Genomic DNA, 101,536 nt, shown 5'->3' with positions numbered 1-101,536 from the left:
CGGCGGAAAAGCTTCTTTTGGACATGGTTGCTAAGCTTGCACTGATGGGCACTGATGAGGCGGCACTGATGAGCACAGATGGGCACTGAGGTGGCACAGAGGGGCACTGATGAGGTGGAACAGATGTGCACTGATGAGGTGGAACAGATGTGCAGATGTGCACTGATGAGGCGGCACAGGTGGGCACTGATGAGGCGGCACAGGTGGGCACTGATGAGGTGGAACAGATGTGCACTGAGATGGCACAGATGTGCACTGATGAGGTGGCACAGCTGGGCACTGATGGGACGGCACAGATGGGGCGGCACAGATGGAGCGGCACAGATGGAGCGGCACAGATGGGGCGGCACAGATGGAGCAGCACAGATGGGCACTGATGAGGCGGCACAGATGTGCACTGAGGTGGCACAGGTGGGCACTGATGAGGTGGCACAGGTGGGCACTGATGAGGTAGCACAGGTGGGCACTAATTGTGCAGATGTGCAGCTGGACACTGATCACCGCTGGGCAGACAGGTGGGCACCGATTGGCACAAGTGGGCACGGATTGGCACAGGTGGGCACCGATTGGCACTGTACTGATGGTGCACTGTACTGATGGGGCACTGTACTGATGGGCACTGTATGGATGGGCACTGTGGGCACTGTAGGCACAGTAAAACGTTTTTTTAACACTCACAGATCGCTGACAGATCTCTCTCTGCTCACACGCTGTTTCTGTGCGAGGAGAGAGCCGGCAATGAGAGATGATCTCAAATGTTTACATTTGAGATCATCGCTCATTGGCCATGAGGATCGCGCTGTAAATGGCCGCTGTGATTGGCCATTTACAGCAATCTGTGATTGGCTGCGTCCAAGGGACACGGCCAACACAGAATTTCCCCGTTGCGCGCTCGTGAGCGCGCACGGGGAGCGAGGAAAGGGGAGGCCGTCATATGACGGCCTCCCGGGAATTGACATCTGCGCTGTAGCCGTCATTCGGCTATGGCCGGATGTCAGGTGGTTAAGAACTTTTTCCACCTTTTAGGCCTGATTCACACCTATGCATTTTTAGTGCTTTTTGCAGTTGTGCACTACAGTCTTTCCTGGTTGGATGAACTAGTAATTGGCTAAGCTGCACCCTAATAAGGCTATGCCCTATACTCCCCCACTCTTCACCCCTACTGGGGACTTGTTGCTGGGGAGTTTAAACAATTTCCAGGCATAGACTCCAGATTAATTGTTTGGTCAATGCTGTGTAGCAGGAGCGGAAAGCAGTAGCACTAGCTCAACCCACCTATGTATGTGCAGTCTCTCAGCAAAGGTTTTGGGTGGTTTAACCACCTGAGATCCGCGCTATAGCCGAATAACGGCTACAGCGCGGACCTCCTTTGCCGGGACTACGTCCATTGACGTCGTCCCATGCACGAGCGGCCTGCGCGCCCCCTGCAGGGCGTGCGTGGCGCGCTCTGTGATCAGTGAGTCTAAGAGATTCGCCTGATCACAGATCGGAGTAAGGGGTCGATCCTGACCCCTTTACCACATTAACAGCTGTCAGCCAATGACAGCTGATCATGTGATGTCAACAGAGCCGGTAATCGGCTATTTTTTCTCCTCGCGCTGACAACGTAAGGAGGAAAAAAAAGCCGTTCACCTGCGGCCGTGAGAGGGACATCAGTCCCGAACACGGCGAGCTGCAGCCGGATCCTCAGTGCCCACCTGTGCCCCCTGCCAGTGCCACCTAGCAATAGGCAGCAGTGCCCACCAGCGCCAACCATCAGTGACAACAGTGCCACCCATCAGTGCCCACAGTGCCACCTATCAGTGCCCACAATCAGTGCCTTAACAACAGTGCTGCACATCAGTACCACCTATAAGTGCCCATCAGTGCTGCCCGTCAGTGGCCACCTATCAGTGGTACCTATCAGTGCCCATCAGTGCCACCCATCCGTGCCACCCATCAGGGCCCATCAGTGCCGCCTTATCTGCCCCTTCAGTGCCGCCTTATCTGTGCCCATCAGTGCCGACTTAACTGTGCCTATCCGTGCCCACCAGTGCCGCCTCATCAGCGCATATCAATGAAGGAGAAAAATTACCTGTTTGCAAAATTTTATAACAAACTATGAAACATGATTTTTTTTTTTTTTTAATTTTCCATCTTTTTTTGTTTGTTTAGCAAAAAATAAAAATCCCAGGTGTGATTAAATACCACCAAAAGAAAGCTCTATTTGTGGGAAAAAAATGATAAAAACTTCATTTGGGTACAGTGTTGTATGACCGCGCAATTGTTATTCAAAGTGCGTCAGCGCTAAAAGCTGAAAATTGGTCTGGGCAGGAGGGGGGTTTAGGTGCCCAGTAAGCAAGTGGTTAATAATGAAGGCACAAGCTGCCGTTATGTGAGTTGAGCGGGGGCAAGGAAACCTGTAATCAAAGTGGTATGTTGTCATGTGTATGGCGAGCACTGACTTACCCCTGTGGATGTGTATGCCAGCTGATGCATTGAGCACACTCAAGGCTTTATAGAGATAGGTACTGAGTCTTACAGAGCCAGTGGCCGTGCCTAGTTTGCCTAGAGGTAACGCTGGCCCTGGGGTTGAGTGATCAAGGGATTCAACAGTAATTTTGTTAAGCCCCGTACACACAATCGGATTTTCCGGCGGGAAATGTTCGATGTCAGCCTGTTGTCGCTAAATCCGACCATGTGTATGTTCCATCAGACAATTGTTGTCGGACTTTCCGCCAACAAATGTTGGCTAGCAGGTTTTCATATTTTCCGCCAACAAATGTGTGTTGTCGAATTTTCTGATCGTGTACACAAGTCCGTCGCACAAAAGTCCAAAGTGCAAGGACAAGCCAGAAGTGGTCGGTCTTGTAAACTAGCATTCGTAATGGAGAATTAACAATCGTAACGTGGCAAATTATGAAATTTTGAAATGCAGCGCACATTCTCTTCTTCTTTAATGGGATAATAATGAAGCTGCTTTGCTGGTGATACTGATGGAGTTATTGCAAACTAGTTTTCAAGGGCTTTTTTTTTCTAGTGATATCAAGAATAATATTATTATGCTTTTTATTTTTTTATTTGGGCAAGTTACCACAACACCATTATCCCATAGTTTTTAAGATCAAAGATACAACTATGTTGGTGTGCCTTGTTAATTTTACATTGTATTTTTTTAAATGTAACTGCCTACTCTCAAACTGTCATCTAAAGTAAAACACATAGCCAAGTATTATTCTCCACAATTTTTTTTATTGTGCATTAAAAAAAAGAAAATAAATAAAATTAGACATGCTATCTGCCAATAGAACTTAACTAAAAAGTGCATTCTATGCATCCAAAAATATAGAAAATATACCAAATCAAATCATTATTATTCAACCAAAAAATAATGTCAAAGCAATAACTCCAAGGCCAATAATAAATAACATGTTATCTCCTCCGATTCCGCAACATGTCTAGTTGACGAACGGTCGCTCAGAAACGAACTGAAAAGCACGAAATGAAAAACGCAAACTGAAAAGCGCAAAATGAAAATCGCGAATCATGTATCATGATGTATTGAAGTATTATCAAGCAGCCCATTTAGGGAGGGTAGTGGACTGGTGTAGACATGTGGAATTTAAGCAATGGATAGACATGGAACAACAGCTGAGCCCTGTGTCCCTGCGTACAGCACCCTGGTGTTACGTGGTGCTACCGCTCTCCCTTAAAAAACATCCTATTATAGGTCCTATATTGCAAATTTGTGCTAAGATCTGTCGTAACCCTAGATATTCCTCGATCTAATCACCTTTGTACCCTATACTGGGAAATCCCAGCTTCCAGCCAGGAATGGAAAAGGGAGCGTTTAATAAATTGGAAGAGAAGGGATGCTTTCAAGCATCACACTTCTTGCAACTGGAGGCCTGGCCAACAATTGCAGCATTGATGCAACCAGGAGGATATTATGAGATAAACCTCTGGCAAGCAATACAACTCCGCCACTTCTTAGGATCCTTGGAACCACAAATAAATTACCTACGTCAACTTGCTACATTTGAATTATATTGTGAGGAGAAAGAACCTCTTCCCTGGGTGATCTCTAAGATGTACATACTTTTAAATACTCCGTTGGTGGAGTTTGTGATGACAACCATTAGTAAGTGTGAAAGAGACCTTAATAAGACTTTTACTCCAACCCGGCGCCGGAATATCATTTATTTAGTATTGAATTCGTCAATATGTACACGAATAAAGGAATTAAATTACAAATTGTTAAATCGATGGTATTATGCCCCGTCGAGGCTTTGTAACTTCTTGGCGGAGGCCTCAGACCGGTGTTGGAGATGCAGAAAAGAAGAGGCAACCCTTCTTCATATTTTCTGGTCCTGCACTAAGATTAGGAAATATTGGCTAGAGGTTCAGAAACTCTCTCAAAAACGTACAGATTTTTCATTACCAGATGATCCCGCTTTTTTCTCGCTTCATTGCTCACAGATCCCGGTGCAGGTATATAAAAGATCCGTGCTGTGTCACTTGGTAAATGCTGCCAAGGCCTGTGTCACTTTGTGTTGGAAAGACACTAGACCACCCTTTATTGCAAAGTGGCTTAATAGGATCAGAGAGATTGGCGCCATGGAAGACTTGGTCCATTCGGCCCAAAACAGAAAAGAACAATATGTTCAAACATGGTCAGTATGGGACCGATTTGTATATTCAGAGCAAGGGAAGAGAAAGATGGAAGATAGAACGGGGGAGTGAAGCTTGCTTGTTTGGAACCTCTACATCTTGCTGTGAAGGGGGGAATGTGGGAGGGCTTGGGTTTTGTGTTTTTCTTTGTTTGTTTTGCTTTGTTTTATTATGTTTAGTGGGGTTTGGGGTATTTAGTAAAAGGAACTAAAGGGAGGATTAGAGATTTAAGTAAGGAATGAGAACTTGGGAATAAGCTTTGTGGTATTGAGATCTCAATTTAGGTAAACTACAAGGGTATAATTTGTGAATGTCTCTGTAGAGATTGAGGAACTCTAAGCTATTGAGGAACTCTAAGCTCATTATGACTAAGCGAATTCCAATTCGTGAAGCGTGTTAATCCTTGCCAGGTCTGCATTGATGTCATGATGTCTACTATGTTGTCTGATGATTTTTATCTTCAATAACGTCTTCACTTTTGCTTCAAACCTGTCTCCATACAAGCTACCTGTGTGACCTTAACTGCTATGAGTGTGGATCGTTGGTATGTGACCGTATACCCCTTGCGATCTTTGCGTCAGAGGACTCCCCGTGTGGCTGCGACTGTCAGCATCGGAATCTGGACTGTTTTTTTTCTCCTTTACGGCCCTTGGGACGAGCGAGTGCCTCCCTTTAGGCTGACATACTGGAAACGCTTTTTGCTGAATGCGATATAGGATTGGCTGATCCGGACCTGCTTTCCTCATGTCCCCGCAGAGGGCCATATCTGCATGCCTGTATGACCTTGCTAATTAGGAGGTCCAACTTATCCGGTAAAGGGTACATCTATACTATCCCTTGGATTCACCGGTGGCTGGAAGTCTCTTCACGTTCCTTTCATCTTTCCCCACTCATAGGGGCTGCATTGAATGAACTGTGGATATGCGTTTTTTCCTGTGCAATTTTGATTATTCTTTATGCGATTTTCAATTACTTCTTTACTTTTTCATATGGATTGGACTTTACCACTAATTTTTTGCACATATTATTGTAGTTCTTTTAGCATTTTATGAATTTGAATGCTTTCTTAATTAATTATTCATTTAATTCAATTTATATTTTTAAGTATGTCATTTTACTGTGTGGTTTTGTGACATAATTTTATGTTTACTTCATTTATGTCTTCTATTTTTGACTATTGATATATGTCATTTATTGCAAGTGCACAATTTTTTACAAATTATGTATTCTCTACCACCCTTTATATAAATAAAGAATTAAAAAAAGAAAAGAAAAGCGCGAATCAACACTCACCAAACTTCTACTAACACAAAGTTAGCAGAAGGAGCCCAAAGGGTGGCGCTAAAGAGCTGGAAAACCACATTGTACGTCTAGTACGTCACTACATTCGTAATTGTTGGCCAACAATTGTGTGACCATGTGTATGCAAGACAAGTTTGAGACAACGCCCTTCGGACAAAATTCCACCGTTTTGTTGTCGGAAAGTCCGATCGTGTGTACGAGGCTTTTGAGTTCATTTGGCTAATAGTGTAGAAGAGCTTACTTCTGTAAGTAAGATGCCCAAGTGGCAAGGATTAAAGTGATTGTAAAGTCTTGTTTCTCTTCTACAAAAAACAAACATGTCATACTTACCTTCTCTGTGCAGTGGATTTGCACAGAGCAGCCCAGATTCTCCTCTTCTCGGGTCCCTCTTCTGTGCTACTGGCCCCTCCCTCTTGTTGAGTGCCCCCACAGCAAGCAGCGTGCTATGGGGGCACCCAAGCTGAGTCACAGCTCCGCGTGTCCATTCAGACACAGAGCCCCGGTCCCACCCCCCTCTCCCTCTCCTGATTTGCTGACTGACAGCAGCGGGAGCCAATGGTGCCACTGCTTTGTCTCAGCCAATCAGGAGGCAGAGTCTCAGATGGCCGAGATACTCGTAGACAGAGTTGGGGCTCAGCTAGGCATTAAGGGGACTGAGGGGGGCTGCTGCACACAGAAGGCTTTTTTAACTTAATGCTATGCATTAAGATAAAAAAAAAACCTTCTGCCTTTAACAACCCCTTTTAAGGAAGGGACTGCAGCAACACAATGTCTGCCCTGCTGATGTTTGATCTCTGGTATCGGGTAGCCCAGAAAAACTTCTGTAGCACCCCCTAGTGTGGCTAGAGTGCTAATGTTAGGATTTAGATATTTAAGTGTAGGTAAATTCAGGCTTGGCTGGCAGCCAAGCCTGTGTGTTTTTCTGGGTCAGGTGACACATGGAGGGCTGGATGACTCAGCAGCAGCATCTCTGGTGACTCCTCCCTGACTCCTCCCTGCTTGCTGTAAACCTGGAGAAGATTCCAGAAGCAGCTGGGAGGGGTAGAGGAGGAGCTGGCTGGAGTATTCCGAGGGCCCTGGCCAATCCCCAACAGATGGGTTGATGGGGGGCAGGCCCCCTCAAATACTCTGGGTCAGCCCAGCGGGGGCAGTGCGGAGTTTGGGTAGAAGATGGAGATGGAATGTTAGCCTGTCTGAGACCTTTGAGAGTAGCTCGCCAGTCTTGGGGGGGGGGGGGTGAGCTCAGGCCTGGGCTTGGGTGCAGAATGAACCTCTCCTTATGACACACAGGGGGATCCTGACCAGGAGGCACGGGAGCAAGCAGAGGACAGTGGGAGAACACTACCGGGAAAATCTTCAGGGAGGAAGACGATCAGAAGACTGAGAGGCGTGCCTGAAGCGACTGGGTACAAGTAGTTTGGGATTGATGCAGAGTCAGTATGGGAGGACTGTGGAGAAGTAGCCAGGAGGGCTAGTGAAAGGGGCAGCTACAGCCAGGTGGGCTGGCAGTGCCTGAAGAGGTGATACTGAGAGCAGTAGCCACAGGAATAGGAGAGCTAGCACCAAATACCTCTCTTTTTTTTTTTGCTACACTACCAAAGGTGCCCATGGTCCCTGCCTGCAAAGGGAATTCACTTGGATCTGACTGAGATTGAGTTAGATCAAACTGGCAGTGCTAGCTGGTCCTGGGAGATGTAGTTCTACAAGCAAATTGGTGCTGGAGGTAGAAGAGAAGTGTATATAGTTTGTGTCCCTGAAGATTTCTTTTCTGATCAAGTGGGCATCTCATAGCAACCCTTCCCCTTCAAAGTTTAATCTCCCTAAATAAAAAAAAACAAAGCTGCAAGGACTGCTTCTTGTCTCCAGAGTGAGTTTTATGTGCTTGGCTGTGCAGGGTGGGAGAAACCCATATTCGATAGCCGCTCCTGCGGTGGGTAGCGCTACACTTCTCATACACTTTTCTGTTTTTTAGCTGTGTAGATTCTCCTCTTGCATGGTACTGGATGCCACACTTGTGTAGACTGTCTCCTACAGCCCCATACCTGTGTTGCAGCTTTACTCCTGGCTTGTGCCGGCTAAGGTTTTTTCAGACCGTTTCCAAAAGACATTTGAGCAGGAGATGCAAGTATGGCATCTCCTAAAATAGTTTAAACCAGGGGCATTGCTAGGTCTACAAAAGATCTGGGGCTAGAGCCCATAGCAGCGAAGTAAAGAAAGTCATACGCTTGGGCGGGCATACACATATCTGAGTGCGGATCCCATGGTTTGTTATTATTGATTGAGTGGGTCCCCAGAGAGCCTCCCTACTTACATCAGGGTCTCCAGAGAGCCCTTCCTTACATCAGGGTCCTCGGAGAATCCCCCTTTACATTAGGGTCCCCAGAGAGCCCCTCCTTACATCAAGTGTCCCTTCATCCTAGTCATCAGGTGTCCTTGCTGGGCGCTGTGTTCTGTCTGCATCCTAACCCTCTGGTTTCTCTGCTGGGTGCTGTGTTCCGCCCACATTCTAACCCTCTGGTCTCTCTGCTGGGTGCTGTGTTCTACCCACATCCTAACCCTCTGGTCTCTCTGCTGGGTGCTGTGTTCTGCCCACATCCTAAACCTCTGGTATCCCTGCTGGGTGCTGTGTTCTGCCCACATCCTAACCCTCTGGTCTCCCTGCAGAGTGTTGTGCTCTGCCCACCTCCTAGTCTTCTGGTCTCCTTGAAGGCTGGAGGAAGGAGAACACACACTCTTCTCTCCAGCTATCCTACCACACTCAAGCGGACAGGTGGCAACCCTAGACTTGTGGCTATGGGCCCCAGATTCAGGGCTATAGCCCCAATAGCCACCCCCTAGCGGCGCCACTGGTTTAACCTCTTAATCTTAATGTCATCACAATGCAGTTATGGAATATAATGTGACTCTTTGTATAATCCCTTTTATACTTTCTATAGACAATCTGATATATACAAGTGATAGTCCTCACTTTGGACATCACTTGCAGTGGCTGGACTATGTGTGAACTTCAAAACGTTTTGTAAGTGGCTTGATTGCTCCCTCTTTTATGAGACACAGGAAGGCTTCTTATATTCTGTGTTGCTGTCACTGTTGGGGATGGTGTATGTCAAGTCTGAGCAGTCTTGAGACACATAAAGACAGGTAGATGTCTCCTAAACTTTTGTCTTGCTACATAACTGCAATGTCTGATCAATGGTTAAACTGTTTACTCTTGTGTTTTTCTTTTCAGATAATCAAGATGGCTGATCTTACTGACAGTACACCTGATAATTCTAACAGCATCAGAAAGCTATCAAGGAATCAGATATTGACACTTATTTCTACTGCTTCACTTAACTTTAGTTCTATGATCTGTTATTCCATTTTGGGACCATTTTTTCCTCAAGAGGTAAAAACAAACCTGGTCCTTGACCCATTCATAATAGCGTTGTGTAAAGATTTTTTTTTTTTGGGGGGGGGGGAATACCAGTTAAAACAAACAAGCAAGGTAGTTGAGTGGTGTGTGCCAGTTACACTCAGTCTCAACTGTCTGTTCATGTTTTTTCCCTGTAATATGTGTCATACGAAAGCTTCCAGTGAGTGGAAAGCTGCTGTTGGTTCAATGCAAATTTCCCCATTTTTAAAATTTTTAATAGTATTAGAAGATTAGAATCTCTTTCAGATTTTATTGTTGTTTGTGCCCTCGCTGGGAGAGATTTACCCTCTCTATTCATCACTGTGACTATTATCATTGGGACAAAAAATTAGCTAAAATGGCAAGAGGGAGACTTCTAATGGAGTACTTGTTCTCGTAAGAACTCTTTTAAAGCTGGTCATAGATGTCTTGTTTTTATTTTCAGCCAAAAAAATGAAAGATTCCTCCATCCACACAAGTGAGGTGCATGGAGGAAAAATAAAAACAAAGTCTAAATTGAACAATTTGCATTCAAATATACGTTTTTGTTGCATACAATTGCAAATATGTCAAGCCACACTGCTGCTCCAAGGCTCCTTTGCAAAGTATAGACCCTAAGGCAGCCCATGGATGACACAGTTTTTTCATTCAGCCAGAAGGTTGAATTAAAAAAAACTCACCTGGTTCTCCCATTCATACATTGGTGGAGGGGGTAGGGGAAATGTCTTTGCATTCTGACAGTGGGAAGACTTTTCCGCTGTCAGAATAAACTAATCAGCATTGCAAGCTAAAGCCTGCAGCACTGACCAAGTGGGAAAAATCTGACAGGGTGGTTGTACAAACATCAATCAGTAGATCGACTTCTGTACAACTTCCCTGCCCATACACGGATCGAAATTCTGCTGGTCCCTGCTAAACTGGTCAAATTTCAATCCATGTATGGCCAGCTTAACTCTGCTGAACATCACCCTTTGATGTGGAGTCAGACATCTGTTGCAATAATAATTGAATAAACACACATAAATAATTTTTGATGGACTTTCAAATAGAAAATGCTTAGCTGATAATTTCACACTCTGTCTTGGGTGGTGCAAGCTATTTTCAGCATGCTTGAAGAAGGATCAAACATTAAAGAATAATTACAGGTATGGATTTTTTTTTGTTTACATATTTACATTGGTCCAGCTTGGACCAATGTAATTATGCATATACACCATACCTGTGGGATTCTTCTAGAAGCTGGAAATCACTGTAATCACCCCGCTACCATAGTGATCTCCTCCACTAGTTTTTGCATCCCTAGTGGCTGCCCCACTGCATTGTGAATGAATGCAAAGCGTGCTTTGATGGGATGAGGCAGAGAGTGGGACATCACCACTCCACCTCATCCAATCAGAAAACTCTTTGCATTCATTGAGAAAATACAAACTGATTTCTGAATGGCTTCCATGCTGTGCCAACGACCTTCTCTGTTTACAATGCAGCACGGTGCTCAGTAGCTAGTGGAGATTACTGGTGTAGACACTGCTATTATAGCGATTTCCAGATTCTAGAGGGATTCCACGGGTATGGTATATACATACCTACACTGGACCAATGTAACAATGTAAATATATCCATACTTGGAATTCTTCTTTAAAGACCCTGCAACGTAAAAGAAAAAATGAGAAAGATCAGAGCTTAGTGTCTGATATTTCCCTTCAGTAGAAATCATGTGACCAAGTGCATAGACCTTCAGACATGTGGCCGGCTCTGTAGGGTGCCCGGAGCATTTTGTCCAGCAATGATCATTTCTGTCTAATATTATTTAACCACTTTGGTATAAATGTAAACCTAGCTTTATCAAACTATTTGAGTTAGTTTGAGAATATGAAACTATATATAAGTTGACTTGTATTGCTTAAAGAATGAGAGACTTTTTGCATACCCACCAACAGTCCTAGATTGGGCGGGACTTTCCCGCATTTACAAGTTTGTCCCGCTGTCCCGGGGCTTTGTCCCGCATTATTCTTTTGTGAAAATGTTTCCTTCTAGCTCAATAGGACCTGCAGCAGTGTGCACATTCAGAACAGCCAGGGATTGGTGGACAAGAAAGCTGGGTGTGCACTGTGTAACCCCCATGAGAGACTGCAGCTGTCAGATCTGAGCTGTGATGTTGGGTGTGGGCGAGACTGCTACCCAGACCCGCCCCCTCTGTCAAGCAACCACTGCATAGGGAGAGAGGCATTTGTACTTCAAGGTCCCTCAAAAATTCTTTAAGCACCCCCAAAATGTACGTTAGTATTTGCAGATGTTACTGGGGACTATTTTTTTTTTCTTGTGGTGGGATACAGCAGCCTAGCCGCATAAGCCAATGATCTTTACTTAGACCCGGCAAGAAGATTTCAGAGGGGGATTGATATACAATCTCTCTTCTGCCTCATCAGCCAATGGGAAGCACTGTACCCGTCCCGCCTTCTTTGACCTCTAAGAAGAGGAGATGTCGGCAGCTGCATTGAAGGGGGAGAGAGAGGAGAGAACACAGCCTGCTATGGGGACACAGTGTAAGAACCAGACAGATTCCTGAGCCCCAGCACTGACAAACAGTGAGTTGTGTTACCCTGCACTGCTGCCAGCATGGAGCTCCAGAGAACAAAATCGTTCATCCAATCCCTCCAGGCTTGTATACTGACACGAGCAAGACTTGTGATAAAGATTGTCTGTGGGGCATACAGAACACAGACAGATTGTATTCCTTTCTGCCAGCTCAAGTCATATGGTACTTACAGAGACTCTGACAGGGAGAAAATAATCTGGGATGTCTGAGTGTTCTGTCTATCCATCATCTTTAACATAAATGTTGCTGGTGTCACAATACAAGAAGAATGTATTGAAAAATGACAGGATAATGTCTGGTAGCATTCTACTAACTTATGTTTACCACAAATATTATGTGAAAGAAGCAGCGCTAGCGACAAACAAACTAAATAAATATTATCGCTGCTGTAAAAAAGTACTGATACTTGAAAAATAAAAAACAAACGAATACATCGCTGATAAAATAAACCATGAAAAAACTAAATATAAAGTGCTGCGTGCTGGCAATAAATGTGAATGTTGATGATAGTAGGTGCAATATACAAATCAACTGGTAGTTGCCAATATACTACATAACTAGTGCAGTTTGAAAAATAATAATAAACGTAATTATTAATTACTGAAACACAAATACCATGAGTGATGAATAATGGCAAGTAGTGGGTGCAATATACAAATCAGCCGCTAATTACCAAAATCCCATATAGGTGAAATACAAATTGCAAAAAATATAAATATAAATAAAGCCATTGGTGCTACCCAATTGCAATCAGGCATGTCAGAGAGCTTCCGCGATTGCCGCTAGTAGCATGCGTTCCACGGAGCCAGGAAGAAAACGTCACTTGGTTAGGCGTCAGCCGGATGTTACTTTGACGCGTTTCGCCCCTCCCCCAGGGCGTCATCAAAGGACTCCTAAGGAGTCAGCCGGATGTTACGTCGACGCGTTTCGCCCCTCCCCCAGGGCGTCATCAAAGGACTCCTAAGGAGTCCTTTTTTTTTCTTGTGGTGGGATACAGCAGCCTAGCCGCATAAGCCAATGATCTTTACTTAGACCCGGCAAGAAGATTTCAGAGGGGGATTGATATACAATCTCTCTTCTGCCTCATCAGCCAATGGGAAGCACTGTACCCGTCCCGCCTTCTTTGACCTCTAAGAAGAGGAGATGTCGGCAGCTGCATTGAAGGGGGAGAGAGAGGAGAGAACACAGCCTGCTATGGGGACACAGTGTAAGAACCAGACAGATTCCTGAGCCCCAGCACTGACAAACAGTGAGTTGTGTTACCCTGCACTGCTGCCAGCATGGAGCTCCAGAGAACAAAATCGTTCATCCAATCCCTCCAGGCTTGTATACTGACACGAGCAAGACTTGTGATAAAGATTGTCTGTGGGGCATACAGAACACAGACAGATTGTATTCCTTTCTGCCAGCTCAAGTCATATGGTACTTACAGAGACTCTGACAGGGAGAAAATCAAAGGACTCCTAAGGAGTCCTTTGATGACGCCCTGGGGGAGGGGCGAAACGCGTCGATGTAACATCCGGCTGACGCCTAACCAAGTGACGTTTTCTTCCTGGCTCCGTGGAACGCACGCTACTAGCGGCGATTGCGGAAGCTCTCTGACATGCCTGATTGCAACCGAGGATTTGTGAGTAGCGCTTTGTAGCGCAAGTGATCCTATAGCTCCGCAATACTTCACCATATTACCTTTTTCTTTATCTTTGGGTGGACATCTGCAAGCTTATGGCCTTTATAATTTGAACACCAGCTATTTCATCTACTTATCCACGCCAGAGGTACCGCTTTGCAAATACCTATGGGGATTGTCTGACAGTACAGGCTGAAGAGTCGTTGTCTGTGTTCCGGTAAAGCTGTCTGTCTAAGAGCCTTGGGACCAGCCCAGCTGGTGGTATTTACTTTGGGACTATTTGCAAGCAGTTATTATTTCAACTGTGATAGCCCAGTTGGTGGTATTTTTTGGGGATTATTTGAAAGTATATAATTATTTTTATTGTGGTAGTATATTTATTTTTCACCTTTCCAGCAATTGGGTAGCACCAACGGCTTTATTTATATTTATATTTTATTGCAATTTGTATTTCACCTATATGGGATTTTGGTAATTAGCGGCTGATTTGTATATTGCACCCACTACTTGCCATTATTCATCACTCATGGTATTTGTGTTTCAGTAATTAATAATTGCGTTTATTATTATTTTTCAAACTGCACTAGTTATGTAGTATATTGGCAATTACCAGTTGATTTGTATATTGCACCTACTATCATCAACATTCACATTTATTGCCAGCACGCAGCACTTTATATTTAGTTTTTTCATGGTTTATTTTATCAGCGCTGTATTCGTTTGTTTTTTATGTTTACCACACTTTAGTACCAAGGGCTCTTGAATGTAGTGCCCTCCTGATCCTTCCACTGTGTACGCAGTGCCCCCCCTGATCCCGCCACTGTGTACGCAGTGCCCTCCTGATCCCGCCACTGTGTACGCAGTGCCCTCCTGATCCCTCCCCTGTGTACGTAGCGCACGACTGATCCCTCCTCTGTATATGTAGTGCCCTCCTGATCCCTCCACTGTGTACGCAGTGCCCTCCTGATCCCTCCACTGTGTACGCAGTGCCCTCCTGATCCCTCCACTGTGTATGCAGTGCCCCCCTGATCCCTCCACTGTGTACGCAGTGCCCTCCTGATCCCTCCACTGTGTACGCAGTGCCCTCCTGATTCCTCCACTGTGTACGTAGTGCACGCCTGATCCCTCCACTGCGTATGTAGTGTACGCCTGATCCCTCCACTGTGTATGTAGTGCATGCCTGATCCCTCCACTGTGTACGTAGTGCACGCCTGATCCCTCCACTGTGCATGTAGTGCCCTACTGATCCCTCCACTAAGTATGAAGTGCCCTCCTGATCCCTCCACTGTGTACATGGTGCACTCCTAATCTCTGCATTGTGTACCTAGCACACAACTCATGATCTCTGCATTGTGTGCATAGTGTACTCCTGAACCCTGCACTCTGTATATAATGCATTCCTGAGCCCTTCACTCTGCACGTAACGCATTCCGGAACTCTGTGTGTAATGGACTCCTGAATCCTTCTGCACTTTGTGTAACGCACACTTCCATAGTTCATGCAAAATCCATTTGTAATGGAAGCTCTTCATTCTTTTTGAGTGTCCCTCATTCTGAAGTTCAAAAGTTGGGAGGTATGTTTTTGTATGTGTTAAATAAATATATATAACTTGTCTCGAACTGACAATTTTTCCCTTTCCGTCATTTCAGGACAGCCACAATAGAGAGATAGTCTCCTCCCCTTCCTCTGGAAACACTGCGCCAGCCCATAAAATCTCTCCTCCCCTGCCAGACCTCAGTTATTAGTGTTTCCTCCGGTGGGGAGACACTGTGCAGAGGAACCAGGCCGGGTGCAGTCAGGGAGACTGTGGCCTCTTTCTAAAAAATCATCCCTAGGGAAGCAGGGGCTTCCAGGATGAAGAGTGGCGGTACATACCGCAGCTGAAGCCACCCCTTCCTTGCCGAGCGCGGCATCAGGTCGTGGGGGACCCCTATCGCGTCCACAGGGCCGCAGCATGGAGACAGTCCGCTCTCCCCTGTATCTATACAGGCCGCAAAAAGTTTGGAACCAGCGGGCCGGACGACGGGTGACGTCATTTCCGGCGGGGGGGCGGACGCTTTCCCTTTGACCCGCGACTTCCGGTTCCGGGTCGCGGGGCTGATAGGGGGCCGGGCTCAGGCTGGAGTGAGTCGCTTCACATGTACACAGTGTGAGACTCTACACAGGCAACCACCTGCAGTCATGTCTGAGGCAGATGCTGCAGCTCATACGGACGCTGTCTCCAGCCTTCCAAAGGTAAGAGTTCCCTGGGGAGGGGTCCTCTCTATCTAAGGTTTGCTCTCCCTCATGTATGGTTCCTTACTTAGAGGGAGGGCAGTCCCCCTGGGTGGTCAGGGGGTGGGGGGGTGAGCGCAGTTCCCTTAAGGTGGATCTGGTACACCCCCAGGGTTGTTTCCACTTAAACTTGCTGAAAGTAATATGTGTTTTTTTTGTATGTATTTTCAGAAATCTACAGAAAAAACAAAGTCCACTCATGTCTCTAAAAGGAAGTGTGCCTCTTGTAGAGACAGTTTAGGGGAAGCATGGACTAAGGTTTTGTGTAAAGAGTGCATAGACTCCCTGGTTAAGGAAAGGGAATCTGAACAGCAGTCTGGGTTGGCAGCTTCTGTGAAAGAGCTGTCATCCACCTTTTCATCCTTTAAAACCTTGTTTGAGACGTTCAAGCTTCCCTCTAAACCCATTCAGCAGGACACAACCCCGCCTCATGCTCAGGGCTCTGCACCTGCCAGATCTACCAATTTAGTTATGGCAGAGGAGATGTCAGGCCCTTCCGGGGTGGAGCGGAGGCAACCGGACAGTGGCACGTCTGATTCCCATGAGGAATCAGAAGGGGAGGACCAGGACGGGGAGTCCAGGAAAATCTCCAGGTATAAATTGTCCCTGGATGAGGTGGAAGATCTCTTGGGGGCAATATATACAACCCTCGGGATTCACGAGGATAAAAAACCCCTATCTCTCCATGACCTTATGTATAAGGGCTTGGGAGATCAAAAAAGAAAAAGTTTTTCCAGTACATGAAGTTCTGGTGGAGACGATTAAGAAGGAGTGGCAGGATCCTGAGAGGAAACCCTTTTTTTCTAGCTCCCTTAAAAGAAGGTTTCCATTTTCAGAGGATCCAGCGTCCATTTGGAATAAAAATCCCAAGTTGGATGCCGCCTTCTCTCAGGTCTCTAGACACACAGACCTGGCATTCGAGGATATGGGGGCTTTGTCGGATGTCATGGACAAAAGGATAGACTCACTTCTAAAAAAGACGTGGGACTCAACTGTGGGTAACTTAAAGCCAGAAATGGCTGTTACGGTCGTAGCCCGCAATTTAGAGCACTGGCTTTTCCAGATTCAGGAGCACATTGAAGCTGGCACAGCCAAGGAGACTATCCTAGCCTCGTTCCCCACGATTCTGCGAGGAATCGCATACATTGCAGACGCCTCAGCAGAGTCAGTCCGTATGTCGGCCAGATCAGCGGCGCTGGCGAATTCGGCCAGAAGAGCGCTCTGGCTCAAAACTTGGCCGGGGGACACCGCCTCCAAGGTCAAATTGTGCGGGATACCCCTGACAGGTGATCTACTCTTTGGCCCTGGTTTAGAGACGGTCTTAGACCGTACAGCGGACAAAAAGAAGTCCTTTCCGCCTAAGAGGAAAGCCCCAGCTCAGACGAGAAAGGGGTTTCGTCCGAAAAAAGGCAAGGAATCTCCCAAGCAAGGGAAGAAAACTTGGGGCCAAAGAGGCAAGGGCAGAGGAGGGGCGATTTTTCGCCCTCCTGAGAAGGCCCGTAAAGATCAATGACTCTCTAGGGACGGTGGGAGGAAGACTGGGGGCCTTCCTTCCACAGTGGGAGACCCTCTCACCCAATCGATTCATCCTGGGGGTCATAAGAAGGGGGTATCTCTTGGAATTCTCAAGGCCACCCCCGCAAAGGTTCCTTGTTACGAAGCTTCCCAGCTGCACAGCAAAGGCCGAAGCTTTGGTGGACGCCCTGAAGGAACTGGAGATTCAGAACGTAGTTCACAGAGTACCAAGGGGGCAGGAAGGAGAGGGGTTCTATTCCCACGTATTTGTGGTGAAAAAGCCCTCGGGAAAATTCAGATTGATTCTGAATTTAAAACCCTTAAACAGGTCAATTTGCTACAAAAGATTCCGCATGGAGTCAATCTTTACGGTAAGGGCCCTGTTACCACACAACTGTTATATGGTGTCTCTGGATCTCAGAGACGCATATTTACACGTCCCTATCGCAGAAACCTCCCAGAGGTTCCTCCGTTTAGCAGTAGACCTGCAGGGCACAATACTGCATCTGCAGTTTCAAGCACTGCCCTTCGGGCTATCCTCCTCGCCCCGCATATTCACAAAGGTACTGGCAGAGGCGTTGGCCTTCCTGCGACTCCAGGGGGTATCAGTTATAGCCTATCTGGACGACCTGCTTCTTTTTGCAGTATCCCCAGAACAGTTGATCAGGGACCTCGATCTAACCAAGAGGGCTCTAACAGGTTTGGGGTGGCTGCTGAACTTAGAAAAGTCCAGTCTCATTCCCTCACAGCGCATTGTGTACCTGGGGTACCTGCTGGACACTACGCTCTTGAGAGTTTTTCTTCCAGGGGAAAAAATTCTAAAAGTGGACAGAGCAGTTTTCTCCCTCCAGTGCAACCATCTGGTGTCCAAGAGGTCCATAATGTCTACATTAGGCCTTCTAACTTCTACTCTTCCAGCAGTGCAGTGGGCAGGATTACATTTTCGCCCCCTACAATCATATGTACTAAGAGTATGGGACCACAGTCAGAGGGATCTAGACACCTTAGTACAGGTTCCCCATCAAATAAAGAGATCTCTTTGGTGGTGGAGGAAGGAAGTGAACTTGTCACAGGGACGTCTGTGGCTCATCCCAGTCCCGCAGATCGTAACCACGGATGCAAGTGGCAAGGGCTGGGGGGCACATCTAGGATCCCTTCTAGCGCAGGGCACATGGAAGGGCGACGAGCTGCAGAGGTCTTCCAACTGGAAAGAGCTGAGGGCAGTAGGCCTAGCCCTCAGATTCTTCAAAAAGGAACTCCAGGGCCACCATGTACAGGTACGGTCGGACAACTCATCCACCGTGGCCTATATAAACAAGCAGGGAGGCACCAGGAGCGGAAGTCTGCTGGCCCTAGCAGAAGACATTCTAAGCTGGGCCGAGTCCAACACTCTCTCACTCTCAGCGGTTTTTCTGAGAGGGGAGAGGAATATAATCGCAGATTTTCTCAGCCGGAGGAGTCTAAAGGAAGGAGATTGGGCCCTCAACCAGGAGGTTTTCAATCTCATATCCGAGAAATGGGGACCCCCGGAAGTGGATCTTTTCGCTTCAAAAGACAACGCGAAAACCCCCTGTTTTTTCTCCCTAAACGCAGGGGAAGGAGCACTGGGGGTGGACGCATTATCTCAGAATTGGCATTTCAGGACATGTTATGCCTTCCCTCCTCCGGTACTATTACCGGCGGTTCTGAGGAAGTTTCAATTAGAGAGCACCTCTCTTATTCTGGTAGCTCCACATTGGCCGAAAAGGGCATGGTTTTCAATCCTCAGTCAGTTAGCAGCGGAACCTCCCCTTTTCCTTCCACCTCGAAAGGATCTTCTGTCGCAGGGTCCAGTCCTCTGCCCACAGGTGCAGCAGTGGAAATTAGCGGCCTGGCTACTGAGGAGGGTATATTAAGATCCAAGGGGTTTTCAGAGAGCTTGATCTCTACCCTCCTCAACAGTAGGAAAAAGGAGACCCGTAAGATTTACAAAAAGGTCTGGCTCCTTTTCAACAAATGGTGCATAGAAAACTCCTTCTCGGTGCAGAGTCCCGTAGCTGCGTTGGAATTTCTGCAGTGTGGAGCGGACAAGGGTTTATCTGTAGGTACCCTTAAAAGTCAGGTTTCAGCACTCAGTGCTTATCTGGAGAAGTCTCTGGCTACCAATCCATGGGTGGTCAGATTCTTTAAGGCACTGTCAAGACAGAGACCTACCAGGGGTCCTCCCTTTCCCGGGTGGGACCTATCTCTGGTTTTACAGAGCCTTACGGGAAGTCCCTTTGAGCCATTGGACAAGTGCCTGTTAAGGGAACTTACCCTAAAAACAGTATTTTTAGTTGCAGTGACAACTGCCAGGAGGGTCAGCGAAATTGAGGCGTTATCAATTAGACCTCCTTTTTGTGTTATTTTGCCAGACAGGATAGTCCTTAAGACTGATCCAGCTTTTTTGCCTAAGGTGGCGTCAGGCTTTCATAGAAGCCAGGAAATAGTCCTACCCTCGTTTTGTCCCAATCCTTCAGGTGAAAGGGAACTAAAATTTCATTTTTTAGATGTAAGGAGGTGTATCCTACAATACCTAGAGATGACTAAAACAATAAGGAAGTCTGATTCTCTATTTATTTTACTTTCTGGGGCCAGAAAGGGTCTCAGAGCGTCCCGACGCACGATTGCCAGGTGGCTTAGATTAGCTATTGGGCAGGCATATTCTTTAGCAGGGAAGGAGGTCCCTAGAGGCATAAAGGCACACTCCATCAGAGCAGTGGCAACTTCCCAGGCAGAGAAGGCTGGAGCAACGCCAGAGCAAATATGCAAGGCAGCGACATGGTCCAGCTACTCCACTTTCGTTAGACATTACAGAGTGGACCTGGTGGCGGCAGGTGAGCAGGCTTTTGGGCGAAAAGTTCTGCAAGCTGTAGTCCCACCCTAATTGGTAAGTGCTCGATTATCCTCTCTATTGTGGCTGTCCTGAAATGACGGAAAGGGAAAATTAAAGTTACGTACCGGTAACGTCTTTTCCTGTAGTCTTTCAGGACAGCCCTAGTTACCCACCCTAAGCTTGGGGGGGTCTTATTAAAGACCAGAACGCAATATGGTAATGATATTGATTGGTATGTTATTAATGTGTTCTTGTGTCTCCCCAGCTGGCCGGAGGTACTCTTGAAAGAACTGAGGTCTGGCAGGGGAGGAGAGATTTTATGGGCTGGCGCAGTGTTTCCAGAGGAAGGGGAGGAGACTATCTCTCTATTGTGGCTGTCCTGAAAGACTACAGGAAAAGACGTTACCGGTACGTAACTTTAATTTTTTATTTGAAAACTCTAAGGACTTCAGAAATGTGAAGTTGTGATTTTGGACATTACATAACAGACATACGGTGCCAGTACCAGCGATATGAACATTGTTACCAGCCTCATCTGTAAAATCTAGATTACAGTGGAACACAATAACCTAGACTCCATAGCACAGGAATTCAATTATAGATAGTTTTGAAGTTGTTACATTTATATATCAGTGTACAGTATATTTATGTATAAATTTATCCACAGTCATTCTCCCAGCAAATTAAACATTTTTCGTGGCAGCCCCCAATATCAATTAATCAGACAGCACATTGGGTCGCCTATGTCAGACCTTGCAAGATGGTTGGATCAGTCATGCTCGTACATGTGTGTTCTCAGCTTTACATTATCAGATTTTTCTAAAAAATTTGTTCAAAAAATGTAGAAAGGTGTACAGTATATTTAAATGTTATAATTTCTTCTTTTTTTTTTTTTTTAATAGGCTGTGAAGAAAGGGCTTAGTAACACAGTAATCGGCTTAATATTTGGATGTTTTGCTTTGTTTAATTTTTTAAGCTCCTTAATATTTGGGAGATATGTAAGTATGACTATTTCCCTTGCAAAAAGTGAACCATGCTATTATACAGATATTTACATAACTGTTAACAATTTTTTGTATATTTGTCATAGCGATCATTATTTTAAGCATCTTCATTTCTGTTTACCGAAAAACAACAATTGTTAAGCCAGGTAACTATTGTTCCAAAGTGAATTGAGCCTAATGCTTGAACGTAAGTGGTTGCAGGACATAAACAGTAGACATGTGCAGAATGAAAACATTTTGTTTAGTTTCAGATACGTTATTTAAATAAATTTGTTTAGTTCAATTTGTTTTCGGAATTTGTTTTATTTATTCGTATTCTAATTCAGATCGATTCAAAGTGTTTTCAAATCAATTTCGAATAGTCTTTAAATTCAAAAAGTTTTCCAATTTCCAAAGACAATAAAATAGAAAATAAGAAGAAAATAAGAAAATAAAGGAATAGAGTAGAATAGAAAAGAATATAACAGAAAATAAAAGAATATAATAGTTTAAAACAGAACAAAATAGGATAGAAAATAAAAGAACAGAATAGAATGGAATAGAATAGAAGGGAATAGAATAGAATAAAAATAAATAAATAAAATAGATTATAACCTTGTTCTGAAATTCATATAGAATTGAATAAAAAAAAATAGAACAGAAATAATATAACCTTTTTCCAAGCTTAGAATCAATTTGAATTTGAATTGAAAAGAATAGAGTAGAATAGAATAGAAAATAACACAATAGTATAGAAAAAAACAATAGAATACAATGAATATAACCATCTTCCTATTCTAAACTACTCTTTTCTATTCTATTTAAATTAAACTGATTCTATTTGAAATGGTTATATTCTTTCTATTCTATTCTATTTTTTTTACTTATATTCTTTTTTTGTTGGTTCTATTCTATTCTTTTCTATTATATTGTTTTATTTTTTATTTATATTCTATTATTTTCTTTTCAAATTCAAATTTATTCTATTTGAAATTTGAATTTCATTAGATGGTTATATTCTTTCTATGTTAATCTATTTGTTGCTATTATATTCTAGTCTATTATGTTTTTATTTTCTATTCTCTTTTACTCTTATAGTCTATTCTTTTATTTTCTGTTATATTCTTTTGTAGTCTATTATTTTTTTTCTATTCTATTGCTTTGTTTTCTATTCTATTTTATTCTCTTCGGAAATTGGAAAACGATTCGAATTTGAAAACGTTTAAATTTGAATTAGAATTTTTGGCGAAATTTTTTTTTCATTATTTCGGAATCATTTAAATATGGTACTTTTGTAATTTGGAAATTCGGATACATCCGAATTTCCAAAAAATGAAAATCCGTCCGAATTTCAGTTCGGAACGAAACGAACCACACATATCTCATAAACAGCAAATGGTAGCTGTATGTATGTGCATGACAGGGCACACACTACATATCCTTGGTGGTGCTCTTATCTCAGGAGAAACATTGTGTATTGACCAAAACATTAAAACTGGCTGCTATCCTTCTAGTCCCAGAGTTGCAAACCACAAAATGTGTCTGCTGAGGCTTTTGGTGGCCCATAGTCATTACAAACGTTGGGTGATGATGTTCAATATCTCTATTTATTGTTGTGTTGACTTACTTCTAGTGTTCATAATGCAGATGTGTTACATTATCCTAATTGTAAGTGTGCAAATACCTGATAAGTTTCCTGGAATGTTTTCAGTCATGTAATGACTATATTGTTACAATGTTATACTTTTATCATAAAGACAAATGTTCCCTAATTTCAACCAAAAAATAAAAACCTTACATTTTAGAACCCTATACCCACAGCTGAGCCAAAAGAAAGAAAAAGATTCTTATAGTGTCGCTTCGTTGCTCTGGCAGGGAAAAAAACACTTTATGGTCCCCAAGTCACTTGGAAAACTCTTTAAGCTCGGTACACACTTTTTAAGTTTTTTTTTTTTTCAGTCGACCCAGCAAGCTGAACGAAAAAAAAACCAGAGGAGCTCGGAAAGAGCAAGCTGTACTAACTATGCAATATTAGTACAGAGATATCCTTGCTGAGCTATTGTGTTCTGAAAGGGGACTGCCATTTTCTGACAGCACTGATCGGATGCCAATTTTCCAGCTTGCTTGTTTGACAGAAGCCAGCCGTTCGGCCAGGTAAACACGGGCCAAATGTCTGTTAAACCAGCCGATATCTGCAGATATTTTGCCCGTGTGTACCTGGCTATGGATCAACCTAGAGATATGGCCAAAAAATAAGGTCTAGAAATGTTTGTGTTGTAGAGACAAATGGTTATGGTGGATTTTGCATATTGAGGGACATTTAAGAAGATCCTGTGTCCATGACAAATTTTATTTATTGTCATTGTAACATTAAAACACTATATAAAGTATGTTGTGATGAGTAATGTTACATGGTGCTAATGTAACAACGACAATAAAATATATACTGTGGATAAAAGATATCTTTAATTGTCTGCTCCCTGCACAAAAAAACACCAAAACCTGGTGCCTCTGCAACACAAGCATTTCAGGACCTTTTGTAGTACATCTCTTATACTACTAACAACACCTGACATAACCTACCCTGAGGGAGTAAGGTCTGGTTCTTGCTATGCATGCACACAACTATCCATAGATAGTTATTGATCTGCATGGTCACAGAGATATTCCCCACATGCTTGATGAAAGCCAAGCCAGCTTCAATCATAGCCTTGCAGCATACCTATATGGGTCACCCAGCCCCATGCTGCAGGGGACCCATGCAGCCCCCCTGTATACTTGGATAGGAGGAGGAGCAGAGGCTGCATATAGAGAAACTAATCTCTCCATTTTCTTCCTGCAGCTGCTGAATGCCTGTGGTAGGAAGGCATCTGCTCCTCCTATCCAACTTCTTTCTGCTGCCCCCTGTGTGCTCTTTCCCAGTCCCCTTCCTTGTCCTTCGCAGTTCTGCCGGGTTCCCCCCTCCCCGACCCCTTTCTTTTCTGAATGGAGAGTCCATGATCTGTACTGATCACTGACAATGTCCATTCATAACTGAAACATAGTAAACTGTATTCACTATGCTTCAGTTTGTGAATAGAGGGGAAGCTCTGTACTAAGCTATTCCTGTCCATTCATTTAGTGCAGCTGAGGCTGCAGAGAAGGAGATTGAGGGCTGTGTCCTCAATCTCCTTTCTCTATGTCAAAGGTGAAACATCAGAAGTCTGTTTAGGCTCCTGATATCTCACCAAAGCCCCCCAATGGGGCTCCTAAAAATTATAAAACATAAATGGTAAAAATAAAAATAAAAAAAAAATATATATAAAAAAATGAATGACACCAGTGGCGCAAATTACCTGGGTCATAAACCACAAAACAAAAAGAGACCCTCTGGTAGGGCAATTACTCCAAATAGGCGTAAATTGAATAAGTAAATTATATTTTACTTATTCAATTGGTTTACGCCTATTTGAAGTCATTGCATTACAAAGTCCCACCAGAGGGTCTCTTTTTGTTTTGTTTGTCTCTTTTTGTGGTTTATATTAGGCATGTGGGCAATCTCTCCTACACCCCACTAGAATTGAACTTCTATCCTATCTATACCAGGGTCATAAAGGTCGCATTTCCACGTTCCACTATTGGGTTCGGAAGGAAGGACCCCCGGCTGGGGGTCAGGGGGGCCCCTCATGGTTTCTTGCACCAGGGCCCCGAAGGTTCTACAGTAGTTATGCCACTGATCACAGCTGTTGTTACATTAATGACCACATTCCACCCCCATATTTGTAAAGATACAATACTGAATATCATACAATTTGACTGAGATATCATTTGCTTTAAAGAATTGCACTAATTTTGGGTTTTTTTTAATTTGCAGCTTGTACAGATCGGAGCAAAATTTATGTTTGTGTCAGGTTTGTTTGCATCAGGAGTTGCTACAGTACTTTTTGGGTAAGTTTATTTATTTTTTGCTTTTAAATTTAATGAGTGATATGAACTTTATGCTTTGGCATGCACTTGGTAGTGTACATAACACAGCTTGGAATATAAATTAAATTAGGGCAGGATTACGGTTTGCTAAGTACTGAGAAAACCAGGTACTGATCAAAAGCAAACATTGATCTGCAGTTATAGACTACACTTTATTATTAAATAATAGTATACATTAAATAAAATATATTTGAATCCTAAAAATTAGAAATTTACTAATGCATAATTGTAACAGGTCTCCATGTCAATTAAATTTTTTATTTTCATTTCACATTATGTTTCCTCAGTAAAGCTGATTAGTTAGATGGTGTATGAGCAAATTACACAGGGGCCTTTGCTTGATGGTGCACAAGGACAATTGTTACATGATTACATGGATTGTAAAATTGTTGTCTTTCTTATTTTAGATTGCTTGACAAAATTTCTGATGGAACAATATTCGCAGCTATGTGCTTTCTGGTCAGAGCAGTGGATGCTGTGGGTTTTGGTGCTTCATTAACAGCTTCTTTTTCTATTTTGGCAAAGGCATTCCCCAACAATATAGCTACTGCAATGGTAAATTTTAAAGAAAAATGATGTTATTTATACAGTGCCGACTTGTTGGGCTTTACCAAGAGCATTCAATGATTTACACCAATCTCAGCTAAGATTACATGCAAATATGTAAGGGTATACACAAAACCACAATATTTTAGACCAAATCCATTTAGTTTGGCAGCACGCAGTGTGCATTGGACCAAGAGAAATGTACAATTTCTTACATTTCTATCGGTATGAAATATAACAGCCATGCAGGTGTGTGACAGTATGCATTCTGGGAAAAGCACGCACTCGCACAGCTGTCAAATTGGGACCAGGGGCTAAGTCTGTGCAACTGCTGCATCCCAATAGACATGACTGGGCCTGCCTGCATGTGGATACACTCAAAACACCTGCGTATCCTATGCAGGCAAATATTACCATTCACACCTGTGTGAATGAGGCCTACTATTGCGCTGACCAGAATTGAACCAAAAACTCCAAAATAATGATGCTAATCAATGAGTAACCAGCTGTCATTTTTTGGGTTCTGTTTTCAAGATCCTGTTATGTATTAAATTAATAGAAGCAATGAATACTTAAAATCTTGACAGTGATTTTTTTTTTTTTTTTAATTCGGATTTTATTTATAAAAAAACTTATACAATTTGCACATACAAATACAAAAAACCCACCGAATACACTCAATCCATGGTTTCCAAACCCAAATGATTAGGGACAACACCTAGGATATCCTTTTTCTTGGTGATCCCACACCAGCCTATCCTACAGAACGATTTGGGGATAGCCAAAGTCAGGCTGTAAACCAGGGTCAGGTAGGAGGCATGCGCCCCCCCCCCGTTTCCGCTTTCTCCTCCCTTATCCCCTACGACCTACACATCCTCACCCCTCCCCATCTCCTACTCTCCTCTCCAATCCCCTCTCTCCCCTCTTCCCTTCCACCACCCCCTCCACTATGCCCAATCAATACCCAAAACTAACTAATGGTTCTAACCAAGGCTGCCGACAGGTCTGTCAACCTTGAAACCCCCCCTAGACACTTGTAAATATCACCCTATATCATTTGCCACCCTGAAGACTACTTCCATTCATCACCCTACAGAGATTTCCTTAACAAACCTCTTGTCAATAGAAACCAACTCAAGCCACAACGTAGTCAATTCCAAATTGGACTTGATCTCTTTCTCTCTAAAAACAGGTCCCTCCAGGCCTCTGAGATACAAAGCTCATTTCCACCATATAACCCTTACTACCCACCTGTATATCCCTCAGCACATCACAGTTTTGTTATATAACTTTTTGGTATTGAAGCTGGATTAAACGATCATACACTGTTGCAGTTATACATGTATGTCTTTAGGCCGTTGGGCCCATGTAACTTCTGTTTTTCAACGCTTTTTCTTCTCTGTATTTACACATTATATATTCTTAATAAAATAATATGGAAACGATAAAAGCAAACAAAAAATATATATATAAAAAAACAAAATAACTATCCGCCTCACAGGGTGGAACAAATAATTCAACAGAAAAAAAAACATAGCGGAGAGGAGCACAATCATAATATAAGTAAAGTGATCAACAAATGGTCTGTATCAAATATTTATTATGCATACACTCTATCCACTTGGACCATATTGCTTCAAAATTCCACATAGGGATACTAAAAAAGTATGCAATATTTAGAACTGGATATTTTTTTTTCTTCTCATCTTTGAGTAGTGCCAATGTATTTTTTATATTTTGAAATGCATATTAATATTTTGGAGGCTGTTTGACATATGATACTGTGAAATAGTGTGTCCACTTTTTTTTTAGAGCTTGGTTTATTTACTATTATGGTTAACGAAGGGCTAGAAGCTGAAACATGCATAAATATATTATTATAGCATGTTAGTTGTTTGATGTTTTGTAAAAAGAAAAAATATATACATTTTTAATATATTTTTTCTCTTATTGTTTTGTTTACTTTCTTAGTGTTTGTCTGTTATATAAATGCAAAAACTTTAATAAAAAGATAAATGTAAAAAGGGGAAATAAAAGGGGGGGAGGGAGAGGGTGTCTAGGGAGGGAGAGAGGGAACTGGATATTTTTTTTATTAGATCAGAGCTTAGACTAGGTCTTGAAACATCTGTATGTGACAGTGTGCTCTTTTACCAAAGATGTTATCCAAGACTTATGCAAATTATGCTTGTCTACCTATCTATTTACATCAGCTAGTTCCAGCTCAGTAAATTGTTTAGGACATTTCTTTAACAAGATAACATTTTAAATGCTTAGTAGGTCTAGTTTGTATGCGGAATGTTATTTTGGAGCTTGCCTCCAAACAGGAGATCGAAAACGGAGCTTTCATTTTGTCAAGTGACTAAAAATAGTATATAGAAAATAAGCCTCAGTACAGATCGGTACTTATCAATATACCATATATCAAACTATAAGAACTTTATAAAAGCTAACCTATTGCCGTCCTAGCTCAGGGCTGGTGACAGACATTCTGGCTGGGCTGTTTGAGAAGGGTAAATTGACATTGTGTTCGGCCCCTTTCACACTGAGGCGTTGCAAAACGGCGGTAAAAACGATGAGCGTTATTAGCGCGTTTTTACTGCATTTTTGCCACGTTAGCGTTAAAAATAGCGCTAACGCCCATGCGTTTTAATCGCGTTTGTGTAGCGTTTTTAAGCGTTCGCGTCAGCAAACAACCCGTCCCCCTTACATCTCGTCTGCTTACATGTAATCCTGAAAGCACATGCATTGTGTGGCAATAGTGTTTCTTCTGCACTGAGTTCAGACAGAAGATCAGACCGCCTTGCAGCCTAAGGTTCTTACAGGGGGATAGTATAGGGTGCATGTACAAAAAAAAAATACTGGTTCTCTTTAATTTTCTTGTATCCTTTTTTTTTTTTTTTTGTTAAGTGATACATCATCCTTAAAGTTTAGGTAAACCTAACTAATAAAAATGCCCTTATAGCGGTGTACCACTTCAATCCTCATATATGTTGAAGGACTCGCTTTTCATTCAGCCAGACTTCCTTTTGTAACAATTGATTATCTTTAACAAAATTAATTTACAATTTGTCCATTTGATATCAGAGGCATATTAGATTCAGCAGCCAAGGTATGCATGGTACTGTAATCTAAAACACTAATCGTAAGTAAAACAGTGGCTAAGCTAACTTAATGCGTGTTAAATAGGGAAAGGAGTTTTCTAAATGGTTAGTGACACTTTCAGTATCTGTCTTCAGATCATATACTCTAAAGTGTCTGCATATTCTGAACAAGCAGTAAGGCCTCATTCACACTGTCTCTGTGGCACATAGAGCATGAATGAGCTGTTTGTTTATGTGGTTGAAGCTGTGTGCAGACAGCCTGTTTTACTCTATGGGGATGCAGTAGCTGTGCAGACACAACCACAGGTTATAATGTGACAAACATGCAGGGCGCATGCCCTGACCTGGCCACAGTGCCCACATAAATGAAACCTAAAAGCATTTCAAAAGCACCCCACGTTCACCTCTATAGCTTTAGGCATTGTAGAGAAATTCATTTTGAAAGTCCACAACCAAGGCGTAGAAATCATTTTTTTTATTTGAGAACAAACCTTGGAAGCCTGCCAGCCTTTTAAGCTTTACAGCTGGTGTTTCTAAGCTGTTAGAAACCAAATGAAACCTGATTTTTTGAGTATTTTTTTGTGATCTTTGAGGATCTATGAGAACAATTTACTATAACAAGCAGCTATAGAGTTCAGGGATGGGTTATTTAAACCTCTTTTAGGTTACAGGCACATGGCGCAAGAGGGACATACAGACATACATCTGGGCGCATTTCTCCGCCCAGTATCCAGAGGTAGTACAAAAAAAACGCAAAGAAATCGATGGCTGTGTGCGACTGTACATGGCTTTATGCCACTACTTGCATAAATAAGTGCATGCGTGTACGACTGTGGATGCAACTTGTCTGTGTCCTTAGTTGTATGCCCGTACGCATACACATGTTTACATAAATAGCAGCATATAGCCAATGTGTGGCTATACATAGCTCCTGTGGACCCCAGGCTGTAAAATATACCCGAATGTATAGCTTCATAGCCCTCATGTGGCTGTGTCCATGAAACCTTTCTGTTTGTGAGGAATATGTAAATAGTTTAATGTCATTGTCTGGACACAGGTGAACTTCAGGCTATTTTAACCACTATTGATTGTATTTCATCTTCAGGGATTTCTTGAAATTTTTACTGGGCTTGGACTTATCTTAGGTCCTCCAATAGGAGGACTTCTATACGAGACATTTGGATACGAAGTTCCCTTCATTGGCATTGGCTGTATTGTATTTTCAATGGTGCCATTAAATATTTACATCTTGCCAAAATACGGTATGTAGATTTTCAGTACTTAATACGTGTGTGTTTTGTAGTGTTGAGGTCTAAGTTGTTTTTATTCTGTTACAAAGTCTTTTACTCCCCTGTCCATGTGCCTGACAGAATTTCACTGTGTATTTTTTACACTGCACTATGTTTGGTAAGGCAGATGTGCTTCTTCCAAACAATCCCCATATGTTCCTATTCAGCGATCATCAACAATGTCAATAGCAATGCATGAAGGCCACCAAATGAAGATCTGACAGGAATAAGGGGAGTTGCTCTGTGTGGGTGGATTCAACTGTTCTAAATGTACAGTTATCTTTTATTATTAATAATACTTTTGAGAATGCCAATATCAAAAACCTTTGTAGAAGTTAGTTTTAGTGATGCTCAATGTTCAAAGAATACGGTGACCAGACGTCCTATGGTGAGGCTGCATTGCTGGGCACTGGTGAGGCCGCATTGCTGGGCACTGGTGAGGCCGCATTGCTGGGCACTGGTGAGGCCGCATTGCTGGGCACTGGTGAGGCCTCATTGCTGGGTACTGGTGAGGCCGCATTTCTGGGTACTGGTGAGGCCGCATTTCTGGGTACTGGTGAGGCCGCATTGCTAGGCACTGGTGAGGCTGCATAGATGGGTACAGCCGAGCCCTGCATTCTTTATATAAGTCACTGCTGAGCCCTGCCTTCTATATGTAGCGCACTTCTGAGCCCTACTTTCTTTATGTAGAGCACTCCTGAGCCCTGCACTCTGTTTTTTCTTATTTCTTATCTTCATAACATTTGGTAGTCATATCTCAAAAAATTCTAAGCAGTATCTTTTTTCTTTTTTTTTATCTTATGGACGAAATGTGAGAAATGCTGTATATATCATACAATCATTCCATAAAGACATACCACATACACTGCATATATAATTTGAGGAAAATATGCTTATAGAATAGTGTACCATTTGCCAATAAAAAATATTTCCCGGGATTTAATTTTAAAAATCTGGTCACCTTATTAAAGAAGTAACTCCACTTTTGTTGAGAAAAAAAAACATTTCCCTCTGGGTGATCTATGTACAGTGCAAGGATTAGAAATAGCTGTTAGTCTGTGTCCATGTGCAAAGTAGATGTGGATGGGAGTGGCTTTATAATTATCAATCAGGTGCTGCACTTGCGGAGTTCTAATAAAGAAAGTGGCAGGGTCTCAATCCCTTTAAACATAGTTTCCCTTTGAGAGTATTTCCCCAAAAATGACATTTGTTGCAGGGGATGCCAAAAATCTGACTTCTGGGAAAATCTGACACAGAAGCTGAAGCCAAACACGCAAGCAGGAAATCCTACTTCTTGGGGGCGTTCCATACACCATCTGTGTACAGAACACCTCCATGTTGCCATATTATATTGTATTTTACAGAGAATTACAACTCTGCAAATTGCAAAGATAAAAAATTTCCAATTACTGTATGACTTGTATATGCTATATTTTTACTTATTTTTCAGTTTTTTTCCCATGAAAGGGGAGTTGCCCTTTAAGATGCATGTGCAGTTAAACAGGAGAATATATTAGTATAAAGAACCTGCTAAAGTATCATCATTAGTATATTGATTGTTCCTTTAACCACTTCAGCCCCGGAGGGTTTTACCCCCTTAATGACCAGGCCATTTTTTGCGATACGGCACTGCGTTCTTTTAACTGAAAATTTTGCGCTTGTGCGACGCTGTACCCAAATAAAATTTATGTCCTTTTTTTCCCTACAAATAGAGCTTTCTTTTGATGGTATTTGATCATCTCCTGTGGGTTTTTATTTTTTGCGCTATAAACAAAAAGAGTGACAATTTTGAAAAAAAAAAAACCTATTTTTTACTTTCTGCTATAAAACACATCCAATAAAAAAATGAAAAAAAATCTAATTTCTTCTTCAATTCAGGTCAATATGTATTCTGTTACATATTTTTGGGAAAAAAATTCCAATAAGCATATATTGATTGGTTTGCACAAATGTTATCGCGTCTACAAACTATGGGATATTTTTATGGAATTTTTATTTATTTATTTATTTAACTAGTAATGGTGGCGATCAGCGATTGTTATCGACACTGCGACATTGTGGTGGATAGATTGGACACCTAACTGACTCCTTTGACACTTTTTTGGGAACCAGTGACATTATTATAATGATCAGTGCTAAAATTATGCACGGTTACTGTACTATTGACACTGGCAGGGAAGGGGTTAACGGGGGCGATCAAAGAGTTAAATGTGTGCTTAGCTGGTGCTTGCTGTGTGGGGGATGGTCTAAATGTGTGAAGACAGAGATTGATGTACCTGCTTAGCAGAAACACAAGATCTCTATCTTCTCCCCTGTCAGAATGGCAATCTGCCTTGTTTACATAGGCAGATCATCGTTCTGCCTCTGTGGGGAATGATCATGGGTGGCTGGCGGACATCGGGTCTGCCGGACCTGCTGATTGGGTCCCCCTCTGTCCAATCAGCTTGTGTGCCTCCAGTGTCTATTGCATGAAGTGACGTACAGGTATGTTGTTTCGTGCAATAGAGCCCACCTGCTGCAATACATCTGCGATAGGCAGTTGGGAAGTGGTTAATTCAGGGGTGCCAGTCCGTGGCTTTTTGATGACCAGGCCACACAGGATATGAGAGGCGACCGAGGTCCGCACAGGCCTATCACAGACCGTGCTTGATGCTCACCACCTGCTGTGCTGCCATGCCTGTGTGTCCTCTCCCGTCTCCTCCACCTTCCCAGCCAACAATGTCATCTTATCAGCAGGCAAGGGGCGGGAGGAGCTGCAGATCAAATTGGAGAGCTTTTCCCAACGCCCCCCACCCCGGGCGGAGGAGCCGGGAGAGGACACATGGACTGATCACAGCCATTTCCCTGCTAAAGGTAGGAGTCCTGTGCAGGGGAGGCAGAGATGTGTGATGGTATAGACAAAAGGGGGGGGGGGGCAGACTGCAGGGGCACTGTGATGGAGGGGGCTGTGATAGCTAGGGGAACTGTAATATAAAGGGCACTGTAATCATTACAATGCCCCTTTACAGTGCAGTCCCCTTTGTATCACAGTTCCCCCTTTACAGAGCAGACCTCTTTACATTAATGTAAAGAGGGGCTGTGATGTGAAGGGGAACTGAGGACACTGATATAAAGGGGGGAGGCAGTAAAGGGGGATTGTGGTGTGAAGGGGGGCTGAGGACAGACTCCAGGAATATCCCATCCCCCGACCATCCACCAACCTCGTATTCCACAATGCCCCTTTACAGTGCAGTCCCCTTTGTATCATAGTGCCCCCTTTACAGAGCAGACCTCTTTACATTAATCTAAAGGGGGGCTGTGATCTGAAGGGGAACTGAAGACACTGATATAAAGGGGGGGCTGTAAAGGGGGTTGTGGTGTGAAGGGGGGATGAGGACAGACTCCAGGAATATCCCATCCCCCGACCGTCCACCAACCACGTATTCCACCCCCCACCCCCCCGGTCCCTTGGAAAATTGGCTGCCATGAAACCTCTCCCTGGTTTCAAAAAGGTTGGGGACAGATGCTTTAAATTGCAAGTGAATATAAGCTTCCAAATTGCAGAATATGAAGAACCTCTAAAACATCTTCCTCAGCTTTCCTTTTATATAGTAAAGTGATAGAGGAACAACCTGTGCATGTAATCCATGCTCTTTGCACAGGTTATGTGCAGCATGTTATGATGTCAGTTATGAGCTCAGCCTTAAAGCAGCAGTAAACTCCACTTTATCAATTCACCTACAGGTAAGCTTATAATAAAGCTTACCTGTAGGTTAAATGAGTAATTCCTAAACGTGCACCGTTTAGGAGATATTTGTATGTGTTGCAGCAAGTGACATCACCAGCACATGCGCATTGTGCTCTGAATGGTTGGCATACTTAAGTGTGCCAGCGATTGTGAGTGCTATGCCATGACTGTGACTCCCACAAGGATACGCAGGAGCGATGGCATAGTGGCTCAACCATTCAAATCACTGGAGCATGAGAACCCGGAAGGAAGACCGAATAAAGATGGAAACCCTGTTACCGGTGACAGTGCGATTCTGGGGGTCTTTGTTTTAAAGTAAGTCTTTTATATTGGGTTATTATGCAATGTATCCTAACACTAGCACATTATTAACTTATCTTGCAGGGGACTTTATTTTTTATACTAACTACTTTTTTATCATTTTTTTATCATTTTATTAGTTGCTGTTTTAAAATATCACTGGGTTTCAGTGGTTCTGTGGGTCATAGTCGGGTGCAATCTGGAATCACTGTCTGTCTGTAACAGCCGGCACTCAGCATTAAAGTGGTTGTAAAACCTTACATATACCCTACAGAGATTAAACAAATCCTCCTACATGTACATAAATTGTACCTTTTTATCAGCAGCCCATTCTTCTCTGTAGCCTCCTACTGCACACATTTTACACAACATCTCTCAGTAGCAGAAAGCAGGGGCAGGGATCTGATGTCACACACACCGCAGAGTGTAATCTGACTGTAAACTGTTTGGAAGTAAGAGACACACCCCCTAACAGGCTCCTGGAGAAAAACAGAGAGCTCAGTCTATGCATCACCTGCTGTGTGCTGGAAGGGGGGCCAGTTTACCATTTTATCATTGAGTCATACAGACAGAGGAGAGATCAGAGAAGAACCAGACTTGGTGCTTTGGATTTAGGTTAGTACAGACTATAGTTTAGAACCAAGTTATACTTACCTGCTCTGTGCACACAGCACCCCGGATCCTCTTCTTTTCTGTTCCCCTGCCAGCGCTCCTGGATCCTTCCCCTTGAGCAGTGTTCCCAGAGAAAGACGTTTTTCCTGGGGGCACCATTGCGTGCTTGCTCCCTAGCCGCTGCTCTTTGCATCCATAAGACACATAGAGCCGCGGCTCGCCCCCGTCCTCCCTGTTCTCTCTTAATTGGCTCACTGGCTGTGATTGACAGCAGTGAGAGCCAGTGGACTCCCTAAGCTGTCTTAGACAATGAGGAAGGCGAGTCCCTATACGACCGAGGCTATCGTGAACATCGCTGGATCAGAGGGGGCTCAGATAAGGATTTTGGGGGAGTTTCACACAGAAGGCTTTTTACCTTCATGCATAGAATGCATGAAGGTAAAAAACCTTCAGCCTTTTCAACCACTTTTCCAATGCTTCCACTCCATAGTAGCATGCTGTAGCGAATGTACAAAGTAGGCTTCTGCATGTGGATGGGGCCTACTCACCCTGCACACGGGGGGTACCTTTCGTGTGCAGCACGCTCATCAATGCAGAACAAAGAGGAGATTGCGATCATGTGAAGAATACATCAGTAAGTCAGTTCCCCAACTGGCCTGCACCCACTCCACCAGTCTAGTGTACCTCTGTTACCTCACTCCCAGTAACAGAATGGCCACCATGCAGCCAACGCAGACTTTATGCGTGCACTTGTTAACTCCTTCACTTCCCATACCTTGTGACCAGGCCATAAATATCCGTAACATGGGTTTGGTTCTGGTTGCTTTTGGAAAACGACCGCTACAGAGGGAGCCAGACATCGACCCCCTCACTACTGGAGGACCTGTCACCCTTACCAGGTACCACACCTAATGCTGCTTATGCCTTGTACTGTGCTTGGTTAACCTTAGCAATTATATTCCTCTTCCTTGTTTTGCAGTGTTAACCCTTTAGTAGTGATGTTACTTCATACCCCTTTTTGCTTTTCAAACCCAGGTTCTTTAATACTCCAGAACTAACATGCACCCCTTTGAATAACTTCAGATCAGGCTCAGGAAAGTTGATATGACTTTACTTAAAAAGAATGCAGGGTCCTAGGTTTAGTAACACTTTATCTGATCTCCCACAGTACACGGAAATGCAATTGTTTTAGTAAATATAAGCTGATCAATACCTTTTCTCATCAGCAGTATATAGCAGTCTTGTGACTTCTATCAGTGTCCAGCCGAGCACTGGTTAAAGCTTGTGGGAGGGGTTTTCATTCTGCTCTGACTGTCTTATGAGGCTGCATGACCCCTGACCCTCTGTCTGGACACTGCTGATTGGCCCTATGCTGATCACATGCACTCTCCCAAGGAAAAAAAAAACTCTCTAGCAAAATACACCAAACTTAGCATGTGAAGCTTGTCCCCTAGCCTCTGTTCTATCGGGAGATGGATCGGGGACAGTAGAAGAAAGGGAGGATCAGAGAAGACAGGATCAAACCGTCTTTTTTTTTTACACAATACAGAGGATTAACCCCTTGGGTTCCACATTGAGTATAACAAACATGCTTTACTGCACATACAGATTGATTTTACTGTTGTGGGTTTAGTAACACTTTAGAAGTTCTTTAGCATTACAATTCATTATGAACAGAGTCAATTTGCTAACACTAACTACAACTGAATGGCTGCCCAAGCATACGTCTGCAAGGTAGTCATCCATGTTGGTGTTCTCCAGGTACTGGTTAACCTTGGTGCCTCAGATTGACTGCAAGGCGCAGCAGTCCTCCTTCACAACAGATGCAGTCAAGCATGGGCCAAAACATTGCGCCCAACCCAGCCTTCTCCCATATTTACATCACTGATAAGTAGGCTGGATCCAAAAATGCCTGGAAACTGAGCACACACCCTTCCCACCCCCTCACACAGCCTGGGCCAGCCACTAACTACAACCCCTGGCAAAAATTATGGAATCACCAGTCCCTGAGGATGTTCCTTCAGTTGTTTATTGTTGTAGAAAAAAAGCAGATCACAGACATGGCCAAAAACTAAAGGCATTTCAAATGGTAACTTTCTGGCTTTAAGAAACACTAAAAGAAATCAAGAAAAATAATTGTGGTGGCCAGTAACAGTTAGATTTATAGAACAAGCACAGGGAATAAATTATGGAATCACTCAATTCTGAGGAAAAAAATATGGAATCACCCTGTAAATTTTCATTACAAACACTAACACCTGCATCAGATTAAATCTGCTTGTTAGTATGTAGGTAAAGAGGGTAAATCATCACGCACTGTTGCACAAGATGTTGGTTGTTTACAGTGGGCTGTGTCTAAAACATGGACCAAATACAAACAACATGGGAAGGAGGATAAAGGCAAGCATACTGGTAGACCAAGGAAGACATCAAAGCGTCAAGATAGAAAACTTAAAGCAATATGCCTTGAAAACAGAAAATGTACAACAAAACAAATGAGGAACAAATGGGAGGAAACTGGAGTCAACATCTGTGACCGAACTGTAAGAAGCCGCCCAAAGGAAATAGGATTTACATACAGAAAAGATAAAAGAAAGCCATCTCTAACACCTAAACACAAAAAAACAAGGTTACAATGTGCTAAGGAAAGGCAATTGTGGACTGTGGATGATTGGATGAAAGTCATATTCAGTGATGAATCTCGAATCTGCATTGGGCAAGGCGATGATGCTGGAACTTTTGTTTGGTGCCGTTCCAATGAGATTTATGCAGACGACTGTCTGAGAAAACATACAAATTTCCACAGTCAATTATGATATGTGGCTGCATGTCAGGTAAAGGCACTGGGGAGATGGCCGTCATTAAATCTTCAATAAATGCACAGGTTTACATTGAAATTTTGGACACTTTTCTTATCCCATCTATTGAAAGGATGTTTGGGGATGATGAAATCATTTATCAAGATGATAATGCATCTTGCCATAGAGCAAAAACTGTGAAAAAATTCCTTGAAGAAAGACACATAAGGTCAATGTCATGGCCTGCAAACAGTCCGGATCTCAATCCAATTGAAAATCTGTGGTGGAAGTTAAAGAAAATGGTCCATGACAAGGCTCCAACCTGCAAAGATGATTTGGCAACAGCAATCAGAGAAGGCTGGAGCCAGATTGATGAAGAGTACTGTTTATCACTCATTAAGTCAATGCCTCAGAGACTGCAAGCAGTTATAAAAGCCAGAGGTGGTGCAACAAAGTACTAGTGATGTGTTGGAGTGTTATTTTGTTTGTTTGTTTTTCATGATTCCATAATTTTTCCTCAGAATTGAGTGATTCCATAATTTATTCCCTGTGCTTGTTCTATAAATCTAACTGTTACTGGCCACCACATTTGTTTTTCTTGATTTCTTTTAGTGTTTCTTAAAGCCAGAAAGTTGCCATTTGAAATGCCTTTAGTTTATGGCCATGTCTGTGATCTGCTTTTTTTCTACAACAATATACAACTGAAGGAACATCCTCAGGGACTGGTGATTCCATAATTTTTGCCAGGGGTTGTAGTTCTAAACAACCTGCCTACATGCATAATGTTTACATCATGTTGTGGAAATTTTATTATATGGACTCATGTGGAAATTTTATTCTAGGATGTGTGTTTTATAAATTGTCATCTGTCTCCCTGTGTCTGATTTAACCAAGGCGTGCTCTAGCAGAATGCACTTGGGTTGAATCGGGACCAGTGGTAAAACTGTTAGTATAAAACCGTCAGTATGAAAACCTTCTCGTGGGCTTGGAGATGTGTTCTCTGTGTGTGGGGGGGCATTTGCCAGTTTGTAAGTATCAAGCGCAATGCGCTGGGCTTCTTGCCTTCAAATGTCTATGCACATTAGAGAAGCGAAGTCCGCTTAACGAGAGAAATACATTATATCTCTGTTGTGGCTATGCTATCTCTTTTGGATACATATCTGCTTTTATAAGAAGACATTGATATCTGCCCTGTTGGTATACTCATATCGTATATTGACTACAGCAGTAGCAATGTCCCCGCAAATCTGTAAGAACAAGTAGAATGATCTTACTAGATACTGGTTACTCTTAGCAGTATTGAGTGGGTTCCATGCTGACTAAGATGGTGGATGTGCGTGCATGTGGCTGGGCGGAGGGTAGTGTACATGCCTCAGTTGGATGGACTTGTACACTTCCCCTCCCACTCCTGTGGACGCCCTTCCATTTCCTGTGTTGTCATTTCCTGTGATGTCATTTTGCTTGGAGGAAGCGATTGTCTGTTGGGGCCATGATTTCCTGTATGTCATTCCTTTTGTGGCCGAGAAATAAAAGACAAAGTTCCTGTGCTCATGGGGGCAGACATGTCGAGACTCCAGCTTGAAGAAGCATCTTTTCTGATTCTATCTGGTGCTACTAAAGTACTTCAATTTCCTTGTACCAAAAAGCTTGTTACAAACGTACTTTTAAGCATGAAGGAATTGTTTTGTGCTTTGTGTGCATCTTGACGCTGGAAGTGCATATTTTGGCGCGGTGTGGATTTGCGTACAAAGGAAATTTCCATGACAATCGTACGTGTAAGGTTTTCACAAGTGACATCACTGCACTTACAGTTATTACAGAGGCTCGGGCAGAGTTGCCCAGCCATTCTCTACAGCAGTAGATCACTACTGTAATAATCTTTTGCTGGCTAATTATATTGAGGGCCAGGATTAAATCTCCGCTGACCAGATCCAGTCAACCCCCCCCCCCCCCACACACACACACACACACACACACGTTTTTAATTTTAAAAAAAAGTCACTAATAATTTGTGCCATGGTCAACCCAAAATAATCTTTTCCTAATGTTCCCCTAACTCCATATGCAAACAGTTTTTTTTCCTTGCCTCTGCCCAATGTAGCCTAAAAAGGGTAATAAAGCTCTCCTAAAGTAAACAGCATATGTTCACTTTGAACTTCACCATTCCAATATGTTACATTAAAGTCACACTGTGATATAAGACTGGCAAATGATATGAGGTAACATATTTGGGCATCCCTGATGTACTTTCCTAACCGTACAGTGCAGGGCATAGGATCTTAGTCTTAACCATGGATTATGGGCAGCTACCTTCAGGTGATTTTGGATTCTGGCAAAGAAAAAGTGCTGCAGGGACATCCCTTCTGTAACCCATCCAGTGGCAGCATTGCTTAATTTTTTGCAAGTGTTCTTAGGTGATGGATGTCTTCTTTCTACTTGGAGAAGCTTACCCTTTTCCATTTTGGGACTTCTATCAAGATTTCAATCAAGTATAGGCTGCTAAACAAACCTAGATAATATACTCACAAACCAAAGTGATCGTAGACTCCTTTAATTAAGAGGGTATGGTCCTTGAAACGCATTAGCTCCAGCATTTGCCGTGGAGTGTCGCCTAGGCCCACGCTATTGCCAGTGTGTGTGTGGGTATTCTACAGCATGGCTAGATTCCTAGAAACTTTGAGTCTGTGATCAAGTTGGTTTGTGATTCTGGATCACAAAAGTGAAAAAGTAAATGTACTCCCGTGATGCAGAAGAGAAATCTGGCCAAAAAAGCTTTAGCCATACTTTCCTTTTAAGCACTGCCAATGATCATCCCACTGTACAATACATCTACCTCAATGATGAGTAAAGGCACGGTCAACCAACAATGGAATCCATGAGGTACTGCAAAAAACAGGATATCCAGATTAAGTTTTTAGAGACCTTGAAGCAATTGTTCCATCATAAAAGTTTATAAACAAAGTTAATGGGTTTGCAGGGCTTAAAATTGCTGGTAAGGATCTGGGTCGTTTTTGACATAAACAGGTTGAATGTAATAAAAATGAAAATCTGATTGTTAACAGCAGGTTCTGGCAGCCACTTCATGTCTATGAACTGCCAACCATTGCATTTGTATACTTCAGTGCAGTTTATATATTTGCCTCTGAAGCTACATTTTGATCCAGCACTCCCTATGTCCACCTCTCACATCAAACAGTGAAGTGGCAGTTGGTACAATTTAGCTACAAAGCCAGGCATATTTAGAATCCGCTAACAAAGTGAAATTGAAATAGCAAAGGGCAGAGAAGAATCCTATAGGGGCTTTTCCATCCTGGAGTTGGGTTTAAATTTTTTAATTTACCAATAAAAGTTTTTATTACGCATATTTAAGCAACATATAAAGCGAGTAAATCGTAAGCAAAGTACATCTACATTAGTAAAACTGGTTACATTTTCAGGTTTGTATCGATACACCATGTAATTGAAAATGATTAAACACAAACAAATCTTTTGCAAATGTAAAGGACTTAAAATTCTTTGTAAAGTTAAACGACGACCACCACTTCCAGCCAATACGAAGGAAGTAGAGGGCATCATTCAAGAAGGAATGTTAAGTAGAGAAAACTACAAAAGAGAAAATATAAAGTAAGATAAAGTAAAATATAATATATGAAGGGTCAATATTACCCCCAAAAATGGGCCACAGGTACATACAAGTTCTACTGACTGTGAGGCAAGGAATATAAATGTAAGACAGTCAGCTTCTTAAATAGTATATCAATCGCTTAGTTACTCTTTTTTTTTTTATAATCAAAATTTTTTTATTTTTCCATTATAAATTCATCTTCACAATTCAATATTTTACATTCTTGCATTCCATGGTTTAAATAAAAATACACAGAAATAAACATAAAGAAAAAGCTAATTACAGGGCTCTCTTGTCAGCAGTTAACCAATTATACTAACCCCCCCCCCCCAAGTTACTCTTGAACTCGTTCATCCTGTTGTCAAACTATCATATGGGTCAGAGTTTGAACTGAAACCAGTTTTGTGGAATTTGTCTGAGGATTTATTAGCTATAGCAAGTCTTTGTTCCATTTCAGAGTTATGATTTACTGTTAGTGTCCATTCTCTGATAGAGGAAACTTTTGTCAGTTTCCAGCATTCAGGGATCAGAGATTTTGCAGCGTTCAAGAGGTGTTTAATCAGAGATCACTTATATCTACCCAATGGACATTTTGAGATGTGTAAGAGACAACATGATGGGGTGAGCTTAATTTTAATGTCAGTGATGTGAACAATCAGTTCATGGACATTATTCCAAAAGGAGGCTATCTTAGAGCATTCCCACCAAATATGTAGCATGTCTCCTCTAGCCTCTCTGCATCTCCAATATAGATCAGAAGCCGTCGGATACCGTTTTGTCACCTTCACTGGGGATGTGTAGTTTATAAGAATTTTCTTGTATTCTTGTGCTAATTTAACATTTATGTGCTAGAATACATGCCTTCTCCCACTCTGGGTCTGAGAAATTCATTTGAAGAGCAGATCCAGGCTTTAAAGTTTAAAGGGGAGCTTCACCCAAAAGGGGAAGTTCCACTTTAAGGCCTCATCCCCCACTCCTCATTAACAAATGGCACTTTTATTTGGGGGGGGGGGGGTTGGGTACTTGGTTTTGTCAGGCATTTCGAGTGGAAGTTACCCCTCCTTCCTCCCTGCAGTCTTCTGAGACACATCAGAGGTCCCAGAAAACTACAGGACCATTTACAATGAGCAGCACGGCTTGTGCATGCACATTGGGCACCAGGAGTATCTCTTTATTAAAAGTCAGCAGCTACAGTTTTTGTAGCTGCTGACTTTTAATTTTTAAAAGTTAGACTGAAGCCTCTCTTTTAAAATGGTATGCAGGTTCACTCGAAGCATGCTATTGAACTCATTCGTTCTGTAAGAAATTGGCGCAGAGAAAACCATGAAAAGTTCAGGGAAACCACACATCTAGAAGTACAATATATACACTGTGTTTTGAAAAATGATAGGGTCAGATTTAAGGGGCAATGAGTACAGAAATAGAAAGCACAAGTTGGCTTGTGATAACATACTAATGAATTAAGCTATTCTCTGAGTTTTCCACACCCTGAAAAATAATCCTGTTAGTTAGAAAATCTATTCTCTAAATGTAATTTTACAGTGTTTACACTTATTTCAGAACAGACTATTTTTTTTTCTAGAAAATACTTATTTCTTTCACAACTACAGAACCTATATTAACCACCTCAATACAGTGTACTTACACCCCCTTCCTGCCCAGATCAATTTTCAGCTTTCAGCTCTCTCACAGTTTGAATGACAATTACTGTCATGCAACACTGTACCCATATGAAACTTGCGTCCTTTTTTTTTTTACACAAATAGAGCTTTCTTTTGGTGGTATTTAATCACTAGTGGGTTTTTTTATTTTTTGTGCTATAAATAAAAAAATACAGTAAATTTTGTGAAAAAAATGCCTTTTTCATTGTTTCTGTTGCTAATTAGTAATTTTTCATCATAAATTTTGGGCAAAATTTATACTGCTCCATAGCTTTGGTAAAAATAACCCAAATTAGTGTATATTATTTGGTCTTTGTGAAAGTTATAGAGTCTACAAACTATGGTGCCAATCACTGAAAATTGATCACATCTGATCAGGCCTTCAGTACATCAGGTGAATCTCATTTCTTGAGACACTAACAAGTCAGGAAAGTACACATACCCCCCAAATTACCCCTTTTTAGAAAGTAGACATTCCAAGGTATTAAGTAAGTAGTATGGTGAGTTTTTTTAAGTGTAATTTTTTCCCACAATTCTTTGCAAAATAAAGATTTTTTTTTTTTTCAAAATTGTCAAATTATCAGGTTATTTCTCACTCATTACAGCATATGCATACAACAAATTACACCCCAAAATACATTCTGCTACTCTTCCTGAGTATGGCGATACCACATGTGTGAGACTTTTACACAGCCTGGCCACATACAGAGGCCCAACGTTGAAGTAGTACCTTCAGGCGTTCTAGGAGCATAAATTACACATCTCATTTCATTCCTACCTATCACACCTTTGAAGGTCCTTGAGCACCAGCACAATGGAATTACCCACAAAATGACCCCATTTTGGAAAGCAAACACCCCAACGTATATTCTTTGAGGCATCGGCTGCAAATAGGTACTCAGGTACTCTGATGGGCTGGTGACAGGTACTCGGGTACTCTGATGGGCTGGTGACAGGTATTTGGGTACTCTGATGGCCTGGTGACAGGTACTCGGGTACTCTGATGCGCTACAGATAGGTACTCGGGTACTCTGATGGGCTGGTGACTGGTATTCGGGTACTCTGAAGGGTGGTGACAGGTACTCGTTACTCATATGGACTGTGACAGGTACTCGGGTACTCATATGGACTGTGACAGGAACTCGTGTACTCATATGGACTTTGACAGGTACTCGGGTACTCAGATGGACTGTGACAGGTACTCGGGTACTCATATGGACTGTGACAGGTACTTGGGTACTCAGATGGACTGTGGCAGGTACTCGGGAACTCAGATGGACTGTGACAGGTACTCGGGTACTCAGATGGACTGTGACAGGTACTCATATGGACTGACAGGTACTCAGATGAACTGTGACAGGTACTTTGATGGGTGATGACAGGCCCTGTTTATTGAGGGGGGGAAATCGGTGGTAAACATCCGTCGGCCAATGGCTGTTTACCAGCATCGGTGACGAGCAGTGTTCCCGGGAACACGCCGCCACCTACGTGCACTCGCAGTGCACTCGAGATCACACATGCGCCGTGCAAAGTGGGGCAGTCACCCCCCTCGGTGGCGAGCAATGTCTCCGTGACACGCCGCTACCGAAGGAACAGGGATGCGCGCACACATTCGCGTGCATTCCCTGTTTAAATAGAGGGCTGTAATATGACGCCCTCCCAGAACGAGAGCCGTGCCGCCTGGCCGTCATATGACAGCTGGCGGGCGGCAAGCGGTTAAAGAAGAACAAAATAATAGTGCAGTGCTAATAAGGATGCTCCAAAAAATTAATTATGAATTCTATAAATATCCTTTTTAATCCAAAAAATGCAGTCCGAATGTTATAAACACGTGCGATCACAATCTTCAGTGATAGATTAAATAAACACTCCATACAGTGTCTTCCCAACAGTGGCAGCGAGTGATACAAATTATTTTCGGGGAGGGGGTTCAAACACATCCCTCCAGGTCCTTACCTGCAGCCTCCAGTTTGGCCTGTCCCAGCTCCCCTGATACCCGGCAGGCGGCAGCTTCCGTGTTCCAAAAATTCCAGGACAAGAATAACCGGCGGTGGTGAATTTTCATTCGCTAAAGTCAAAAGTGGGAGGGTACGAGGTGCAGTACTCTGCGTCCCGAGGACTACATTAAACAAGCCAATTGGAGCCTCAGGCTCTGATCATGTGCTTGTTTACAAATGACGGAGCTAATAGACCGCTATTAGTCCGGTGCCCCACACAGTGGAACGATTTATTTAAAAAAAAAATTATAATATGTGCTGCTGGTATTTTTATTGGGTCCCTTCTGCCCTGCACCTGTGATGATTCGCCCCTTTCCTGGATCCGAGAACATTGACAAACCTCGAAGGTTTAAATTGGATTTATTTAATGGCAAAGCCCTAGAAAGGAATGGGTTAAATAATGACAATTTACAATATAGCAATGTAGGCACCTTGTTAAGTGACACCATTCACAGGGTGTCGCTGTTCATTCACCACATCTACCTGGGAAGCAACTGGTGCACAAACATGCATTAGGCAGGTGCTAGTGAGCGATACTGGCTTGTAATTGCAGAATAATGACAATCCAACACAGTACAGCAATACAAATGGCATTTTCCAAAGGTAATACAGCCTACCTACTACCTAATGCAAAGTTGTCCTGCCTAACCACTGGCCAGTAGGACTATGTAGAGAGTCTGCCAGTGAGGGGGCCCTTGCGTGGGAGTACTCACTAAAGTAAACAAGATGGTGGCTGGAAACCTCTCACCATTGATGACTGATTTAAGTCTTGAGGGGTTCCTCTGTGGCTGGTGAAAGGGTCCTTCTTCTTGAACCAGCTCTCTGCAGCTTTAGCTGGTAGCTGGAACACGTGGTGACTGGGAGCAACTGGAACGCACTGGAATGGAAGCACAGTCTCTCCTCCCTCACTGCATTGAGTAGTGTTCAGAATAGCAGCGGCCCACAGCCTGGTCCCTGCACACAGTTTTGCATGTAATTCAGGTGCGGCACACTTTTCCTGGCAGAACAGATCCTCTGGCAACAGCATGTGGTCAGCAGGTCACAACAACAGTCCTGTGGATTCTTGCAGCCCTCAGCCCTGTAACACAAGCTTCCAGTCTAATACCGTGTACACACGGTCGGACTTTTTGACAACAAAGGTCTCACGGTCTTTCCGACGGAGTTACGACGGACTTTCTAACGACCGGACTTGCCTACACACGATCACACCAAAGTCCGACAGATTCGTATGTGATGACGTACGACTGGACTAATATAAGGAAGTTGATAGCCAGTAGCCAATAGCTGCCCTAGCGTCAGTTTTTGTCCGTCGGACTAGCATACAGACGAGCGGATTTGTCGACCGGACTCGAGTCCGTCGGAAAGATTTGAAGCATGTTCCAAATCTAAAGTCCGTCAGATTTTCGACCGAAAAAGTCTGCTGCAGGTCCGATGAAGCGAGCACACAGTCGAATTGTCCGCCGGACTCGGTCTGTCGGACCAGTCCGGTTGAAAAGTTCGCTTGTGTGTATGCAGCATAACACTCTCTGGGCACACACACACACAGAACAGTTCAGCTCCCAGGCTCTGTATTATCAGTCACAGAAAGTTCTCAATTCTATTTCTCTACTAATAGAAGACTTCCCGGAGATATATTGTACTGGCCAGGCACTCCTGTTCTGTGAATGTTTTGTCAGCACTGCTGGGAAAAAAATTAGAGCCCAGCGCTCCATATGACTAACATTTTTTTAACGTTAAGGTGTTAAAAATGTTAGTCATATTATCACTTATGTAAAAATAAATCGTTTTATGAATATGAACTGTGGGGGGGGCCTCTTATGGACGAGCCACCGCTGCTTACAGATGTACACTGCATTCACATATAGTGCAAAGAAAACAAACTCCCTGAGAAAAAAAAAAAACATGTGTGCACTCACACACAAGCAAGCACTCACACAGCAGTGGGCTATCGAATGAGGGGTGAGGAAGTCACAGAGGTAAGAATGCTCAAGCATCAAGTACTTGATAGTGATTTAGAAAGCTGATGTCCACATTTAGTCCATTATCTCTTGTCTCAAACCAAATTATGATTCAAAGTTCAAATGTTTCCTGTCCGGAGTCATTTTCCCTTTTCCCCTTAAGAACCAAAACATTCACATTTTTCATATTAGTGGTCTGGTTGTGAATGACGCCCCACAGGTGGTCAGTTCTTTTCTTCCTTCTTTTTATGGTGATTCTATCTAGATTCATTATTTTTTATAATATCTGTGCTGTTTCATCAATTTAACACCCTTTGTTGTATGTTTTGCAATAAATGAGGTATCCCCTGTTACTGGAGGTGCAGCTGCAGGGTCCAATGGTTCCTTTTGTGTGTGTGCTACACTTTCTAACCACTTGCTGACCGCCGCACACACATATACATCAGCAGAATGGGTCGTACAGGCAAATGGGTGTACCTGTACGTCCCTTTGATTTTGCGGACGTGCCCGCGGGTCCTGCTAACTCGATATTCGTTGGCGGCCCACGATCGTGAGACAGAGAGGCAGAATGGGAAGATGCCTATGTAAACAAGGCATTTCCCTGTTCTGCCTGGTGAAATGACAGGGATCTACTGCTCCCTGTCATCGGGAGCAGTGATCATTGTCATGTCAATGGTAGCCCATTCCCCCCCACAGTTAGAATCACTCCCTAGGACACACTTAACCCCTTGATCGCCCCCTAGTGTTTAACCCCTTCCCTGCCAGTGTCAATTACACAGTAATCAGTGGCTATTTATAGCACTGATCTCTGTATAAATGACAATGGTCCCAAAATAGTGTCAAAAGCGTCGGATGTGTCCGCCATAATGTCGCAGTCCCTATAAAAATCGCCGCCATTACTAGTGAAAAAAAAAAATTATAATAAAAACGCCATAAATCTATCCCCTATTTTGTAGACGCTTTATAACTTTTGGGCAAACCAATCAATATACGCTTTTTTTTTTTTTTTACTAAAAATATGTAGAAAAATACATCGGCCTAAACTGAGGAAAAAAATTGTGTTTTTATATATTTTTGGGGGATATTTATTATAGCAAAAAGTAAAAAATATTGTTTTTTTTCAAAATTGTCGCTCCCCCCCCTTTATTTTTTGCCATCTATTGCTATACAGCTCTGCGTTACTTTAACTGACAATTGTGCGGCCGTGCGAAACTGTACCCAAATAAAATTTTGTCCTTTTTTTTTTTCCTACAAACAGAGCTTTCTTTTGGTGGCATTTAATAACCTCTGCGTTTTTTTTATTTTTTTGCAATATTTTTTACCTTCTGCTATAAAACATACCCCATAAAAAAATTGAAAAAAATCTAATTTCTTCAATAAGTTAGACAGATATGTATTGTGTTAGATATTTTTGTTAAAAAAAAATCACAATCAGCGTATATTGATTGGTTTGCACAAAAGTTATAGCATCTACAAACTATGGGATATAGTTATGGATCTTTTTTTTTTTACTAGCTCTTCAGGCAGTTTCTTTGACCTCATGATACTCATTTGCTCTGACATGCACTGTGAGCTTTAAGGTCTTATATAGACAGGTGTGTGGCTTTCCTAATCAAGTCCAATCAGTATAATCAAACACAGCTGGACTCAAATGAAGGTGTGGAACCATCTCAAGGATGATCAGAAGAAATGGACAGCACCTGAGTTAAATATATGAGTGTCACAGCAAAGGGTCTGAATACTTAGGACCATGTGATATTTCAGTTTTTCTTTTTTAATAAATCTGCAAAAATGTCAACAATTCTGTGTTTTTATGTCAATATGGGGTGCTGAGTGTACATTAATGAGGAAAAAAAATTAACTTAAATGATTTTAGCAAATGGCTGCAATATAACAAAAAGTGAAAAATTTAAGGGGGTCTGAATACTTTCCGTCCCCGCTGTGTGTATATGTGTATATATATATATATATATATATATATATATATATATATATATAGCACCCTACCCGCGCAGGGGCGGCAATTTGTGTGTTATATCCGTAAATTATATTTACCACCTAGCCCATCGCAGCCCATAGACACAGAAACAGTCCATATTGTAGTTTTCTCTTGCTTTTATTGATACAACGTGAACTGGGATAGGAGAAGGGTTTTCCTGAGATGCTCTTATACTGCTTTGTAATTTCTTCCTTTGCCTGTTTCATGCAAAGATTTAGAACAATGTGGACTATAAGAAATCACTCTCATTGATTTCTTCATGGGGAAGACGGAAGTAGATTTACTAGAGAATATATGGTAAAGAGTCACTCTGAATAACTACTTCACCTGCACAACTTCTTAGAACAATCTGTATCTCTATTTGTAATTGGAGCTTTACCGCCACCTTTTTACCACTACTTCCCTTCTGCATGGTACTTCCAAGTTGAGCTAAAGAAGAGATTACTCTGAATAATTCCTCCCGCCTGACTGATTGGAATCCCGGGGCATTGTTGAACCCAAAGTCACAGGCCATCACTACCTGTTTCGCTGACTTGCATACCAACATCCCTCAGCCTCTGGTAGTACCCTTCCCCTGGGCTTTCACTCACTTGATCGATAGTCCATGTTCCACTCACAAACAATCGACTGCCCATATGTAGTCCGCTTAGTTGCTACTTCTTCCATAAGTGTTTCTCTGTACCTTCTCTCCAGTCTGGCACGCTCCCTTCCCCGTAGGGGCGTTCACCGACACCCGTGACTACATGCTGTCCGGTCTCATCAACTCTTCTCTGCGTGTCCCGGTCCCCCCCCTTCCCCGTAGGGAGGGGGCTCTGCTTGGCTCCCCGCTGCTTGGCTCCCTTTCTCGAACTCCAACCGTACTCCCCTTCCTGTCATGTGACCCCAGCTTTTATGAGAGTCCCACCTCCCGCCAAACAAATTAATGATTGGCCAGAACTCACCTACAAGCTGCCTGTCACTCAGATCCCAATTCCAACTTCTCTTCCAAAATCATTTCATTGAAAGCAAGAGGAGGCATCTCTGGGTCCAAGCACAAGTGGCCACACCCTGCACTATACTGACACTCCCAGTTCCCAAAATAAACAACCAGGCCTGATATAATATTACAAGCCTGCCTAAATTTTACCTGAAACTGTACTTTGTCATTTAAACTCAGAAAAGGTCACCTACATGAAAGCAAGTGCCCGCTATATATATATATATATATATATATATATATATATATATATATATATATATATATATATATAAAAAAATGTATGTATATATAAAGTCTCTTTTGTTCTACATTATCAAAGAATTTATGTTCAAGGCCTGCAATTAATAATTTATCATATTGTGTTGCCACTTTACTTTTCAAAGCAGTGCCCATACACTGAAGATAGATGCCATTATCAAAAGTGAAATAGTTCATTGAATTCATTCTAATATTTGTTGTTTGTTGAGGAAGATTAGAATCTTTGATTTGCATCAATCCCATCCTTGTGGGGAATGTTACTATAGAGACATTCTAGATCACTGGTCACTAGATGGGTATGTGTATGCAATTTTATATATTGTGGGAATTGTTCAGGAACTCAGTGGTGCCTTGCTGTAGCACATACTACTAGAAATAGCGCCTGAAAACTGCCTCCCATGCCGCCCGAGTGTGAAAGCCGAGTGCTTTCACATTGGGGCGGTGCGCTGAGACGTTAGAAAGAGTCCTGCAAGCAGCATCTTTGGGGCAATTGCAATGCAATGAATGGGCAGCACTTCCGAAGCATCTTTCAGCTGCAACATGGGTGTTTTTAACCCCTTCTTTGGGGTTTACAGTGCCCCGCTAGTGGCCGAAAAGCACCGCTAAAACAGCGGTAAAGCTCCGCTAAAGCAAGCTGCATTATACCGCTAAAGCATGGGCGGCCCCAGTGTGAAAGGGGTCTAACAGCCTAAACCAGACCACGCAAGACATGACTGTTTTGGTTTTTGGAAAGAACTTTAAAAATACTCGGGAAAAGAAAACCTTTGAACTTCATATGACGATTTTGGCTGACACGAGATACAGTATAACAGACTGAATATGGACCTTAGCTTTTAGTTTTACAACTATTCTCACTTCTGTGGCTACTCCCCCTTCCCCATTCAATAGCCCACTTATCTACTCCTATTTTGATTAACTTTCACACATTCTACTGTATGTTTGTGTGTTCTTCCAGAGATTATCTTTGCAGATTTATTTCTTAACATTTAGCTAAACCTTTGTGTACCAGTAATGCTTGGACTGAGAAAAAGGGGTGGTAGGCCTTCCTCAAAATATAACTGCTATGCCATTAAAAAAAGAAAAAAAAAGAATTTAAATAGGAAACTTGGGTGAAGGTAGAACAGAGTCTTGGAAGAAAAGACATTTAAGGCCTCTGAATTCTGTAAGTTAACTTCTTGTACTTTTGTGGGGTTCCTCTCGGTACTCTGGTTTCCTTTAACACTCCAAAGACAATCTGGTAGGTTTATTGGTTTTTGTTTAAATTGACCCTAGCATATGTGTGCATGTATATATGTGAGAAGGGGACCTTACATTGTAAGCTCCTTAGGGGCAGGGACTGAAATGAATGTACCATACAGTATGTAAAGTGCTAAATTGTTGGCGCTATATAAATACCTGTGATAAAAAGTAATTCGATTGGTGATATAGAAGAGCCGGTCATTAACATAACCCAATACTTTGTGCCGATGACCCTTGGCTAAGATGCCTTCTGTGTCTGGGTTATTTCTGACTTAGGGTGGGGGGGGGGGGGGGCTGCCTCGTGCTATTTTGGATAGTGAAGAACTATGTAAAAGAACCATTTTATTGTAGTAGAAGCAGTGGGATCATAGTAAAAGGGCCTTATCCATGCATACATTTATGGCAATATGGCTATTTGAGTCAGGGACTGGTCCCAGTCCACCCATTTGAAGGCTTTTTCTGTGTTTATACAGAAAAAGCATATGGATAGCTTCACACCGGCTTTTGCTATCAGGTCAATGGTCCTGATGGTATTATCTCATGTTTCTCATAATGCAATAAAGTCAGTTTGATCGTGATAATGATACATTGTAATATAGGACAGAATCGGTTAGCTAGGATCTTTGAGAAAAGCTTGAGGTCATCGTTCAGAAGAAAGCTTGACCTAAAACTGGCACAGTTAAATTGATCTTTGCCCTTGGGAAAATCATATATTGGCAAGTTGTAGATCCAAAGGGGGATTATGACCACATGATAGTGTTAAATGCCTGTAGAAATTAGGACAAATGGGGTAGGAATATTTAGTCATATTTTATGTTAAGGCCAATAGGGTCAGGGGACTTTTCATGGAAAGTTTCTGAAAATGCCCAAAGTAGTTTGTAAAGGTAATGGGGGATATTAAGGACTGCATCTCTACTTCCCTTAGGCAGGGGAAGGATATATATTTCAAATATGAGGTTATGGCAGATTGTTTATCATTATGTGCTGTTTGTTGTATAAGTTTGTACAAAAGGAGCGAAAGGGATCTGCAATATTGGGTGTGGTGTGACACTCACATCCTGTGGGTGAGAAATTGGTGGGAAGAAGACTGTGCTTTTTGGGCTCAAAGTGCATTTGCAAGGGGGATGTTGCACTTTCCACTCACAGAGAGAGTGTCAGTTTCTCCTCAAAAGAGTTGGTCTTGTATAAATAATTGATCTTAGTGTTTCCCTCATGTTGGTCAGTTCAGATTCCAGTTGCTTGGAGTTGGTATGTTTATGACGAGTTAGCAGTTGATGGTTCTGTTATAGCAGATTGTTGGATATTTCTTCCTTAGCCTTTTGGTTTTGTGACCATGGTTTATAAGTATGCCTACTTAAAAAATAGCATGTCTTCAATTGCATTTGGGAAGATGTAGGCTGTAGTGAAAGAGTCCAAAATCTGTTCTGAAGAGCAGAGGCAAGGATGCTTGTTTAACCAGGAAAAAGTAAATCCTAGTGTTAGTTCCATGAATGGGCAAATAGATGAAGTCCTTTTTAATTCTGGATGAAAAAATCTCTGGACGTCAATATTCTATTATGGGCTGCAAGGGAAAAATGTTAGGTACCCTTGGAAATATTTTTTGGTGGTCTAGGGTGAGGTTGAAGTCCCCACCTAAAATTAAGGTCTCTTCAGAGAATCTATCAGGTTTGTTCAGCAGATTTTCCAAGCATGAAATATACAGAAATTAGTGTTAGGAAACATTTGCCAGATTGAAGACTTGAAAGTAAATATTACCTTTCATAAATAAGCATTTGCCCTTAAAAACTGATTCCGAGGCCAAGACGATCATGGAAAATATTTTCTGGTGCAAACAAAGTTGTTTGGTTCGCCAGATGTTCTCCTTTTGCTTTTTTATAAGAAAAAGGAAGAAAAAAAACAAAAACATTAAAGCGGCTTGATATTAAAAATTGAATATAAGCTTTACCACGCTTGCACTGTGTACCACTTTACAATCTTGTGTGATGCTTAGGGGGTGATTTACTAAGAAGAAGGCACTGCACAGTTCATACATTAATTGATGCGCTGGAAAAGTAAGTAATCGAACGCGCAAACCGGTGCACATTGAAGCGCAAATAGCGATAATAAATACCCGCATATGTAAACTGCAACTGGTGCTTAGGTAACTGCATTGATATTAGCGCACGCCCAATACAGTTGGTTAATTTCATCTAATTGGATGTGTCTTGGTAGGCAATTAGTAGGTGTTCTCAGTTAATTAACCCTTTTGATGCCAATCTCATTCCTATCACTTCTAATATATCTTTGAAATGTGTTTTTTTTTTTTTTACCCAAATCTTTCAATACATTACAAAGAACAGAGAAGTGTTTCTAAACCCAATAAATTAATATTTTCAGATCTTGATCTTTAAAGGAGACCATACACTGAAATCAGTTAGATCTTAAATTAGATTTAGTGCAAAAGCCTGTTTGATTTCCTATAATTTGAATTAATTGTTCAAGTGCATCTTCTTATTACCTATTTTGCCTAAATATCGAGTTGTACAAAGATTGGCCAATCAGATTGCATAGTGCATGACCATCTTAAGTGCCAGATTTGAAATGTAGATGTGCCATTACCCACTTGTATTTTCCAAACGATATTTCTTGGGCATTATACAAGGCACATGGGACACCACCTTTTTTCAAGACCTAGAGTGATCAGGAATCTTCAAACTACGACTCTCCAGCTGTTGCAGAACTACACATTCCATGAGGCATTGTAAAACTCCAACATTCACAGACATGACTAGGCATGATGGGAATTGTAGTTCCTGAACAACTGGAGGACCGTAGTTTGAAGACCCCTGTGCTACACCATTAATATGCCTCCAGATTTGGGAGTGTGGCATCTACCCAACTTCTCTCTGCTGGTGGACACAAGAACCTATAGATATAGAGAGAGAGAGAGAGAGAGAAAGAGAGAGAGAGAGAGAGTTGCAGGAAGCAATATACATTGGCCCGTAAGTGAATCTGTACACAGGAAAGTAGGTGTGTGTTTTGAGGCCAAATCATTTAGACATACACACATGACCCACACAAACACCACCCCATGTAAAAATAAAGAAAAAAATTATCTTAATTTGCAAATAATGATCATCTCTTCCTCAGAGAAAAGTGAGCGGGGCACGGTGGTGGGAAGAAATTAGCAGCAGTACAAGCAACTTCCTGGAGGGGCTTGATATCATTCCTGTGTGCTAACCACCGCTTCCAGGAACCAGATATGCGCCACAGGTACATACCTCCACGCACACAGCAGTTGCACATCTCACATACACAGCGGTCGCACATCTAGATGCATTTGGTGCATCTAGCTGCAGGAACCCAATTTTTATGTAAATTAATAGTAAAGCAGATGCCGATTTCCAGGACTGGACTAACAAATGTTTATAGTGAAAGGCAACTGGTGTTTTCTATGAAACAAGGTCTAAATGGACCATCGACATGCATCACAGTTGAAGGAATGTGTCTTTGCAAAGTTAAACTAAATAAAATCCTTTCTTATTTATGCTTGGGGATAGAGTGCAGAGGGATTGGAAGTCTTGTAAGTTTTTGGGGATGTCTGCACCCCTGATAGGGTGAAGACACCTCCCAAATTGTGCCAGTTTCTTCTTCAAATTTACTCACTTCCTGTCACATAGTCAAACAGGAAGTGAAGGTAAAAGTCTACCAATGTCTTTCCTTGGGGACACACAGGTCAATCTAAATAGTTTCCCCACTAGCTAAATTGCACTCTAGCATTTTGCTGTGTACACCCCAAATTATTAGGTATCTTGGACTTTGGAGGTTATTTACTAAAGGCAAATCCACTTTGCACTACAAGTGCACTTGGAAGTGCAGTTGCTGGAGATGGGGGCCATGCAAGGAAAATAAAAAAAAAACAGCATCTTTGCTTCTACATGATTGGATGATAAAATCACCAGTGCTTCCCCTCAGATTTACAGGAAAAAGCATATAAATAGTCCAGCGCTCAGGATATTGTTAAGAAGCAAAATACGACAAGCATAAAAGTTTATAGTAGTTTTAATAAACCAGTAGTGAGCCAGTAATAAACGATGGTCTAGAATAACAATAAAAACTGCCAGAAAGACCGGGTTCAGAAGCTCCGTTGAAAAAGAAAACGCATTGTAATGAAAAAACACATAATCAAAAAATGCACAATAAGAAATATTAAGAATATTAATATTAAGAATATTAAAAACCACAAGCTCTTGATAATGTTATTAGTGATCAATTAAAACATCAACAGAGGGTCAGAGGCATTGAGCAGCAGGAGGCTAACACAGGAGATCCATCCAAAGAGGCATGCAGAGACCACTGAGTGAAGTATAAAAACAAACACTTTGGCTCAAAGCAGGTGACAATGGGCAAAGTGATGGTAATATGCCAAAAGTACTCACAGCCAGGTGGAAAAGCTCAGAGTTGCCTCATGAAGTGGGGAGGTTTGTGCTATGTAGATGGATGCACAGGCTGGGATGGATGATGAGATGGCCGCGGTGCTGTAAATAAGCCAGGTGGAAAAACTCAAAGTTGCCTCATGGAGTGGGGAGGTTTGTATCATGTAGATGGATGCACAGGCTGGGATGGATGATGAGAAGGCAGCGGTGTAGAGATGTAAAGCTCAGCCGTGCGCAGAGCAGCCTGGCCGGAGCTGTGTGTCTGTAAGGGATGACGTCAGCACGGGGGAGCCGCTGGAGCGCCAGAGGAAGTGAGACAAACCGCTGATCAGCTGAGCGGTGTCTCCACAGAGATGAAGTCTTCTAATATTTCTCACTGATGAGACTTCATCTCTGTGGAGACACCGCTCAGCTGATCAGCGGTTTGTCTCACTTCCTCTGGCGCTCCAGCGGCTCCCCCGTGCTGACGTCATCCCTTACAGACACACAGCTCCGGCCAGGCTGCTCTGCGCACGGCGGAGCTTTACATCTATACACCGCTGCCTTCTCATCATCCATCCCAGCCTGCGCATATATCTACATGATACAAACCTCCCCACTCCATGAGGCAACTTTGAGTTTTTCCACCTAGCTTATTTACAACACCGCGGCCATCTCATCATCCATCCCAGCCTGTGCATCCATCTACATAGCACAAACCTCCCCACTCCATGAGGCAACTCTGAGCTTTTCCACCTGGCTGTGAGTACTTTTGGCATATTACCATCACTTTGCCCATTGTCACCTGCTTTGAGCCAAAGTGTTTGTTTTTATACTTCACTCAGTGGTCTCTGTTTTTATTGTTATTCTAGACCATCGTTTATTACTGGCTCACTACTGTTTTATTAAAACTACTATAAACTTTTATGCTTGTTGTATTTTGCTTCTTAACAATATCCTGAGCGCTGGACTATTTATATGCTTTTTCCTGTTATGATCTGTTTCCACCAGTTACAGTTTGTCTGGCAGCACGGGGTATCATTATTATGTTTATTGTAGTTTTTGGTTTCCTTTTTTTATTTTTCTATATGTATTATGCTATATATACATTAACAATGTTTGACGGATGGTATAGCTAACTTATTTATTTATTTTATATGTTATGTTTGATACTCTCTGGGTGGCCGAACACTGGCGCTGGGTTACTTCCCTGTGTTTGTTCCCCTCAGATTTACAGTGAGTACACTTGTATTGCAGAGTTGATTTGCTTTTAATAAACCCCAAAATGCCTAATAATTTGGGTGTACACAACAAAGTGCTAGAGTGCAATTTGCTTAATGGGGACACTAGTTAGATTGACCTGTGTGTCCCCAAGGAAAGACATTGGTAGGAGTTTACTCTCACTTCCTGTTTGGCTGTGACAGGAAGTGAAGCCAATTTTCAGAAAAGGGACACAAAGCCCAACCTAAAAAAGACAAGCAGGGGTTCTAACACTCACTTGGTTTCCCTCAAATGCCCACAATTAGAATAGGATTGTCTTTAGCTAGATTTTAGCTCAGTGCTCTAAATCAGTGGTTCTCAACCCTGTCCTCAAGTACCCCCAACAGGCCATGTTTGCAGGTTTTCCTTCATCTTTCACAGGTGCTTTAAATCAGAGTCAATGGCTTGGTATTTTGGACAGCTATTTTAGCTAAGATAAATTCCCAAAACATGGCCTGTTGGGGGTACTTGAGGACTGAGGCTGAGAACCACTGCGCTAAAATGGAAAATGTAATACTTAACTCTCTGTTATTTTCCTTTCCTGGTACCTATCCATGGCAGCATACACACAATCCATGTGTATGCTGCTATGAAGGCACAAGGAAATCACACCTTTTTTTGTTTTGCCCTGCCAATCAGCCTAGTTAAGCTGCAGCTGGGAAATCTGTTGTATGAAAATAGTTTGGGGGTGGGGTTAGTGTAAAATGCATTACTTGGATTGAGCATGCATCTGCAAAACAAATTATTGTGAATAACATAAAATTTAAACTTGCGCTGAATGGTGAAAAAGGAAACTAAAGCAGCTGCCACACAAAAAGTGCTACTCACTAGAAATGTACAATTATGGAAATGTGGCGCTTGCAAATGTGATTAGACATGTATGACCAAGTGTAGATGAGTGCAGATGTGAATATACAAAGCAAAAAACATGTAAATAAAGTCCAAATAAATGTGCTGAATGTTCTGACCAGCAATGAAAAAAAAAAAAACTTTTGAAGTGTAATGGACCACAGACGCTCCAGGATTTTTCAGATGCAGAAACGCCACCCCCACATGTGTCCCCACTCACCAAATGGCGATGACCCCCAGCTTTGTAGTCTGGGGGTCACTTCAGGCATATGTGATGGTACCCAGAGAAGCTCAGGAGCGGTGTTGTGCACATCAGATCAAAGGATTTCTTGTTGGAATTTCTCAGCAGAATCACCAGGCACCAAAAAAGGAAAAAATGGAACTAATAGTGAAAAGTACCATTTGAAAAGGGATTTATTCCATATACAAATGGGTACTTACAAAATAGTTGATAAAAACAGGCATGTAAAGGGATTAGAGATGGATCCGGACGCTGCTCTCGGTGTGCGTTTCTGGAACGCCATTGCGGATCAGAACATTCAGCACATTTATTTGGACTTTATTTACATGTTTTTTGCTTTGTATATTCACATGTGCACTCATCTACACTTGGTCACACATGTCTAATAACATTTGCGAGCGCCAGATTTCCATAGTTTCACAAGACAAATTATTAACAAAACACATAAAACATAAAAACTTGCTACAAATTTTGTTGGTCAACAAAACAGGACTTGGAAAAGAGCAAGGAAAGCAAAAAACACATGTATGGTAGCCTCCCTGACGGTTTTCCCGAGTGTGGCTCGGGGTTAAATTTCAGCACCATTAGCGGTAACCCCGAGCCACACTCGGGATTACATTGCAGGATCCTGGTGCGGTGTTACTTACCTTGTCCCCAGGATCCTGCGATGTCCCCCACTGTGTCTGCGAGCTCCGTCCTCCTCCGAAGCCTCTCTGTGCCAGGCTCCGTTCCCTGCGAGCGTCGTGACGCACGGGGGCGGAGCCTGGCGGCAAAATCAAAAAAAGGAAAAAATCATAACACATACAATACTGTAATCTTACAGATTACAGTACTGTATGAAATCATTTCACTTCCCTTTTGTCCCCAGTGCTTTGTCCAATGCCCTGCATGCAGTTTTATATTATATATACTGTTCTTTCTGCCTGGAAACTTGAGATTGTCCATAGCAACCAAAAAGTGTCCTTTTACGTCAAAAGTGGCTTTAGACCAGCTAGAAAACAGCGATAGTAAATTAGAACACTTGCAGAATTGAGCGATAGTGAATCGTGGAGAAATTTATTTTATTATTATTATTATTATTATTATTATTTTTTTTTTTTTTTAATTATTTACATTTATTTATTATATTATAATTTATGTTTTTGTGTTTCAAACTTCATCATACCCGGGATATCTACTAGATTCTTGGTGGACAGATTTAAGTGTGTTATTGTTAAGAATTACAGACCTACAATATAAAACGCCAAATTTCCATGCAAAATAATTGCACCTCTTTCAGCACCTAAAATCCGAAATAATCATACCGCCAGGGAGGTTAATGTGAGACACTAACAGAATATGGTTTTGAGGTCTGACCATTTTGCAGAGGAAATTAACAGGAGTTAAAAGGACTGCGCCCACAAACGGACAGTCTCTTAAGGATTTAAACATTTATTAGTCGGCGGGGGGGCGTGACCGGAAGTGAGGCCGGATGCTGGAGTGAGTGGAGGTGAGCGCGAGCTTCCCCCAGCCCGATGCCTCCGTGTCTTTCTGCTGTAACTTGCGCCTGAAGCCTGTTCGAGTGAGCTCTCTCCCCCTGTGGTACACTTACCCGGCTGCTTGGCACCCCCGCCCGCTTGTCTGAGTCGGAGTGTGGCGCGGGGAGTGTGATACCGCCGCCCGGGAGAGGACGAGACCCGAGCCCTCGGGGCAGGGAGAGAGGAGTCGGGCTCTCTGCTCTCTGCTCGAGCGGTTGCCCGGGCAACGATCCCGCCGTCAGCGGGAGAAGGCGGCTGAGTCAGCGTGTGTACAGTGTGTGCACAAGTAAAGAGGAGTTAGAGCCACCACCAGGAGCTTTAATATGTGAGTACACCAAAGTGTTGACTGTCAACTATTGCTACTGCTGCTGCATTGCCATCTATTGTGCTTATTGAAAAACGGATCATCTCCACCTACCTTCCGTGGGGCGGGATACCACCGCGGATAGGGGGGGGGGGCGAAGACATTGGCAGTTTTATTACACGGACTCCCTGCGTCTTTTTTCTACTTTGGCGACAATATACCCTGGTTGGTCGGTGGAGGGCTGTGTCGGGGGAGGGGGTTGTAGCCCGGAGTATTGACGGGGCAGTCCTATCGGTTGTTCCTTGGTTGATCGACTATCTAAGTGCCCGTCGGGAGGATATTGCTGGGTCTGTGACATTACCGTGGGTGGTGTGAGGAGGTGGGTGGCGGGAGGAGAGGGAGGGGAAAGTTGAGAAGGTTGCGTGAGAGCGGGTGAGGAGAGGTGAGGGGGAGTGGAAGGGAAAAAGGGGAAGAGAGTAGGAGAGGGAGAAAGGAAGAGGGAAAAAAAAGTAATAAAAACAAAAAGGAAAAGTAAAGGCTGCATTGCACAAATTCTGCGCACGGTTAAATCTGTCAATATATCCCTTGGACCAATATAATTAGAGATGACTAGGAAAAAAGGTGAAGAGATGCAGCCTCAGGAGAACTCTAGCTCCCAAACGACCCGCACCTCAAAAGAGAAGGGAAATCAGGCAGCAGCGGCAGCAGCGGCTAAACTTGAAAAATTTGCGCACCCCTCCACCTCTGCCACATCTCCATCTAAAAATATCCAGCACCAGCAAGACAGACCGCAGGCAGGGGACAGGAAGAGCCTAGGAAAAGGACCAGCGATAACGCACGCAACAAAAACTGCAAGCAGTAAAAGTTCAGAGGGGGTGTCCGCAGGACTAGTGACCAACAATGCTATTGTTCACAACGCTCCAGTTGATGCGGAACCCACACTGAAAGACGTTTTATGCGCAGTCAACTCCTGTAAGGCCTCCCTAACAGATTTGTGTGCCCAGTTAACCGGGTTAAAGGAAGAGCTAATAATAGTAAGCCAAGAGCTACAAAAGACTATCGCTAGAACAACAACACTGGAGGAGAGAGTAAGCCAGGCCGAGGACGATCTAATCCCATTAAAACGAGAGCTTAAGGCACTAAAAACGCAGATGGGTCTGCACAGCGCTAAAATCGAGGAAATGGAAAACAGGTCCCGCAGAAATAATATAAGGGTGGTGGGACTACCGGAGCGATGTGAGGGCCCCCACCCCGAGGAGTTTTTTGAGAATTGGCTCAGGGGAATATTTGGGGCGGAAACTTTCTCCCATCTATTTGCCATTGAAAGAGCTCATAGAGTGCCAAGTAGGGCCCCACCATCAGGGGGATACCCCAGACCAATAATTATGAAGCTTATTAACTACAGGGACAAGGTGACCCTGATGCGCAGGGCCAGAGAATTGGGGGATATTCTGTACAACGGAACTAAGATCCTATTTTTTCCCGACTATTCCCCAGACCTCCAAAAACGAAGGGCTGAATTCAGGGACATTAAACGTAACTTGCGGAATTATAAATTGGAGTATGCCCTGTTGTATCCCGCTCGCCTGCGTATCATTGCCCTAGGGACTACCCATTTCTTTGACACAACAACAGGGGCAACAAAATGGCTGGAAGATAACAAAAAGGACTTACTGAGCTAGGGGTGGAATAAAGGTTAGTTAAATTAGGAAAGGAAGGGAGAAAATGGTAAAATTATATAAAAATTTTTTTTTTTTTTTTTCTCCCTTCCTTTTTCTTTTGTAAATTTTTTTCGTTTTTCTAGAGCAAACAGTAGTGGACACGGGGGGGGGAAGGGGGGGTGTGATAGATGGAAGCACGAACAAATGATGTGTTTACACGGTTTTTGAATGTTTTAAATACTGTTCTGAAAGTTTGGAAGAGGGTAGTGGGAAGGGGGGAGGGGGGTAAGAGTGTGGTAGTAAGACACAATGTATCTTATTTTTTCACGAGAGGGGAGTTGTTTTCTGAATGGATGGGTGGGGGGAAAAACCAGGTCACAAGTGCAGCCCCCAGGGCTAGCCTAATTAGGCAAATGGGGGGGTCACGAATCGGGGACGTGGGAGGGGGGATTAATATCGTGGGAGGGGGGGTGGGAGGGGGGGTGGGAGAGGAGTTTGTACTGAGATATAGGGTTGGGCAAAGGGGTGCTTGTAAATCACACATAGTTAAAAGGGGGGGGTTTACAAAGGCAACGAATACTGGTACACGTGTTTTTGAATTTGCAATTAGGGGATGTAGAGCGGAGAGAGAGGGATCCCTGGATACGGGAGTTCTTTGTACCTCTCCACTCTCTTTCCTTTTTTCCTCTTTTAGCTTGGCTAGCACAATTATAGAATTGGTAGGTTTTGCAGTCACGAATTCTCAAAGGCTTTGGTTTTTCTTTTTTTTTGGTATTTTTTTTTCCCTTTTTTTTTTTTTCTCTCTTTTTTTTTTCTCTCCTCTTTTATTTTTTATCCTAGCTAGATGTCCTTAAAAACGTTAAAAATAGGCTCCTGGAATGTTAGGGGTATGAACGACCCGGCTAAAAGGGCAGCGGTGTTCTCGGCGATGGAGGCGTATGGCGTGGAACTGGCTTGTCTGCAGGAAACTCACCTCACCAATGATACCAAACCATATGCTCGGAACTACAAATTCCAAGAGCAATATCATTCTGTCTATACCTCATATTCAAGAGGGGTGAGCATATTGGTAGGTAGAGGTATTTCATTTTCCTGCAGAGAAGTCAGGATAGATGCGCTGGGTCGCTACGTATTCTTGAGCTGTGTTGTGGAAAACAGACCACTAGTCTTAGCAAATATTTATGTTCCGCCTCCGTTTAAAACAGAGACCATTTTGGATCTGTTGGAGTTTGTGGATAATAAGGATGATGTACCTATAATTTTGGTGGGAGACCTTAATACTGTCTTAGATAATAAATTGGACCGATTTCCACCAGCAAATCGCCCAGAGAGATTATCAGAGGGACGTTTGTGTCAACTCCTAAGAGAGATTGGGTGGTGTGATCTATGGAGATCTCACAACCCAAATGTCCGGCAGTATTCCTGTTATTCAGGGACACACTCTACTCTTTCACGCTTAGACATGGCACTAGGTAACTACGAGGCCCTGCAATTAGTGAGGAACATAGAGTATAAGCCGAGGGGAATTTCAGATCACTCTCCCTTGACTTTGACCTTGAATTTAAATACTAGAAATGGCCTGAAAAGATGGACAATAAAACCGCTCTGGCTGGACTTGATAAACTGTACAGAAGAAGTAACCTCCAAATTAAAAGAATTTGTAACATTCAACTCAGGTACAGCACCTGAGGGGGTAGTGTGGGATGCCCTAAAAGCATTTCTTAGGGGTTTACTACACCAACAGGTTGTCAAAATAAAGAAAAAGTCAAGGGAATGGGAAGCGAGGGCCAGCAGGGAAGCTATGGAAGCAGAGGCGCAATATGTGGCGGATCCAACTCCTGAAAGACAGGCGATTTGGCTTAATCGACAACAGGAGTATAGAGAGGTAATTAACAGAAGAGCAGAGAATAAAAGACTCTTCCAGAAACAAAACTATTTTGGCGAAGGGGAGAAAGTAGGCCGGACGCTTGCACTTATAACGAAGTCCAATTTATCTCCATCGGCCATTTCCTCGATTAGGACACTGGCTGGAGAGAGAACTTCTGATCCCGCCAAGGTCCTAGAGACCTTCTCTGCGTTCTATAGAGACCTGTATAGGTCACGTCGAGGGTCGGACCGGGGTAGTATGGACAGGTTTATAGAGGGGGTGGATCTGCCTGTTTTATCGGAGGGGGAAAGGAGTGTGATGGAGTCCCCCCTGACTCTGGGGGAGCTGCAAGCGGCTGTCATGGAGATGTCAGCTCAGAAATCTCCCGGCCCGGATGGCTTGCCATTGGAGATTTACAGAAAGTATGGGGAAGTGCTGCTCCCGGAGCTCTTAAGGGTACTGGAGCAGTCGCACAAGGATGGGCGGCTGCCTTTATCAATGTCAGAAGCTGATATAATAATGATTCCAAAAGAGGGGAAAGATCAACTGGAAGTCACCTCATACAGACCGATATCATTGTTGTGTTCAGATGCCAAAATTGTCGCAAGGGTGTTAGCATCTAGATTGAATAAATGCATTGCAAACCTGGTACACCCAGATCAATCTGGGTTTATCCCTGGTCGGTCTACTAGTATTAATATCAGAAGGGCCTACCTGAATGTCCAGGTGCCGACCGAGAATGCAGGGTCTAGAGCCATACTGTCCTTGGACACTGCTAAGGCTTTTGATAGCCTAGAGTGGGAATATCTCTGGTGGGTACTTGAGAGGTTTGGATTTGGCCCCGTATTTATTGGCTGGATAAAGACTCTCTACAGAAATCCTAGGGCAAGACTTAAGTTAAACAATGATTATTCGGAAAGCTTTCCCCTCGAAAGAGGAACGAGACAGGGGTGCCCCCTGTCACCCTTGCTGTATGTCTTAGCTATGGAGCCACTAGCGGGAGCGGTGAGATCATCACCTGAACTGAAGGGATTCCTTAGGAGGGGGGAGGAAGAGCGAATAGCGCTCTTTGCGGATGATGTCCTATTTTTCCTTGGGGACACGGTTTCCTCATTGGAGAAGATCATGCACCTAGTAGAGGACTTTGGAAAGTTCTCAGGGTTAACCATTAACTGGGAGAAATCGTCGCTCCTGCCGGTTGATCCATTGGCCAACCAGATCCCGACTAGCATGCCCCAATTGAAAGTCACGGAGAAAATGAAGTATCTCGGCGTTGTACTATCCAGAAACCCCAGCGCGTATATTGAGGATAACCTGGCCCCCCTCCTGCAAAAATTTAAAAAGAAATGTGATATTTGGAGCAGACTCCCCCTGTCTGTGGCGGGTCGGGCTAATCTGATTAAAATGGTTTGGCTACCTCAGCTGCTATATTTGCTCCACAACTCCCCAGTTTGGATTGGAGAGAAGTGGTTCCAAAAAATTCAATCTCTTTTTGGGAAATTAATATGGAAAAAAGGGCAGGCTAGGATAGGCCTACAAAAACTGCAGTGTCCTACCACCGAGGGGGGACTGGGAGTTCCCCACCCTTTTACTTATTTTCTGGCAGCCCAGCTACAACAATTGGGCGGATGTGCTACGGATGGAGGGGGAAGTAAGAGCGCCCTTATTGCTTTGCAGGGTTGCCCACACAGCTCATTGGTGGAAGCACTGGAGGCAGAGTCACTACAAGGAGAGATCCCGACTCTTAAAATGATCACTAGAGTATGGCAGACAACTAAGCGAATAATGGGATATAAAGGAACTTCAGAATATTCACCAATCTGGAATAACAAGAACTTGCAGGAATTACTATCTGTAGATAGCAACAGGTTGTGGGGTAGGTGCGGGATAAGTCGGCTGATACAGTTATACGAGGGGGATATCTTGAAATCTTTCGAGGAATTGAAGTATGAGTACGGGATACCAAATCGTACATTCTATACCTACCTACAGATTAGTCACGCCTTGAGCAAGCAGTTTGATAGGCAACCCCCCACATGGTGTAGGATTTCGCTGCTACACTCAATAATTAAATCAGAGACTTCCAAGGGGCTAATCTCAGAGTTATACACTCAATTGATAAAGCGAACAAATATGCAGGTAGGCTTTCCTGGGGGTAGGGACAGGTGGGCAGCCGATGTGGGGGAGATAACGGACGCCGAGTGGAAAAAGATCCTGGAATTTGGAACAGAGGTGTCGGTCTCCCCCTCACAAATGGCTTCCCATCTGATGCTGCTACACAGGTCTTATTATACCCCAAGGAAGCTTTTTATGTTTGGTCGCAGAATTAATGATGAGTGCCCCAGATGCAGAAGAACAGGCGATCTAATCCACATGATATGGCGGTGCCCAAAACTAGTCAGATACTGGTCCGAGATTTTGAGGAAAATAAATATAACGTTCAAAATCAACTTAGTGCTTGATTCTAAGACCTGTGTGCTCGGTCAAGTCGATATAGGGCTGAGAGACAGGTACACAGCGGTGGCGGTAGCCAGATGTCTGTTCCAGGCTAGGAAATTAATAGCCCAGCTATGGCAATCTAGAACTCCCCCGACTTCGGAAGATTGGATTAGAACTGTCAATTCCACAGTCTGGAGTGAAAGGACGTTTTATACCAGGGCCGGCAATTATAACAAGTTTGTAAGGTTGTGGAATCCGTGGGTCCAAGCAATGCCGTGTCCGCAAGCAGTGCTATTTGCGCGCTGAGAGAGTTCGTGTCTTTAGGGGTGAGACATAGCTATGCTGGGTGCAATTTAGTGATAGGAGAGCACGGTGCTCAGATCTGTTGTTGTCCATCAGGTGTGCTCGGGTACTATGGGGGGTTAACAAGGGAGGGTTATAGGGGGGGGGGGAAGGATTAGTTAAGAGTAAAAAAAGTAGAATATATAAACACGTATAATGTCAATGTTAGGTAATGCGGCCAACAGGCCCTGCGGTATAAGTTGCAGGTTACAAGTCCCGTAGTTCGGGACTATAGATATCAAATGCAAACTGTAGTATGTCATCTTCTTTAAGGGGGGATGGGGGTGGGGGAAGGGGGGGGAAAAAAAAAAAAAAAAAAAGTGGGATAATTACGGAAGGCCACAATGATGTGACTAGATAAGAGACGTATATGAATACCAATCTGAAAGCAGTCTCTGGTTAAAGTTGACTGACGTGGCTAACAGAAAAAAAAAAAAAAAAAAAAAAAAAAAACATTTATTAGTCACAACATCTTGAGGAAGATTTTTCAAAATAATGCAGCACAGACAATTAAATCAAAGTGAAACTAACAACCTACAACCTCCACTTTGCACTGCAAGTGCACTTGAAAGTGCACTGAAAGTGCACTTGGAAGCAAAGTCGTTGTAGATGCGAAGGGGACATGCAAGGACAATAAAAAACTGCATTTTAGCTTGCACATGATTGGATGATAAAATCAGCAAAGCTTCCCCTCATTTCAGATCTACCCCTTAGATTTAGAGCGACTGCACTTCCAAGTGCACTTTCAAGTGCACTTTCAGTGCAAAGTGGATTTGCCTTTCCTAAATTACCCCCCATTGACAAAATCAACAAAATTTCAGGGAAAAATATCCCCCCCCCCCCCCCCAAAAAATATACAAAAGCAAAAAATTTGGGCTGTTACTGATTCAAATTTTCGTGCTCGATTAATCGATTTTTTTAAAATCGATTAATCGACTAATTTCGATTAATTATAACACACATAAAGATCCAACTACTTTTAGCTGATTTAGCACCGTTCTTATGGCAACGGCCAAAGCCGGACATAGCGGGGCATGGCTAGGACGTCACACGTCATAAACTCAGCCTCACCGTGCCCATAATCTCAGCCTTACTATGCCCATAATCACAGCCTTACCGTGCCCATAATCGCAGCCTTACCATGCCCATAATGCAGTCTCACCGTGCCCATAATCTCAGACTTACCACGCCCATAATTGCAGCCTCACCATTCCCATAATGCAGTCTCACCTTGCCCATAATCGCAGCCTTACCGTGCCCATAATGCAGTCTCACCGTGCCCATAATCTCAGACTTACCGTGCCCATAATCGCAGCCTCATCGTTCCCATAATCGCAGCCTCCCCATGCCCATACCATGCCCATAATTGCATCCTCACCGTGCCCATAATGCTGTCTCACCATGCCCATAATGCTGTCTCACCATGCCCATAATCGCAGCCTCGCCATGCCTATAATGGCAGCCTCACCGTGCACATAATGCAGTCTCACCATGCCCATAATCTGAGCCTTACCATGCCCATAATCACAGCCTCACCATCCCCATAATGCAGTCTCACCGTGCCCATAATCGCAGCCTCACCGTGCCCATAATCACAGCCTTACCGTGCCCATAATGCAGTCTCACCGTGCCCAAAATCTAAGACTTACCATGCCCATAATCGCAGCCTCACCGTTCCCATAATGCAGTCTCACCATGCCCATAATCGCAGCTTCACCGTGCCCATAATCACAGCCTCACTGTGCCCATAATCGCAGCCTCGCCATGCCTATAATCGCAGCCTCACCATGCCCATAATGCTGTCTCACCGTGCCCATAATGCTGTCTTACCGTGCCTATAATGGCAGCCTTGCCGTGCCTATAATGGCAGTCTCACCATGCCCATAATGCAGTCTCACCGTGCCCATAATGCAGTCTCGCCGCGCTCATAATCGCAGCCTCACTGTAGTCAGTGCCTGGATTACACAGTCTGTGGGCATCTCCCGCTGTGTGTCTCAGAGCTGAGTGTGAAAACTTTGGCCGCGCTGTGAGAAAAGTCCCACCCTCCTCCTAGATCAGCTCGTGTGACAGACAGAACACTGCGTCTATCACGCGAGCTGATCTAGGAGGAGGGCGGGACTTTTCTCACAGCGCGGCCAAAGTTTTTACACTCAGCGGGAGATGCCTGCAGACTGTGTATGACATATAGTGGAGGAGGAGGAGGGAGCGGAGCGCTGCACTGCAGCCACAGCTTGGCCCAAAGCGGCCCCAGGGCAGGCAGCCTACCGATCAAACAAATTTACGATTAATCGAGGAGTTAATTTCCACAGCCCCATAAAAAATACTTGCTCTAAAATGCATCTGGATTGCAAAGACATAACAAACAAAAATAAAAAGAGAAAATACATGACACACACACACACCATCAAGCAATCTCGCCTCTTTTCAGGGCAAGGTAAAGAATGCTATCTGTAAGCTTTAAATATAACATAGGTTTGTGTGCTAATGAGGAAGTGAAAACACATGCACAGTCCATGAAACACACAAAATGCAAGTTCACTCAGTGGAGAGACATTACTTCAAAATGGATACACCTGTTAAGGATGTCCTTAAGTTACTAACCCAAAAAACATACTCTCTGAGAATGCCCAGAACAATTCAAATATATTTCACACAGCAAAAGCCACAGCAAAAAAACAAAAAAAGTCCCTGAGCATGCCCAGACCAACCCAAATGCAGCTAGCACAAAATAAGCTACCCCCCTGTCCAAAATTAAGCACATCATCCAGCATGCTACAAAATTACAGATGGGACAAACACCCCCCCCCCCCCCCCCCCCCGCGTCCATGGATGCAAACAAAGAGCCTAACATGGGCAAAAGTTATACAACAAATACAATTGCAGTCTATGGGAACTGACTTGTTAATTTTGCTAGTCCCCACTTGGCTGACTTATATTCTAGTTATTGGCCTTAAAATGGGTTGCGGGTGCCAGGTCCTACCCTGAGGGACATATATCAATGTCACCAATTTGGACATCCCCAAAAACGAAACAAAGAGAAGTGCCTTTAAAAATGCAAAATTGCTTAACAGCTAGTAACTTGGGGGGGGCTTACTTTGCCTGTAAAGAGGTGCATCTGTAGTATGCGTCCGAAATGCTGCTTCAAAGATGTACGGCTTTAGAGAAAACTTACAAATCTACATTGCAGCTGCAAGATTTTAACCCAAAACAAAAAATAGGCTGCCCCCCTATACATACAAGGCCATTTGGGTCTGTTAATGCTTAAAATGAGAACCCATATGTGAAAAATACCACCCCAAACTTAAAAAAATATTGTGCCCCTCCCACACACTAACAAACCCCTAGCCAAACACACAGCAAGCCAGCCCATGAAAGGGGGGTGGATGCTTGGGGGCAGGAGGGGCTCGGGCACCCCAAACATCAACCACCTTGTACCCATATTCAGGGGGACAAGGGCCTCTTCCACACAACCCTAGGCTGGGGTTGTGGGGGGCTGCAGACAAGGGGCTTTATGGAATGTTGAAAGCCCCTTTAAACTAGTAGGTACAAGGTGCTTTGTGGTTGGTATTGGGCTGAGCCCAACATGCCCCAAAGGCAGCCAGCTATTTTGTGTGTTTGTGGCCTTGTATGGTTCAGGAGGGGGTTGGACGATCGCTCTTCTCGCCCCTTTCCTAGCTGGCCCTGTTGTATGCTCTGAAAAAGGATGTGCTTCAAAGATGTACGGCTTTAGAGAAAACTTACAAATCTACATTGCAGCTGCAAGATTTTAACCTAAAACAAAAAATAGCCTGCCCCCTATACATACAAGGCCATTTGGGTCTGTTAATGCTTAAAATGAGAACCCACATGTGAAAAATATTGTGCCCCTCCCATACACTAACAAACCCCTAGCCAAACACACAGCAAGCCAGCCCATGAAAGGGGGGTGGATGCTTGGGGGCAGGAGGGGCTTGGGCACCCCAAACATCAACCACCTTATTCCCATATTCAGGGGGACAAGGGCCTCTTCCACACAACCCTAGGCTGGGGTTGTGGGGGGCTGCAGACAAGGGGCTTTATGGAATGTTGAAAGCCCCTTTAAACTAGTGGGTACAAGGTGCTTTGTGGTTGGTATTGGGCTGAGCCCAACATGCCCCAAAGGCAGCCAGCTATGTTGTGTGTATGTGGCCTTGTATGGTTCAGGAGGGGGTTGGGCGATCACTCTTCTCGCCCCTTTCCTAGCTGGCCCTGTTGTATGCTCTGAAAAAGGATGTGGTTTGGATTGGTGAAGGCAGCTCACAGCCTTTTGAGAATGGAGTGGAGTGTGGAGTTCCCCTTTTAAAAGCAAAAGCTATCCCATGGAAATCCAAGGGGTTAGAGGGGGGAGACAAGAGCATTGGAGAATGGAGTGTGGAGTTCCCCCTTTAAAAGCAAAAGCTAGCCCAAGGAAATCGTATGCATTAGAGGGGGAAGGTTAAATGCCCTTTTAGGAGGAGCTAGAGGAGCGAGAGTCTTTTTACATAATTTTAACAAGGCACATGTTAGCAGCGTAACATGCTAACATGACCTGTGTGCAAATCTCCTTAAAAAATACATAAAGGTGAACCAGAGTAAAAATTTTTTTGTCAAGTTTAGAGGTGAACCCGTTCAACCCATGCAATTGCATGTACGTTGCTTAACATTTACTAAGATTTTGGCCGCTCAGTGAACAAACTCGTGAACGAGCACAAGAGCCGCTTGCGAATGCGCTCTGCTTACATTGATCTCATGCAGTTCTAAACGTACTTGCAGGCACAGCAGGCTTTCTCCGAAAAGGTTACTTTCTCATTCTATTTTGGGCATATTTGTTACTTGGGCAGTTGTTACTAACTTCCTCACATCGCCCCATAATATTGGCACCTCCATCTTCTGTTAATATTGAATTGGAGATGCGTGCACCATGTCCATAGTGGCGCACAGATTGCATTCTCCCATGCGCCAAGATCAATATAGTAAATGGGGGATTCGAGCTCTGTTACCAGCGCACCATGTCGTAAATATGGAAATGTGCATTGCGCCTCGTAAATCACCCCCTTAGTCTGAAACAATTGTATTTTCGTAGGATAATACACTGTGTTGGGCACATTGGGTAGAATTTCTACTAGCCATATACAGTATGCATTTAGCAAATTTACTTTTATTAAACAGCAGAAATTAAAATGTAGATACAGTATATAATTAAAAAGGATATTTTAGAAAAAATCTGTTTTTAATAAAGCTATTCTAAACTTTACCATTTAGGTAGAATATGTTTAAACTATATGTGTACTGAGAATTATTAACATTTTTTTATATCTTTTTGCAGATTCTGTACCAAGTAAACACTCTTTCTGGGCTTTGGTGAAACTCCCCAAAATTATGGTAATGTGTTTTACCATCTTTTCACTGAGCTCATGCCTAGCATTTTTGGACCCAACCATGTCGTTGTTTGTAATTGAAACAGTAAGTCTTTTTTTTTTTTTTTTTGCTACCTTGATTTTTTAGAATTTGATTACATCTCACCCTATCTGTTTTGGATTGACTTTAGATTTGTGGAACTGAATTTGTTACAGTTGTGTACTGGAACAACTCTTGTCTATCTAGTAATCATCTTGACACTCAGAAGCATGCTTTTATTTCGGAGTTTTGCAACCATATTTGGTAGACGTTCTGCGCTACCCCCAACTGTGACAAACCAATGTGGAAATCAAATTAGTACAACTCTATTTTAAAAATCCATAAAAAACACACAAAATCGCAAATATATGAAACATAAATAATCCTGAGTGTTGCAACCAAAAAACCTTGAACATGAGGTTTTGTATGGTATAAAGAAAAAGTTCAGTGCGCTACTCAAAACAAAATAGTAATGTGAATATAAAGAAATTAAAAAATTATAGTTCATATGGAAAATGATGGTATCATAAACCGGGAGAGGAGCCAGACGATGCCTGTTTAGGAGAAACGTAGCGTTGGGCGGAGCCAGAGGACCTGACGTCACCACACTCTCAGCTGATCGGCTTCGGCGTTGGCTGTGTTTTATAACTGCAACGGTGTTTTACCCTGCTAATGCTTTGATGTCAGTTGTCCATTCATGGATTAAAGCATTTTAAACTACTGCACAATGAAGCGCCTCTTTTTCTTTTAAAATATACCATTTCCTGCTACGAGTGGTCTTGCTGGAGCAGCTAATAGAGGAGAGTGTTCCTGATTGCCGCCTCTGAAATTTCAACTACCAGGCATGGAGGGAAGTCTGTCTCTACTCAAAGACCAGCTGTTCCTGACCCTGAGAGGAGTTTTGTTCTGGCTCGCATTATCTCTGTGGTGGGGATCCATCAAATCTGGTAAGCAGCCCCCTTTTCCTATTTCTGCACTGTCTTAGAAGATCCATAAAAGATTTACTGAAGATTTAAAGAGGAATTACACCTCCAGTTTATAATACCATCATTTTCCATATGAACTATAATTTTTTCATTTCTTTATATTCACGTTACTATTTGGCTTTGAGTAGCGCACTGAACTTTTTCTTGCAACCATATTTACAAAATTAATGGGGATGCAAACTTTGAAGAGTAACTATAGTTAAGGTTTTTCAACTTTATACACAAGAAATAGATCCATTTAGGGTGAACCTGTACTCCAATTTAATCTTAAAAAGTAAAAAATGCATCCAGAATGCTCCATCTAAAATCTACCCATTCACATGAAAAACCACCTACCTTTAATGCTGGGGTTGACTTAACGCCAACATACTATGCTTTAAACACAACTTTGCAGCTTTACTAAAAGACATCACCCAATCCCTACGCAAATTAAAAATTGTCCTTATCAGTCCTGGGACTACCTCCTTCTTTAACTTTTTCAAACACTCTCACGGTTAAAAAAATCTACATGCCGGCTTGTTGAATTGTATTTGGAACCAAAAAACTCAGACTTCAAAAAGGAAAGTGTCCTTTCCACGCCTAACCCCAAGGAGGGCTGTAGTCCCAGATATATCCCGATATTATCTGACAGCATAGTTATGAACTCTGGTCTCCTGGTCTAGTTTTCCTGCTTTTAACAAATAGATAGAATTTGGGAATCTATGGATTGTCCTCATCCACCCTCAACTCCCTACTATGGAGCTGCAAAATGGACCTTTTTAGACTAATGTCCTCTATGAAAAAATATGTGGATGTGAAACAAAAGACACTCTCACTTGCCACACCCGCATCCAGTATGACCTCTTTCCTTTTCAACTCAGCCATACCTGACAGCCTTACACATCCTACAGTTCAGCCTTGGAGTCAGCAATTCTATTTTCTAACTAGGATACTTGGTGGAGTAAGAGACTGCTCTTCTTTTCTGAAATTCAAAACAAATCCTCGAACCCTACCAAAACTTTTTGATAATAGTTGCAAATTTGCCATTACGCTCAAACTCTTAACCCAATTATTTTCACCACTCACGCCTTTTGAACCAGCTTGTGGCAGGCCATCTAGTAAGTGGAAATCTCTGATATGTATAAACAAACTCCTAGGGGGGTATACCAACTGACCCATTTCAAAAGCATAACTACACACATACTCCACTGGGAAACAGATTTGGCGCAGGACCTCCTGTATACAGCCTGGCAAACTTTATGGTGTAGGGCTAGCAAGGGCTCCATGTGTTTCCTATGGCCTCTTTCTCTTTTACTGGCATGGGTGTTGCATGCATCCCCATGCCAGCAGTCCCATCTCTGTCTATTGTGATTCAGCAGCAACGCAGACACAGCTCCTTTTCCCAATACAACATGGCTGCTTTCGGAGCTCAACCAGCCCCCTCACAGATGTCGCACTGGGCGCAGTGGCTTTGTCCATTCAGCCACTGTGTCCCAATTGACCACTATGGGACTTTCTGCACAGAACACAAGTTAATTTGCTGAGATCCTCTACCTGTAAAGAATCAGGAAGCAATGTATATAACATCACTTTCCTTAGCTGCTGTGGTCAGGGAAGAAGCTACTTGGAGTGCTTAGAGAGGAATTGATACTTACAAGCCCAAATGATACAGCGCCGTTCTTCTGTATATGTACTGTTTAATGAATGGAGAATAGTAATTTTCTTCCATTCACAGAACAATATGTAAACAGACATGTTGCTAGATCTCGATATGTTCATGCGTGAAATCTTTTTACATGAATGGAAAGGATTCTTCCCATTAACCTCCTGGGATACGTGACATCAGTATCCCAGTAGGCTGCAGAAGGGGAGTGGAACATCATTCTCACCTAGTTGAAAATGGTAACGGGTGGCAGGGCCTGCAGAAAAAAAAAAAAGAGAGAGAGAGAAAGAATGCTCAGTTTTAAGGACAACAACAACACAGCAACATGAGGATTTCCCAGGTACCAATGCAATACACTATTATATAAAATTAATTTTACATACTTTGTTCATGTTTATTAGACATGTGCACACTGAAATATTTTGTTTCAAAATTTCGTTTTCGCCCGAAAAATAAATTTATTTAGTTACTCCCGAAATTCGTTTTTATTTATTTTGTTTTCTTTAAAAAATGCATTCGTCCAAAAATCTGAAATAATTAAGGTCGAATCTGTCATTGAAGGCTTATGGTGTCTGTCGAATGTTCTAAGAAGATTCGACAGAGCAGCTAACTGCAGCTAAATCGTACATTTCCGGTCGAATGTTCCACCTACAAGCTATAGTAGAATTTTAATGTTGTATGACACTAGTAATAATTATATTTATTAATTATTATTACTAGTCAACCAACATTCGAATTCTTCTATAGCCTATGGGCGGAGCATTTGACCATAAATGTCCACTCGCGGCGACTGCTTCGTCGAATCTTCATGTCGAATCTTTTCTCTCTATGTCGAATAATCTTGGACTAATAGAGTTAGGTTAGGCACATTCGACCTTTTTTGCTATTGTCTTTATAATGTCGAATCTTTTCTCTCTATGTAGAATAATCTTGGACTAATACAGCTAAGATCAGGCACATTCAACCATAGATTCGATGGACACAGATCGCTATTGTCAGCGTCATGTCGAATCTCCTATCTATATCGAACTGTTGTTGCAACGAAAACGAAAATAAAGCATTTGTTTATGTCGGATCTTTCGGTTTTCGGATTCTGCACGTTCGTTATCATTTGTTAAAATGATAACGAAAATACCCGAAATTTGGATGAAAATGCATTAGGACGAAAACGAATGCACATGTCTAATGTTTATTATGTATCCATAAAATGTTTTCCTTAAAATTGTAAGGCTGGCATATGCATTCATACCACAAGACATTAATAATACCACCCCCTCTACAGATTACCAACTCCTGCAGTATAACACATATTGTAAGTTCACAGCTACATGAACATCCAAAGATCTTCAATAAAGGCAGTCAAGAGAATTGCTCCAATTTCTTAAGGGGTTAAGGTGGTATAGACCTATGACAGACAAATAAAATGATAATAGTGTACATGACATTGAGATCATGGATATCACAGATAAATGCAAGTTATTTACTGATTTCAATATGTCAGGAAAGGATCAGCCACATTAAAAACAAGAGATGCCTGCCAAAGAAGTGTGGATGGTCTTTCTATTGAGCGTTAAACATTATGTCACAAATTATGAGTTTTTATTTTTTACTTTATTGCTTGGTGTTATTTTTTAAAATTAAACGCCTAGCAATAAATGTCACATGTTGTATACAGAAAAATTACCAGGCTTTATTTAAAGTTTGATCATCATCTATGTTTCCCTAACATGTGAAACATCCCTGAACTTTCCTAGGTTGATACCATAGGATTAAAAAAGTAGATGTTAAATTGCTTGGAATCTGCAGTATTTTATTTTGTCTTTTCTTGTCAAAGTATCACAAAACTTTAACATTTTAGAAGCTCTTTAATATATAAGTGCAAAGTTTGTGTTTTTATGTTGAATTTTTTTTTTTTTTTTTATGTTTTTCTTCAGTTTCATTTGAAAGTTGGATATGTTGGGCTGGTTTTTCTTGGGCTTGCCTTGTCATATTCACTTAGTTCACCACTGCTTGGAATGGTTAGTGACAAGTTACCAGTAAGTATTAGATATAAAGAAATTTTGCTACTATTTAATCAACAATTGAGTTTATTTTTTTTAATTTTTTTCTTGGTGATACATACACTATATATATATATATATACAGTATATCATGTTGGCTTTTTTGCTTTTATTACAATCCATCAATACAGCACCAAAGTATTAAACATCGGACAAAACACAGTCTAATGCCGCGTACACACGACCGGTTTTGCCGTCGGAATTAACTCCAAAGGTTTCTCCGACGGAACTCCGATGGAATTCCATTCAAGCGGTCTTGCCTACACACGGTCAACCCCAAAGTCTCGTCAAGAACGTGGTGACGTACAACACTTACGACGGGACTAGAAAAAGGAAGTGCAATAGCCAGTAGCCAATAGCTTCCGTCTCGTACTTGCTTCAGAGCATGCGTCGTTTTTGGTCCGTCGGAACAGCATACAGACGATCGGTTTTCCCGATAGGAATTGGTTCCGTCAGAAATATTTAGAACATGTTTCATTTCTAGGTCCATCAGAATTTTCGGAAAAAAAAAGTCCAATGAGGCCTACACACGATCGGAATAGACGATGAAAACCTTCCGTCTGACTTTTTCTGTCGGACATTCCGCTCGTGTGTACGCAGCTTAACAGATAAAGAGACACTAGACACAATTGATGATTGATGGGGTGGGAAGAGTAATAAGCTGAAGCAGACAAGTTTTATATAGGACATTATCACAGGGGGATAAGAAAATGTAATTGTAATTGAGATGTTGTAATTGAGATGTTGTGTCACTTTGCATCAGTTTTGTAGTTTTTACTAGAAGTATAAGGAGTTTTTTTTTTTTTTTTATGGCAGCAGAAATGTGGTGTAGGTACAAAATAGAGTTCAAAACTCTACTCCATCTTCATTTCTCTCAAACCAACCAAAATCTTCTAAAGGATCATCAGATCTGCAGTTCGCTTTGGACCATATTTTGTCCCAAGGAGTGGTCGTTCCGGTCTCTCTGAAGGACAGGTTCAAAATATTAAATTCAAACCTGTTCACAGTGCCAAAACCTAACAGGAGCATTAGTCCTATCCTGGACATAAAATCCTCAAACAAGTACCTTCATGTTCAAAATATGACATGGTATTCACAAGGTTGGCCATTGCCTTTATGAGACAAGGGGAATACGTAGCATCAGTAGACATCCAAGATGCTTATCTACAGATTTCCATTTTCTAACCTTATAATAACTTCCTGCGCTTTGCAGTAGGGGACAAACGCTTACAATTTGTTGTACTACCCCTGCACCCTCAATATTTGCAAAGGTACTTGCACTTCTTTACACCCTCTTAGGAACTCGAGGCATTCAGGTTACAGAGTACCTAGATGACCTTCTTCTGAAGGACTCCTCTCCCCTTCAACTATCTGCAAATGTCTTAAGGACTATTCAAATGCTATCGACCTTTTGGTTGAGTAACCAAATTTCAAAAGTCTGTTATATAACCTTTTCTTTGCCTAGCATACTTTGGCCTCATTTCAAACACTGACCAGGGCAAGGTCTTTCCCACAGGAAACAAATATCTCTCTCTATGATCGCATACCTTCTTAATGTGGTATTAAACCCAAAAGTAAACATTTATTATATTGCATCTTACCAGTTCTTATATGTGAATGCTGCATTAGTTTTCTTTTTTAGGATTGTTTTCCTCTGTTTTCACCTGGTGATCTGGCCAGTAAGTCTGTTTTTTCTAAAGAACAAATTTTTCGTCCAACTGTTGTAGTTTAGAGTGTTAAGACAAAGCATTTACCAGGGAACATGATCACCCAACGAACCCCCGATCAACAGCTTTGACCACAGAGCAAAAAAGCTAGCTCTGAGCTATTGCACCCTACTTCTTCATGGTCACCTGTTCAGGGTAAATGGGAAACTGCCATGACTGTGGCTTATATGAACTGACAACAGGAAATTAGATGTCAGATAGCCTAAATGAAAGTAAATCTGATCATCTCATGGATGGAGAAATACTGTCTAGCCACCTCTGCTGTTCACATCCCAGGAGTGGACAGTTGGAAGGTGGATTACCTCAGTCATCACCACTTGTACCAGAGGTAATGGGTCCTTTATCCTGACATCTTCAATCTCCTATGTCAAAAATTGGAAAATCCAGATGTGGACATCCTTGCCTCCAGATACAACAACAAGTTATCCCTGTTTCTAGCCAAAACCATTGATCTTCTACCACTGGCATCGGATGCTCTGATAATTCCCTAGACCCTGTCTCAGTTCATATATGTCTTTCCTCCAGTGCAAATTCTGCCTCAACTGTTCCGCAAAATAGAGCAATAGAAGAAACCGATGATTGTCGTTGCACCTAACTGGCCCAGGAGAACCTGGTATACAGACATATTCAAACTTCTAGAAGACAATCCCTGTCCTCTTACAAACAAGCCCAACCTTCTTTTTCAGGACCTCTTGTTCCATCCTGCTTCTTTAATTTCATGGCTATTAAAACCCATGTCTTGAAGGACAGGAGTGTCTCAGATTCTGTCATTCCCACATTGCTCAAAGCCAGAAAAGCCACTTCCAGAAAAAATGTACTATCATACCTGGAATCAAACTTTGCCTGGTGTGAACACAGGTATTTCACTCTGCACCCCTGTGTTTCTTTGGGATCTTTATTTGGTTTTCTCTGCCCTGCAGAAAACTGCATTTGAACCCATAAGGGAGCTCCCTTTGGATAATTTTTCCTGCAAATTGGCCTTCTTTGTGGCTATAATGTCCATCATATATGTCAGTGAATTAGCGACTCCCTCTTGCAGGGAGCCATTTTTGACCCTTCACAAAGACAAAGTAGTCTTGCACGTAAGACCTACCTTTCTGCCTTTTTGCTAGTTTTCAAACCCATGAAGGTACCAGCCTAAAACCCAGTGACTGTGAATATACAGCCCGTGTCCCATGCTGTACGCCAAGATACTTGATGAAATTTCCAAGTAAGCCAAAATTCCTCTTATATGAAGACCTTCAAGTTAATCCACTAGTACCTGTATCTCACATATTATTTTCTTTATTAGGAAATGAGGAAATGGCTTATTATTGCTGGCTGTCTTGGTACTGCAGTGTGCTTTTCCATGTTAGGGCCTGCCCCTATATTTCACATTGAAAGGTATGTATCCATTTTAGAGAATATATCCTTTGACTCCTCAGGACATGTATTATTCATTTAATCAGCTGTCTTTACCAGTATTTACTATTACATTGGGGGAAAAAAAAAGATGTGTAAATTATAGTAAGGAAACAACAAGTGTATAAAAAATCTTTACACTTGTGAATGAATTCATGCATGCACACAGCATTTACACACTTTTTTAATAACTGAATGTACGACCATCCTTTTATATCTTATAGACCTAATATCTTGCGTTTGAGTGAATTAAAAGATATTTACATATTTAAAGTTATACTAAACAAACACTGTTTAATTTACATTGTACCTTATTGTTCTGTATATGGATTATGGCACTGTAATTACCATATTTTAGCAACAACAAAAATCTAAGTAACTTTTTCCTAATGGATATACAGCTGTCACATGACCCAGCTCTTTCCCAGTCTGTCTGCAGGGAAACATAAGCAGGAGGAGCTTCTGGTCACATGTTCAAAATAAACAAAATAAAAACAGGAATACAGCATACAAATAAAAAATATCAAACTAAATAAATAAATAAAAAAAAAAAAATAAATTGACCTTCTAATATATATTTGAAATCAAATCTTTATTATATTTTTTGCAATAACATGGTGTGGGCAGATTTCTGCCAGTCACAGGCTGTGTCATGCCCTTCCAGCCTGTGTCTTAGAATAACAGGGAGGTGAAGCTTTGATTAATCAAGATGTGCTATCCCACTCCCATTGTGTTTAGTTGGTTAGTGGGCATGAAGGAGAAGGGGGGGAGTGGGCTGTCATTTACCACAGTGTATACACCCACATGTGTGACTCTATAGTCTGACTAATGACACCACAAAGCAACATATTCACTCCTTAATTATTTCCCGCCTTGACTACTGCAACTCTCTCCTTAATGGCCTACCCTTACGCAGGGTATCCCCCCTTCAGTCTATTATGAATTCTGCTGCTAGACTAATACACCTCACTAACCAATCCATGACTGCTGCTTCTCTCTGCCAATCCCTTCACTGGCTTCCCCTACCCCACCGTGTAAAATTCAAAATGCTAACCATAACCTACAAGGCCATTCACAACATCGCCCCCATCTACATCACCAACCTTATCTGCAGATATCGCCCAAATCGTCCCCTCCGCTCCTCCCAGGACCTCCTGCTCTCTAGCTCCTTTGTTACCTGCTCTCATGCTCGTCTTCAGGACTTCTCCAGAGCCTCTCCCATCCTCTGGAATTCCCTGCCCCGATATATCCGATCAGTCCCTAACCTGTCCACCTTTAGGAGATCCCTGAAAACTCACTTATTCAGGGAAGCCTATCCCACACCCACCTAGCAACCCCATCAAATCATTCCCCGCATCTATTACCTTTTGTACCATCACCCCCTCCCTTTAGAATGTAAGCTCTACGAGCAGGGCCCTCGTGTGCCCTTCTGTATTGAACTGTACTGTAATTATGCTGCCCCCCCTCTACATTGTAAAGCGGCTATGGATTTTGTGAATACATTTTTATTATTCAAGATGTTGTAGAATAACGAAATACCTTTTATATTAGTGGAGGGAAGTGTTGAGGTATAGAACTGCTCTCCAAGGAAATAGAGTAGAGGGATGAGGATTAGTATGAAGAAAATGAGTGATTTGGAGGTATCTGTATTGGTCATGGTCTTCTAGGCCATATTCTAACTGTATGGCCCTCAATGTTTTTGGTTTAGGGCCCCACCATAAGGTCCGCTACAACTTTTATACCTTTAGCTACCCAATGTGTTATGTGTCCGGAATGATCACGGGTATGCTAGAGATGGGAAGTGAAAGGGTTTTTGTTACAGAGTCTCTAAACTGCAAAGCTAAGAGAGTCTTCCATGCCTGTAGTGTGGCCATTATAGTAGGGGATAGAGCTGTATTCATATGTGTGTGGAATCTGCTGGTCAATAACAGATCATATAGGTCATTACCAGTTATCTGAGATTTCTCTAGTTCTAACCATCTAGTGTCATTTGACTGGGGGAACCATGTCCATACCTGTGCAAGAATTGAAGCCGTGTAGTAATCTTTAAGTAGTACATATCCTACTCCCCCCGCTTTCCTTGAAGCTACTAGTTTCCTAAACGCACATCATGCCCTTTTTCGTTGCACAAATATCTATTTATCAAGGATTGGACACTGGAGAAGAAGGAATTCGGGACCGGTATAGGTAGAGTACTGAATAGATAAAGCAATTGCAATAATACTACCATCTTAAAAGCTGCTAAGCATCCTGACCATGACATTTCCACCTTCGCTATATCCTGGAGTTTTCTACATAGTATACTGAGGAATGGAGTGTAATTGGGCGTAACTAGGTTCTCTATGGTTGCTGTTAATGTTATTTATATATATATATATATATATATATATATATATATATATATATATACACAAAGAAGATTGCGCAAACTATAGCAACACAATATGTAAAGAACAAATTGATAAAGAAATTAAAGTGAATAAATTAATCACTAATGAATAAAATGTGATAATGATGTGTAAAATATCCCAAGTGAAAACTCAGAAGGTAAAGTGTTCACACAAATATATATTAATCTGTCAAAAATGTTCAAAACTGAAAAAAAACTTTTGATGCCGCCCCTCATACGCTGCAAGATTGGTCAGATTCTACAAATCTGGAGGGTAAATATACACTTAAATAGAGCCAGCTGGCCTCTTACTGAATCTGTTGGACCCCAAATATAAGGGTCAAATTCGCCTGATACCAGCAATACACTGTAATGATTTTTTACCCGATCTGCTCCAGAAAATGAGTCAGCAGCTCCCCCTCCCTCCCTCCCCACATCATATGATGGCCTCCCAAAACGGCCGCTCTCACGTGCCGTGTTGCTAGGACATGGCGCAACCCCGATCTCTGTAAAGAGCCGCGTCCGTATCCAATCACAGCCAATCACATGTAAACATGGAGATGCCGGCATCTCCTCACAGGAGACATCTACACATGTAATCAGGGCACTGATCATCAGTGCCCTGATTACAATAGTGACACCGACACCAGTGCCACAAATCAGTGCCAGCAATCAGTGCCCACCACTGCCCACAAGTGCCACCAATCAGTGCCCATTAGTGATGCCAATCTATGCTGGCTATCAGTCCTGCCTATCAGTGCTGCCCATCAATGCCCATCACTGCTGTCCATCAATGCCCATCAGTACCGTCTATCCGTGCCGCCTATCAGTGCCCACAAGTGCTGCCTATTATTGCCCAGAAGTGCCACCTATCAATGCTCATCAGTGCCACCTATCAGTGCCCATAAGTGTGGCATATTAGTGGCTCCTCATCAGTGCCACCTAATCAGTGCCCATAAGTGCCGCCTCATCAGTGCCCATAAGTGCCACCTCATCAATGACTATCAGTGTTGTTCAGCCTATCAGTACCGCCTCATCAGCGCACATCAGTGAAGGAGAAAAATAGAAAAATTACTTAATTACAAAATTTACTGACAGAAATTAAAAAAAAAAAATGTTTTCACAATTTTTGGTCTTTTTTTTGTAAAAAATAAAAACCCCAGCAGTGATTAAATACCACCAAAAGAAAAAGAAAGCTCTATTTGTGTGAAGAAAATGATAAAAATGTCATCTGGGTACAGTGTAGCATGACTGCGCAATTGTCATTCAAAGTGCGACAGTGCTGAACACTGAAAAATGGCCTGGGCAGGAAGGGGGTAGGCAAGTGGTTAATCACTTAATTTTCAAATTCAAACTTTTCTGTCAATACATACCGTATTTAAAACTGGCAGTTTTGAGGTAAAGAGGTTAGGATGTCAAAAATAATGTTATTAATTAATATATGTTGTTTTTTTTTCCAGTAAACTTTGGCTGTTTATTTTCATACTTGTGCTGGATGGATTTTGTATTGGCCTGTCTCTCATACCAGTGTATACAGAGATGCTCAGCTCTGCATAGTAAGTATGTACTTGTAAATAAATGCCTTTTCAATGCTTAAGGTATACCTGTACTGAGAAAACTACATAGGCTTCCATTGCTGTCTTCCCAGTGATTGCCTGACAATCTGTGTATGTACACTAGTTCTTTCTGACTTACTAACTTTAACGTGGTTTCAAAGGCTTGAGTGTTTTTACCCTAATGCATCCTCTGTTATAAAATATAATTCCAGTCAAATTTTAACTAAGCCTAAACCTGCTCCCACTCCCATTCTAAAGCCTCGTACACACAATCCGAAAATCAGAAGGGAAAATTCGTAAGACGAGCTGTCTGCGTTTTTTCTGATCGTTAGTACGGTGCTTTCGACAGCCGATTTCACTTTTTCGGCAGACAAAAGCTGGATGTGCGGGCTATAAGATTTTTGTTGGATGTAACCTCAACATCTGATTTTCGGATGGTCAGTACAGAAATCATCACACAAAAGTCGAAAGTACAAACACGCATGCTCGGAATCAAGAAACGACCCGGAAGAGTTCGGTCTTGTAAACTACCGTTCGTAATCTAGAATTAACATTCGTGACTCGGCAACTGATGAAATGTCGAAATGCAGCGCACATTCTCTTCTTTAAGGGGATAATAATGAAGCTACTTTGCTGGTGATACTGATGTAGTTTTGCCAAACATATTTTAAAAGGCTTTTGTTTTGTAGTGATATAAATAATATTAATATTATGTTTGATTTTTTGGGGAAGTTACCACAACACATTTATCCCTGAGGTTTTTAAGATCAAAGATGCAACTATGTTGGTGTCCCTTGTCAAATTTTCATTGTGTTGTTTTTTAATGTAACTGCATATTCCCAAACTGTCATTTGAAGAAAAATACATTACCAAGTATTACTCTAAACCGTTTGGCAACACCAAGTACTAACGCCTCCCTTTTACCTGGTTAACCACCACTGCGCCTAAGGTTGCAATGTAAATCTATTCTATAGCTGCCACTTTAAAAATGCAAATACTGTAAATAGAGTGTATTTCTAAACAAAAATAGCTAAATAAAGTGAAAAAACACAGTGGCGCTAAAATAAAACTTCTATATAAAAAATCCCCTATTTCAGGCAATCAAGTGAAAAAAACAAAATATATACAATATATCCCCCAAGTGACAAGTGATATTATTAAAATCAGATATAAATTATATCAAAATATATCAAAAAATATTATAATCAAAAATCGCAAATAAACAAAAGTCCTTAAATGGTGATTTATTCTTATAACTTCCACCACACCCAAGTGTTCGGTGATCCCACTCCCTATAGAATTCCACTCACCGACTTTCAGTGCCCACACTCTCGTGTAAGGCTCAAATGCTTTCTGACCGCATCATAAGGGTCACAATGGCAATCCACAAACCAGATTGATGTGCAAAGATCGTTCCACATGTGAAATAAAAATAATACTCCAATAGTGCAATAACATATAACCAGTTTATTTAAAACACTCCAAATCTTTAGTATTCAACTCACGTTTTCCAAATATAAAAATAGCATAGAAACGTTCCCACAGCAAACAGATCTTCACAGCACAGCACAGCAAATGTATGAATCAGCCACTATATAGTTGTGGTCACGGCAGACCCGAGGTATGCAGGCGTCAGACTGATCTCACCCTCTCCCCGGCGCCGCTCACTCTATCAATGTGCCTTTTCCTAGTACGGTACGACAGCGTCACTTGTCATTGGTGGAGTCCGTCATACGGCCACGCCCCTGACATGTTTCGTCATTCACCGACTTATTCATGGGATTGGCCGCACGGTGTGACACCACTTCCTTATATACACTTCCCCCTGCCATCTGATCAGAGAATCGCCAACGCGCCTGCGCACATCTCGTGTCTCAGCGGTCACAAAATCTCCAGTCTTCCTGGATGCTATATGATATATATACATCTACTACTACCATTTCTCAATCTCGTCGTGCTGCTACGACTCTAACATTGCAAACGCTCTGCCCTATACACATTTATATGTAAATAGAACAGTATATGTAAAATGATCTATATAAAATCCCAAACCAAATCATTATGATTATAGAAATGGGCAATTCATTCTACTCACATAAGATGCTTGAGACGCCTCAAACAATATTAAAAAACATATTAAAAAACAGATTCAAAAATATATATTAAATATACAGTCTGTAAACCATACATAAAATTATCTAATCGAGCACTATCAATAAAAAACACTATCTTTTTTTGTACATGGAAATATGGATGATCGGGATCTCCTATCATTCGTCTCATTATAATCTCTTATCCACTAATAATATATTCATGTAAATTATAAAAAAATGAAAATTAAAAATCAAATCATCTTCCACATCAATAAATGAAAAACAGGGTCCTGTAAGTATGTCATCCTATAACTGAGAATCAGCGTTGTCATCTGCAAAGTCACCACTGGTGCTAACAACAAGCCGATCCACATTTCTCTTCCTCTTTACACCTGCTTCCCTACATATATTATATATAACGTGCCTATCTATACATATATGACACAATGTGCCACCAAAAATTAAATATTAATATTCAAACAATAATTAACATAATTAACATCAAAATTTGAACTTAGTGACCCAAAAAGATCCCACTTTATTTTAACACTTGTTATGATCAATTCCACTAAGAATAATCCTATATTCCAAAATTTTCCAAAATTTAAAGTGACCATACACCCCCCTCCCCCCTATTTCATCAAACCACCTAGTGCTATTGTCGGTGCCCAATGACTGTGCAAATGACATATTGTACACTTATTATAATAGAATGACTTATACCCTCTACATTAAAACTTTAAAATATTTTTTAAAAATCATTAATGAAGCAATTCAAGTCCAGCTCAATGTTTAACCCTCTCAGGGTCAAACATTTGAAAAGAAATATCCATTTGGTTTCCCTTTGGGATAAATCCCTCACCCTATTGGACCCTCTCCAGGACGGGTGTACCACGTCAATGCCACAGAACTGTAGCAACGACGGATCCTGCTGATGTTTTTCTTTAAAATGTAGCGAAACGCTATGATACTTGTACCCATTCTTTATGTTCGCCAGATATTCTGCTATACGGGTTTTCAATAGCCTCTTGGTTCTACCCACATAAAATAGGCCAGAAGGGCACCACATCAGGTACACTACATGGGAGGTATTACAGGTACTAAATTCCCTTATTTCAAATGTTTCCCCATCTCTATTAGTAACCTCCACCATTCCTCTATGGCTGGTTCTTACCGTCCTACAGCATATACATTTTCTACAGCTATAAAACCCTCTCAAATCTATTTTCAAAGCTTTTGGGGGGTCCAAGATCTTTTTAACTACCTGGTCCCCAAAACTCGGGGCCCTCCTGTAGATGAATTTTGGCTGTTGTGGTAATATTTCACCCAGATGTCTATCCGTACACAGGATGTGCCAATATTTTTTGTATATCCTCTCAATTTCCCTATATTGGCAATGGAAGCCTGAAATAAAACTCAAATGATGTTGACCACTATTGGAGTCTTGAGGTTCTTTCTTCTTGAGACATTGGTATCTAGGAATTACCGCCACCTCCTGGATTATTTTGTCCAGGTTCCTATCGTTATAGCCTTTCTGTACAAATTTGTCCTTCAGGCTATTGGCTTGCAAAAGGTAATCTTCAATGTTTGTACAATTCCGTCGGACTCGCAAAAATTGTCCCTTCGGAATATTCCTTATCCACGCAGGGTGGTGACCACTCCTGATGGATAGGTAACTGTTGCGGTCTGTAGGCTTAAAGTATACCTTGGTTCTCAGACCACTCCGTTCCTTATCTATTATAACGTCAAGGAAATGGATAGTTGTCTCGCTCATCTCATACTCCAATTTGATGTTATTATTGTTCCTATTAAGATACGCCAGAAATTCTACCGCAGATTCCTTCGACCCCTCCCAAATAAACAGGAGGTCGTCTATAAATCTGCGGTAGAATTTTAACTGGGGTACATTTTTGCTGAAAATCTGCCTGTCCTCCCACTCAGCCATAAATAAATTGGCGAGGCTAGGGGCATATTTTGCCCCCATCGCCACGCCAACTTTCTGAGAGTAAAACTGATCACTGTACCAAAAGTAATTATGGGTCATACAGAACTCAAGTGTATGGCCCAAAAATCTCTTCTGTACATCAGGGATATCCTCCCGCTTACTCAATGCCCAATTAAGGGCTAGAGATGCATCCTCATGCTGTATGATGGTTTATAAGGAGGCTACGTCTGCCGTTACCAAATATGATTCGGATGACGGATTCAACTTTACCTGATCTAAAAGATGTAATAGATCAGAGGTGTCTTTTAAGTATGCTCTAGTCTCCTTCACACTCGGCTGGAGGAATTTGTCCAAATACTCCCCCAACCTCACGGTAACAGATCCAATGCCATTTACAATTGGACGGGGGGGGGCGGACATTGTGTGTTCTTATGTACCTTTGGTAATGTATATATCACAGGTATCCGACAGGCAGTGGGCACAAGATACCTCTTTTCCTTTAGGTTCAAGGCATTTATTCTATAACCCCATTCAACCAATGAAATTAGTTGAGTTTTATACGTCTCAGTGGGGTCAGACTTAAGTCTCCTATACGTGGATTCATCGCCAACCAGTTCTAATAGCTGGTTATGGTAGAATGTTTTCTCCATCACTACTACCCCTCCTCCTTTATCCGCAGGACGGACAATTATGTTTTTCCTATTTTCTAAAGATGAAATCCCTTCCCTGATATACTGGGGATTAACCCCCTTTTTTGGTACTAAATCCTCAATATCCATGATTACTAGTCTTTTAAAAACCTCTATGAAGTGGTTACTTGGATTTTGAGGGTTAAAAATCGATTTGTTTTTTAAACCACTATCTATTTTATTAGTTGGTATGTGCGCTCTAGCTGCCGCGTCAGCTGGGTGACTAAGGAAATATTTTTTTATAATCATAGACCTAATGAACTTATGCGTGTCAATATAGACCTCGAACTTGTTCATTATTTTCTTAGGTGCACACTTTAAACCCAGATTAAGTATATTAAGTTCTTTATGATCCAATTCTACCCCGCTTAGATTATAAATCCCTGCATCTATGCGTTTCTCAAGCGTTTTCTTGGGTTGTCTGGATTTTCCTGCCCTACATCCCCTTCTTCTCTTCGTAGGGGCACAACGCCCTTGTTTTGTACATGCGGAGGTCCATTCCTCCCTCCATCTTTCTGATAGGTTACCCGGGGGTTCCCTCTCGGTGTCCCCCCTCTCCCACCCCTCCCCCGTTGTCCTAAAAAAGGTGCATTATAGGATTGATGAGCATAGTAATCCTCATTTTCCAATGGTGCATACCTATTATATAGGGGAACTCCGCTCTCCATCTCAGAGTGATAATTGGGTGGGGGATGGTGTCTCCACTGTTGGTATCTCTGTGGGGGCATAAAATATTGTGGGGCATTACCTGGATATGGTCTAGGGGATTGATAATTATATCCCCCCCTTCCCTGTTGATTTGGTCTGGGAGATTGATAATTATATTCACCCCTACCCTGCCGGTTTGGTCTAGGGGAATAATAGTTCCCACTATATAGATTTGCTCCATTCCTCGTGTTACCACCATTACGTGATGAGCCATTCTTGCCATGTTCATCTTTATTAATTAAATCTTTTTGACCAGATTTATTTATATCGGGCTTAGGGTTAGGGCCATTCCCCGTTGATTCCAAGTCCTGCTTGGAGCTCTCATTACGGGTATCTTGCATAAGTGACCCGTTACTTTGCCACGCATAGATAACGATAGATAGACATTGGAATCTCTCATGTACTTCTTAACCTTCTTTTTCTGTGTCACTAGGTGGTTTGATGAAATAGGGGGGAGGGGGGTGTATGGTCACTTTAAATTTTGGAAAATTTTGGAATATAGGATTATTCTTAGTGGAATTGATCATAACAAGTGTTAAAATAAAGTGGGATCTTTTTGGGTCACTAAGTTCAAATTTTGATGTTAATTATGTTAATTATTGTTTGAATATTAATATTTAATTTTTGGTGGCACATTGTGTCATATATGTATAGATAGGCACGTTATATATAATATATGTAGGGAAGCAGGTGTAAAGAGGAAGAGAAATGTGGATCGGGTTGTTGTTAGCACCGACCAGTGGTGACTTTGCAGATGACAACGCTGATTCTCAGTTATAGGATGACATACTTACAGGACCCTGTTTTTCATTTATTGAATGGTGGGGACTCATGTGGAAGATGATTTGATTTTTAATTTTCATTTTTTTATAATTTACATGAATATATTATTAGTGGATAAGAGATTATAATGAGACGAATGATAGGAGATCCCGATCATCCATATTTCCATGTACAAAAAAAGATAGTGTTTTTTATTGATAGTGCTCGATTAGATAATTTTATGTATGGTTTACAGACTGTATATTTAATATATATTTTTGAATCTGTTTTTTAATATGTTTTTTAATATTATTTGAGGCGTCTCAAGCATCTTATGTGAGTAGAATGAATTGCCCATTTCTATAATCATAATGATTTGGTTTGGGATTTTATATAGATCATTTTACATATACTGTTCTATTTACATATAAATATGTAGAGGGCAGAGCGTTTGCAATGTCAGAGTCATAGCAGCACGACGAGATTGAGAAATGGTAGTAGTAGATGTATATATAACATATAGCATCCAGGAAGATTGTAGATTTTGTGACCGCGGAGACACGAGATGTGCGCAGGCGCGTTGGCGATTCTCTGATCAGATGGCAGGGGGGAGTGTATATAAGGAAGTGGTGTCACACCGTGCGGCCAATCCCATGAATAAGTCGGTGAATGACGAAACATGTCAGGGGCGTGGCCGTATGACGGACTCCACCAATGACAAGTGACGCTGTTGTACCGTACTAGGAAAAGGCACATTGATAGAGTGAGCGGCGCCGGGGAGAGGGTGAGATCAGTCTGACGCCTGCATACCTCGGGTCTGCCGTGACCACAACTATATAGTGGCTGATTCATACGTTTGCTGTGCTGTGCTGTGAAGATCTGTTTGCTGTGGGAACGTTTCTATGCTATTTTTATATTTGGAAAACATGAGTTGAATACTAAAGATTTGGAGTGTTTTAAATAAACTGGTTATACGTTATTGCACTATTGGAGTATTATTTTTATTTCACATGTGGAACGATCTTTGCACATCAATCTGGTTTGTGGATTGCCATTGTGACCCTTATGATGCGGTCAGAAAGCATTTGACCCTTACACGAGAGTGTGGGCACTGAAAGTCGGTGAGTGGAATTCTATAGGGAGTGGGATCACCGAACACTTGGGTGTGGTGGAAGTTATAAGAATAAATCACCATTTAAGGACTTTTGTTTATTTGCGATTTTTGATTATAATATTTTTTGATATATTTTGATATAATTTATATCTGATTTTAATAATATCACTTGTCACTTGGGGGATATATTGTATATATTTTGTTTTTTTCACTTGATTGCCTGAAATAGGGGATTTTTTATATAGAAGTTTTATTTTAGCGCCACTGTGTTTTTTCACTTTATTTAGCTATTTTTTTCAAGTATTACTCTACACAATTTTTTTATTGTGCAGAAAAAAAAAACTGAAATAAAATTAGAGATGCTATTTGCCATCCAAATAAAAATAACTTAACAAAAAAGTGCAATTCAACGCTCACCAAACTTCTATTAACATGAAATTAGCAGAAGGGGCTCAAAGGGTGGCGCTTGAGAAATGAACTTCCTTTTTATACTCTCATAGTACGTCACTACATTCATGTTTGTCGAACGACAATTTTAAATAGTTAGTGTGCTAGACCAAATCGAACCGTGTGTATGAGGCTTCAGTCTGCCACTCTGGTCCGTTCACGTGATCTTTCCAGTGCCAGCTTCAGCATGGAGGAGAGATCGTCCAACAATGGCTGCAGAGCCTGAGTAATGATGTCACCCATAGGCTAACTATGGGGCAACTGACTGTCCCTCCTCTCTACTGAAGCCAGCACTGGGACCCGATCATGTGACTGGACCCGAGCGGCTTCAGAATAGATAAGTATACACATCTTTTCATTTAAGGGGCAGATAGAATAGACTTAGAACGGGGGTGGTAGAAGGTTTAGGCTTAGTTTGAATTTGACTGCAATTACACTTTAACCACTTAGGGACTGCCGCACAATGATATACGTCCTAACTTTGAAGAGGAATATCATTGTAAAAGTTTGTCGCCATTCCACGAGCGGGCGCAATTTTAAAGCGTAACTTGTTGGGTATCAATTTACTCGGCGTAACATTTTCTTTCACAATATAAAAAAAAATGGGCCAACTTTACTGTTGTCTTATTTTTTTAATTCAAAAAAGTATATTTTTTCCCAAAAAAGTGCGGTTGTAAGACCGCTGCGCAAATACGGTGTGATAGAAAGTATTGCAACCACCGCCATTTTATTCTCTAGGGTGTTCGAAAAAAAAAAAAGTATAATGTTTGGGGGTTCTAAGTAATTTTCTAGCAAAAAAAAAAAGTTTTAACTTGTAAACAACAAATCTCAAAGAGGCTCCTTAGGTGGTTAAGGTAAAAAAGCAATTGTGGTGCAGGACCTCCCCCCCCGCCCCCCTTTACCTGATCACGATCCTGATCCAGCACTGTGCCTGAGAGAAGCCGCTCCCTCTGCTCTCTCTCCCACCTTACGGGGCAAATTGATAGCAACGGGAGCCATTAGCTCCTGCTGCTGTGAATCAAAACCTGTGAAGAGGAAACTGGGTGGGGCCGAGCCACACTGTATGCGTTAGACGCAGGCAGGGCGGCTTGGGATTGAGCCTGCATAGATGCCTTGCCGAAGAGATGTAGCCAGGAGCGCCAGCGGGGAACCCTAGAAGAGGAGGATCAGGGCTGCTCTGCACTATGCAGGTAAGTATATGTTTTTGTTTTTTTGTTTTTTTTAATGAGAGTTTACAATCACTTTAAGCAAGCGTACAGCCAGTGAAGTTGAAGGGAAGTCAGAACTCCAAATCAGTGTCTCAGAAAGAAATTGCGCCGTTGGATCTGCATAAAAACCACACAACTGGCATTTTCAGAAGAAAGTTGTCAGTGACAACCTCCAGATTCTGTACATTATTCGATCAGTTGCTGACCATGGTGTAACGTATGCAGAATGGTTATATGCCTGTTACTGTTATGAATGTGTGTGTATAGCATACATAACTATTATTCAATTGTTTTCCACATGTTAACACCCCAAAGTCTCAGTTAAACCATTATGCAATACACCTTTATTTTAGACTTTAGCAGGAAGATAATTTTTGGTCATACGTAAGCATTCTTCCTTTCAGATATTCAGAGGAGGAATTTAGCGCTATGACCATAGAGGGGAGAGAAAAGTTCAGTCACACAGCAGTCAGGGAACAAGCGGCAAGAGACGGTGGAGTTCCATCAGCTGGAGCTTACTATGAAGTGGGTGGATGATGAATTAGCAGACCATCCATGGGTGTCACTGATTGGAGAGGGAGAACAGCAGCAAGGGAGGATTTTGTCAATCAACTCCTGTGAGTAGAGAGAAGGGGACAGGGCCGAACTGTGCTGTATGTGTCTATGGACCAGCTCAGGAGTGAGACCACATGTTTTCCCCCATAGCAGTCAGGATCGCTGATGGGGGACCTCAAAGGAGGAGGTTCAGGGCCGCTATGTGCAACTATTGCACAGCTCAGGTGAGTATAACATGTTTATTATTTTAATAAAAATAATGTCAATTCAAATCGGTTTTAATATTATTTCTTCTTTCTTTTTTTTTTATTGTCATTCCAGATATTTTAACTTTGTAGGGTGGGGGCTCAATGTTGCTTTCTTTACTTTTTTCTTTATCGTCTTTGTTGTACAGTAGCAATATCATACAATATGTGGATGTTGGTTTCTTTCAGTGAGCATGGCTTTGAGGAAGGGCTTAGTACATTGGGCCTCATATCTGGGCTGTTCAGTGGTATGTGGTCTGCAGGGTATGTATTTTATAAATGTACCAGATTATTTTTGTTGTAAACAGATATCATAATCTCTTTATATTTCACTTGTGTTGATGAAGGGATCAATCAGTTTTTTTTTTTCGTTCAACCAGCTGGTTGAAAGAAAAAAAACCCCTGCGTTTGTGTACCCAGCTTTGTGGACCTGGAACACGTATGCAGAAAGTGAAATCTTACACGTCTGAACTCCCAATCTGTATACTTGTTCAAGGTCAATGACAAATACTAGTTGTAAAAGCCCAAAGGTTGCAGCCAGCATTGTCAACTCCCAAACTCCCGCAAAATGTATGTGCTGTGAGCAAAACTTCTTTGCTCCTTTCCATTTTTTTTTTTTATAGATTTATACTTTTCTTACCAACCGGTAACTGAAAAAAAATGAAGCTTTTAACCACTTCCATACAGGGCATTTTCACCCCCTTCCTGCCCAAGCCAATTTTCAGCTTTCAGCGCTGTCGCACTTTGAATAACAATTGCGCGGTCATACAACACTGTACACATATGAAATTTTTATCATTTTTTCCCCACTAATAGAGCTTTCTTTTGGTGGTATTTGATCACCTCTGCGGTTTTTATTTCTTGCGCTATAAACAAAGCAAGAGTGACAAGTTTGAAAAAACACAATATTTTTTACTTTTTGCTAAAATAAATATCCAATTTTTAAATTTATTTTAAACACATTTTTTCCTCAGTTTAGGCCGATACGTATTCTTCTACATATTTTTGGTAAAAAATATCACAATAAGCGTATATTTATTGGTTTGCCAAAAGTTATAGCGTCTACAAAATAAGGGGATAGATTTATAGCATTTTTATTATTTATTTATTTTTTTTTACTAGTAATGGCGGCGATCTGCATTTTTTATCGTGACTGCGATATTGCGGCGGACATATCGGACACTTTTGACACATTTTTGGGACCATTCGCACGCGCCCCCTGAGGGACCTGGAAGGATAACAGCTGCACCGTCCCGCCGTTGTATGACGGTGGGTGGGCAGCAAGTGGTTAATAGACTATAGGAAAAAGGAAAGGGGAATCTGCATATGGTTATAGTGAAAGGTGAATATATACAGCATGTGGTGTATAAATTTGGTAAAGAAGAAATTGCAACAGTGTTAAGAACTTACAGAGACTTTTCATTTGGTTTATATTTGTTTCTTCAAATATTCGATATGCACATGTTTGATGCACATGATTTATTTAGTATCTGTATAAGAATACACTAATGAGGTATTGAATTTATTTAGGTGGTATGCGCATGATCATCTTTTAGTATATAATTAAGCATTGTTTGTTGTGGGAATATAAAAGGTGATAGCAGCAACTTAATAAACAATACATGGATTAAATATGTGATGTGTGTGCCACTGGCACAATTTTTTATATGCTTTAATGTAAAAGTACAATATACAAAAATTAAATAAACAACGTGTATTGAATTAAAAACCCCTGGTTGCTGCATTCAAAAAAACTGTTCCTCCCACATGTGAAGAAATGTGTAAAATGTGTATATACCTGGTGTTGGCTGCACTACCTCCAATAATGTGATATTTAAACCACCACTTATCTCAATCGATCATCTACATATACATCTGTGATTGTTCATTATCACTTAGTATCACCACTCAAAACTACCAATCTATACATAAAAAATTAAATAAAAAGTTGAAATAAATACAGTCCAGTTATAGTCCACTTGTGCTGGTGTGCCAATAAAAACGTGGGTCCCTGGATGGACTTTCCACTACAGTTGTGCTGTTATTGTGCTTTAATTTCTCTTTAGTGATTACAGTGACTTCCAGTGCCAAAACCACCACCGCATAAAAATTGGCCACTCACCAGATGCTAAAACATACAGGCCCTCGGTTCATTAAGGGATAACAAATCCACTTTGTGCTGTTCCCAATGCTGTGTAGCAAGTAAATCCGTCCTCATGGAAAACAAACAGCGTTCATAGCGCAATATGCTTAAACTGTTTATTTTAAAATCTTGTAAAAACAAAGGCTATAAAACTCACATGTTACCGCTGCCCATGGGCCGGCACCAAGCTTATCCAGAAGTTTAAATGAATGGATGGAAGGGGTCGCCGTCTATCTCATTCACTGGCGCGTGGACCAAGCCTCGTCCCCGCTCGTCTTCCGGTTTGCGGCCCAAGTCTTGCTTTCACCCGACGCAGGAGTTATTATTAATATTTACCACTGCATGCTATATGGTGTGATTATGTGGTTAAATAAATGCAGACTTATTTCATGTGCTAAAGTGAATGATGTCTTTGGCAAGTAGTGTGTTTTTTTTTCTTCTTCCTTTAAAGAAACAAATGAGATGCTTTGAAGCTGAATTCAAGACTTGCCTTCTGTTTTTCACATTTGTATGGGTTTCTCTCCTGTACTGACATTTCCCATTTCACTGCACACTGTGAGCTTCTCACGGTGTGCATTAGAAGCTGCAGCAAGTCCGATAGAGGCTTCCTGATTTTGTGGCTGAAGGACATCCAGCATTACCTAGTCATTTCCTCCCCAGCCTTACTGTACCTGTCCTAACCCTTTCATCTACTGGATTTCAGTTCTTTCAATCATGGAGGCTTATGCCCTGTACACACGGTCGGATTTTCCGATGGAAAATGTGTGATAGGAACCTGTTGTCGGAAATTCCGACCGTGTGTAGGCTCCATCACACATTTTTCATCGGATTTTCCGACACACAAAGTTTGAGAGCAGGCTATAAAATTTTCCGACAACAAAATCCGTTGTCGGAAATTCCGATCGTGTGTACACAAATCCGACGCACAAAGTGCCACGCATGCTCAGAATAAATAAAGAGATGAAAGCTATTGGCTACTGCCCCGTTTATAGTCCCGACGTACGTGTTTTACGTCACCGCGTTCAGAACGATCGGATTTTCCGACAACTTTGTGTGACCGTGTGTATGCAAGACAAGTTTGAGCCAACATCCGTCGGAAAAAATCCTAGGATTTTGTTGTCGGAATGTCCGACCGTGTGTACAGGGCATAAGAATCATATTTGAGCTTTACCATAGTTTTCAGGGAGTTATGTGCAACACCCTGCAAGCTCCTCCCAACCAGCCATGATCTGTCTGAATTGCACAGAGAGTCACAAAGATTTAGTGATAATATTACTGGATCTAAAGTAGGGTATATAATAAAAACAGAATTTCATTATCATGTTTGAAGGAGAGAAATTGGGACCCAAGGACAGCAAAGTATTACTGAATTAACCTTTTAAGAATTTCAAATGAAGGCCGCCCAAACATTCACAGGTTGCTCTATTAACAGATAAAATAAAGTACAGTGGAACCTTGGTTAACGAGTAACGCGGTTAGCGAATGTTTTGAAAGACGAGCAACTTTTTTTCAAATATTCTGCGAGTTTGCGAGTGTTATCTCGCAGAATGAGCAGAATTCAAGCTAATGTGGTGTGCGGTACCGCATTTGGCCAGAGGTGCGGGGGCACTGGTGACACTTGAAATGGTTCGGAGCCATTCGGAAATACTCAGAATCACTCGGAAATACTCCATTCCAGAGTGTTTCCGAGCCTTTCCGGCGGTTTCCAAGTTAAGCCGAGCTGTCTCCGGGTATTTCCGAGGCTCTCCGGCGCCCCCCACCTCTGGCCACATGCGATATTGCATGCAATAGAAGTCAATGTGGAACAAATTATCTTCGTTTCCATTGACTTCTATGGGGAAACTCGCTTTGATATGTGAATGCTTTGGATTACAAGCATTCTCCTGTAACGGATTATGCTTGTAATCCAAGGTTCCACTGTACTTGTTTTTAATTCTGTGTTTTATTTTCAGATGTTTCACAACCACATGTTTATTCTCCTAGATCATTTATTGGCCCGACCCTTGGTGGGTTTCTGAATGAAAAGTTTAACTTTAAATGGGCAGCTGCCATGCAAGGCCTTTTACCATTATTGGTGGTGAGTTTCATAACTCTTACAATTGATTTTCTCTAGCTTTTAATTCACACTAACATTTCTTTTTGGTTTTCACAGTTTATTTTGAGTGTTGCATTTTACTCCTGGGAAATTCATAAAAGGAAAAGACGGTGAGCTAATTTTGCATTTTATTTTTTTATCAAATTAGAGCAGTTGCCAAAGCTATGCTTTATGCTTTTATGTTGCCCCAGACTTAGATAAAAATGAATACATTTTATAATTTGGGAAAATAATAGCGCACCTATAATGCAGACTATGGACTTGTTTACAGATTCTTAACATGCAGTAAAAGGGCTTTAAAATAAACCATTCCTGACCTCACACTGCATGTACTGTGAAGTGATTCATTCTTGCTATTTAAGACACTTTTTAATGAGGAGGGCTAGATGTATTTTGGCAGTTTTTAAAACAAAAGATACCCTTTAATAAAACCAAAATAATGTAAAGGCATAAACAAAACATTGAAATATTTTAACAAACATTTTAATATATATTTAATAAAAAATATTATAAAATATATATATATACCGTGCTGAAGTTTAACCCCCTTTCTATACCATACAGCAATTAATAAGCTATAATGAATTGAATTAATTAAATAACCATAATGCATTGGATTATAAATGAAAAGAATAGTGATGCACTGTTCCTTTAAAATAAAAAAATATAAAAAAAAATATAATACAAAAATAAATATATATAGAAAAGTGCCGTACTGAAGTGTACCCTCTTTCTTTTTTTTTTTTTTCAAATTACAATTTTTTATTAGACATAAAAATATATGCATACATAGAACTGTAGTGTCGCATATAGCTAAGTGCAGCTGGTAGACAGTGTACCCTCTTTCTATGTCATAAAGCAATTAATCAATAATGAAACATTAAATAATAATATTTTTTATATATATTTTTTTATTTTAAAGGAACAGTGCATCACTATTAATTCTTTTCACTTATAATCCAATGCATTATAGTTATTTAAAGGAACATCGCACCACTTTGTTTAAATATTTACTGGTTATTTAAGTGATAGAGTACACTTTTTGGTGGATGGTTTGCAGCATTTCTAAACAAGCATACACACATTTTTGTTTTCTGTTTCCAGTTACATAGCAGCGCATGATGTTTATCTTCACATTTGCATAACACAATATTAAACGAATTTTGCTTTCTACAGGCCACAGTCTGCAAATTTTAGTACAGTTCAAGAAAGAGAACCTTTGTTGCAAGAGGATTGATGAAGACTAATAAAAGTTATATTTTCCACTGTTTAGAGCACTTTTGCAAAGAAAAGTGGAGGCATTGCCCACAAATGCCAGTGTTTACATTTTATCCTGAATGTTAGAAAATTAAAATGGGTGGTTGTTATGGGTAATGCCACTATTTTTCTACACACATTAACTCAGTTGTTTTATTTTGCCAAATAGCATTTCTTTATAGAGTTATACTGTTTTATATAGTCATTGTGCAGGTTTATTAAAGGAGTTGCAAAGGTTCATGTTTTTTCACCTTAATGCATCCTATGCATTAAGGTGAAAAAACACCTGGCAGTGACCGGCCCCCAGCCCCCCCCCCCCCCCCGTTTTACATACTTAAACCCCTTCATTCAGTTGGCAGGGACACGCTGTCTCTCTCTCCATGGGCTTCCGGGTCTTGATTGGATAGATTGATAGCAGCGCAGCCATTGGCTCCCACTGCTGTCAATAAAATCCAATGTCGCAGTTGCCGGGGGGGGCGGGGCCGAGTCCTGCATTCGGCCTCTATGGACGCCGAATGCTGGACTCGGGAGCACACCTGCAAGGTAATCCCCCGGGAGAGTGCTTCTCCCAGGGGGTTATCTGATGCGGGGAGGAGCCGTGAGAGCCGACGGGGGACCCCAGAAGAGCAGGTTCGGGGCCACTCTGTGCAAAACAAGCTGCACAGTGGAGGTAAGTATATGTTTGTTATTTAAAAAAAAAAATTACCCGTACAATCACTTTAAGCTAGATTGAAGTCTGAATTTTTTTATTTTTATTTTTTATTTATTTATTTGTGTACTGCAGTCTCTCAGTCAGTTATTGTAGATTGTAGAGAACACATATTTTGCAAAGTACTTTGAAGTATCATTTTGGTAACAACTAAAGTTGACATTTCAATTATTATAGTAATAACTGTAGTAATACAGGTAGTCGCTAACAACATGTTAAATCACTCCCAAGCTTTTTATATCATTTTATGACAGCAGGATCTTTGCACCAAGTTTACCAAGTCTGCCAACTGCCATAGCTATTAAAGGGCAATTTAAGTTCCCCCATTACCACTTTCATTCACTTTTCTAGGAATGCAGTAGGCAGTATTATTATTTGCCCCACTGCAGCAGGGGGATTAAGACTTAATGGTTATGTGGGGTAGAGACTTGAACTGGTGGGAAGATCTCACTATTTAGATTCCCTAAGCAGTTTTTTTTTTTTTTACAAACTAAACAGGAAAGCTACCAATGCATAAGGGTTTCATTGACATTTGTTCATATATTTATTTGGCCATATATCAACTGTTTTTGACTATTTTTCTGCTTTTCACTTCACACAGACTTGTGATTTGCTGTACACTGCTTACTGAACATGCTCTGAATAGACAGAAAGCCACTGTGTTTTTCTTTACTCCTATTTGAAGGAAACATGAGATAAACGAAGAGGCTGGCACTACAACTTCTCATTCTATGAATGCTAGTTCGCTAACTTTCAAGTTTACCCTCTTCCTTCAATTCTTTGAGTCACTTGGCTGTTACAAGGATGCAGATTTTACTCTGACTTTTCTGATATGCATACTTGTTCCAGGTCAGTGACTTAATCATTGTTTAACCCAGTGGGTCATTGCTATAGCCAGAGAACTACAGTGGCTATTGAAATGAATCACCCCCCCCCCCCTTAAAATAATCTCATTTTGTTGCTTTGCAGCCTGAACTGAAGGAAGACACACAGTTTTTGATTTATCCAACTCTAAGTGAAAGATATAACACCAAATGTCAGAAGAAACAAACAAATCAAAAACAAAATCACTGAGTTGGAAAAAGGATCACCCCTTATGCCGCGTACACACGAGCGGACTTTCTATCCTACTTGGTCCGGCACACTTTCCGACGGACTTTGTCCGCCAGGTGCGCCGGACTTTAAAACGAACGGACTTGCCCACACACGCCGGGATTTTCCGGCGGGCTAAGTCCGCCCGTCTTTCCGACGGACTTTCGCCGGAGTTCCGGCGGACTTTCAGAATGAACGGACTTGCCCACACACGGACAAGTCCGTTCATTTTGAACGTGACTCAGGTGCGACGGGACTAGAAAAGGATGTCAATCTTGCCGCTTTTATCGGCTAGATTGACACCTTGCGAGCCCCGTCGCGGGGCATACCAGGCCCTTAGGTCTGGTATGGATTATAAAGGGGAACCCCGCTACGCCGAAAAAACGGCGTGGGGCCCCCCCTAAAATCCATACCAGACCCCGATCCGAGCACGCAGCCTGGCCGGTCAGGAAAGGGGGTGGGGACGAGCAAGCGCCCCCCCCCCTCCTGAACCGTACCAGGCCGCATGCCCTCAACATGGGGGGTGGGTGCTTTGGGGGAGGGGGGCGCCCTGCGCCCCCCCCCCCAAAGCACCTTGTCCCCATGTTGATGAGGACAAGGGCCTCTTCCCGACAACCCTGGCCGTTGGTTGTCGGGGTCTGCGGGCGGGGGCTTATCGGAATCTGGGAGCCCCCTTTAATAAGGGGGCCCCCAGATCCCGGCCCCCCACCCTATGTAAATGAGTATGGGGTACATGGTACCCCTACCCATTTACCTAGGAAAAAAGTGTAAGTAATAAAACACACCACACAGGTTTTTAAAATATTTTATTAAACAGCTCCGGGGGGGGGATCTTCCTCCGGCTTCGGGGGTCCCTCCGCTTCATCTTCTCCCGGCGTCCGGTTGGTTCTTCTCCGCTCTCCGGCCTCTTCTCCCGGTGTCGCAGGTCTTCGGCCGGCCCCTCCGCTCTCTTCATGTAGCTCTATTGCGAGCGGAGGTCCGGACTTCTGGGCTTCTGGGCTTCTCTTCTCTTCCCCCAGATGTTGACACGACGCTCTCTCCGGCTGGACTGGTCTCTGAGGGCTGCGTTGTGACTTATATAGGCGGAGACCCCGCCCCCATATGATGTCACAGTCCTTGGGCATGCTGGGACTGTGACGTTTTAGGGGGCGTGGTCGACTCCTTTCCTTGGCCATGGCACCTCCTGAGACTCCCT

The 101,536-nt window shown here is 42.1% G+C and overlaps 1 protein-coding gene across 1 annotated transcript; it reads left to right on the top strand.

The window, feature by feature from the left end:
- Positions 1-9,181: 9,181 nt before the first annotated feature.
- Positions 9,182-98,760, top strand: SLC18B1 (solute carrier family 18 member B1). Its single transcript, XM_073627298.1, has 13 exons — positions 9,182-9,340; positions 21,115-21,210; positions 25,049-25,122; positions 25,569-25,716; positions 29,914-30,070; positions 71,448-71,584; positions 76,081-76,182; positions 79,225-79,316; positions 83,184-83,279; positions 93,235-93,309; positions 97,172-97,265; positions 97,341-97,393; positions 98,460-98,760. The coding sequence occupies exons 1-13, from the start codon at positions 9,191-9,193 to the stop codon at positions 98,518-98,520; spliced, it is 1,335 nt and encodes a 444-aa protein (XP_073483399.1). The 5' UTR covers positions 9,182-9,190; the 3' UTR covers positions 98,521-98,760.
- The last annotated feature ends 2,776 nt before the right edge of the window (positions 98,761-101,536 follow it).

The sequence above is a fragment of the Aquarana catesbeiana genome, linkage group LG04 (genome assembly GCF_042186555.1).
Source record: "Aquarana catesbeiana isolate 2022-GZ linkage group LG04, ASM4218655v1, whole genome shotgun sequence".
In the NCBI taxonomy this organism is placed as follows: domain Eukaryota; kingdom Metazoa; phylum Chordata; class Amphibia; order Anura; family Ranidae; genus Aquarana; species Aquarana catesbeiana.
This window is presented reverse-complemented; position numbering and strand designations above follow the sequence as displayed.

Excerpts from the sequence above, each read along its gene's own strand:
- SLC18B1 (XM_073627298.1), top strand. The coding sequence starts at position 9,191 with ATGGCTGATCTTACTGACAGTACACCTGATAATTCTAACAGCATCAGA. Across the intron at positions 25,123-25,568 it reads GTTGCTACAGTACTTTTTGG|ATTGCTTGACAAAATTTCTG; the intron begins GTAAGTTTATTT and ends TTCTTATTTTAG. Across the intron at positions 30,071-71,447 it reads TTACATCTTGCCAAAATACG|ATTCTGTACCAAGTAAACAC; the intron begins GTATGTAGATTT and ends ATCTTTTTGCAG.